We start from the raw sequence: 144,179 nt of genomic DNA, 5'->3' as shown, positions 1-144,179 counted from the left end.
TAAAGGGCCTGTGAGGTCACAAACACAGCCAACCAGCAAGAGAGCCATAATCCATTATGAAGTTATCTCAATATGGCCAGGATCCCACCCACAGGGCAGTCCTAGATCCACAGAAATTACTTCTGGGCCACTCAAATCTCCTGTTGTGCTGTGGTGCCGTCCATTTAAAGGACCCTTACAATTCCCTTCTCCTGTTTTGCGGAACCGCATCCTTACAGCTTGACACTATAAGATTATATGAAGACTCACCAAAAGAATGAATTCATAGACCAAGATACGGCTTTGCTGAAAATTACATTGAGATACAGGGCAATTACGATTATAAGAAGGCATGGATGCCTTCAGGTCAAGTTTCATTTATGTTAAAAATATTCCCAACTGGGTGTGCTCTGGGTGTGCTCCATGTGAGCAAAGGGGCAAGCAGTCTCAAAATTAGGAACTTTACCAATCAAGTCTTTATGTGACTAAATGTTAATTTACTAAATTCACTAAATCAATGGCTAATTTACTAATTTACTAAATTAACTAAATAAATGTTAAGAACCTGTAAACTTTTCTTTTTTTAAAATTTGTTTGAAGCTTATTTTGAACTATTCCAAGATTATTAAAGCTATCTTTCTGCTTCTGATTATCTTTGTTATAACTTCACTTCCAAAAATATAGTAAGAAAACCTTTTTTAAAAGTCTAAGAGCTTTTCTCAAGCAGATTTTCAAAAATTGCTTTGATTAGTCATAGAAATGAAGAATTTCTTGAGTTTTTTTTTTTACACTAAAAGATATTGCCAATAGAAATTAGAGAATCTTCTAGGACTGGGGAGAATGCAGGCACATCTTTAATAGTATAGATTTTTCTATCTGTCTAAGTTTATGACTATTGCTGCTTAAGGCTGGAAGGATGGACACAATAACCTTTTTTGTATCTCCCAGCATGTAGTTCTTATTAATCTGTCAATGTGTATTTATTGAGTGCCCACAGGGTGCACTTCAGTGCATTAAACAAGTAGAATTGATATTAGAGAAGAAAAATTGTCCCTGCCTTCAAGGAGCTCACAATCTAATAAGGAAGACATGATAAATGAATAGGTAATCAACAAAAATATAAAAAATAAGAGCCAAAGGCATGTTTACAGGAAGAAGAATGTCTTGAGGATTGGGCTGACAGGTTGGATATTGGGTAAGGTTAGTCTGGAAAAGAAAGGGTAGAAAAGGGATTGGATATTGGGAGAAATGGACCTTGAAATTTATGAATTATAAAAGCATTGGGTATGGCACATTGGGTCAATGGGAAAATTGTTCCATTCTCGTGGATTAGCTGAGATAAAGATTCAGAAGGAAAGAGAATGAAGATTATGAGAATTTTTTTTAAATTCCTAAACATCTGAGAAAAAAAATAAATATTCTGAGTAATGGTATGAGAATTTGGCTGACTGATTCCATATCCAAAATTATCAGGGATATATATATATATATATATATATATATGATTAGCTAGCAGACACAATGAACTTGGCCCATGAGCTTGGCTTTGCTTTTCCATTTTTTTCCTTAGACACTTATATATTTAGGAGAGAAGAGACTAAGCATAAGAAAATAGAGAACACCAAATTCTAAGAACCAACTGAGAATTATTAGGTATTAACAATTGGGTATAAAATCTAATCATCATTATTCAGGAACCCAAGCCCTGTCCTAGGAAGAAGAATATAAAGAAATTTCTAAGCCTAGGGCATTTAACTAACTGGACTCAACCTGTTCATTGTTCTCAATAGTTTGGCAATTGAGGTTGAGAATGTATTACCCGGTCTGAGATGAAAGACCTCAGTTGCCAGAGTCTTAAAGGCAAGATGGGAGCTTCTTCTGGTCTTAGGGAAGGAGATTTCCCTACCCCTTTTCTAAAAGGGCTTGAGATAACCTATAGATAAGTACAGGACAACCTAACTTTCCTTAAAGATGGACTATCCAAAGATTTCAGGAAGCTGAAGAAGTCCTAGAGACTGGTTTCTGTTCTCTAAAGCCACATCCAGTAGTAACTGCATGTCCAGCTGAACAATGCCTAGGGAAGACCATAAGATCAGCAGAAAGATGAATAGATTAGTAGAAAAAGAACCATGGTATCACCAAGAGACCATCGCTGGCCCTTCATTGTCACATGTGTGAGTTTCTCTTCCACATTCATGCAGTAGTTTCCATTATGCATGTGTGTACCTTCTCTCTCTATAGATAGATATCTCTTCTGTATACTTATCTTTTGGGAACTATGCTCAAGGTTTTTGGGGGAAATATTTTGCGGAGTTTTTTATTTATTTGTTTCTACTTTTCTGATTACATTTAGTTTAAAACTTTTGCTTTGAAGTAATTATGTCTCTTGGTTGACTATGAAAGGTAAAAATATGAATGGGGACTTATGTATTATAGTTTTAGAAAATGTGAGGTATAGAGTGCCTTGAACCTGGGCTAGTTGCCTGTTATGGGATCTATCCTGTGGGTTGGGAGAAACTACAAAGCTTCTAATATGGAGATAATATGGAGAAGAGAAATTAGATTTAATCTTCTTGGACTTAGAAGGGGAAAAATAGGTCAGTTGGTGAAAATAAAAGCTCTTAAATTAGGAGGAATTTCCTGATTATATGATTTCTCAAAAACTGGAACTGTATCACTCAATACTAATGATTTTTCCATCACTTGAAGTGACCAAATAGAAGCATTTTTTCCATGGATATTATAGAAGGATTTTCTACTTAGGAAGGTATTAGATTAAATAAACTCTAAGAATCCTGATTCTAAAATTCTATGATTCTAAGATAAAATGGCATTAACTTTGCTCTACCCTTGATATGAAGCACAGTTCAAAAACAAGTGTGGCCCTCCCCTGTGACTCTTTAGATGAATGGCTTAATGAGTAGAACTGAACCCAACTTTTATATGCTCAATTAACCAGCAATTGGCAGGAGTGGCCTTGATGCTTATTCTTTCCATTGATAAATAATGTTCCATGGCTAAACCTATGCTGTCTTTATCACTATCCATTTAGCACTAAATCACCAATTTAATCAAAAAAAGATTTGTGAAAGAGGCTGTTTGATGGTCAGCTCCCAACTGTAGTTCTCCTCTCTACTGCTCACTTGCTCATGCCACATTTTTGACTGCTCACATTAATAAAAAAGAATAAGAGCAAAGTGAATGGATGACTGCCATCAACCCCTGGACTGAATCTCAAGCTCTTATGCTGAATTAATGCAACTGGTTCCTATCTCCTGAAACATGCAAATAGTATTACTTTTGTTTCTTGCTGTAGGGTCATTTGCATTTTTAAAAAATATATAGCTTTCTGCAAAAGTCAAACAGATTTAAATGATTAACCACACTCAGATGAACATATCAGGACTAGGTGGATAATCCTGATATTGAAATATACCATATAATCAATAAAATATTTATTAGATTTCTATTTTTAAAAGAAGCCATGATGACAATTTTTAGGCTGTGGTACACTGCCTATTCTGACTTATATTGAAGAAAATTTTATTTACACATCAAATGCTGCTGCAGTGAAATAAAACTACATTTGCAAAAGGTCATGCTAACTTGGAATTATTAAATAGCAAGGGGTGATACTGCTGCATTGATGTAAACAAGTAAAAACATCCAATTATGTTTATATTACTTTAAAAACTTGATGGATTATTTTATATTCATTGTCATAACTTTATTTAAAATTATACCTATAGAGTAGCAGTGGAAACAAATGCCATCTTAACTTACGAATCACTTCGTTATTGCCCCTGTGAGATTGTTAACTAGTAATTGTAGTTTAGATATAGTTAACAGATTGTCTTGAGACAAAGGGAAACGTAAATATGCCAATAGAGCCAATTCTCTTCAAGATGGCCATTAGTGATTGAATGATTGTCAAGAATGAGCACATCAAATAACTTTCAAAGACTTTCCATTCCTCTGGGTCATGCTGTCCTGATATAGCCTTTGCCTGGAAGTCATTTTGCTATTTCAGATTATATATAAAGAATATTCAGATGGTCATAAGTCCTACTTAGGGCATTGTGGTCTCACAAATAAGTTTAGAATAAGGGGAAAGAAAGTGTTACATCTCCATTTGGATGAATTTGGACTTCAACTTAACTGCAGTCTGTGACATCTATAGGAAGATTTACGAGGATATTTATGATTAGCTCACAGAAGCTTGGAAGCTTTGCTCAGTTTCAAGCTGCACATCTTCTAATCCAGTCCTCTCTACTGGCAGTGATAGAAGCTAGACTAAAAATCAAGTATCCTCACTGCCAAATAAGTGTGCCCCCTACTCCCAATAGTGCACATCAGTTCAACAGAAGAATTAAAAGGAATAAGTAAAAGTTTTGTTATCTGTCATGATGGCTGAATCAGTGGAATGACATTTAGTCAGTTTCAAATGACCTTCATCTTTTAGATTTCCTTACAGGGAGTAACAGACCTAGCAAGTATTTCCCTCTCCTTTGTTCTCTCTCTTAGTTTCCTAGCTTCTCCAAACTTCCCTATCTCAGTAGAGACATTCATTATTAATAATTTAATAGATTTGCATTTTATAAAATCTTTCATATTACCCTGAAAATAAAGGTAAAACGTAATTTGTTGCAATTGTTATGGAATTACTAAATCTGGGGTCAGCTTTTTGATGAGCTAGTGTAATAATCCATGGTTACTAAAGTAGGTGGAAAGCTTTTTAAGGAAGCATATCCTGATGGGTGGCATGCTGCTGCTATTTAAAGCTATTTGTCATCAGTAGCTGGTCATTTAATGTATTTTAATCAATGTATTATACATTTTTTAAAAGTATGCTATTTTCATAATACATCTGTGGTGATGCACAAATGGGACCTGATTTTTTAAAAAAATGTATACCAATTTATTACCTCTCAGATGATATCAGGTCAATATATAAGATTAAATAATGAAGTCATGAGTCATTTCACAAGTGACACATGGAAATGTTTTCCTTTCTTTGGTTATATATTGTGTCTATGTCATTTGTTCATGGAGTCTTCTCTACTTATCTGACATGTTCTTTCCAACTTTGTAATGTCTTTATTTGAGAGACAACATGTAGTGGTTAATAGAGAGCTAGTCTAATAGTGTAGAAGACTTTGTTCAAATTCTTCCTTAGTTGCAAATTAGTTTATGATGTTATGATGTTTCTGCAAAGAGAAGATAATAAAAGTTATTTCATGAAGTGTTGTGAGGTTAAAAAAAAGATTCTCTTTCTTTCTCTCTCTCTTTCTCTACTCTCTCTCATTCTCTCTCTATACAGATATATGTTTATATTAGTTTCCTCATCTGTGAATGAGCTAGAGAAGGAAAATGGCAAAGCACTTCAGTATCTTTGCCAAGAAAATTCCAAATGGGTTCAGAAAGACTGGGACACAATTAAATAAAAACCAGCACAGAAATCAGTTTAGACTGTACATGGAAGATCATATATTGAAACTAAAGCTTAAATACTTTGGTCACATAATGAGAAGGCAAGATTCATTGGGAAAGACTCTGATATTGGGAAAATTTGAAGAAAAAAGGAAAAGGGGGTGGCAGAAGATGAGATGTATAGATAGTGTCATGGAACAACAAATATGAATGGATTTTGAGAGAGAGAGTGGTAGATAGTAGGATCTGGTGTGCTATAGTCCATATGATAATGAAGAGCCAGACACAACTGAACCGCAATAACAAATATATTTTATTATTATCTGTATTTAATTATGTTCTAGAATTATTCTTTAGTGGGAACTACCATTATGTCCCCAAACCTCCTACCAGGACATGTCTGTAGAGGATTGGAACTCTGGAGAAGTATGGTTGAAATTCAAGGTGTTATCTCAGTGGAATTAATGAAATAATTGTTCTCTAGTTCACATATATCTAATATGATATAATGATATAATCACTTTAGTTTGATATAATGATATAATCACTCTAGATTGGCTTATACTCAGTATACTGTAATGATGTAATTGTAATAGAGTATTTAAGGGCTTAGAGAACTGGAGACAAAATCAGACAGGCTGAGACTGGTTGAGACTAGCAGGCTGTTAAACTGCTGGAGAAGACTGGGTCAGACTAAGATCAAATCAGGCTATGACAGACATAGACTGTGAAGGAGAAAATAAAGACTTTGGACTCTATTCTTGTCCATCCTCATGATGACTATCCTGCTGAGACCAAGACCCTTCAAGAAGACCTCCAGAAAGCCAGCCTGAACATTACACATGTCTTTCACTTGAGCTTCCTTGAATATATGATTTTAGGTGCCATAATTTTTATTTCTCTGCCCAAAGTATCAATGATATAGGGAGCATCAAACTTTAAAGATTAGAATGCCAAGACTTAGACCTTTTCCCCCTGTTATACTAAGGTATTTGGAAGGTGGTACTAGGCTGACAAGTCTCATGATGTGGAAAGGGAAGACTTGGCAATGGAGACTGGACCACAAGCCATAGCAAAGCATCTTACAAATTTCAGATTTTCTTTAATTGACCTCCAATCTACACTTTAATAACTGTGAAAGCAATGATGTTGAGAGCTAAATATGTACATATTTCATATTTAAAATACAATGTATACATTGTGCTAAAATATATGGATAAAAACCTGAAATATTAAGGCAATCATTTAGATACTTTGTCTACACATATATATCTAGATATTTGGAATTTCATTACCTCATGGCAGATTTGAATGTTTGGTAAATGTTAAAGTTAGTTAATTTATAATTATACACATACATTTTGTACACATAAGTACATTTGCTACTTACAAGTTATATTATTGTTATCTGAATTTTTTGCTTCACTAGATTTAGATGTGTTTTAGGTGTAGGAATTAGGAATGCTATTATGAATACATTTTCATCTGATTATTTTTGTTTTGAAAACATTAAGTTTAATATCATCACCAAGAATAAGTTCAATGTGGTTTATTTTCAAATGAATCTAAGAAACCAAAATCAACATTTTTAGAATTCTCTTATCATAGATTTCCAAGGCAGTTTTTTTTTTTAATTAAAGCTTTTTATTTTCAAAACATATGCATGGATAATTTTTCAACCAACAAAGACCCTTGCAAAACCTTGTGTTCCAAATTCCCCCCTTTCTCCTCACTCCCTCCACTAGATGGAAAATAATCCAATATGTGTTAAACATGGTTAAAAATATATGTTAAATCCAATATATGCATACATAGTTATACAATTATCTTGCTGCACAAGAAAAATCAAATCAAAAAGGAAAAATGAGAAAGAAAATAAAATTCAAGCAAACAACAACAAAAAGAATGCTATGTTGTGATCAACACTCAGTTCCCATAGTCCTCTCGATGGCTCTCTTCATCACAAGATCATTGGAACTGGCTTCAATCATCTTGTTGAAAAGAGCCACATCCATCAGAATTGATCATCATATAATCTTGTGGTTGTTATGTACCAAGATCTCCTGGTTCTGCTCATTTCACTTAGCATCAGCTCAAATCATCCTGTTGATCTTTCATTAGATTTTTTTAGAGGAAAACTATTTTCAGGTTCCATATTTCTTTTCAGATTTATAAAGAAGCCTGTGGGGAATATGGATAGAATGGCGGCCTTTGTGTTAGTAAAAGCAGAACTCATTTCTCACATATAACATGTATGAATGTTAGAACAATTACTGAACCTTTCAGTGTTCTAGGCAATTCTCTAAGACTTTAAATTGTAGAAAAGTTGACAAGAAGGAATTTCCTTACCAAGGAGTTTCCTAAATCAATGAAATCAAGAAACCAATCACTATTCCTATGGTTGATATAAATAAAGTGCTTAGTAAATCTATAAGTTTGCATATACATACATAATGTATATTTTTACCATGAGACATATGAACTATATTTGTAATTTCAGTCATAATGGAAGCACAACTCCCAGGTTTCATTATGGTTTTAGTAGGTAACCACTTTCTGGTGTCACATATTTTCTTCAGGATTATAAATATTAACATTCCTGTCACAGCTTTTTCTCCAAAGTCCCCTCATATTGCTTTTTTTCTCAAAAGTTATTCCATATGAGCTGGCTGACTGAAGCTGTATTCATTCTGTATGGTGCAAATAAAAAGAAATAACATTGTACTTAGCTAAAGAGGGAAGCAGTGAGATATAGTTACTTAGGCCTGCATATTATTTTAAATATAGATAGGGACAATGTTTTAATTCTGCATATTTGAATTAATCAATCATATTTGAAATTATTAATTCCCTCCTCTAATCTTTACCATATTCTTCCCTAATGCTAACAAATATTTCTGAGTTTTTGCCACTTTTATTAAAACAAAACAAAACAAAACAAACAAACAAAAAAAACCTTCAAGTCTTGCCATTTTCTCAAGTCTTTATCCCACATCTTTCTTATTTTCTAAGGCAAATTCCTAAAAAGAAGTCATCTATGCTTTTTTCCTCATTTTCTTTTTCTCTCTTATTTCTCAGCTTTCTGCAATCATGCTTCTGGCCTCATCCCTCAATTGAAACTTCTCTTTTCAAGGACATTAACGACTCTTACTTGCCAAATCTCATGAAACTTTCTTAATCTTCATCTTTCTTGACCTTTCTGAAGTACTTGGCAGTTTGATTATGCTCTCCTCCTAAGTAATTTCTCCACTCTGGCTTTTTACGAATATCTCCCTCCTGAATCTTCCCTCATTTATCTGTCTGCTTCTCTCTGTCCTTTACTGGTTCATCATCACAATTATGCCCCCTAATAGTGCATGCTCTCCAAGGATCTGTCCTAAGCCATCTCCTTTTTCTATGATTTCTTGGTGACTTTATTAGCCAATTTCCATGGTTTTAACTATCAGCTATGCAGATGATTCCCAGATCTATATATCCATCCCTATTCTCTTTACTGTTCATTAGACATTTCAACTAGAAGTCAGAGGAAAAATCAAAACTTCACGTGTCAGAATTAATTCACAAAAACAGAATTCACTATCTCCCACAAACTCATTTCTCTTCTGAACTTCTCTCATTCTGTTGAGAGAATCAGAATTCACCCAACAGGATGATTTCAGAGAAGCTGGAGAGACTTAGATGAATTGATGCTAAATGAAATAACCAGAACCAGAAGATCATTATTTACAGCAACAACAAGATTATATGATGATCCGTTCTGATGTGTAATGTGCTGTTATCTCTAGAAGCTGCAGATCACTCTCTGGGAGGAGATCTGCTGTGTCTACTCAAATCTCTCGGACAGATTCTTCTTCCTGTAGAGAGCCGACTTCCCTTCTTGCAGAGAGCAGCCTCAAGTCTCATCCAGACAAAACTCTCTCTTTCCTCCAGAGCTGCCCTCTTTTATCCTCCCAGAGAATGGGCGTGGGATAATGCAAGGGCTTCTGGGAAGAATTACTTCAACCAATGAACTTGCTCCTCCTGAATATGCAGTAAAGGCCAGAACTAGAGAATTGTTAAGTACTGACTTAGCGCTTAGTAAGAACCTAATATCTCATTATCTCATTAGCACTTAGTAAGAACCTAACACTGATGCACAAAGCTCACTTCTGTTCCAATATTCCCTTCTCTCCCTCCACCCCCTCCCCTAGATGGCAAGCAGTCTTATACATGTTAAATATATTATAGTATATCCTAGATACAATAGATGTGTGCAGAACCGAATAGTTCTCTTATTGTACGGGAAGAATTGGATTCAAAAGGTAAAAAGAACCTGGGAAGAAAAACAAAAATGCAAACAGTTCACACTCATTTCCCAGTGTTCCTTCTCTGTGTGTAGATGAATCTGTCCATCTTTGATCAATTGGAACTGAATTAGATCTTCTCTTTGTTGAAGATATCCACTTCCATCAGAATACATACTAATATAGTATTGTTGTTGAAGTGTATACTGATCTCCTGGTTCTGCTCATTTCACTTAGCATCAGTTCATATAAGTCTCTCCAGGCCTTTCTGAAATCATCCTGTTGGTCATTTCTTACAGAACAATAATATTCCATAATATTCATATACCATAATTTACCCAATCATTCTCCAATTGATGGGCATCTATTCATTTTCCAGTTTCTAGAAACTACAAAAAGGCCTGCCACAAACATTATGGCACATACAGGTCCCTTTCCCTTCTTTAATATCTCCTTAAGATATAAGCCCAGTAGTAGTACTGCTGGATCAAAGGGTATACACAGTTTGATAACTTGTTAGGCATAATTCCAGATTGCTCTCCAGAATGGTTGGATTCATTCACAACTCCACCAACAATACATCAATCTCCTGGTTTTCCTGCATCCCTTCCAGCATTTATCATTATTTTTTCCTGTCATCTTAGCCAATCTGACAGGTGTGTAATGATATCTCAGAGTTGTCTTAATTTGCATTTCTCTGATCGATAGTGATTTGGAACACTCTTCATATGAGTGGAAATAGTTTTAATTTCATCATCTGAAAATTGTCTGTTCATATTTATCAATTGACCATTTATCAATTGGCGAATGGCTTGATTTCTTATAAATTAGAATCAATTCTCTCTATATATTTGGAAATGAGGCCTTTAACAGAATATTTAAGTGTAAAAATGTTTTCCCAGTTTGTTGCTTCCCTTCTAATGTTGTTTGCATTAGTTTTGTTTGTACAAAGGCTTTTTAATTTGATGTAATAAAATTTTTCTATTTTGTGATCAATAATGATCTCTAGTTCTTCTTTGGTCATAAATTCGTTCCTCCTCCACAAGTCTGAGAGGTAAACTATCGTATATTCTTCTAATTTATTTGTGATCTCACTCTTTATCCCTAAATCACGGACCCATTTTGATCTTGATATATGGTATTAAGTGTGGGTCCATTATGCATATGTTTTGAAAATAAAAAAACTTTAACAAAAAACAAAAGACAAACAACAATTATTGTTATATATCCATATTGGATGGTCTTGTCTAGAATGTCAAGAAAGATCTCTTACACTTAAAATAACTATTAACCATTCTCATGCGCAAAACATATAGATGACATGGATTTTTCAAGTTCTATTACTCTTGAATCCCAGTTATTTGATTTTGATACAACATATGTTTGGGAGAAAGCAGCCTTAGGCTAGGTCCAAGTATCATAAGGTAGTTAGGGGCAATAGTGTGTTATACCAGTAAGTAAACAGATAAAAGGGGTTGGCTTAATAGTCCACTCCATAGAATGCTGGGCCTGATGTAAAATCCAGCCTCTGACATTTACTAGTTGTGTGACTCTGAACAAGTGACTTAAACTATTTTCCTTAATCCACTGGAGAAGGAAATGCAAACAACCCTAGTTTCTTTGCAAAAAAAAAAAAAAATTCCATGGGCATATGGTTTATAAGGTCACAAAAAGTCAAACATAAGTGAATGATTCAGTAAAAACAAAAAAAATAACTGACATATTTTTTACAGACATCAATTTGAAATAGAGAAATCTCTAATCTTTCACTCACATATCAATTATATGAAAGTTAGAATAAAGGCATATTTTGTTTGGCATATTATTTTTGGTGCTATGTGGTCCTACTGTATGAATCAACCAAACAGATTTCATTCCTACTACTGTTCTAGACTCTTCTTTCCCACTTAACTGGTCTGAGCCAGAAAAATGGTCTCATTACCTTGTTATATGAACCCTATGTTATATATCATTAACATTTAGTGATTTCTATTAAAATTATTTTTCCTTGTAGTAGCTATGTGCCTTTATCTTTCATATATGCTGTTTATCATAGGATTGATGAACCACAGTACAAAATAGTTTGTCAGTGTGTGGTCATGAAGCACATGAAGCACATTAAAAATACATGGAGTTATTAATGCTGGAATTAGAGGACCTGGGTTCAAAATGTGCCTCTGACATTTAATACCCATGTAATATAGGTAAATCACATAATTTCTTTGTATTTTCTTATCTGAAAAGTAAGAGTTTAAAGTAAATGGCCTGAGGTCCCTTCCAGCTTCAGAATTCTATTTTATATTACATAGGCAAACCTACTGAATTAGTCAAGCAGTCACTGAAAGTAATAATAGAGAGAAAATACATGTATTCTTTGATTATTCCCTACCTTATAATAGGGAATTGCCATCCTGATTTAGATAGGCTGACTTCTATCCCCAGTTCCTTTGCAAAACATTGACTCCCTCAAGCAAAAGTTCATTCTCTCTCTGGTCTCCAATAGCAGTGAATGAATGTTTGAGTCTTTGAATCAATATTTGAATAAATGAATGAAAAGTATTTATTGTTTTGTGTCTACAGAATTTTTTGTTAAAGTATTTTTTGTTAAAGTATTTATTGTTTTGTGTCTACAGCTATATTTCCTAATCATAATCATAAACTGTAAGCTGGCCAGAAACGCAAAACTCTATCACAGCTCTTCTTTGATGGGCCCAGTAAGATCTGGGGCTTCTAAGGATTTCATTACTGTCTTGACTGATCTCATATATGAGACCATATTTTATACCTCACATTTTATGACCAAAGATAGTAAGTTCATTTTTACCACTTTTTTTTTTCTGTAAGTCTCGTTTGTTCTTGTTTTTAATTTTTTTTTCCCCTGGGCTTTCTGATCATTTATCAGGACCCTATTAGGTGCAATAATTGCTGGCTTTCTAATTGTCTTTTCCTTCTTAAGCAGCCTAGTACCATCTCCATATAGAAAGCCAGCAAGGGATTCAGATAATTTAGACATTCCCTTTTAGATTCAAGAAAAAATTTTAAATTTATATAAGCCTCTAATTAAAGTCCTTAATATCTTACCATATTAGCCCTCTGACTTGAGGATTAGATAATTATAACTCACATTCACACAGGGCCTTAAAAGTAAATAAAGCTCTTTTCTCATGAAAATTTAGTAAAGCAGCCAAATATAATTATTACCCCCATTTTACTGGTGAGAAAATTGAGGCTCAGAACTTGCCAAACATAACGCCACTACTACAGGAACTACACATTTCCTAATATTATATTAAGCTGAATCACTTTACAAAATACATTTATTACATAGTTACAAATTGTTTAGGTAGTAGTTATATTCCCAAATGCAAAAATAAAACAATTCAACAGCTCAGAAGTCAAGATTTCTGCTCTTCTAGTCATAGTGTGAGATCTATTTGCTAAAAGCAAATAAAGCAAAAACAAACAAAAATATCACTCATCAAATCAGAGAAATAAGATAAGAATAAATCATTCAAATTTCATAACATTAGAGACTGAATTTAGTCAAACTGGTAAACCAACTCCTCCTAGTTTCATCCCCTGCTGGCTGATTTTTTGTACAACTTGACTTAAATATCCTAATAATAACTTGCTCTTTTATTTCCTTCAGCTTGTCTGATACAGTCTCATTAAAATAACTGCTAACAAGGCATACTTTAAGCAAGATCCTTTTCATAGGGGTTCTAAGGTATTCATTTATTAACTAATTTGAAGGAAGCTTCCCTCAGGTTCTTTTGCATTTCCCTATTATTCTTCACACATTTACTCAATAAGAATTTTCTAGTACTATTTGCAAGTCCTGTTAGTTCACTGTCCACTGTACTTTGGAAATTAGGGAATTTGATTCCTCTAATTACTTCCTAATGTATTCATTGCTTGCCTTGTGTAAATTTTCCATACAAAATGAGAATGCGGATCAGAATTGATTGGTTTGGGGAGGGCCTTCAGAAATAAAATTTCTCTTTGACAATAATCTGGCAGTTGTTATAGCAATATTGTTCTGAGTGGAGCCTGCCTCAATCCATTCTGAAAAAGGATCGATGTGAACCATGAAATATTGATTTTTCTGTTATGCCTATGGGCTACTATCCTATAAAGTTTGTAACTTTACTTGCGGCACTAATTTTTTAAACTAGTGGTGAAGGGTCCCTCCTCCTTTCCTTTCTATTTTGATACCTGTGCACACATAAAGATATATTATTACTATAGCTCTGTAACATTGAGGCTTAAGATATGTGTGTACATATATATATGTATATATATGTGTGTGTGTACATATATACATGTATGTATGTGTGTATATATATATGTATATATTTTAGTTGAACTTACTTTTCCTCAGCTCCACTGAGAATCATTTTCTTCATCATTACCTCTTCATATCAGTGCTATCCAATAGAGAACCAATCTAGAATTCAGTATGGGAAATCTTGTTTCTTTTTCTTTGTAATTCATGTGAATATTGGATTGATTACAACTTGGCTTCTTTCCCCTGCCCTCTTATTTTTCCTCACCCTCCCACTCCCCCAAAGATATCATATAAACTTTCTAATTTTATTTACAATTCTAGATGAAATCATCAAAGCATCCTTGTATAGAACATTATGCTGTGTGCATAAATGTGAAATGAATGGATCACAGACCAACCATTCTGCTTCTTTTAATCATCCTAATCATAGTGGACCAGTTCGTTGGTTCAACTATATCTATCATAGCCATCTTCTATTATGTGAAAAATTGTCTGAGAGAAAAACTGCATTGCACTCTCACTAATAAAGCTTTAGAGGGAGAACATCCCTTGATAGCCTATAGAAAACAATTGATTTTCTTAGTGGATTTAAGACTTAACGGAATTGTTACTTCACTCAAATATGCTGCTGTTGTTACAAAAGAGTTTAACAATACTTCAGTGATCCTAGATTAGACTAGGGATTAGTGTTTGTTTATCAAGAGAACAAAGAGTGTTATATGAGAATTATACCCTATATAATGCAGATTGTTTCCTAAAACAGACTACCAACATCTAGGCATAGAGTCCAGAATTATTGATTTTCTAAGCACATGGGTTTCCATACTCAGGGCTTTATTATTAGGTTTCTATAGGTTTGTGCTCACTCTTCTCTATAAACATTGTGTAAACATTGATTGGTAAGGGTGACTAAGGAGTATAGATGAAGAGTTATATTTGATTATTCCTGATTTTGTTGTCTATTTAGTAAATGTTATTGTAAGTATTACTGCTTTTGCCTTCTCATTAATAAATATTTTATGCTTTACAGTTAGTGTTATCTTTATGAGTGCCTTGTTTAAATTGAAGCACACCAGTGAGAGTTCAGGAGACAGAGTGGTTAGTAGTAGGTGTTTAATCAAATCACAGTATTAACCCTAGTGTTGAAACAGTGAATAATATCTGGGTAATTCTGGCCCTCACCAACCCCCATAGTTTGGGAATGAGTTGAGTCACAAAGGGAGAAGGGAGATACAGTTATTATACTGGACACCATGCCACAGGCTACCCTGTCTACATTGAGTCAATTCTATAAAAATATACAGAGGAGAAAAAGAAAGAAAGAAAGAAAGATCCAAAACAGGGTTTTGAGGAATACCTACTTTGATTTTGGTATTGTACAAAAGAAAGAGAATGAGAATTAAGGTAAATAGGAAGAGAACTAGAAGAGTATAATGTAAATATAAAGAAGAGAGAGCATCTAGGAAGAGAAAGTAATTCACAGAGTCAAATGCAGCAAAGAGATTAAAAAGGATAAGGTTTGAGAAAAGACCATAACATTTGTCAATTAAACATTATTCATATCTTTGGATAGAGGAATTTCAATAGAATAATGAGTCTAGAGGCCCAATTGGAAAAAAAAAACCATTAAAATTCCAATTGAAAAAAATGCTATGAAAATCATTTCTGAAGGTAATAGCTTCATCTTTGTAAATATTGCATCTCTAATATTAGGAATGGTGTCAATATCACGTTTATTTTATGTCAACCTTTCTCTCCTTACATATATTTCATGGAACTGGGTTTAGTGTTGTTTTTTTTCTAAGTACAGGGTAATCAAAGCAGTGAAGACAGATTTCATCAACACAATGAAGTTATAGTAAGGAAATTCCTCCCCCCCTTATAGATTAGCAGGTTGTTTTTTTTTTTTGTTTGTTTGTTTGTTTTTGTTTTTTTTTTATTTTTTTTTTTTTTTTAGTTTTATAGAGGTCTGGGTTTTTGAGAAGTTAAATTATGAACCTAGGATTACATACAAATTTTGTTAGGTCTTCCTGACTTTTTATAAGAAAACAGTCCTCTTTCTATTCCAAAATACTGCTTCTCTGTTGGTTACATAGTATTAAAAAAAAAAAAAGACTTCTGACTATGAACATCTGAATTTAGCATGTTATAACCATTCAATACTAACAAAACCTGGAGATATTCTACCTATATAGGTTATTGGTCTGTTAGGAATTTCATAGGGATTTTTGAATAAGTATCAGTCTCAATCCAGGCAAGGTTTAATTTGGAAATTCACAGAAAGGACATATAGAAGACTCAGTCTACTACACGACAAATTAATTTTTTGAGAACATTGTCTCTTATCAATATATATTCTGGACTATGAGAAATCTAGTTAAAAATGTTGCCAGGAAACAGAATATCAGTAATTCCTTTCCTCCTATTATAATACAACAAGAATGAATTTTCCAAAATGGTTAGCAATATCTGTTAAATTTTGAGTTTAATGATATTTTTAGAAGCATATCACCTGTTAAATATCCAACAAACTATATGTTAAAACAAGCTGAGACTGCATATTTAAGAGCAAAAAGAGACTTTGAAAAGCAGTTTGTGAGTAAGTAAATAGTTAGAAACCAACATTTGGGGTCATTTTCTTTTTGTCCCATTCATTTTAATGATTCATTTGAGAATATATGTAATGAAATGGATAGAATGAGCCATCCCTCTCAGAATTAGTAACACCATAGGTTTTAATGCCCAGCATTTTAAAAATGCCAGAGAATACCAACCTGCTTTGGAATCTTCTATAGAGTGTTAAAAAATCAAAAGTCTATGTATGGGGGGCAGCTAGGTGCACAGTGGATAGAGCACCAGTCCTAAAGTCAGAAAGATCTGAGTTCAAATCTGTCTTCACACACTTAATGCTTCCTTAGCTATGACCCTGGGCAAGTCATTTAACCCCAATTGCCTCAGCAAAAAAAAAAAAAAAAAAAAAAAAAAGGTCTATGTGTGTATATAAATACACATGTTTTTCATCCATATACTACAATATACTACTGTACTGACCTTGGATTCAGCTCAGTGTAATTCTTAGTCCTCACTTCAAAGAGGTGATTATTACACTAATAATAGTTTGGGATCTTTGGATTTTCTTGTAGCTGATGAATTTGAAGTTCAATCAAATTAGCACCTTTTTGGAATAATTTATGGCCAAACAATGCCAATAGAGAATAAAACAAAAATTCTGTTCTCAAATTGCCTATTCATTTATATAGCTATTAGGTAATTTACATGGTTAACCTATATATTGCTTCTCATATTTTCTGGTTATTGTTCACTCTTTTCAATTGTGTTTGATGCTTTGAAACACTATTTGGGGTTTTCTTGGAAAAGATACTGGAGTGATTTGTCATATCCTTGTCCAGATCATTTTGCAGTTGAGGAAACCGAGGCAAACAGGTGTAAATAACTTGTTCAGGGTCACATAGCTATTAAGTGTCTAAGGTTAGATTCAAACTTGTTTCTTCCTGATTCTAGGCCTGACCTTCACCTCCCTCCTGGAACATACTTCCTCTTCATTCATTTCTGTCTCAGTTAGTCAGTTAGTACTCTGCTACATACTCTGCTAAGAAATTACTTATATGTTTATCATCAGCCATATTTAATGGTTTAGACATCTTCTTGTAATAGCAATAGTGAATATGCATTGTTATCCTATCATATTTTCCTTAAGGGTCTGATTGTGTTAGCTCTGGGGATACACACACACACACACACACACACTCAGGCACATATATATGGTAAATATAGTAGCATATATCATGTTACAAATATGAATATGATTACATATTTCACATACTTATATATGCCATTTTGTATCTCTTACATCCAAATGTTGCATTTACTTATCTTTTTACATTTCATTGTATTTTCCATATAATGTAAATTACTTGTTAATGGAGACTTATGTTTTGTTGTGTGTGTCTGTGTGCTGTGTGTGTGTGTGTGTGTGTGTTGCTTCCCCAAATCCTACCTCAGTGCTTTGCATCTTATAATTATAAATATTATATTTATTTTCATGTATGTTATATAAATATCTTGTATTTACAAGATATTTACTAAATCTTGTTTGAAATAAGGTATGCTGAGACTACCAAAGCATCCTCATGACTGACAGAATAAAGCCACATTGCTCTGATAACTCTGATAATTAATTCAAAACACTAGCAATAAAATAATAATGATTCTTAAGAAGAATATGAAATATTTACTCTCAAAATGATCATTTTAACAAATGCTTACTCTAGGGAGATTATAACTAATATTGGAAAAAAATTAATGACATAAATAAATGAAAGGAGAGTCTCAACTTCCCTTGATAGTCCATCAAGATCAAATTCTATCTGTTTTTTCAGCAATGGCAACTCATTTCTGATATCTGTCTGGTAATCTTCAGCAAGGCTGTGTTACCAGAGAGCTCTTTTGGGAATGAATGTCATGTTCACATAGCAGATGAGTTTATTATGATTTCTTTTATTATGATGGATATCAAATTAATTTTTAATGGTTCAATAGTTCTTACATTATGTGCACTCCAGAGAAATAACACTTTTGTCAGCCTTATTAGAATTCATTCCTTCCTTTCTGTTCCCACTGCTACCACCTTAGTTCCGACTCTTATCGCCTCTATCTGGACTCTTCTAATAAACTCCAAACTGGTATTCTTAATTTTTCCAGTCTCTCTCCACTCGAATTCTTCACACTTCTGACTAATGCTTACATCTGATTATATTACTTCCTCATGTTATGAATATGTGGTGGTTTCCCAAAATATTCTGAAGAAATTGAATATACTTAGGCTAGCTTTTAAAGTCTCACAATTTGTCCTCTTTAGGGTTATTTCACGATATGTTATAATCAAACTAGCTTGGGTTCCCTATTCTCTTTTCATCATTTCCTGCTTCTATTCATTTAATAACACCAACTACTATGCCTATAATCGCTCCCTCCTGAATTTCTAACATTGCCTGTTGAAATTCTTTCCATCTCTTGAGGCCCAAATAGAGTACCTTCTCTTTCAGGAGAGGCATTATCTCACTGTAAATTTTCTCTTCTACCTGAATTTTATGTGCAAGGGGTTCTACAGTTAGCAGTTCACTCTCCTAGTGAGTCTCATTTCCTAGAGACCCTTATGGATCCCTAGTTTTATAGTGTGATCCTAACTGAGCTTCTTTCTTTTCTCTACCTCCAAGAGAAAGTATTTTATACTACTCAAAAACAATGTAGCATACTCCTACTCTGAGTCCTGTCTTCTGTAAGAATTTCTTATCAATTAACCCCTTATCAAAAAGTTAATCCAGTTGAATGTCTGACATAGGAAGCATAAGAAGGATTTAGGAAGGTCTTTTCAAGTCCCTCCTGAGTACACTATTATTATAGTACACAGTTACTGATTTTTAAATTTTATTTTATTGATATATTTTGGTTAACCTAACAGACACATTCCAACAAATACTCATTACATTATAACTTTAATCAAAGTACTAAAAGCAGTTAAGAGATACTGCCTAGAAGTTTGATTGTAAATTATAGTAAATACCACATTGTTGTTATTGGTAAAGAGTTATTATAATAGATAAGAAAATAGGTGCATCAATTTAATAATGTGATAATATTCATTTTATTTAACATGATTTATTATTATCTAATGTTGTTTTCATCAATATTTTAAAAACAATGTTTTCTGGCTTTGCATTCATCAACCTGCATCATTTTATAAAAGTCTTACCACATTTCTCTGAATTCCTTTTATTTACTATTCCTTAAAACTGTCATTATGTCCCATTATATTCATAATGGGATATGGGGAATATGCCAGTTTCTTTAGTCACCTTCAGATGATTTGCTTACAGATTTTATTTAGTAACAGTCTTCCTGTGAATATTTTTATAATTATAGATGTTTTCTGAATATCAATAATTTCTTCATTTTATATAGACAGTAGTTGTATCTCTAGATCAAAAGACAGAAACAATTTAATGACTTTTATCACCAAATTCCAAGATGTTTTTCAGAATCATAAAACCATATATATTATATATATGTATATTTTTGACTTTAATAATATAAAATTTTGTCAATTCTTTACAGATTTGACATATTTATCAGATATATTTGATGTAAATATTTTTCTTACTTTATCTTTCATTCTTAGTTTAGCCCAATTACATTGCTTTCATTACACAAAACATTTTAAAATTTTCACAATTAAAACAATTTTGTCTTTTATAATTTTTTCTGTCCCATTATTTCTTATCAATTCTTTCCTGTCCATGAATGTGAAATCTGTATTATTCATTTTTCTCTGACTTTCCATAGATATGACTTTTTATACTCATATAATGTGTCTATTTAGATTTTACTATTGGTTGTAGTATGAAATGGTGTTCTATGCCCATTTTCAAGTGGACATTCATAAGTATCTTCTTCAGTAATTTATGGTTTGGGTTTAGCAAACACCTGACTATTCTATGTATTTGCTTTTAGTTTATATTTGTTTAATATATTTCACTGCTACATTTTTTTGTTCACTACCATATAGGTTTGCTAATTGCTTATATGTAATTTAAAATCTGGTAACTCCACATTCTCTTCTTTTCTTCTGTCTTTGATGAATTATTTGATCTTTGGCTACAAAAATTTACTATTATTTTGTTGTTTGATTGATATATTGATATATTAAACTTTAGATTAATTAATTTAAATTAATTAGATTAATTTTTCTCATTGGCATGATCCAGCAATGAATAATGAATTCTTAATTATTTCATTTTGTAGTTGTAGTTATATGATACCTATATATACCTTGGTAAATTGAATCCCAAATGTATAATGTAGTTCTCTTTTCCCTGAAAATTTATTTTTATACTCATTCTTAAATTTCATTAGTAGTATCTGAAAATTCCAATGCTTTTATGGATCTATTTTAAATTTTATTGTTTTGTTGAAGTGATTTATCACCTCATTTGTTAAGGAGCAGGGAATGTCCTTATATTTCCTAAGTTGTCTAAGATTTTAAAAACATATTCATTTTTTAATCTTGATAAACCATTTGTACTCTTCTAAAAATCAAACTCATGTCTTAATTCATTTAAAATATTTTGCTTATTTTAAAATTATCACTTGGTTTTAATTTTTTTTACTTTGATTTTTTTTCTTTTTTTTTTCTTATGGGAATTAACAATTTTTATTTCCAGATTTCCATTAGCATCTGATCAGGTACAGAATGACAAGTGAATAGAAGCTCCAGAAGAGAAGACAAAGCAGAAAAGTATAACTTTTCAAATTCCCCAGAAAGATATCTGGAGTTGGGATGAAGAATAAGAAAAGTTATCACAAAATTACAAAGCTTCCCACAGAGTGATATCAACCTATCTTGGGAAAGAAATAATGACTATAATCAAATATGATAAAATCAGTAGAATGAAAGCATACTGTTCCAATTCCAAATATTACCAGGCCGATGATTTTATAAACAAGCAAGCCATGAGACATGCTATAACTATACTCTTAAGGAATACCCAGAAGGGAGTAGTTATTATTCTTAGGAGATATTTAGCAAGAGAGTACAAACTTCAGTTCTGATTGGCATATGTGACTGATATGCTAGAAAGTCAGCAAGAGGGTGAAGATGCCTATTATCAGTCCTGAATGGCTGACATTTGAAGAGCTGCAAATCTTAAAAACTGAAAATCCATCAGTTACAGAGCTACTATACTTGAGAATAATCATTTTGGGATATTGGAGGATAAAGAGCTCCTTTATGTAAAGTTCCTTTCTATAACACAAAGGGAATGGGGGGGAAAACCCTCCATCTTACAAAGGTTAGGAAAAGGACTGAAGTAAATGATGATTAAAAGAATAGTTATCTTAGAGTATTATATGAAAAATCAAGAGTGCACAGGAATTCAAAAAGTCTCAAGATGATAAATTGTTCTTGCAAAAATTGCAGCCACTTCTACTTGCAAAAACAAGAATAGCTTTTCAATTTTTCATAATTGATTCAAAATTGATCAAGGAAGAAGAAAGAAATGAGTTTAAAAGGGTTAGAAGAAACAAAAAACATTGCTTAAGCAGACTCTTATTCTAATGTTAGCATTGAAAGCTAGGTCAAAGGAGTAGAGCTAAAAGAAAGCTTAGAGATTTGTTTTGTATAGATGAAAAAACTGAGACCCAGAAATATGCAGTGATTTTCCCAAGACCATTTCTATCATGCAGATAAAAATAACAGTCATGATGCAAACCTAGAGCCTCTAACTCCAAAATGTGTTATTTCTATAACTGATGAAAGAAACTTAGGCTTTGAAGGCTGCATTCCAGCACAAAATTTAAGTCTCCACTTCTGTAGGAATTAGTGAAGTTCAACCTCCAAGTAGGAAGAAATAATCATCACTTTAAAAGTCCCAAGTACCTGATACACTTGAAACTAAATTCTGAAATGTAGTTTAGTGTTACTTTAGTGTGATTGATGTTTGTTTCAAACAAATGACTTTCATATTGCAAACATTTTTTGTAAAGAACTATTTTAAAAAGTTAGGCACATTTTTAAAAAAAAAACTATGCAATGAAGGAATCAATTCTGCTTCATTTAATGGGAACCAGTGATTGTCACAGAATCCAGGAAGATGTATCATGCTTATGCAGTTATAATCATTTCCTATGCAATGCATTATTTTGTGGTCAGTACTATTATGACATTTGCAGAATGAGAGTAATATCCAGATAAACTTCTGGACCATGGAGAGAATATTTTTGCTTTAAGTAGCCAAAAAAAAAAATCCTTAACATCAATGTATCTCTGTATTCTGTGAAAGAATCGTGTGTGTGTGTGTGTGTGTGTGTGTGTGTGTGTGAGTGTGTGTGTGAAGAGAATTAGGATATAGGCAGAATATAAACATAGATACTTAATGAACCTCATAAGAGAGGAAACTAAAAATATAGTTAATCAGATTCACTAAAGCAAAGGAACTATGAATAAAAGATGCTATAGCTAACTGGAAATGATGGATATTTCCTCAATAATCAGTAGGCACAATTCCTCTTGGTCTCATTGAACCATGATCTTAAGTGACTGCAAATATTATAGAAATAATGTTTATTTTAAGTAATGAGCCTTAGGAAACTATTATATCTGATTCACTTTACAAGCAGAATAAATCATTCACCCTCGAAAAGAAAGAACTAGAATACTGTGATCTAAGTGACAATTACTTCATCTCAAGAGCATATCATAAGACATCTGGAATTTCTAGGCTGAATTACTGATATCTGTATAGAATTAGATATAAATGTTTACAGCTTTCTCAAGGAGTTTAGATGCAAAATAGAGAAGAGATATGTAATGTTGCTAGCAGAATTAGATGAATGGATCAAGTGAGAGATTTTTGGATATGGGAGAGAAATGGGCATGCTTATAGGCAGTAGGAAAGCAGCCTGTAGGTAAGGATAGATTGAAAATAAGTGAGATAGTGACTTCCGGCCAAGATGGCGGCGTGGAGGCAGACAGCTGCTTGAGCTCCTCGTTTTCTCTCAGAACTTACTTCATGACAAGCCTCTGATTTAATGCTTGACCCAGAAAGAAATCCACAAATAATCACCAAGAGAAGACATCCTTGAAAGTCGCCAGAAAAGGTCTGTGTTTGCTCGGGGGAGGGTCAATCAGACTGGGCGCAGACTGAGGGCAGACAGCCAGAGCAAGACAGGCAGCTCACATAGCTCAGACCAGAGGGGGAGGGGTGTGATCTCTGCCCTTTCTGCGAAAAAGCTTTTACCCCACTGTGGATGCTCCATCTTGGCAGCAAGCCAGGAGCAGCGGAGAGGGTGTAAACACCGGAGGTGAAGATTAAAACCCCAGAAATCCAGCGTCTCTTGGAGCCGGCCACCCCCAACCCCCACCTGGACTGACTCAGCGAGTTCTCAGAGCCTCAGAGTGCAGACTCAGTACAGTCATTGCTGTTCTGTTAGTGGCTCTCTGCTGCCCTAACCCCAGTCTGTAGAAGAAGCCCATTAACACCATCCAACCCCATCCACCCCTAAAACAGACCAATTGTTTCTCTTGTCAGTTTGTTTTCTTTGATTCCTACTCTGACAAAATGAACAAAAAATTCAAAAGGGCTCTAACCATTGACAGCTTCTGTGTGGAGAGGGAGCAGACTTCAAATGCTGAGGAGACTAGGAACAGACTGTCCCCAGATGTATCCCCTGGGAGGGATATAAGCTGCTCCTCAATAGAAAAGAACCTCATAGAGGAAATCAAAAAGGCTCTCACAAGAGAGCTGGAAGAGAAATGGGAAAAGGAAAGGGAAGCTTGGAAAGAGAGCCTGGAGAAGTCATCCCATGCATTCAAAGACAGAGTGGATAAAGAAATCAAAGCATTGAGAAACAAGATTAGTGAGCTGGAAAGGTAAACAACTCCAAGGAAAACAGGATTAATGAGCTGGAAAAAGAAAACAGCTCTCTAAAAAATAAAATGGATAAAATGGAAAAAAATTCCATAGAAGAAAAAAACTCAATTGGACAATTACAAAGAGATATAAAAAAAGTGAGTGAAGAAAATACATCATTGAAAATTAGACTGGAACAAGTAGAAATGAATGACTCAAGGAGAAACCAAGAGGTAGTCAAGCAAAAGCAGAGAAATGAAACAATTGAAAAGAATGTCAAGTACCTTATCAGAAAGACAACAGACCTGGGAAACAGATCCAGGAGAGACAATTTGAGAATAATTGGACTCCCTGAAAAATGGGAGGAAAAAAAGAGATTGGACACCATTTTCGAGGAAATTATCAAAGAGAACTGCCCAGACATTCTGGAAACAGAGGGTAAAATAGGCATTGAAAAAATTCATCGATCACCTACTGAAAGGGACCCTAAAATCAAAACGCCAAGAAATATAGTGACCAAGTTCAAGAACCATCAGACAAAGGAAAAGATATTGGAAGCTGCTAGAAAAAAGCAATTCAGATATGGAGGATCCACAATAAGGATAACCCAGGATCTAGCAGCGTCCACATTAAAAGAATGCAGGGCCTGGAACATGATATTCCGAAAGGCTAAGGAACTTGGTATGCAGCCAAGAATAACTTACCCAGCAAGAATGAGCATCGTTTTCCAGGGAAGAAGATGGACATTTAACGAAATAAATGAATTCCATCTATTTTTGATGAAAAAACCACACCTACATAAAAGGTTTGATCTTCAAATACAGAACTCAAGAGATTTCTAAAAAGGTAAAAAGAAATCTTGAGAACTATACTTCTGTCAAAAAAATATGTAAAGAACATAAGTACAATTTGTCTTAGAAGCTAGAGGTGGAAAGGAAATTATATCATAAAAAAGTGTAAAGTGGTGGTACTACATCTCATGAAGAGGCAAAGGTAACCTATTATATCTGAGAGAAAGAAAGGAGGGAGATGAACATAGTGTGTATCAATAGACATATTTGATTTATGGTGAAACTTCTTCCACTTCATTGAAAAGTGAAAGGGAAGGAGAAAGCTAAGGGGAAGGGAATACAGAAATTTCAAGGAAAAGGGGTAAAATAAGGGGAGGATCTTTAAGGTGGGGGAGGGATATAAAAAGGGAGGGCTGTGAAAAGCAAGTGGTGTTCACAAGTTTAATACTGGGTAGGGGGGTAAAAGGGAAGGAAAGGGGAAAAGCATAAGAAGGGGTTAATAGGATGGCAAGCAATATAGAATTAGTCATTCTAACCATAAATGTGAATGGGGCAAACTGCCTCATAAAGAGGAAGCGGTTAGCAGACTGGATTAAAAGTCAGAATCCTACTATATGTTGTCTACAGGAAGCACACCTGAAACAGGGTGAGACATTCAAACTAAAAGTAAAAGGGTGGAGCAGAATCTATTATGCTTCAGGCAAAACCAAAAAAGGAGGAGTAGCCATCCTCATCTCAGATCAAGCAAAAACAAAAATTGATCTAATTAAAAGAGATAAGGAAGGGCATTATATCCTGCTAAAGGGCAGCATTAATAATGAAGCAGTATCAATATTAAACATATATGCACCAACTGGTGCAGCATCTAAATTCTTAAAAGAGAAATTAAGAGAGCTGCAAGAGGAAATAGATAGCAAAACTATAATAGCGGGAGATCTCAACCTTGCACTCTCAGAATTAGATAAATCAAACCACAAAATAAATAAGAAAGAAGTAAAAGAGGTAAATAGAATACTAGAAAAGTTCAATATGATAGAGCTTTGGCGAAAGCTAAATGGAGACAGAAAGGAATATACTTTCTTCTCAGCAGTTCATGGAACCTATATAAAAATTGATCATATACTAGGGCATAAAAACCTCAAAATCAAATGCAGTAAGGCAGAAATAGTAAATGCATCCTTTTCAGACCACAATGCAATCAAAATTACATTTAATAAAAAGCCAGGAGAAAATAGACCAAAAAATAATTGAAAACTAAATAATCTTATACTAAAGAATGATTGGGTAAAACAGCAAATCATAGACATAATTAATAACTTCACCCAAGAAAATAATGAGGCATCATACCGAAATGTGTGGGATACAGCCAAAGCAGTAATAAGGGGAAGTTTTATATCTCTACAGGCCTACTTGCATAAAATAGAGAAAGACAGGGCCAACGAATTGGGCTTACAACTCAAATTGCTAGAAAAGGAACAAATTAAAACTCCCCAGACAAACACAAAACTTGAAATTCAAAAAATAAAAGGTGAGATTAATAAAATTGAAAGTAAAAAACTATTGAATTAATTAATAAAACTAAGAGTTGGTTTTATGAAAAAACCAACAAAATAGACAAACCCTTAGTAAACCTGATTAAAAAACAGGAAAGAGAAAAAGCAAATTGATAGTCTTGAAAATGAAAAGGGTGAACTCACCACTAATGAAGAGGAAATTAGAACAATAGTTAGGAGCTACTTTGCTCAACTTTATGCCAATAAATTCGATAACTTAAATGAAATGGAAGAATACCTTCAAAAATATAGCTTGCCCAGATTAACAGAGGAAGAAGTAAGTAGTCTAAATAGTCCCATCTCAGAAAAAGAAATAGACCAAGCTATTAACCAACTTCCTAAGAAAAAGTCCCCAGGACCAGATAGATTTACAGGTGAATTCTACCAAACATTTAAAGAACAACTAACTCCAATGCTATGTAAACTATTTGAAAAAACAGGGATTGAAGGAGTCCTACCAAATTCCTTCTATGACTCAGACATGGTACTGATACCTAAACCAGGTAGATCGAAAACTGAGAAAGAAAACTATAGACCAATTTCCTTAATGTATATTGATGCTAAAATTTGAAATAAGATATTAGCAAATAGACTTCCGAAAATCATCCCCAGGGATAATACACTATGACCAAGTGGGATTTATACCAGGAATGCAGGGCTGGTTTAATATTAGGAAAACTATTAGTATAATTGACCATATTAATAATCAAATTAATAAAAACCATATGATCATCTCAATAGATGCAGAAAAAGCATTTCATAAAATCCAACATCCATTCCTACTAAAAATGCTTGAGAGTATAGGAATAAATGGACTATTCCTTAAAATAATAACGAGCATATATTTAAAACTGTCAGTAAACATCATATGTAATGGTGATAAACTAGAAACTTTCCCTGTAAGATCAGGAGTGAAACCAGCTTGCCCACTATCACCATTACTATTCAATATAGTACTAGAAACCCTAGCCTCGGGAATAAGAGCTGAGAAAGAGATTCAAGGAATTAGAGTAGGAAATGAGGAAATCAAATTATCACTTTTCGCAGATGACATGATGGTATACTTAGAGAACCCCAAAGACTCTGCTAAAAAGCTATTAGAAATAATTCAGAATTTTAGCAAAGTTGCAGGATACAAAATTAATCCACATTAATCCTCAGGATTTTTATACATTACCAACACAATCCAACAGCAAGAGATACAAAGAGAAATTCCATTCAAAATAACAGTCGATAGTATAAAATATTTGGGAATATATCTACCAAAGGAGAGTCAGGAATTATATGAGCAAAATTACAAAACACTTGCCACAAAAATAAAGTCAGATTTGAATAATTGGAAAGACATTCAGTGTTCTTGGATAGGCGGAGTGAATATAATAAAGATGACAATACTCCCTAAACTAATCTATTTATTTAGTGCTATACCAATCAGACTCCCAAGAAACTATTTTAATGACCTAGAAAAAATAACAACAAAATTCATATGGAAGAATAAAAGGTCGAGAATTGCAAGGGAACTAATGAAAAAAAAGTCAGAGGAAGGTGGTCTAAGTGTACCTGATTTAAAGCTATATTATAAAGCAACAGTTACCAAAACCATTTGGTATTGGCTAAGAAATAGACTAGTTGATCAGTGGCATAGGTTAGGTTCACAGGGCAAGATAGTGAATAAAAATAGCAATCTAATCTTTGACAAACCCAAAGATCCCAAATTTTGGGATAAGAATTCATTATTTGACAAAAACTGCTGGGAAAACTGGAAATTAGTATGGCAGAAACTAGGCATGGACCCACATTTAACACCACATACTAAGATTAGATCAAAATGGCTCCAAGATTTAGGCATAAAGAACGAAATCATAAATAAATTGGAGGAACATGGGATAGTCTACCTCTCAGACTTGTGGAGGAGGAAGGAGTTTGTGTCCAAGGGAAAACTAGAGATCATTATTGATCACAAAATAGAAAATGTTGATTACACCAAATTAAAAAGTTTCTGCACAAACAAAACTAATGCAAACAAGATTAGAAGGGAAGTAACAAATTGGGAAAACATTTTTACAGTTAAATGTTCTGATAAAGGCCTCATCTCCAAAATATACAGAGAATTGACTTTAGTTTATAAGAAATCAAGCCATTCTCCAATTGATAAATGGTCAAAGGATATGAACAGACAATTTTCAGATGATGAAATTAAAACTATTTCCACTCATATGAAAGAGTGTTCCAAATCACTATTGATCAGAGAAATGCAAATTAAGACAACTCTGAGATATCATTACACACCTGTCAGATTGGCTAAGATGACAGGAACAAATAACGATGAATGTTGGAGGGCCAGTGGGAAAACTGGGACACTGATGCATTGTTGGTGGAGTTGTGAAAGAATCCAACCATTCTGGAGAGCAATCTGGAATTATGCCCAAAAAGTTATCAAAATGTGCATACCCTTTGACCCAGCCATACTACTACTGGGCTTATACCCCAAGGAACTACTAAAGAAGGGAAAGGGACCTGTATGTGCCAAAATGTTTGTGGCAGCCCTTTTCATAGTGGCTAGAAGCTGGAAGATGAATGGATGTCCATCAACTGGAGAATGGTTGGGTAAATTATGGTATATGAATGTTATGGAATATTATTGTTCTATAAGAAATGACCAACAGGAGAAATACAGAGAGGCTTGGAGAGACTTACATCAACTGATGCTGAATGAAACGAGCAGAACCAGAAGATCATTATACACTTCAACAATGATACTGTACGAGGATGTATGCTGATGGAAGTGGATTTCTTCAACATAGAGAAGAGCTAATCCAATTCCAATTGATTAGTGATGGACAGAATCAGCTACATCCAGAAAAGGAACACTGGGAAATGAGTGTAAACAGTTATTTTTACCTTCTGAATCCAATTCTTCCTGTGCAACAAAAAATTCGGTTCTACACACATATATTGTATCTAGAATATACTGTAATATATTTAACATATATAAGACTGCTTGCCATCTGGGGGAGGGGGTTGGGGGAGGAAGGGAAAAAAATCTGAATAGAAGTAAGTGCAAGGGATAATGTTGTAAAAAATTACCCATGCGTATGTACTGTCAAAAAAAAGTTATAATTATAAAATAAAATTTAAATTTAAAAAAAAGACATCTGAAAAAAAAAAAGAAAATACGTGAGATAGTGAAAATGATAGTAAGGCCAATCTACTGGATAAGGTGGAATAGATGTGAATATAAAGGGGTTTGCCTTGACAAAAAATATTGGCCACCTCATTGTGTAAGAAAATAATGAAAGCAGAGGCAGTGAGAGAAGGTATCGGAGAAATGGAAGTTTAGAAGAAAGGGAGAAGAGGAAGCAAATGGCTACAACATTTTCAGTGAAGTATGATATAAGTTTAACACCTGGGAGGAAGGATGAGTATAAAGAATATTGTGAGAGTTTTGAGGGAGGATAAAAAGCTTTTGAAAAAGGGACATGCTAAGTGAAATAGTGAATTAGAGAGAAATAAAAAGATTGCCTTGTAGAAATGAGGGCCCAGTTGAAAATACATAACATAAATATATATCTAAATTCAATCAACATGATTTTGTGATTTTCTGCATCTTCTTTAATTAGGATGAGGATGTGAATGAAGAAAATTGTAGTGGAAGTTATAGGGCAATAAATAGGATATGGGGGCAAGGGATTCATGAAAAATAGTATAAAGTTGAACTAATGGGTTAACATGGAGAACATGATATATGTGTCTAGTGCAGTGCAATAGCCTGGGAAGGAAATAAGAAGTGAAAAGACTGGAAGACATAATGAGATTGAAGAGTTTCAAGACAGGGATAAGGGCAGAATGACAATGTATTGTAATTAAATAATGGTATTTCAAAGTTCATAGCTGTAAGTTACAGAGAAAGTGTCAATCTAGGTAGAAATCATTTCTTTCCACAAAAGTATGAAATTAAAATTATGTGATTGCATAGCTAAAGGCAAGTTCCAGTGAAGATCCTTCTTATTTTTTCCATCTCAGATTAAGATAAAAATAAATAGTTCTTATATATTACAAATCACTGAATTTAAGTGAACTAGAAAGAACCTCGATAATCATCCAGTAAGATTTATCACAACAAAAATATTAACTATAAGATACCCTATAAGCTATCCAGACTGTTTATAAGCTTCCAAGAAGGAACAAACCATGACCTTTTAAGTTTATTCTACTTTTGGGCTTCAAATCATTGAAATATTTTTCCTGACATCAAGCCTAAATTTATCCCTCTGCAACTTTTCCCCATCAATTCTTGTTCAGGTGATAATCTGAAGCCCAAGAGAACAAATCTGATCCTTTCTCCCAAGTCGTTCACATACACAAAGCCATCTATTATGCCCAACCAATTGTTTTTTTCATCTCCAGACCTGGACTCAAGACTTTTCAGTATAGTGGTCACTATCTTCTCTGATTTATCTCTGGTTTATCAATATTCTTAAACCATGCCATTCAGAGCTAAATACAATATTCTACCCAAGGTTTGATGAGAGTAGAATGCAATATCAAATCCCTACTGCTGAAAGTGATGCTTCTTAAATTCTTGAGCTTTTTTGGATGCTTCATCCCATTGCATATTCATATAGGGCTTTTGATAAAATCCATTAAAACATTCAATTTTTTTTTCTGAAATTGCTGTCTCTCCATATCTCCTTAATCTCATACTTGTACTAAATGAAAGATTTTACATTTATCTATATTGAACTTCATCTTCTTAAATTCATCCCCAAATCTGAGACTGTCAGGATTCTATTGAATATTGAATATTGATTCTTATTGAATATTAAATATTCACAGTATTATCTATTCTTCCCAGTTTGTTTTATTTGGAAATTTGATGAACATACCACTGATGACTTTATCACCGATGAGAAATATTAAGCATCAAAAGGCTGGACACAGATAACTAGAGAACAACTGTCACATTTTTACTGAAACATCTTTCAGTCTGGTTATTCAACTATTCCTAATTCCAATTAGTTGGGTTATTATTTAAGTTCATATCTATTTATCATTTCCATGTATACTTAGAAAAATAATATACAGTTTTCTCCCAAAGTCTTAAATCTAATGATGCTTAGGATTTTACTATGAGTTTTGAGACAACTGGCATAAATACATAAATAGAAAGAAAAAGCATTTAAAAATACTTACAATGCAAGACAGTAGGCTAAACTCTGTGGATATGACAAGCAAGCAAGATAGTCCCTACACTCAGGAAGGTAATGGGGAAAACAACATATCAAAGGCAATTAGAAGGCAGAATATGGTTTGATGTTGGCCAGAAACTAGCATGGAAGCCTAGTTCTGGGTATAAGAAAATACTCACCTATTAGAGCTGGAAACCTAAGGACAGAGGCCAAAGTTGGAACACAGGTGTGGGAAATTGAGGAAGATGATTGCAGTATAGATAGATTTATCAAACATTTTAATAAATTCTAGGCAAAGTATATTCTCTGCACTTTCTTCATCTATTTGTTTAGTAATTCTGTCCTAAAAAGTAAATAAAATTAGTCTACATGGCTTATTTTTGATGCAGCCATGGTAACTCTTTGTAATTATTGTTTCCCTTTCCAGATGTTCTCAACCATTTTTAAAATATGTAATTCTATAGTTCTTCAAGGAATCATTGTCATGCTTACTAGCCTATAGTTTCAAAATCTGTTCTTTTCCTCCTCCCCACCTTTTTTAAGGATCAGGAAAACAGTTATGACTTCCAAAATCTTGTCCTACTTTTCTAATTTTTCCATAGCCTTTCAAGTATTACTGACAGTGCCTCAGTAATCACATTACCAATTCAATCCAAATCTAAAGATGGAGTTCATTTGGGTCAGATGACTTAACTTCATCACAAGCAGTAAGATACTCTCTTATCAAATTCTTACTTAACTTGGATATCAACATATATTTGTAATTTTGTTTTGTTATTTCCAGTATTAAGATCATTTCTAATAAATAAAATAGAAGTAGAATAAAAATTGAGCAGCTCTTGCCTTCTCTTTCTTGTCCACTCCAAAAAAGGCTACTATTTCAGTTTGTATAATATAGTAGTAATAAAGTTTGGCACATGTTCAGAACACCACAAGAGAGATATCTGGGATCTAATCATGGGAGCAGGATTATGTGTAAACATTGTGTTGAACTATCACATTATTGAGAGCAGTCTTTTTCGAATGACTGCATTGTTGGAACTGTCTTATATTTTCTAAACTACTTGATTGAGCTCAGTTTCACTTTTTCCTGTACCCACATCTAGAAGTGAAAGACTCATTCACACATGAATGAGTGAGGTGAGTTTATATGGCAAAGAGGAAATGCCTGAACTCCCCTCTCCCCCTTTGACTATAAGGTCATGAGAAAATGAGCATGAGTTTTTGGTCTGTTTCATTTTTCCTTTTCACATCTTAGAGAGGGATTCTTTGGATATGAACAGACAATTTTCAAAGGATAAAATTAAAGCCATTTATGGTTATATGAAAAAATGCTCTAAATCACTATTTATTAGAGAAATGCAAATTAAAGCAACTCTGAGGTACCACCTCACACTTCTCAGACTGGCTAAGATGACAGAAAAAGATGATAAATATGGAGAGGATGTGGGAAAACTGGGACACTATTGTATTGTTGGTGAAGTTGTGAAAGGATGTAACCATTTTGGAAAGCAATCTGGAACTATGCCGAAATGGCTATAAAACTGTGCATACACTTTGACCCAACAGTGCCATTATTGGTCTGTATCTGAAAGAAATCATAAAGAAGGGAAAAGGACCCACATGTGCAAAAATATTTGTAGCAGCTCTTTTTGTGGTAACAAAGAATTGGAAAATGAGTCTGATGCTCCAGACTATCAGGGAAACTTTAAAGAACAATGATTTTGTAAGCTGTCTAAGGGGAATTTTGCACTTGAACTTGGTAGTAGAGCCATCCCAAGGATTGAGATATTGCCAGTAGAGATTATGCCACTGAAGTTCTGGGGCAAACGTATGCATGTTAGCTTTTTTCGCTACCTTTAAAGTAAATATTCCTTTATAAAATTTAATTTGATGTTATGTACTTAAATGAAAATGGGGGAATAGATCTCTAAAGAAGAAACACAAGTTGGTAACAAAAAAAAATAGTGACTGCCCAGATCTCACTGGGTTTGAGAACCTAGAATACTAAAGTACCTTGGGGTAAAACAATGTGACAAACCTGGTTCTCAGACAGTGGTGCCAGAGACAAACCCATCTTAGAATGAATTCTGCAATCAACATATATTTAAATAAAGCTAAAGAAAACTTTTTGTTTTCCTTAGCTTCCCTCACCAGACTTAGCAGCCTATCTATTTTTAGAAGACTGTAGTACATATATGTATTATTTTACCAGACTTTGGTATGTTCCTTGTGTAGTCAATCCCATTTTTTCTCCTTATTAGAATTATTTTTCTTTGTGTCTCACAAAATTAGTTGCTGAGCACTTCTTATCACTTTATCCTGACTATTCTTATGATATTTTAGTCTGTGAGATTCTATGTGCTTTATTAACTCTTTTAAAATTTACTTTCCCCAAATCTAGAATGTGTGCTAGATCATGCCTGGATTTCCTTTTCACCACACACTTTAGTTAGGAGAGTGGTCTCTTTACCTCAAGGTTCCCATTAATTTTTTTTTTAACCTCAGTAAGCAATTTCTCCCTATTAATAAAGATCAGATCAAGAATAGAATGTCCCCTTGTATTTACTATTAGAAAGATGGATTCATTAAAGCAAGTCAAGGATTTATTAGACAATTAGGTAGTACTGCATCTGGAATTAGGAAGAATTCAAATTTAGCCTCAGAACTTACTAGCTGTGTGATCTTGAGCAACTCTGCCTCAATTTCTTCATCTGAAAAATGAAGTTTTTTATGAGGATCAAATGAGATATCTATACAACACTTTGCAAACCTTAGAGTAACAAATAAATGCTGGCTATTATTATTAGCTACTCATTTTTTTTTTTGTTTGCCTATTTTCAGGATACTAGTTACTTCATCAGCTTTTGAGGAAGAAAAATTTATGGAGATTATATAATACATAGAAGTGCTAGCTACTTAGATAAAACCTAGAAAAGAAAGTTCTTAATTTTTTGAACACAATTATAAAACACTTTTCACATAAAGCCCTATCTAAACATTTAGAAAAATATCAATTGATCATGGGTAGGCCAAGGTAATAAATTAAAATGATAATTTTACCTATACTAACCTATTGATTCAATGTTATACTGATAAAAATGCCAAAAATTATTTTATAGTTAGAAAAAATAATAACAAAATTTATCTGGAAGAACAAAAGATTTAAAGTATCCAAGAAAGTAATGGAAAAAATGTAAAGGAAAGTGACCTAGTAATATGAGATCTAAAACTATATTATTAAGTGGTAGTTAACAAAATCCTTTGGTACTGCCTAAAAATAGTCATATCAGTGGAATAGATTAGATACATAAAATACAATAATCAATGACTACAGTAATCTTAATGTTTGACAAAAATGTTGGGAAAACTGGAAAATAAAATGACAGAAATTAGGCATTGATCAACATCCAAAACCCTATGCCAATATGCCAATATAAATTCAAAATGGACTCATGATTTAGATATGAAGGTTGATACTATAAGCAAATTAGAATGGACAATGGATAGTTTACCTGTCAGATCTGTGGAGAAGGGAGGAATTTATAACCAAACAAGAACTAGAGAACATTGTGAAATGCAAAATGTTTAAATAAAACTTTTTGCACAAAGCCAATGCAGCTAAGATTAGGAGAAAAGCAGAAAAGTGGGGGCAAATGCTTTTACAATTACTGTTTCTAATAAAGACCTCATTTCTAAAATACAGGGAAAATTAAGCCAAATTTATAACAAAAATTATTCCCCAATTGATGATAAATCAAAATGAATAGATACTTTTCGGATGAAGAAATTAAAACTATCTATAATTATGTAAAAGTGCTCTAAATCACTATTGATTATAGAAATGCAAATTAAAACAACTCAGAGATACCATCTGATACCTATTAGATTGGCTAAGATGACAGGAAAAGATAATTATAAATATTGCAGGGGATGTGAGAAAACTGGGACATTAATGCATTGTTGGTGAAGCTGTGAACTGATCCAGCCATTCTGGAGACTAATTTGGAACTATGCCCAGAGAGTTTTTAAATTGTGACTGTCCTAGTAGTGTCACTACTGGTTCTATATTCCAAAGAGATCACAAAACCCAAGAAAATACCTACTTAATCAAAAAACATTTGTAGCTATTTTTGTAGTAGAAAAGAAGTGGAAATTGAGTGAATGTCCATCAATTGGGGAATAACTGAATAAGTTATGGTATATAAATACAATGAAATATTGTTTTGTAAGAAATTATGAGCAGGCTAATTTCAGAAAAGCCTGGAAGATTCATATGAATTGATGCTGAGTAAAATAATGAGAACTAGGAAAGCATTGTACACAGTAACAGCAAGACTATGTAATGATCATCCATCAATCACTTAATGAATAATTCTTCTCTTCTCAGTGACATTTCCATTAGACTTGGGGGCAGAAAATGCCATCTGCATCCAGAGAGAGAACTAGGGAGACTAGCTTTGGATTGAAGCATACTTTGTTTGCCTCTTTTTGTTTGTCTGCTTTTTTCGTGGTTTTTCCCTTTTGTTCTTATTTTTCTTTTACAACATGACTGATATAAAATATTTTAAAATTATTATACATGTTTAACTTATTCTAGATTGCTTGCTGTCTTTGGAAAGGAAGGAAGAAAAGGAGGGAGAGCGAACAAAATTGGAACTCAAAAATTAATGCTGAAAACTATCTTTTAAAAATAATAATAGGTTTTTATTTTTCAAAGTACATGCAAAGATAGCTTTCAACATTCACCCCTGCAAAACCTTGTGTTCCAAATTTTTCTCCCTCTCTTCTCACTGCCACCCTCTCCTGGACAGCAAGCAATCCAATATGGGTTAAACATGTGCAGTTCTTCTAAACATATTTCCACATTTATCATGCTACACAAGAAAAGTCAGACGAAAAAGGAAAAAAAAACTTGAAGCAGCAAACAACAACAACAAATAAAAAGGCAAAAATATGATCCACATTCAGTTCTCATAGTCCTCTCTTGTATGCATATGATTCTCTCCATCATAAGTCTTTTGGAATTGCCTTGCATCACTTCATTGTTGAAGAGTCAAATCCAACATAGTTGATCAGCATACGATCTTGTTGTTGTGTGCAATATTCTATTGATTCTACTTTCTTCATTTAGCATCAATTCATGCAAATCTCTCCAGGCCTTTCTGAAATCATCTTGCTGATCATTCCTTGTAAAACAATAATATCCTATTATATTCATAAGCCATAACTTATTTAGTAGTTCTCCAGTTGATGAGCACCCAACTCAGTTTCCAGTTTATTGCCACTGCAAAAAAGCTACTACAAACATTTTTGCACATGTGGGTTTTTTTTTCTTTTTTAAAGATCTATTTGGGATACAAACCCAGTATAGACACTGCTGGTTCAAAAGATATACACAATTTGATAGTCCTCTGGGTAAAGTTCCAAATTGCTCTCCAGAATGGTTTGATCACTTCACAACTCCACCAATAATGTATTAGTGTCCCAGCCATTTCCTTCAACATTTATCATTATCTTTCATCTTAGCCAATCTTAGAAGTATGAAGTGATACCTCACAGTTATGTTAATTTGCATTTATCTAATCAATATTATTTAGAGTATTTTTTCATATGATTAGAAATGACTTTAATTCCATCATCTGAAAATTATATCATTTGACTATCAATTGGAGAATGATTTGTATTTTTATAAATTTAAACAAATCCTCCATATATTTCAGAAATGAGGCCTTTATCAGAACTTTGGATGTAATTTTTTTGCAGTTTTCTGCTTCCCTTTTAATCTTGGCTGCATTGGCTTTGTTGTACAAAATCTTTTTAACTTGATGTAATCAAAATTGTTCATTTTGCATTTCATAATGTTCTCTAGTTCTTATTTGGGCAAAAATTTCTTCCTTCTCTAAAGATCTTAAAGGTGGACTATTTCTTGTTCTCCTAATGCTTATAGTATCTCTGTCTAAATCACGAACCCATTTTGACTTTATCTTTATATAGGATGTTAGATGTTGGTTAGTGGCTAGTTTCTGCCACAGTATTTAATTGGAAACATAAAATATTATTTAAATTTATTAAAAATGAAAACAAAAGAAAGTTTTTAAAATCAGAGTATTTGGCCCCATCAAATGATTTTGCATCAGAAATTGACAAAAAATTTTTATGAATGTAAATAGCATTAAAATATGCTCTGTCATCCATTTTGTTGTTACACAATCTATGGGATGATTCCATAGAACTGACACTTAATTTTCTTTCCTCTTCTATTAGAAAGTGATCTCCTTATGAAAAGAAACTAATTTAATTTTTTTGCCACCCTAACACTTAGGAAAGGTTTTGTAAATATTGTGTACTTAACAATGCTTTTTTATTCATTCATTCATTCATTCATCTGTTCATTCATTCAATCTTTCATTCATAGCTTTATTCTACTTTTAAAATGTTGGCATTAAATGTGAAGATACTGCTTAACATTGCTAGTCTGAAAACTACTTATCTAAACTGTCCCATTGAAATTTATAGCTTTAGCCAAAGATATATAGGTCACATTGTATCTCTATGAAGAAAAAGGACATACTCAAAAAAGGCAAAAGCAAAGGATTTCCTGCCTGGCTACTCCCAAAGAATTGTCTTGAGTTGAAAACAGTTTTAGGTTTTAATGACTGTCAAAGATTTGTGAAAAACAGTGCCAATGCAGAATGATATGTAAGTGACTGCTGTCCCAGGGCAGCACTCTATCCTGGAGAGAATGGTAAAAGGCTGACTGTATGTGTGTGTATATGTATATATAATGTTTCTAATTGTGAATCTACTGTATATGGCTATTCTGGATGTTGTGTATTTTATGCAAAGATACAATGAATGAACACTGCCTATGGGACAGTGTGCTAAAGTGGATATAGCACTGGTTTCAGCAGTAGAAAAAATTGTTTTAGCAACTGTTTCTTACTTGCCCTGGGTTTCTGAGCAAATAAATTAACTTCTCTGAATCTCAGTTGAAACATGGGTATATTAAAACCTTCTTGATATTGAAACTTTCTCACTTGTGTGGGACAAGTGAAAAGAATGTAAAATGCTTTTTTAACCTTAAAAGTTCTATATGTATTCATTAATTTATCACTTTATGGTGACTAATTTAATTTTTAGGAAGTATAATTTTTTGATTGGGAGAATCTTTATTTCCTTCTCATCTTAGTGCTGCCTTAGAATAATGGCTGAGATATGAGGGCATAAGGAAGGTAAAAGAAAGTAGGGTGGAAGTAAACCAGAGGGGTGTGTCTGTGTGTGTGTGTGTGTGTGTGATTGTTATGTTAATATAATAAGTCTTAAAGGTGGTCTAATTAATGACTTATTTTGTTTTCTTTTTATTCTGATTCATTATATTAATCTATCTCGAACTTAAAGAAGTAAACTGGTGATGAAAAATACCTCATTTTTTTTCCTCTCAGTAGTGATGTGGGGGACTATAGCTATAGAATGTGGCATACAGTGTCAGGATTTCTTAGTTTATTGATTATGCTTAAGCACTTTTCTTTTGTTTCCCCAAGAGAAAATTTAATGGAAGTTAGAGTTTAAGAAAAAAAAAAAACTATTGTGAGCAAAAACAAAAGGCAAAAAAAATTTCTTTTGAAAAATATAGCATGAGGCTAGCTTGGTAAAACTGATAGAAAGCAAAATGTGGAAAGAGGAGGTAAGACTGAGAGAGAAGGAAAAAGGGAAGTTGTGGTAACCCCAAATAAACTTAGTCTCTTAACATCCTGAGAAACTAACACAAAACTCAAAAAATAAATCTTTACTAATGCACTTTGAGGAAGGAATAAAGTATCCTTGTGTTGTTGCTGTTAATTGTTGTTTGCTTGTTTGCTTTTTCTTTTCTTGTATTTTTCCCATTTATTCTGATTTTCTTTGGCAACATGACAAATATGGAAATATGTTTAGAAAAATTGTATGTATTTATCCTATATCAGAATGGTTGAGAGATGGAGAAAAATTTGGAAGATAAAGTTTAGCAAAAGTGAATGTTGAAAATTATCTTGGAATGTATTTGAAAAAAATAAAATATTATAAAAAATGAACTGAAAGGTTCTGAAACTTTTATCTCAGGATCCTTTTATATTCTTTAAAATGATATAGGATTCCTCAAGAGCTTTTGCTTACTTAAGTTTTAGCTACCAATATTTACTGCATCCATAATTAAAACATAAAATTCCAAAATATTTATTCCACTTAAAATAACAACAATAAACAATAATAACAACAAAGAACAATAATAAATGTTGCTAGAGGAATCTATTTTGTGAACAATAATTATATTTTCCAAAGTAAAAATAATTAGAGAAGTTTTATTGTTTTATAAGCTTTGAAAATGTTTTAAATGACTAGCTTAACAGATGTGAGGATTAGCCATTACCAGACCCTAGCTGAGACAAATGACTCCTGTTTGATTATCAATTGACCACCCATGTACCAGGAAGTTCCTATTTATTTAATAAACAGTTTAGTTTTCATTTAGTAAAAGAATGAAAGACTCTCCTCATTATAATCAGTTTAGCAAATGTCATAAAATTATGCAAAGTTACCAAACTTTCTTAAATATTTGTGATCTTTAAGATAGTTGTATATGTGTCAGTGATCATAATTAAGAGCAGCCATTGATTGACTTCCCACTTAGTCCTTGTGAATATGCTCAACAGTGACAATCAGATATAAATGCAAAACCCCACAGCTCTTGATTGGGGTATTCATCATACCATAAATCCATATTACCAGTGTCCATGCTTATCTGTAGATAATACCTGGAGAGTCACATATATTTACATACCTCTGAGTAATAAATTGTTTGACTTCGTGTTATACAGAGTATTATGTTCCTTCTTGATGCCTCACTGATCTTCCAATGAAAGATAACTGGATTCTCATATCTGCTTCCATATTCACTCAGTTGCAATATGTTGTTTTGGTTAAAATATATGAAGAAAATCTGGTTTTACTCAGATATGCAATTAAAAGAAGGAAGAGCATTTTAACAGGCAAATAGAATTTTAATATTATTATGAAAATAGTTTTGACTTTGCAAACCTCTTGATCTCAGGGACTTTAACAGGATTTGCAGATGATTCCTTGAGAATTGCTGCCTTAGATGATTAAGGTGGTGAGGATGTAATCTTAGAAAAATAGAAATACATGTCAGTTTTGATGAAATTCTAAGCATTTTGCCCTATGGTCACAGAGCCTTTAAAGTCTCTCAGACCAGATAGTTTTATCTAATATTTGTCTGCTGTAGTGATACATCATAAGAAATAGTTTGCCTCAGGACACTAAACCGCATTCTGCTATAACTCTGAATGAGGCTTCTGGATACAATTCAATGATTCCCAGATTTACATGTGCACTATAGGAAAAATAGGCAAGGACCAAACTTTCATTTATATGTGTATGTGTATATGATGGGTATTTTCTTAAGTCACTGTCTATTAGGTACCAAATTGATATCCTAACTATTATATATATAAATGTGTGTGTGTGTGTGTGTGTGTGTGTGTGTGTGTGTGTGTGTGTGTGTGTGTGTGTGAGATTTTGGGAGGAGCTGAGGCAATTGAGGTTAAGTGACTTACCCAGGGTCACACAGTTAGGAAGTATTAAATGTCTGAGACCAGGTTTTCACTCAGGTCCTCCTGACTTCAGGTTTGGTATTCTATCCACTGCGCCACCTAGCTGCCCCAACATCCTAGTTATTAAGCAACTGATCCAAAGTCAGTAAATAGGGCAGGATGAGGGAAGGTTACATATAGTACTTACTATGAGCAAGGCTCTGTGCTAAGCACTTTATAATTATTTAATTTGAACCTATAATAAATCCTTTACCAAAATCCTGAGAGATAATTATTATTATTATTTCCATTTTACAAACACAGAAACTGGAAAAAAAAAAACAGTTTAACTGACTTACCTAAGTCACACAGCTTGTGTCTGATTTAATGCATCATAGACATAAGTATGTAAAGTGCATTTCTTTTAACATCATTTAAATTTCTTTTGAATTCCAAATTCTCTCCTTCCCTCCTCTCCCATCCATTGATGTCAATATTAATTATACATGGTAAATTATGCAAAATGTTTCCTTATTAGACATGTTGTAAAAATATCAAAAAAGCAAGAAAAATATTTTTTTAAAGTATGCCTCAATCTAGACTTAGAACTCTCTCTAGAGAGATTTCTTTTTTCACAGCGAGTAATTTGAAATGATCTTGGATCAGAAAATAGACTTTTAAATATAAAAACAAATAAAAAACTCTAGATCTCCAAATCTCATCCAGACTGGAAGTACAAGGGTTATACACACTGTAGTCCTCATTATTGACCTACTTGACTTTTGATTTGGGCTGATTCAATTCTATTTGGGGCAAACCAATGATTCCCTTCTCCCAGAGGCTCATTTTATTAATTCCTAAATTAGTGTTGAAATTGGTTAGGCATAGTTCACTATAACTCAGAACTGTCGAATTCAAGAGATTTTCTAGACAGCCTTCCTAGTATTAAGTGTTACAAAAGGAATTATTATGCCTAAGAACTTTTTAAAGATTTTTTAAATGTCATTTAATTTTTTGTTTACTTTAGACTAGTTTTATATATTTTTATTTGCTTTAAATCATGATTTTTTGAGACTCAAAAATTCCTATTATGAAATTTTATAAACATCTGTTTCTGTATGCTTTTATACATTATTCCTATAAGGCTAACTCTTATAGGTATGATGAGCATCTATTTTCTTGAAAGACTATATCATTTCATCAAGAAAGTGTTTAATCTAGAACAAAAATATATTAATGATAAACATTCATTTTCATTCAACAAATATTATTGAATGCCCACCATATTCAAGACATTATAGCAAAAGCAGAATAATTATACTCATGATCTTTGTCATTCAAATGGAATTATATCTCATCACAGATAGTGACAGTCCTTTTTGGGGAAGCAATTTAGAATTCATTAATATTTTAGGGGCTTTGCTAACAATGTCCCTTTTTATCTATTAAAAAAGGAGTGACTTCAATATACAGCATAGAATTGGTGTTGGTAGTCAAATTAACATGGAACATCTCAAAAAAATTGAGTATTTGAAATTTTTTCTTTTGGCTTTTTTAAAAATTAAATTATTTTTGCCACAAATAAGAAAGTATAATAAATCATTTACCACTGTTATATTAGCATTCTCTCTGTCTCAGCATTTATATATATAATATATATGTATATGTATATGTATTTCATTTTCATTTCAAAGGAACTTGTAATTTTGCTGCTTTTTAAGGAAAGCAGAAGATGGGGCACAATGTGGCATTAAACTCTTTTGGAAGTGATAGCCTCAAATGCAAGAAAAAGACAAATACCATCCCTCATTACCACTATTTAAACCTTGAAAAAAACTTAAAGCCCTGAAACCTTGAAACTTGATAAGCTTAATGAATTACTGCTTGGTGCTGCCTGAGAATGACTCCCTAGAGTGATATTTTTTTTTCCGCTTCCTGTTTAGAATAGAAATTCCTTTATTATGACAAATGTATCAAGAAATATTTTGATGTCTCTCTCTTCTTTCTATAAACATATGGCCACGAGGCCACTCATTATTGATCCCTCCATTCATGGTGTGGGACTCAGTCCTGGCCAGTAATAAAGCATTCTTAAAACTTCATTATTTTGGCTGCCCTGTTTTTCTCTCTCCTGGGCACTTCAACCTCATATGAGCCTGTGACCTACAGTTTAAGAATCTTTGTCCTAGATGAGTTTCTCCTTATTTCTATATCTTATCTTGGCTCTCTTGTCTTCTTCACTACTCAGATTTGTCTTCAAAATGGGATATGGGCTTTTTCCATCCTTCCTACTTTGTTCTCTTCACAGTCCTACCTCACTTAAATCCAATACACTTAATTTGACTTCTATAGGGTTGAAAACCTTTAAACTTCTTTTTCCTTAGACTAAACCCACGATTCCATTGTTATGTGGAGCTCCAAATGAAAATCTCCCCTTCCAGTGTAGTTTGACACCTTTTCATGGACTTAAATTTTGAAACTTATCTAGGTCACTAGAAGTGGAATGAGTTGCCAATATGTGGTGGAGATGTCAAGTCAAGACATCACCTTCCTAAAATCATTGTTCCTCTTTGCGAATGAAGGACAAACAATAATAAAAATGAGCTTGTTCTTTGTAAGCAAAACATTATCTTTCCTCGGATTGTTAAAGGGTAAGGTGGTAATGTTAACAATAGTTCTATTTGCAATGGTACTATGTGGAACTGGGCCTTAGTCAATTTTGATCCTCCTATATTGCCTGACTATACCTCTTTCAGATCTTATCTGCAGAATGAACATATTAAATTATTTTTCTGGACAAAATGAAGGACCAAATGCTAAACTTTCAGAAGAATAAAAGTCACTTTGGCAAAGGTTTGAGTTGCTTTGTCACTTTTAGAATCTACTTCCTCATTTTGATCTCTATTAAGAGGATACTAATGATGCATTAAATTCTTCCTTCTCTGATTTCCTCAAGATGTCCTTCATTGACTTTTCCAACCTTAAAATCAGCTCACTCACTGGATAAGTCATTCATGTCTTTTCTTTCTGTTGTCTGTATAAGATTAACCCTGTGTGTTCTCCAAACACTTTCCTTGCCCTTTATATTTCATGGACTAACCAAGATCTTTCCATTATCTTTTTGATAGTCTCAATATGAATTTTTTAAAGAATATAATACCTGCTCAATGACTCAAAAATAGGTAACACTCGGATATTTACATGGAAAAAAATGGGTCTTTGTTCCAGGATGAAGTCTGGGATCAATTAAAAACAACAACAATAATAGCAACAGAGTTTGAATTTTCCAGAAGGAAGATCTTATTTACTATGGAAACTGGAATTTCCTTATCTTTTACTTGTTTTGGTTAATTTTGGCTATGATGTTAATTATTTGTCTTAGTTAATCTTTTTCTTGATTAATTTATTCAAAATATGTCCAATGCTATTTATAACAGTTATTTCTATAGTTTACATTTATGTGTGTATATTTGTGTTTATTTACTTTTCTGTCAGGAAATCTTATTATTATCCTGAACCCATGAATGCTAGGACTTTGTCCCTGAGCCTTGAGAAAATTAAAGGAATTAAGATAGCAAATGGTTAATTGTCTGAATTGAAAGAACTATACTGACTCCATTTTGTGACTCAAGTGTGAAGTTAGCTTAGTTTCTATACAATTATGGATCCATTCCAAATTCTGTCTTGTGAAAAAACTTTATTCAATTGGGGGAATTGAGAGAAAACCTTATTGCATTGTTTAAATGTAGTCTTGTGCCCCTTTGATGTTTTACTACCTCTCTCTATTGTTTATAGATCATTAACCAAGGACTTAGGTAATGCTGATCAGAAACACACTCAGACCCAAAGATTGATGTGAGGAGTTTTCTCACAATTGAAAACGTCAAGTAATTTATATGCCTAATCTAAAAACTAGTCTTGTTCTGATTAATTAGTTATTGTTTCCATGTTCCTTTGATGGTTTACAGCCACTTGGGGGGAGTGGGGACATCACCTTTTCTGATTTCAAGGAATTGTACTTGTTCATTCTTCCCCTTCCAACTTGTAAAATCCCCAATTTATTATCCAATTTAAAATGATTGCCTAATATTGTACCACTTCCTTTTAATTAATGGATTTTATTTCGTTATTTGTTTCATGAATAAAAATCTGCTTCTCCCTGTATTTTGAGTCCAGTACTAAGCTGAAGAGTTCTGTTCCAGTTTGTTAGGTGTTAATAAATCTATATATTCATAAGATTGAACCTTTGTTTCCTCAGTCATTTCATCTTTTACTTACTACAGACTGTCATCCCTCAGCAATAATGAATTCAAACTGGCTTCTCTGAATCAAGTGATTCAATTCCCCATTGTAAGAATCCTACTTGAGATTATATTAACTCTTAATTACTGAACAGACCTGAAATAGTTAATGCAATCTATATAAAAATAAATTTCTTTGATCCAATTACCTGCTCTGTTCTTATGCCTTGTTCCCCCCTTCTATAGAGTTGTGGCTTTCAATAATTGAGCTTCAGAACAGGAAAAAAAAATATTCACGCATACAATAAACAGTAACAGACAATTTCTTTCATCAGTAAGGCTGTGTTTCTTTCAGAAACCCAAATTAAAGTCAAGTCTGTTTTACTTCTTGCCATGGAGTAATTTTGCCATGTTATCAAGAGTGATGATTTTTTGATCCATATCCCTTCTCCCTTTAGAGACAAGAAGAAGGAAAACTCACAATCCCCTGAAAGAACCATCTAAGTCCAATAACATCAAGTACTTTTGATTTTCTGGAATGTTTCTCAATTATGTCATAGCTCAAGGGCTAAGTTCTGAGTGAGGAAGCAGTGATGTTGATTTGTCTATTCTATCCCTGCACCTCTGGGCACATATACAAATCAATGCAAAGTGAATGTTGATATATATGATGAAGGAGCTGTTATAAATAGTGAATACTGGTCAAAATTCTTCTGTTGTTTCTAATGAATAAAATATTGTCCTTTTGTTCAGATTGTTATAAGGTATTAGAAATTCGATTGCAGGGGTTGAAAAAGGAGTGTAAATATTTTTTATAATTTACTTTTCTTATCCTTTACAGAATGTCTTGAAGGTAGATATTAAAGTCCATATGGAGTTACACATTGTAGTAATTTATCTTTTTTTTTTTTTCAGGCTTTATATGATGACTCTAGGGAAGATTCTAAGATGTATCTATAGTTAGGATACTATTCATTTGTACATTTTCTTGGCTGTTCTCCAAATCAGCATTCTGACCTAGAAGCTAGCAAATTGATGTATATTTATATATATATATATATATATATATATATATATATATAAAATCATTATCAACACAATGTAAAGATATCTCCTTTTTGCTTTTTACTTCTTAAAATATTTTTCCTATCATATGTAAAATTTTTTTATTATTTGTTTTCTATTTAATTTTGAATTCCAAAGTCTCTCATTTCCCTCCTCCTTCATTGAGAATGCAAGCAATCAGATGGTGTGGTGGAGGCAGACAGCTGCTTGAGCTCCACGTTTTCTATCAGGACTTACTTCATGACAAGCCTCAGAGTTAATGCTTGACTGAGAAAGAAATCCACAAATTATGACCAAGAGAAGACATCCTTGAAATTCACCAGAGAAAGTCTGTGTTTGTTGGGTGGAGAGTCGGAATACACTGGGCACAGACTGAGGGCAGGCAAGCCAGAGCGGGACAGGCAGCTCACACAGTTCAGATGGGAGAGGGGAGAGGTACAATATCTGCCGTTTCTGCGAAAAAGCTTTTACCCCGGAGCAGCAGAGAGGGTGTAAACACCGGAGTGAAGATTAAAACCCCGGAAAGCTAGTGTTCTCAGAACCTGGCTACCCCCACCTGGACTGACTCAGCGAGTTCTCAGAGCCTCAGAGCTCAGACTCAGTGCAGCCATCGCTGTTCAGTTAGTGGCTCTCTGCTGCCTTCCCCCCCAATCTGTAGAGGAAACCCATTAACATCATCCAGCCCCATCCCCCCCAAACAGACCAATTGTTTCTCTTGTCAATTTGTTTTCTTCGATTCCTACTCTGACAAAATGAACAAAAAATTCAAAAGGGCTCTAACCATTGACAGCTTTTGTATGGAGAGAGAGCAGACTTCAAACACTGAGGAGACTAAAAACAGACTGTCCCCAGAAGAATCCCCTAAGGGGGATATGAGCTGCTTCTCAATACAAAAGAATCTCATAGAGGAAATCAAAAAGGCTCTCACAAGAGAGCTAGAAGAGAAATCGGAAAAGGAAAGGGAAGCTTGGAAAGAGAGCCTGGAGAAGTCATCCCACATATTTAAAGACAGAGTGGATAAAGAAATCAAAGCATTGAGAAACAAGATTAGTGAGCTGGAAAGGTAAACAACTCCAAGGAAAACAGGATTAGTGAGCTGGAAAAAGAAAACAGCTCTCTAAAAAATAAAATGGATAAAATGGAAAAAAATTCCATAGAAGAAAAAAACTCAATTGGACAATTACAAAGAGATATTTAAAAAGTGAGTGAAGAAAATACATCCTTGAAAATTAGACTGGAACAAGTAGAAATGAATGACTCAAGGAGAAACCAAGAGGTAGTCAAGCAAAACCAGAGAAATGAAACAATTGAAAAGAATGTCAAGTACCTTATCAGAAAGACAACAGACCTGGAAAACAGATCCAGGAGAGACAATTTGAGAATAATCGGACTCCCTGAAAAATATGAGGAAAAAAAGAGCTTGGACACTATTTTCGAGGAAATTATCAAAAAGAACTGCCCAGACATTCTGAAAACAGAGGGTAAAATAGACATTGAAAAAATTCATCGATCACCTACTGAAAGGGACCCTAAAATCAAAACACCTAGAAATATAGTGGCCAAGTTCAAGGACCATCAGACAAAGGATAAAATACTGGAAGCTGCTAGAAAAAAAGCAATTCAGATATGGAGGAGCCACAATAAGGATAACCCAGGATCTAGCAGCGTCCACATTAAAAGAATGCAGGGCCTGCAACATGATATTCTGAAAGGCTAAGGAACTTGGTATGCAGCCAAGAATAACTTACCCAGCAAAAATGAGCATCATTTTCCAGGGAAGAAGATGGACATTTAATGAAATAAATGAATTCCATCTATTCTTGATGAAAAAACCAGACCTACATAAAATGTTTGATCTTCAAATACAGAACTCAAGAGATTTCTAAAAAGGTAAAAAGAAATCTTGAGAACTATACTTCTGCCAAAAAAATATGTAAAGAACCTATGTACAATTTGTCTTAGAAACTAGAGGTGGAAAGGAAATTATATCATAAAAAAGTGTAAAGTGGTGGTATTACATCTCATGAACAGGCAAAGGTAACCTATTATATCTGAGAGAAAGAAAGGAGGGAGATGAACATAGTGTGTATCAATAGACATATTCGATTTATGGTAAAACTTCTTCCACTTCATTGAAAAGTGAGAGGGAAAGAGTAAGCTAAGGGGAAGGGAATACAGAAATTGTCGAGGAAAAGGGGTAAAATAAGGGGAGGATCTTTAAGTTGGGGGAGGGATCCTAAAAAGGGAGGGCTGTGAAAAGCAAGTGGTGTTCACAAGTTTAATACTGGGTAGGGGGGTAAGAGGGAAGGAAAGGAGAAAATCATAAGCAGGGGTTAACAGGATGGCAAGCAATATAGAATTAGTCATTCTAACCATAAATGTGAATGTGGTAAACTCTCATAAAGAGGAAGCAGTTAGCAGATTGGATCATAAGTCAGAATCCTACTATATGTTGTTTACAGGAAACACACCTGAAACAGGGTGATACATTCAAACTAAAAGTAAAAGGGTGGAGCAGAATCTATTATGCTTCAGGCAAAGCCAAAAAAGCAGGGGTAGCCATCCTCATCTCAGATCAAGCAAAAACAAAAATTGATCTAATTAAAAGAGATAAGGAAGGGCATTATATCCTGCTAAAGGGTAGCATCAATAATGAAGCAGTATCAATATTAAACATATACACACCAAGTGGTGCAGCATCTAAATTCTTAAAAGAGAAATTAAGAGCTGCAAGAAGAAATAGACAGCAAAACTATAATAATGGGAGATCTCAACCTTGCACTCCCAGAATTAGATAAATCAAACCACAAAATAAATAAGAAAGAAGTCAAAGAAGTAAATAGAATACTAGAAAAGTTTGATATGATAGATCTTTGGCAAAAGCTAAATGGAGACAGAAAGGAGTATACTTTCTTCTCAGCAGTTCATGGAACCTATATAAAAATTGACCATATACTAGAACATAAAAACCTCAAAATCAAATGCAGTAAGGCAAAAATAGTAAATGCATCCTTTTCAGACCACAATGCAATTAAAATTACATTTAATAAAAAGCCAGGAGAAAATAGCCCAAAAAATGATTGGAAACTAAATAATCTTATACTAAAGAATGATTGGGTAAAACAGCAAATCATAGACATAATTAATAACTTCACCCAAGAAAATGACAATAATGAGACATCATACCAAAATGTGTGGGATACAGCCAAAGCAGTAATAAGGGGAAGCTTTATATCTCTACAAGCCTACTTGCATAAAATAGAGAAAGAGAAAGCCAACGAATTGGGCTTACAACTAAAATTGCTAGAAAAGGAACAAATTAAAAACCCCAGACAAACACAAAACTTGAAATTCAAAAAATAAAAGGTGAGATTAATAAAATTGAAAGTAAAAAACTATTGAATTAATTAATAAAACTAAGAGTTGGTTCTATGAAAAAACCAACAAAATAGACAAACCCTTAGTAAACCTGATTTAAAAAAGGAAAGATAAAAAGCAAATTGTTAGTCTTGAAAATGAAAAGGGAGAATTCACCATTAATGAAGACGAAATTAGAACAATAGTTAGGAGCTACTTTGCTCAACTTTATGCCAATAAATTCGATAACTTAAATGAAATGGAAGAATACCTTCAAAAATATAACTTGCCCAGATTAACAGAGGAAGAAGTAAGTAGTCTAAATAGTCCCATCTCAGAAAAAGAAATAGAACAAGCTATTAACCAACTCCCTAAGAAAAAATCCCCAGGACCAGATGGATTTACATGTGAATTCTACCAAAAATTTAAAGAACAACTAACTCCAATGGTATATAAATTATTTGAAAAAATAGGGATTGAAGGAGTCCTACCAAATTCCTTTTATGACACAGACATGGTACTGATACCTAAACTAGGTAGACTGAAAACTGAGAAAGAAAACTATAGAACAATTTCCTTAATGAATATTGATGCTAAAATCTTAAATAAGATATTAGTAAAAAGACTTCAGAAAATCATCCCCAGAATAACACACTATGATCAAGTAGGATTTATACCAGGAATGCAGGGCTGGTTTAATATTAGGAAAACTATTAGTATAATTGATCCTATTAATAATCAAATTAATAAAAACCATATGATCACCTCAATAGATGCAGAAAAAGCATTTGATAAAATCCAACATCCATTCCTACTAAAAACGCTTGAGATTATAGGAATAAAGGGACTATTCCTTAAAATAATAACGAGCATATATTTAAAACCGTCAGTAAACATCATATGTAATGGTGATAAACTAGAAACTTTCCCTGTAAGATCAGGAGTGAAACCAGGTTGCCCACTATCACCATTACTATTCAATAAAGTACTAGAAACCCTAGCCTCGGCAATAAGAGCTGAGAAAGAGATTCAAGGAATTAGAATAGGAAATGAGTAAATCAAACTATCACTCTTTGCAGATGACATGATGGTATACTTAGAGAACCCCAAAGACTCTGCTAAAAAGCTATTAGAAATAATTTAGAATTTTAGCAAAGTTGCAGGATACAAAATAAATCCATATAAATCCTCAGCATTTTTATACATTACCAACACAATCCAACAGCAAGAGATACAAAGGGAAATTCCATTCAAAATAACGGTCAATAGTATAAAATATTTGGGAACATATCTACCAAAGGAAAGTCAGGAATTATATGAGCAAAACTACAAAACACTTGCCACAAAAATAAAGTCAGATTTAAATAATTGTAAAGACATTAAGTGCCCTTGGATAGGCCGAGCGAATATAATCAAGATGACAATACTCCCTAAACTAATCTATTTATTTAGTGCTATGCCAGTAAGACTCCTAAGAAACTATTTTGATGACCTAGAAAAAATAACAACAGAATTCATATGGAACAACAAAAGGTAGGGAATTTCAAGGGAAGTAATGAAAAAAAAAAATTAAGTGAAGGTGGTCTAGCTGTACCTGATCTAGAACTGTATTATAAAGCAACAGTCACCAAAACCATTTGGTATTGGCTAAGAAATAGACCAATCAATCAGTGGAATAGTGAGGGCAAGATAGTGAATAAAAATAGCAATCTAGTGTTTGACAAACTCAAAGATCCCAACTTTTGGGATAGGAATTCATTATTTGACAAAAACTGCTGGGAAAACTGGAAATTAGGATGGCAGAAACTAGCCATGGACCCACATTTAACACCACATACTAAGATAAGATCAAAATGGGTCCAAGATTTAGGCATAAAGAACAAAATCATAAATAAATTGGAAGAACATAGGATAGTCTACCTCTCAGACTTGTGGAGGAGGAAGGAGTTTGTGTCCAAGGGAAAACTAGAGATCATTATTGATCACAAAATAGAACATTTTGATTACACCAAATTAAAAAGTTTCTGCACAAACAAAACTAATGCAAACAAGATTAGAAGGGAAGTAACAAATTGGGAAAACATTTTTACAGTTAAAGGTTCTGAAAAAGGCCTTATCTCCAAAATATACAGAGAATTGACTTTAATTTATAAGAAATCAAGCCATTCTCCAATTGATAAATGGTCAAAGGATATGAACAGACAATTTTCAGATAATGAAATTAAAACTATTTCCACTCATATGAAAGAGTGTTCCAAATCACTACTGATCAGAGAAATGCAAATTAAAACAACTCTGAGATATCATTACATACCTGTCAGATTGGCTAAGATGACAGGAACTAATAACGATGAATGTTGGAGGGGCTGTGGGAAAACTGGGACACTGATGCATTGTTGGTGCAGTTGTGAAAGAATCCAACCATTCTGGAGAGCAATCTGGAATTATGCCCAAAAAGTTATCAAAATGTGCATACCCTTTGACCCAGCCATACTACTCCTGGGCTTATATCCCAAGGAAATAGTAAAGAAGGGAAAGGGACCTGTATGTGCCAAAATGTTTGTGGCAGCCCTTTTCATAGTGGCTAGAAACTGGAAAATGAAGGGATGTCTATCAATTGGAGAATGATTGGGTAAATTATGGTATATGAATGTTATGGAATATTATTGTTCTGTAAGAAATGACCAACAGGATGAATACAGAGAGGCTAGGAGAGATTTACATCAACTGATGATGAGTGAAATGAGCAGAACCAGCAGATCATTATACACTTCAACAATGATACTGTATGAGGATGTATTCTGATGGAAATGGATATCTTCAACATAGAGAAGAGCTAATCCAATTCCAGTTGAACAATGATGGATAGAATCAGCTACATCCAGAAAAGGAACAATGGGAAATGAGTATAAACTGTGAGCACAGTTTTATTTTGTTTTGTTTTGTTTTGTTTTGTTTTTCTTCCCAGATTATTTTTAGCTTCTGAATACAATTCTTCCTTTGCAACAACAACAACAAAATTCGGTTCTGCACATATATATAGTATATAGCATAAAATATAGTATAAAATATTTAATATTTAAAATTATTAATATTTAAAATATAGTATATGGTGTAAAATATTTAATATGTATGGCAATGCCTGCCATCTAAGGGAGGGGGTGGAGGGAAGGAGGGGGAAAATTTGGAACAGAAGGGAGTACAATGGATAATGTTGTAAAAAAAAATATTACCTATGAATATGTACTGTCAAAGAAAATGTTATAATTATAAAAATTAATAAAAAATTTTTAAAAAGAGAATGCAAGCAATCTAATTTAAGTGTAGTAATGCATAATATTGCAATACATATAAGTCATTCATCATCGATCATTGTACAACATTGCTGTTACTGCATACAGTGTTACTGTATACAAAGTTCTGCTCACTTTACTTTGTTTCAGTTCAAGTAAGTCTTTCCAAGTTTTTCAAAAAATAGCCTATTCACCATTTCCTACAGTAAAATAATATTCCATTATAATCATATACCACAATTTGCTAACTTATACCACAATTAAAGGATAATTCCATAATTTCTAATTCTTTGCTACCACAAAGAGTTGTCATAAATCTTTTTATACATGTAGATAATTTCCCTTATTTTTGAAATCTCTTTGGAATATAGCCATAGTAGTGGTACTTCTGGGTCAAAAGGGTATGTGCAGTTTTATATCATTTGAGGAACAGTTCCCAATTGTCACCCAGAATAGCTGAAGTAGTAGTTCACAACTCTACCAACAATGTAGTAGTATTCCAATTTTCCCTCATCTTTCCCTCATCCCCTCCAATACTTATCATGCTCTTTTTCTATCATTTTAGACAATGTGATAGGTATGAAGTAATACTTTAGAATTGTTTTAATTTACATTTTTCCAGTCAATAGTGATTTAGAGCATTTTATTTAATATGAGCATAGATAACTCAGATTATTTCTTCTGAACATTGTCTGTTCTATATATATAGTTCTGATTACTTTTCTGAACATTGTATGTTTATATGCCTTGATCATGTATCTATTGAGGAATTGTTTGATTTCTTATAAATTTTTTAAAATTTTATTTATAAATTTTTGACAGTATATATACATGAGTAATTTTTTAAATAACATTATCCCTTGTATTCATTTTTCCACATTATCCCCTCCCTCTCTCTACTCCCTCCCGTTGATTATAGGCAATCCCATACATTTTACATGTCTTACAATATAACCTAGATACAATATATGTGTGTAAATACCATTTTTGGTTGCACATTAAGTATTAGATTCCAAAGTTATAAGTAACCTGGGTAGATAGACAGTAATGCTAACAATTTACATTCACTTCCCAGTGTTCCTTCTCTGGGTGTAGTTGTTTCTGTACATCATTGATCAACTGGAAGTGAGTTGGATCTTCTTTATGTTGAAGATATCCACTTCCATCAGAATACATCTTCATACAACACTGAAGTGTACAGCGATCTTCTGGTTCTGCTCATTTCACTCATCATTAGTTCATGCAAGTCTCTCCAAGCCTTTCTGTATTCCTACTGTTGGTCATTTCTTACAGAGCAATAACATTCCATAACATTCATATACCATAATTTACCCAACCATTCTCCAATTGATGGACATCCATTCATCTTCCAGCTTCTAGCCACTACAAAAAGAGCAGCCACAAACATTTTGGCACATACAGGTCCCTTTCCCTTCCTCAGTATTTCTTTGTGATATAAGCCCAGTAGTATCACTGCTGGATCAAAGAGTATGCACATTTTGATAATTTTTTGGGCATAGTTCCAAATTGCTCTCCAGAATGGTTGGATTCTTTCACAACTCCACCAACAATGTATTAGTGTACCAGTTTTCCCACAATCACCTCCAACATTCATCATTATTTGTTCCTGTCATCTTAGCCAATCTGACAGGTGTGTAGTGGTATCTCAGAGTTATCTTAATTTGCATTTCTCTGATCAGTAGTGATTTGGAACACTCTTTCATATGAGTGGATATAGTTTCAATTTCATCATCTGAGAATTGTCTGTTCATATCCTTTGACCATTTATCAATTGGAGAATGGTTTGATTTCTTATAAATTAGGGTCAGTTCTCTATATATTTTGGAAACGAGACCTTTATCAGAACCTTTAACTGTAAAAATATTTTCCAAATTTGTTACTTCCCTTCTAATCTTGTTTGCATTAGTTTTGTTTGTACAGAAAGGTTTTAGTTTGATGTAATCAAAATCTTTTATTTTGTGATCAATAATGATCTCTAGTTCTCCTCTGGTCATAAATTACTTCCTCCTCCACAGGTCTGAGAAATAGACTATTCTCTGTTCCTCTAATCTATTTATGATCTCATTCTTTATGCCTAAATCATGGACACATTTTGATCTTATCTTGGTATATGGTGTTAAGTGTGGATCCATATCTGATTTCTGCCCTACTAATTTCCAGTTTTCCCAACAGTTTTTGTCAAATAATGAATTTTTATCCCTAATGTTGGTATCTTTGGGTTTGTCAAAGACTAGATTGCTATAGACGTACCCTTTTTTGTCCTTTGTACCTAATCTGTTCCACTGATCGATTGGTCTATTTCTTACCCAATACCAAATAGCTTCGGTGACTGCTGCTGTATAATATAGCTTTAGATCAGGTACAGCTAGACCACCTTCATCTGATTTTTTTTTCATTAGTTCCCTTGCAATTCTCGACCTTTTCTGCTTCCATATGAATTTTGTTGTTATTTTTTCTAGGTCATTAAAATAGTTTCTTGGGAGTTTGATTGGTACAGCACTAAATAAGTAAATTAGTTTGGGGAGTATTGTCATCTTTATTATATTCGCTCGGCCTATCCAAGAGCACTGAATATCTTTCCAATTATTTAAATCTGACTTTATTTTTGTGGCAAGTGTTTTGTAATTTTTCTCATATAATTCCTGACTATTCTTTGGTAGACGGATTCCCAAATATTTTATACTCTCTACATTTGTTTGGAATGGAATTTCTCTTTATATCTCTTGCTGTTGCATTTTGTTGGTGATATATAAAAATGCTGAGGATTTATGTGGATTTATTTTGTATCCAGCAACTTTGCTAAAGTTGTGAATTATTTCTAATAACTTTTTATTAGAATCTTTGGGGTTTTCTAAGTATACCATCATGTCGTCTGCAAAGAGTGATAGTTTGATTTCCTCATTACCTACTCTTATTCCTTGAATCTCTTTCTCGGCTCTTATTGCCGAGGCTAGCATTTCTAATACTATATTGAATAGTAATGGTGATAGTGGGCAACCTGGTTTCACTCCTGATCTTACTGGAAAAGATTCCAATTTATTTCTATTGCATATTATGCTTACTGACCGTCGTAAATATATGCTCCTGGTTATTCTAAGGAATAGTCCCTTTATTCCTATAATCTCAAGCGTTTTTAGTAGGAATGGATGTTGGATTTTATCAAATGCTTTTTCTGCATCTATTGAGATGATCATATGGTTTTTATTAATTTGATTATTAATATGGTCAATTATACTAATAGTTTTCCTAATATTAAACCAGCCCTGCATTACTGGTGTAAATCCTACTTGAGCGTAGTGTATTATCCTGGGCAGGATTTTCTGAAGTCTTTTTGCTAATATCTTATTTAAGATTTTAGCATCAATAGTCATTAAGGAAATTGGTCTATAATTTTTTTTCTCAGTTTTCGATCTACCCAGTTTAGGTATCAGTACCATGTTTGTGTCATAAAAGGAGTTTGGTAGGACTCCTTCATCCCCTATTATTTCAAATAGTTTATATAACATTGGGGCTAATTGTTCTTTAAATTTTTGGTAGAATTCACATGTAAATCCATCTGGACCTGGTGATTTTTTCCTGGGGAGTTGATTAATAGCTTGTTCTATTTCTTTTTCTGAAATGGGACTATTTAAGCAATTTATTTCCTCCTCTGTTAATCTAGGAAGCCTATATTTTTGGAGGTAGTCATCCATTTCACTTAAGTTATCAAATTTATTGGCATAAAGTTGGGCAAAGTAATTCCTTATTATTTCTCTAATTTCTTCTTCATTGGTGGAAAGATGCCCTTTTCATTTGTAAGACTAAGAATTTGATTTTCCTCTTTCCTTTTTCTGATCAGATTTACCAAAGGTTTATCTATATTATTGGCTTTTTCATAAAACCAACTCTTGGTTTTATTTATTAATTCAATAGTTTTTTTACTGTCAATATTATAGATTTCTCCTTTTAATTTTTGTATTTCAAGTTTGATTTTTGGTTGGACATTTTTAATTTAGTCTTTTTCTAGATTTTTAAGTTGCAGGCCCAATTCATTAATATTCTCTTTCTCTATTTTGTTCAACTAAGCCTCTAAAGATATAAAATTTCCCCTTTTACTGCTTTAGCTGCATCCCACAGATTTTGGTATGATGTCTCATCATTGTCATTATCTTCTGTGAAATTATTGTTTCTATAATTTGCTGTTTCATCCAGTCATTTTTTAAGATGAAATTATTTAGTTTCCAATTACTTTTTGGTCTATTTATCCCTAACTTCTTACTGAATGTAGCTTTTATTGCATTGTGATCTGCGAAGAAGTCATTTATTATTTCTGCCTTCCTACATTTAATTTTGAGATCTTTATGTCCTAATATATGGTCAATTTTTGTATAGGATCCATGAACTGCTGAGAAGAAAGTATATTCCTTTCTATCGCCATTCAGTTTTCTCCAAAGGTCTATCATACCTAGATTTTCTAATGTTCTATTTACTTTTTTAATTTCTTTCTTATTTGTTTTGTGGTTTGATTTATCTAATTCTGAGAGTGCAAGGTTGAGATCTCCCACTATTATAGTTTTATTGTCTATTTCTTCTTGCAACTCTCTTAACTTTTTCTTTAGAAAGTTATATGCTATACCACTTGGTGCATATATGTAGTTTCCTTCCTTATCTCTTTTAATTAGATCAATTTCTGTTTTTGCTTGATCTGAGATAAGGATGGCTACCCCTTCTTTTTTGGCTTTACCTGAAGCATAATAGATTCTGATCCAACCTTTTACCTTTACTCTATATGTATCTCCCTGCTTTATGTGTGTTTCCTGTAAACAACATATTGTAGGGTTCTGACTTTTGATCCAGTCTGCTATCCATCTCTGTTTGATGGGAGAGTTCATCCCATTCACATTTACAGTTAAAATTACTAATTCTGTATTTCCTGCCATCATATTATCCCCAGATTATGCTTTTTCCCTTGACCCCCCTGAACCCCTTCCCCAATATTTAATTTATAGGCACTACTTGTGACGCACAGCCCTCCCTTTTTAGTATCCCTCCCCCTTCCTTTGAAGTCCCTTCCATTTTCTTGTACCTTTCCCTTGTTACCCTTTTCATTTTCCCTTTTCCTCTCCCCCTTTTTAATGAGGTGAGAGAGAATTCAATGAAAAACAAATATGTCAATTATTTACTCTTTGAGCCTACTCTGATGAGAGTAAGATTCACACAATGTTTCACCCCTCTCTAAATTTCCTCAGATGTGGTATATTTTTCTCTGCCTCTTCCTGGGATGTAGTTTCCCTCTTTTTATCACTCCTTCCCCTTTTTCTGATACTACCCCCTTCCATTTACTATTCTCCCTTTTTTTATATCAGTAAAATCAAATTATCCATGTGGACTTTCTATATATCCACAACAGAGATACAGTTCTCAAGAGTTCTGTTTACCTTTTTCTGTTTCTCTTCAGTCTTGTGTATGTAGATCAAATTTTTTGTTTAAGTCTGGTTTTTTTCTTAGAAACAAATGGAATTCCTGTATTTCCTTAAATGACCATCTTATTTCCTGGAAGAAAATGCTAAACTTAGCTGGATAGTTTATTCTTGGTTGCAATCCTTGATCTTTTGCCTTTTGGAATATCAGGTTCCATGTCCTTTGATCTTTTAATGTGGAGGCAGCCAGATTTTGAATGACCCTTATTGTGGCACCTTGATATATGAATTGCTTTTTTCTAGCTGCTTGCAATATTTTTTCCTTTGTTTGGTAGTTCTGCAGCTTAGCCACAATATTCCTGTGGAGTTATTTTTTTAGGGTCTTTTTCAGAAGGTGTTCAATGAATTCTTTCAATGCCTATTTTCCCTTCTGTTTCTATTATCTCTGGACAATTCTCTTTGATGATTTCCTGTAAAATAGAATCTAAGCTCTTTTTTGGTCATAGTTTTCGGGAAGTCCAATGATCCTCAGATTATCTCTCCTAGATCTATTTTCCAGGTCTACAGATTTTCCCAGTAAGTATTTGATGTTATTCTCCAGCTTTTCATTTTTTTGTTTTGTTTGACTGATTCTTGGGTTCTCAATGAATCATTCATTTCTATTCCATCCTGATTTTTTTTTATTCATTTTTCCAAATTATCCCCTCCCTCCCTCCACTCCCTCCCCCCGATGGCAGGTAATCCCATACATTTTATATGTGTTACAATATAACCTAGATACAATATATGTGTGTAAATACCATTTTCTTGTTGCACATTAATTATTAGCTTCCGAAGGTATAAGTAACCTGGATAGATAGACAGTAGTGCTAACAATTTACATTTGCTTCCCAGTGTTCCTTCTCTGGGTTTAGTTGTTACTGTACATCATTGATCAACTGGAAGTGAGTTGGATCTTCTTTATGTTGAAGATTTCCACTTCCATCAGAATACATCCTCATACAGTATTGTTGTTGAAGTGTATAGTGATCTTCTGGTTCTGCTCATTTCACTCAGCAACAGTTGATTTAAGTCTCTCCAAGCCTCTCTGTATTCCTCCTGCTGGTCATTTCTTACAGAGCAATAATATTCCATAACCTTCATATACCACAATATACCCAACCACTCTCCAATTGATGGACGTCCATTCAACTTCCAGTTTCTAGCTACAACAAAAAGAGCTGCCACAAACATTTTGGCACATACAGGTCCCTTTCCACTCTTTAGTATTTCTTTGGGATATAATCCCAATAACAGCAATGCTGGGTCAAAGGGTATGCACAGTTTGACAACTTTTTGGGCATAGTTCCAAATTGCTCTCCAGAATGGCTGGATTCTTTCACAACTCCACCAACAATGTATCAGTGTCCCAGTTTTCCCACATCCCCTCCAACATTCATCATTATTTGTTCCTGTCATCTTAGCCAATCTGACAGGTGTATAGTGGTATCTCAGAGTTGTCTTAATTTGCATTTCTCTGATCAGTAGTGATTTGGAACACTCTTTCATATGAGTTTCATCCTGATTTTTAATGAGTTATTTTCTTCATTCACATTTTTTAGCTCTTTTTGTATGTGCCCAATTGAGTTTTTAAATATATTATTTTGCTCTATTGAATTTTTTTCCATTTCCCTAATTTTTTAGTTATTTTCTTTTTCCAATTCAGAAATCCTACTTTCTTGAGAATTTTTTATCTTTTCCAATGCAGAAATCCGACTTTCCTGTGATTTTTTAAACTTTTCTAATTCACAAATTTTGTTTCCCTGCATCTCCTGTGAATTCTTTATTTTTTCCAACTCAAATTTCAGAATGTTGTCATTCTCTATCATAGCTTCTATTTTTTCTTCAAACTCTCTTAACTTTTTAATAGTCTCTACTAGGAGAGAGTTATGTGATGGGGGGCAGGTATTGTTCCCCTTTAGAATGTTATCTGCTGACTCTCTGCTGTTAACTTCCTCAGGGTTGGATATCTGCTCTTTCTCTGTGTAGAAGGAATCAATAGTTCTCTTCAGCTTTTTACTCATGGTTAAAAATCTTTTGGGGTCTGCCCTTGGGGCAATAAGTTTATTTATTTATTTCTTTACCAGCTTCTTCCCAGACTGGATGGATGCAACGGCTCCTGTGTCTGGGCTAAGAGATAACTCTGGGAGAGAGTTCCCCTCCCGCTCCCTGGAAGTGACTCAGTCAGAGGTGATTAGTAGGACTGCACTGTGAGGGTTGCCCAGTGAAGGACCCCGCTGTTTGTCCTAGGGACTTCCATGAGGTTTAAGACTGAACAGTACTGGCAACACCAAGCCCAGCCAATGCGTCCCATGGGGTTTGGATATCAGCAGCTGATGTGAAAAACCCCTGTGCTCAAACTGGAAGTGTCTGCCCAGAAACCACGGTCCCCATTTCAAAGGTTCCACTTCTCTGAGACTTTGGCTGCTGAGTTCCACAGCCTCTGGCCGAGCCCCACACTATGTGGATTAGATGTTCCTCCGGCTGTGTCCCCACTGTTCATTCTCTTAACTACCCCAAGGTGAACCCCAGACAGTAAAAAGTGGCTGCACAGCCATGCCAAGATCAGTTAGGTCACTTCAGGATTGGGGTGGTTCTAGTATCTGGCTTTATATTTTAAAGTGGCTTGATTTCTTTTCTGAACTGCTGTTTTATAAGCAGAGAAGAGCTAACAGCCTGTGCCAGATTCCTCTATCTCAGTGGCTTCTCTGATCCCAGAGTTCTCCCCAGCCTGATTGGCACAGTATGCTAGCACCTAACTGTCTGTGCTGGCCTTTTATCTTCCTCCCCTTGGAACTGACATTTTCTGTTGAAACTCAAGATTCTCTTCAGCTGGTATGTTGTGCTTCCAATCCTTGTGGTTTCTATCAGTCCAGCATTATTTTTGAGGCTGATTTAACTAATTGGTAATGAGGGAAGAAGGGAGCATACAGATTCTTGTGTATCTTCTCTGCCATCTTGGCTCCGCCCCCCTTTACAGACTTTTCTGAAATAAACCTGTTTATCATTTCTTATAGAATGATAATATTTCATTTATTTAACATAACTTACTTAGCTATTCCCTAGTTGATGGGCATCCACTCAACTTCTGATTCCTTACCATCATAAAAAGAGTTGCTACAAATATTTTTGTACATATAAATCTTTCCCCCTGTTTTATTACATGCAATTTAAATGAAAAATAACTTGATAGCTTAATGACTCTGGTCTGTCTTTTTTGTATAACTGGTTTTTAGCAACTCTATCAAATAATAAGAAAATAATAATGAATGAAACTCAAAACAAATTAATTTAATTACATATTAACAATCCTTTTTTGATACAGTCATTTGTGCAGTGAAAGAAACTATATGATGAACCTCATAAGTAAAAGGTAACATGAGTAATTAGAAAACTGGACATTGGCTTCAAAGCTCAAAGAGTCTCCTCTTTAGGGTCAAATATAAATTCTCCTCATTGACATTATTAGTTCTTTGAAATATGACCTTATCTAATCTATCTAGACTTATTAAAACACATTATACCTTTTCTAGCCATTCTATAATCCTTCCATACTGATTGTACTTGCTGTTCTTCAAATAGAACATATCACCCATCTCCATGATTTTTCACTGAACATTTCTCATAACTCTTCCTCCTCACTTCTGATTCTTGGAATCTCTGACATCCCCCAGGGTTCACCTTAATGTTACTATGTATTTCCTTTTTGTGTGTACCATAGAACGTTGCCTCTTAAACTGGAAAAAAAACCAGTATGTAGGAGATTCTACCTATAGATTATTAGATAATTAAGATATCTTGATTATCTTATTCTACAAAAACTGGATACAGAAATAAAATTTAAATTGTATTTAAATTCTATTTTCATGATATGATTTGTAATGCCTTCTCAATGGATGTTGATAAGTGTGAGGAGAGGGAGAGAATTTTGAACTGAAAAATAAAATCTAAAATTTAATTTTAAAATGAAGATAAATTCTTTCAAATTTATCCTAGTTTATCCTAGCTCCTGGATATTTTTCATCCCTTCCAACCTTTTTGCTATCAAGTGTTCTTGATAAAAGAAGAGTGTTAAATACTTGAAGAGTGACAGCTTCCTGTTGTGGTATCTTACTTTATCTGGGGAGAGGTTATTTCCTATTTCTTTCAGCAGAATGCTATCTAATATTGTGGTAAGGAAACACATTTAAAAGCACAAAATCTCATGTAAATGAGTTTTAATTGTTATTTATTCTGAAAAATAACTCATTTTTTTGTAACTTAGTAAGGCTTGTAAAGCATTTTACACATATTATTTCATTTGTTCAATACAGGTGCTATTATATGACCTAATAGAAGAGGAAATCAATGATGAAAGATATACGGTGCTCATCAAATACTAAATATTAGTCATTGAATGGTTATTAAATCTCTACTATGATCCTGATACTATGCTAACCACTGGAGATCCAAAAAGAGGCAAAAAATGCTCCCTATCCTCAAGATGACAATCTAATAGGAAGACAGTGAGCAAACAAATATTTACCAAAAAAAAAAAATAACTAGTTCTATGATAGAGGACATGTCAAGACATTTATGTTAAAGATGGAAATTAATCTTGGACTTAAAAAAAAAAACAAGGAAGAAAGTATGCACAAATGAAGAAAAAGAGTACTTTTACCATGGGAACAGTCAGAGAAAATAACTATTGCAGAGGGATGGAGTATCTTATTTGTAGGATAGCAAGGAGACAGGAAAGGCAAAAAGGTGCTGTGTTATTAATGGTTTAAAGCACCAAAGCATTTTATATTTTATTCTAGTGATAATCACAACAAACAGAGTTTGTTGAGTAAAGGTTTATGTGATCAGTCTTGTACTTTAGGAAAATAACTATGGTGGCTGAATGGAAAATGAATTGGAGTGGGGGGAGCTTTGGTATAGACAATATAGGTATAGGATTGGGACTTTTAACATCTGGCTATTCTTGTGATGATTCCCCTGCTGAAACAAAGGCTGCTCCAAGACCTCCAGAAAACCAAACAAGAACATTATATTATATCATCACAATAAAATCAGATTATAACTGTACCCTCTTAGTATAGCATAACAGAAATACAGATCTCAAGAGTCATCTTTCCATATAGGGTTGTATACTTTTAAACTTTTAATAGAAAGTTCTTTTTCTTTCATTTTTACCTTTTTATGGTTCTCTTGAATCTGGTATTTGACGATCAAATTTTCTGTTCAGCTCTGGTCTTTTCCATCAGAAATAAATGAAATTCACTTGTTTCATTGAATGTCCATCTTTTCCTGGGTAGTTGATTCTTGGCTGCAATCCAATTTATTTTGCCTTTTAGAATATTAGATTCCAGGCCCTTCAATGAAAGTCAAAGCTGATAGGTCCTGGGATATCCTGATTGTGGCTCCTTCACAAATTTGAATTGTTTCTTTCTGGCTTCTTACAACATTTTCTCCTTGATCTGATAATTATGAAATTTAGCTATGATATCCCTTGGAGTTTTCATTTGGGGATCTCTTTCAGGAGGTGATTGATCAATTCTTTCAATGGCTATTTTGCCTTCTGGTTCTAAGACATCATGACAGTTTTCCTTGATGATTTCCTGAAAGTTGATGTCTAAGCTCTTTTTTTATCATGGTTTTCAGGTAGTCCAATAATTCTTAAATTGTCTCTTTTGGATCTATTTTCCACGTCAGATGTTTTTTCCAATGAGGTATTTTAAATTTTCTTCTATTTTTTTCTTTTTTCTTTTTTTTTGTTTCACTGAGTCATTCACTTTCCTTTGTTCAATTCTAATTTTTAATGAATTATTTTCTTTAGTCAGCACTTTTTTCTTTTTGATTTTGTCCAATTTATCTTTTAATTGAGCTATTTTGTTCAATGGATTTTTTTTCCATTTCACAAATTCCGTTTTTTTAAAACTTGGTTTCTTTTTCAAATCTATTTTGTAAGAAGTTATATGATTTTTTCATTTCACCAAATCTATTATGTAAGGAGTTTTATACAGATAATTCCTGTATTTCTTTTTCTAAACTCTCTTGCAAAGTTCTCATTTCCTTTCCCTACTTTTCTTCTAACTCTTTTTAAGATCCTTTTTGAATTCTTCCAAGAAAGCCTTGTGAGATGGGAACCAACTTATATCACCCTTTGCAGCTTCATCTAGATATGATTTGTGTTTAGTATACTCAGGATTTGGGATATGTTCTGTGTCTCCATAAAAGCTAGCTACAATCAGAATTCTTTTTTGCTTTTTTGTTCATTTTTTAAAGATTGAGTTCTGATCTTAGGGCAAAGAGGAGATTATCACAAGTTTCCTGTACAGGCCACTATGCTTCCCTTGGCCAGTGCTGCTGACTCCCATCTGGTACTGGATGGGCGTGATCAAGTTCCATGTTATTCTGGGGTTCAGAGGCTCACTATTTGTCTTTTGTATTTGCATTGAATGTCTCACATCTAATCTACTGATCCACTGCCTTCTGAACTAGGATAGAGTAGCCAATGCTGCTATATTTTGCCTACGTGCCTTGCAGTAGATTCCCTAGTCCTTGGACTACACACCACCTTGGGTCCCTACACTGTTCTGACTCAGGTCCCTTTTCCCCTTTCTTCTCCCCTGTCAGTGCTAGATTGAAACAGACATTTTCTGAAGTTCTTCCAAAATATCTTCTATTGGAAATTTGCTATACTCCAAATATCTGTGAGTTCTGTCACTCCAAAACCAGTTCAGAGATTTGATTTGGTGTTGTTCTGAGGGACATCAGGAAGAGCTTAGATAGAGACTTGTTTACTCTCTGCCATCTTGGCAACATTCCTAAAATATTATTGTTCTAAAAATGATGAGCAGATTGATTTCAGAAAAACCTGGAAGACTTACTTGAACTGATGATGAATAAAGTGATCAACAAGATTTGTGGTAATGAACTATGATAGACTTGGCTTTTCTCAGTACTATGATGATCCAAGACACTTCAATACACTTGGGATGGAAAGTATCATTTGCATCCAGAGAAAGAAATATTGAGAATGAATATGGATTGAAGCATACTATTTTCACATTTTTTGTGTTCCTTTTTTCTGTCTTGTAGTTTTGCCTTTTATTCTAATTTTTCTTTCACAATATGGCTAATTTGAAAATATGTTTGAAATGAAGGCAAATGTAGAACCTACATCAGATTGCTTGCTGTTTTGTATGGAAGAGGGAGTAAGATATAATTTGGACTTCAAAGTCTTACAAAAATGAAGTTGAAAACTATCTTTCAATATAATTTGACAAAATACTATTCAGAATTAAGAAAAAATTAAAAATCATCTCTACAATAGTCAACAGAATATTAAATGACTAAAATTAGGATAGTGATTTTTATTTGAGCTCCACTGAATGGATGAGAACCTATATAAAATAATCTTTATAGTGTATCACAATTACATACAATTATTTCCTTATAATATTTCATCTGTTTTTAATAATAGTATAGTTAGATGCTAGTATTATACCATTTTAGATGGAAAAACTACAAATTTGAAAAGTTGAGTACCTTCCTTATGGTTATTTATATTATAATTGTCTAAGGTGGAATTTATTGTGGCTACTATCATGGTAGATAGTTGTTTGTCACCATTGTACTTCTGCATGACAAAATGAAAATTGTTCATACTTCTTTGTGGTTCTATTTTCATGTATCCCTAACCCCATTAGCCTAAGCTAATTTTGGGAGAGTAGTGAAGAAAAAATAAATTCGATTTGCAACATCTTAGCATGCAGGGGAAGTATGCTCTGCTGGGATGACTGCCCAATACTAACAGTAGATTTTTGGGGTTATATGCATTTAGAAGAAGGAAAGATAATAAGATACCACTTTGCATAACATCACAGGTATGTTATATATGCCTTATTCAGATAGTGTAATATTCTATATTCCTGCTTGATAGACAATTTGATCATAGATGACTCTGAAAAACAGCATGTAGTCAAGATAAAAACTAAGTTCTGCTTGAGAATCTTATCTTTTGGAACTCAGTTTGAAAACATAAGAAAGAAAGAAAAATCTATTGGATAAAAGACTATGAATAATTAGCCCATTAATACTGGGAATATTTGCTGAAAAATAAAATGCTTCTCCATGTCATGTCAAAGTATATGCTAAATGGAAATGTGCTATTTTCCGTGTGTGTTTGTGGGTGTGTGGGTGTGTGTGTGGGTGTACATATATAGTCTTCATTGGATATGATGTGGTTGTCAGCATTAAATGAAATGATTTAGAAGAGCACAGTTGTTGAGATTGATCTAGGCACTAAATGTTAAGGTTCAGTCATGTGAAGAATTCAAAATGACCATTATCTTTGGCATAAGGTAGATTTATTTAGGAGAAGAGGTTACAGGCAAAATGAAGAGATACAATAGTCACCAGGAGTCATAAAAATGAAATAGAGTTAGGAAAGCACATAGCAAAGAAAGGGGTTTTAGTAACGAATGATGGAAAAAACAAGTTCCCTAGTGGAACTTACAATTAGGCAAGAAAAAGAAATATCTTATGAGATTGCAGTAGGCCCTTAGTTGCAGTACCCTAAAAGAGTTATTTGGCTATAAGAAGGAGAAAAGCAGTATAAAGTATGGTGGAGGTTGAGAGAAGAGACACTAAGGCATAAGGTGGGGATAAGAGGATAATTACTATGTGGTATGGGGAAGGGGTGAAGGGAAAGACATCATAAAGCAGAGTGTTATGGTACTATAACCTCAAGAGGTTATTCATCAAAGATGAATAGATAGAATTATAGAGCAAATTCAATCTTAGGGCTTTAACATAATTTAGATTTCTTGACTGGACATAGCAAAGTGGAGCTATTCATGGTGGGGATAGGGGAGATCTCCTTAGGGGATAGAATTACAAGGCTAAACTGATTCCTATTGCTGCCCTTTCCTGTCTGCCCCAGGGAGAAATTTCATCAATATTTTTTCTTTGCCAATTGCACACAAGATCTCATTAGATAGTCATCTATATAGTACTTTATAATCCTTCAAATGAATTACAATTCACTTTACTTTTCAATGCATTAATTACTGGTTTTTCTATCTAACTGAAAATATTTAGTCACAGTGGGCAAGGATGTTTTTAATTTTATATGCTTATTGCTATTGTTATAACAACTTTAAATGAATAAAGCTATTGTTATTATTGTTATTTTAGTAATGAAGTAAGAAAGCAAATACTTGGGGAAAATTGCTTGAATACACAAATAATTCTTAATTTCAAGACCTAATTCTTTGACATAAATGACTTTACAGATATGAAGAGAATGTGGAGTATCATTAAGGATATGCAAGAGGAAAAGTTACTTCTTTTCTTATTGCAATATATTCACACATGTTTCAAGAGTGCAGTGAAAGGAAGAAAATAGTAAAGGAAAAACAATCATTACAATGCTAGTGTTCAACTGAATAAAAATAGAAGCCTATGCCATACTAGTGGCAGTGGGGGGGAAAAGAGGAGGAGGTGAATATAAAAAACTTCAGAGGAGAGGCATTCAATAGGATCTGGTAACAGACTGCATGGGTAAAGTGAAACATAGGCAAGAGAGTCAAAGCAAACCACACAGTTACAAACTTGGAAACTAGGTGAATGATGATGCCACAGAGAGTAATTTTTTTTTTTAAAGATCAGCTTTAGAGAGAAAGATGATTAATTGGAACTCAACTATAATTATGTGGAACAAAAGACTACTGACTCAAATAAATCAGATATCTCAAGGTAGAAAAACAGTTTTATTTTGTCAAGTCTTATGAGAGTTGATTGTCTCACCACCATCAGGGTGGTCTGGCAGTAAGGAGAGGAAAAGTATAGAAAGCAAACAGAAGATTATATACAAGTCTCAGGTAACACTCCTCATGGGCTGGACCTCTGTCCTGATTAGTCAGGACAAATGATCTCACATTCTAAGTCATGAATGAGGAAATACTTCTAATCCAACCACATCTTTAGGATTACTAAATTACCTTATATGGGAGTTTTAGTGCTGAGGTGGCCATAACTTGGTTTTACAAAAATGGACTATATGATCTCATTTTCTATAAATCACATGGTTTCTGAAGAAATGAAACTTGGGCCTAGAACACAGCCAATCTTCACTCAGTTTTTAGAACATAGTCTCCATCTTGTGAGACAGCTTTTACAACTCACTTCATATAATTCCGCTCTCTCTTTTACAGTTGAAAGCTTCTCACAACAAAGTTTATACATTTCTTCAACTTCCTGGTCAACTTCATCTTCAAGGTCTAATCTATCCTCCCAAGCTACCAGTTCCCACCCTTGTCTCTTGAGCACCATCAATCATGCGAATCCCATGACTATACCTGTTCTCTTAATGATTTTGGACAGAATTTTCTGAACCATATTGGTAATAAGTTGCATTATACAGGGGAGATATACAGGAAAGAAGATAATAACCGCACTGGGGCCTAGTAAGAGAAACTATAAAGCCTGTCTCCACCATGATCCTCCAAACCAAGACCACCAAGAGGTGTTAAAGGTAAGGCCCAAGTTTGAATCAGAAAATATACTAATTTTCTGATGTCTTTGGCTATATCTTTTCCCAACGCAATAATCAATATTTTCTCTTGGAAACATAATCTTTTCTCATAGGAATAGTGCCTATGAAATCACCCAGTTTCCTCCCTTCCTTGCCCTTCATTATAATCATCTTGGATAATACAGATTAGAAGTAGGAGGTATCCAACTGAGTGCTATGAGAATAGTTTTCCACAGACATTTCCTTCTTATTGATTGGAGTTCTATAACCCCTGTTTCCATCTTGGGCTCAGGTAGCAGGGCTATCTATCATTGGAATAGGTAACCTTTCACAAATAAAGATGCTATCACAAAAGTCAGCAACAAGAGAAATCCCAAAAGAAATAGAGAGACATATGCATCTAGCAACAGACAGATGACTAGGCGAAATATTCACTTAACTACTTTAGGATATAATGACCACATATTTTTCCAGATTACTTGAATTGTGCTCCTAGGTTCTAATGACCATTTGCTCTGATTATAAAACTTTCCATAAGAGAAAAAAAAAGCAAGGACATGATTTAAATAGCATCAAAATTGGTCCTTCAGGATTTGGCCTGAGAGTACATATATGATACAGGATAAAGCATCCTTATATCAGTTTTATTTCAGGTATTTGTCATAGTTTTCAATTCATCATGTAGTAACAATCCCACCTTATACCTAGACTCAGGAATAATCAGGTGGGTTCTTATTCAAAATAACACTACTGGGAAACTGAGTCAGAAGGATTTTACTTTAAGCAGAGGCCAAGGTTTTCCTCACAACTATTGCCCAAATACAAACTTCCACCTGTAACAATTCAGGATAACATTGTTCTGAGTAGCTTATGACATATTCCTTTCAGTTAGTGGATCACTGGCTTGATGATCCATCATACAATCATACCTGAATTTAAAACTCCAAATAATATCAGCTATGGTCACAAGAGATTTTATATAAAATAACAAATCTCATTAATCAAAGCTTCAGGTGAATTTAACTCTCAGAATCACATATCCTAAATAAATATTGACTATGATCTTACATTGTTAACAGTAAAAGATTCATACTAGGAAGTTCACAGTTATCTTTCATATCTAAGAAGATGATTTTAATTTCAACATTACACAAATCATTTTGCTTTTAATATGTTCAATACAGAGAAAAAGTGTAAATTGTATATTGTCTATAGAAGAAACATGATCAAAGGGAAAAACAAAAAACTACTATTCTCAGAGTCCCTTTAAATAATAAGTACAGCCTTAAGATGATTCAATACAATGAATAAAAACAAAAGTTTGATAAACTTCACATGCATTAAAGATTTCACTTAACATCTTTGATGCCTTTCTTTTTTATAGTATAAATTCATTATTTAAGTAAAAATTAAAAATCATTTTTAGATAACAAACCTGTAGATTATCAATAAACCTATTCCTTGTTTGGAGACTATAAAACCTAAACAAACTCTTTTCCTAGAGCTAATAAGATGGTTTCAAAAAAGCAAAGTAATCTTTCAAAAGGGGAAATCAATAAGAGTCCCAGTGAAGGGTCTAATCTTGATCTTCCTATCTACCCAACTACCCTTAGTATTTTTCTATGGAATGTACTCTTTGATATGGCTTCCTCCCCACCAAAACATTTTAATTGCCCTGATGTAAAGTCAATGTATACAGGTTATAAATTGTCCTTAACAATCCATTCTTTTTTTTAATTAATTTTATAATTATAATTTTTGACAGTACATATGCATGAGTAATTTTTTTTACAACATTATCCCTTGTATTCATTTTTCCAAATTTTCCCTTCCCTCCCTCTACAGAGAGAAGATGACAGGAAATCCCATACATATTAAATGTGTTGCAGTATAACATAGATATATGTGTATAAATTCAATTTTCTTGTTGAATGGTAAGAATTGGATTCCAAAGGTATAAGTAACCTGAGTAGAAAGACAGTAGTGCAAACAGTTTACCTTCAATTCCCAGTGTTCCTTCTCTGGGTGTAGCTGTTTCTGTCCATCATTGATCAACTGGAAGTGAATTGGATCTTCTTTATATTGAGGTTATACACTTCAATCTGAATATATCTTCATACAGTATTGTTGTTGAAGTGTATAGTGATCTCCTGGTTCTGCTCATTTCACTCAGCATCAGTTCATGTAAGTCTCTCCAAATCTCTCTGTATTCATCCTGCTGGTCATTTCTTATAGAGCAATAATATTCCATAACATTCATATACCATAATTTACCTAACCATTCTTCAATTGATGGACATCCATTCATTTTCCAGTTTCTGGCTACTACAAAAAGAGCTGCCACAAACATTTTGGCACATACAGGTCCCTTTCCCTTCCTCAGTATTTCTTTGGGATATAACCCAGTAGTAACACTGGTGGATCAAAGGGTATGCACAGTTTGATAACTTTTTGAGCATAGTTCCAAACTGCTCTCCAGAATGGCTGGATTCTTTCACAATTCCACCAACAATGCATCAGTGTCCCAGTATTCCTACATCACATCCAACATTCATCATTATTAGTTCCTGTCATCTTAGCCAATCTGACAGGTGTGTAGTGGTATCTCAGAGTTGTCTTAATTTGCATTTATCTGATCAATAGTGCTTTGGAACACTCTTTCATATGAGTGGAAATAGTTTTAATTTCATCCTCTGAAAAATGTCTGTTCATATCCTTTGACCATTTATCAATTGGAAAATGGTTTGATTTCTTATAAACTAAAGTCAGTTCTCTATATATTTTGGAAATCAGCCTTTATCAGAACCTTTAACTGTAAAAATATTTTCCCAATTTGTTACTTCCCTTCTAATCTTGTTTGCATTAGTTTTGTTTGTAGAAAAGGTTTTTTTTTAATTTGATGTAATCAAAATCTTCTATCTATTTTGTGATCAGTAATGATCTCTACTTCTCCTTTGGTCATAAATTCTTTCCTCCTCCACAGATCTTAGAGGTAGACTATCCTCTGTTCCTCTAATCTATTTATGATATCATTCTTTATGCCTAAATCATGGACACATTTTGTTCTTATCTTGTTATATGGTGTTAAGTGTGGGTCCATATCTGATTTCTGCCATACCAATTTCCAGGTTTCCCAACAGTTTTTTTCAAATAATGAAATCTTATCCCAAATGTTGGTATCTTTGGGTTTGTCAAACACTAGATTGCTATAGTTGTACCCTATTTTGTCCTTTGTACCTAATATGTTCCATTGATCAACTAGTCTATTTCTTAGCCAGTACCAAATGGTTTTGGTGACTGCTGCTTTATAATATAGTTTTAGATCAGGTACAGCTAGACCACCTTCATCTGACTTTTTTTTTTCATTAATTCCCTTGAAATTCTCGACCTTTTATTCTTCCATATGAATTTTGTTATTTTTTCTAGGTCATTAAAATAGTTTCTTGGGAGTCTGATTGGTATAACACTAAATAAATAGATTAGTTTGGGGAGTATTGCCATCTTTATTATATTCACTTGGCCTATCCAAGAGCACTCAATGTCTTTCCAAATATTTAAATCTGACTTTATTTTTGTGGGAAGTGTTTCATAATTTTGCTCATATAATTCCTGACTTTTCTTTGGTACATGGATTCTCAAATATTTTATACTCTGGACAGTTGTTTGGAATGGAATTTCTCTTTGTATCTCTTGCTGTTGCATTTTGTTGGTGATGTATAAAAATGCTGAGGATTTATGTGGATTTATTTTGTATCCAACAACTTTGCTAAATTTGTGAATTATTTCTAATAACTTTTTATTAGAATCTTTGGGGTTCTTTAAGTATACCATCATATCATCTGCAAAGAGTGATAGTTTGATTTCCTCATTACCTACTCTTATTCCTTTAATCTCTTTCTCGAGTCTTATTGCTGAGGCTAGCATTCATTTCTAATACAATATTGAATAGTAATGGTGATTGTAGTGATAATGTTTCACTCCTGATCTTAGGTTCCAGTTTATCTCCATTACATATTTTGCTTACTGACGGTCTTAAATATATGCTCCTGACTATTTTAAGGAATAGTCCATTTATTCCTATACTCTCAAGTGTTTTTAGTAGGAATGGATGTTGTATTTTATCAAATGCTTTTTCTGCATCTATTGAGATGACCATATGGTTTTTATTAATTTGATTATTAATATGGTCAATTATACTAATAGTTTTCCTAATATTAAACCAGCCCTGCATTCCTGGTATAAATCCTACTTGATCATAGTGTATTATCATGGGCATGATTTTCTGAAGTCTTTTTGCTAATATCTTATTTAAGATTTTAGCATCAATATTCATTAAGGAGATTGGTCTATAGTTTTCTTTCTCAGTTTTCAATCTATCTGGTTTAGGTATCAGTACCATGTCTGTGTCATAAAAGGAGTTTGGGAGGACTCCTTCATCCCCTATTTTTTCAAATAGTTTATATAACATTGGAGTTAGTTGGTCTTTAAATGTTTGGTAAAATTCACATGTAAATCCATCTGGTCCTGGGGATTTTTTCCTGGGGAGCTGATTAATAGCTTGTTCTAATTCTTTTTCTGAAATGGGACTATTTAAGCAATTTATCTCCTCCTCTGTTAATCTAGGAAGCCTATATTTTTGGAGGTAGTCATCCATTTCACTTAAGTTAACAAATTTATTGGCATAGAGTTGGGCAAAGTAATTCTTTATTATTTCTCTAATTTCCTCTTCATTGGTGGAAAGATCCCCCTTTTCATTTGTTAGACTAACAATTTGATTTTCCTCTTTCCTTTTTTTGATCAGATTTATCAAAGGTTTATCTATTTTATTGGGTTTTTCATAAAATCAGCTCTTGGTTTTATTTATTAATTCAAGTCTTTTTACTTTCAATATTATTAATTTCTCCTTTTAAGTTTTGTATTTCAAGTTTGATTTTTGGTTGGGATTTTTTAATTTGGTCTTTTTCTAGCTTTTTAAGTTGCAACCCCAATTCATTAATCTTTTTCTCTACTTTATTCAAGTAAGCCTCTAAAGATATAAAATGTCCCTTTATTATTGTTTTAGCTGCATCCCACAAATTTTGGTATGATGTCTCATCATTGTCATTATCTTGGGTGAAATTATTGTTTCTATAATTTGCTGTTTCATCCAGTCATTCTTTAAGATGAAATGAGTTAGTTTCCAATTACTTTTTGGTCTATTTACCCCTAACTTCTTGTGGAATGTAGCTTTTTTTTGCATTGTGATCTGAGAAGGCATTTATTACTTCTGCCTTCCAGCATTTAATTTTGAGATCTTTATGTCTTAATATATGGTCAATTTTTGTATAGGTTCCATGAACTGCTGAGAAGAAAGTATACTCCTTTCTATCACCATTCAGTTTTCTCCAAAGGTCTATCATAACTAGTTTTTCTAATGTTCTATTTACCTCTTTAATTTCTTTCTTATTTGTTTTGTGGTTTGATTTATCTAATTCTGAGAGTGCAAGGTTGAGATCTTCCACTATTATAGTTTTGCTGTCTATTTCTTCTTGCAACTCTCTTGACTTCTCCTTTAGGAAGTTACATGCTATACCGCTTGGTGCATATATGTTTAGTATTGATATAGCTTCATTGTCTATGCTACCCTTTAGCAGGATATAGTTTCCTTCCTTATCTCTTTTAATTAGATCAATTTCTGCTTTTGCTTAATCTGAGATAAGGATGGCTACCCCTGCTTTTTTGGCTTCATCTGAAGCATAATAGATTCTGCTCCAGCCTTTTACCTTTACTCTGTATGTATCTCCCTGCTTTAAATGTGTTTCCTGTAAACAACATATTGTAGGGTTCTGACTTTTGATCCAGTCTGCTATCTGCCTCCATCTGATGGGAAGTTAATCCCATTCACATTTACAGTTAAAATTACTAATTCTATATTTCCTGCCATCATATTATCCCCTGATTATGCTTTTTCCCCTTGTCCCCCCGAACCCCTTCCCTAGTATTGAATTTTTGGACCCCACTTGTGACGCACAGCCCTCCCTTTTTAGTATCCTCCCCCTTCCTTTTAAGTCCCTTCCCCTTTCTTGTACCCTTCCCTTATTCCTCTTTTCCTTTTCCTTTTTCCTCTCCCTCCCTTATATTGAGGTGAGAAAGAATTCTCTGAAAAACAAATATGTCAATTATTTACTCTTTGAGCCTACTCTAATGAAAGTAAGATTCACACAATGTTTCTCCCCCTCTCTAAATTCCCTCAGATGTGGTAAACTTTCTATGCCTCTTCCTGGGATGTAGTTTTCCTCTTTTTATCTCTCCTTTCCCATTTTCTGATACTATCCCCTTCCCTTTACTACTTCCCTTTTTATGTTATATCAGTAAAATCAAATTATCCATGTGGACTTTCTATATATCCACAACAGAGATACAGTTCTCAAGAGTTCTTTTTACCTTTTTCTGCTTCTCTTGATTCTTGTGGATGTAGATCAAATTTTTTGTTTGTGTTTTTTTTTTCCTTAGGAACAAATGGAATTTCTCTGTTTCCATGGAAGAAAATGCTGAACTTAGCTGGGTAGTTTATTCTTGGTTGCAATCCTAATTCTTTTGTCTTTCAGAACATCAGGTTCCAGGCCTTTCAGTCCTTTAATGTGGAGGCAGCCTTGAGTGACCCTTATTGTGGCACCTTGATATTTTAATTGTTTTTTCCTAGCTGCTTGCAATATTTTTTCCTTAGTTTGGCAGTTCTTTGTCTAGCTTAGCCACAATGTTCCTGTGAAGTTATTTTTTTAGGATCTTTTTCAGAAGGTGTTCAATGAATTCTTTCAATGCCTATTTTCCCTTCTGTTTCTATTATCTCTGGACAGTTCTCTTTGATGATGTCTTGTAAAATAGAATCTAGGCTCTTTTTTTCATCATAATTTTTGAGGAGTCCAGTGATCCTCAGATTATCTCTCCTACATCTATTTTCCAGGTCTATAGATTTTCCCAGTAAATATTTGATGTTGTTCTCCAGCTATTCATTTTTTGTTGTTGTTGTTTTGTTTGACTGATTCTTGGTTTCTCAATAAATCATTCATTTCTATTTGTTCAGTCCTTATTCTTAATGAATTATTTTCTTCATTCACATTTTTTATTTCTTTTTGTATAAGTCCAATTGAGTTTTTAAATGAATTCTTTTGCTCTGTTGAATTTTTTCCATTCCACTATTTTTTTAGTGAGTTATTTTCTTTTTCTAAATCACAAATCCTACTTTCTTGGGAATTTTTTATCTTTTCCAACTCAGAAATCCTACTTTCCTGTGATTTTTTAACCTTTTCTAATTCACAAATTTTGTTTCCCTGCACCCTCCTGTGAATTCTTTATTTTTTCCAACTCAAATTTGAGGACGTTGTTATTCTATATCATAGCTTCTCTTTCCTTTCCCCATTTTTCTTCAAACTCTCTTAACTTTTTTTAATAGTCTCTTCTAGGAGAGAATTATGTGATGGGGGGCAGGTATCATTCCCCTTTACAGTGTTATCTGGAGACTCTCTGCTGTTAGCCTTCTTGGGTTTGGATACCCGTTCTTTCTCTGTATAGAAGGTGTCAATCATTATGTTCAGTTTCTTACTCCTTGTTCAAACTCTGTCGGGGGGGTGGTCTGCCCTTGGGTAGGAAATTTACCAGCTTCCTCTCAGATTGGGGATAGGATGCAGCAATCCTGTGACTGGGCTAAGAGAGAGCTCTGGGAGAGAGTTCCTCTCTCCCCACCCCACCCAAATGACTCAGAGGTGGTTAGCACAGCTGTAGCAAGGAGTGCCCAGCGAAGGACCCCTGCTGTGTGGCCTAGGGACAGCCCTGAGGCTAGGGCTGAACAGTAAAAGCATCACAAACCCCAGCCAAAACCTCTTGTGGGCCATGGATATTAGCAGTTGATGTGAAAATTCCCTGTGCTCAAACCGGAAGTCTCTGCCCAGAAAGCACAGTTGCTGCTGCAAGGGTTCCACTGCTGTGGGAGTTCTGCTGCTGCAAGAGTTTCACTACTGAGAATTCCACTGCCTCAGGCTGAACCCACTATGTGTATTAGAGGCTGCCCCGGGCTGTTTCCCCTGCTTTTCAGGTTCTTACCTGCCCCAATGAAAAGCCCCGGAAAGCAGAAGGTGGCTGCACAGCTGTGCCAAGATTGGTGTTAGGTCACTTCCAGTTTAGGGTAGTTATATTTTCTGGTTTTTTATTTTAAAGTGACTTTGATTTCTCTTCTGATCTTCTGTTTTACAAGCAAAGTAGAGCTATCAGCCTATGCCAGATTCCTCTATCTCAGTAGCTTCTCTGATCCTAAGAGTTCTCCCCAGCCCGTTTGGCACAATGTGCTAGCCTCTAGTCCAACCCTGTCTGTGCCAATCTTTTTTTTTCTTCCCCTTCGGAACCGACCTTTTCTGTTGAAATCCCAGATTCTCTTCAGCTGGTAAGTTGTGCTTCTAATCCTTGTGGTTTTTAATCAGTTCAGCATTATTTTTGAGGCTGATTTAATTAGTTGTTATTGAGGGTAGAAGAGAGCTTAGAAATACCTGTGTATCTTCTCCACCATCTTGGCTCCGCTCCCCTTAACAATCCATTCTTGAGATTCCTCCACAGGTCCTTTAACCTTGATGAAGAGTTCATCTCTTTTCAGCCTCTCAGTCTTAGTTAAAGCCTTCCAGGATTTAAAAGGCACCCAGTCTCCTGCAATTACAAACTCCAAAGGTATTATCAGGACCAGCAATTCTTGTTTCTCAAGAGCTGAAAAGGATAAGGAACTGTTAGCATATAATTCTTAAAATTTTATTGTTTGTTTTAAAGTACATTTTTTTACTTTTCCCTCCATCTCATATGGGAAAAGTCCCAGTTCTTTTCTGGGGACAGTTATAATTTTTTAACAAAACTTAGGCAAACATTTGGTCCTAAGCAATTTATTATCTAACATCAATTTAATAATCCGTTTCTTAAAAACCTATTTCATTCTTTTTACTTTTCCTGAAAAGGGCAGATGCATTCAGTTTGCAGCCCCCTTCTCTTAGTTCATATAAAACCTTAGAAGTACAGTAAGTTCTATTATCAGAATTCAATAGTCCCTAGCAATCCATACCTAAGTATAATTTATTCCAATGTTATTCTACTAACTTCTCAAAGTAGCAGAGGTCAGAGAAAAATGTCCACTAGTCCTATCAAATGGTCCACAAATAACTCAATTTTCCTACTAGTGTCCTTTCAGTAAAATTTAACTTGAATATTCTGGAGCCAGGCTTCTTTAATCCCCTCTGATGCTCTCTAGCATGTCACTGATTTGTTTACTTATCTTCTCCTAATCTATAACTCTTATCTGATTTCTTAAAGGGCAAAATAGGGATATTGAAATGGAACATACAAAGTTTTAATAGTCCATATTTCACAAGTTCCTTTATTACTGATTACAATCTTATTTCTTCCCTCCTATAATATAGGGTATTTTTTAACACACACATCACATCCTCTTGATTTTTCAGATTGATTTTAAGTGGGTGATTTTTAAACTTCCCCTATCTCTGCCATTCATATTCTACCAAAAAGGGTGCATTTTTAAATTTACCTAATGGTTTAGCACCTTTAATTCCAATATCAATAGCATAATTCAATCTCTGCCTGACAAGTTATTCCCCATCTCTTGGATTTACATCTACAAGCTAGGGGCAGCCAGGTGGCACAGTGGATAGAGCATCAGCTCTGAAGTGACCATTTGACTATTTGACAACTGTAATTTAGGAAAATTCTAAGATTGCTCATTATATTAAAACCTACAATTGGTAGTTACTGTGTGTGTAGAACAAGAGTAAAAAGGAAAAGATTTAGTAGTTATTGGAGTGGAGAGATCTTCACCTTAAATCAGTCAGAGTTTTCAAGATAGAAGTCACTCCTGTATATGAAATAGATGTAAATAGGGATAGGACTGGGTTCTACAATCTCAGAAGAGACTCATTACTAAATCAATTTAGGTAGAACAGAACCAATATGTATCACCACCATTTAAGCTTCGAATTTTAACACACATCCCAATTTAAAGTTATTTTTAAATTAACTAGTACTTTATAAGATTAGCTAAAATCTGCCTAGATAGTCCTTTCAAGCAGAAGTGCCTTTTAGTTGTTTTTCTGATTCCCACAACCTCTTCTTTTTTGTAAGCCAGAAAAGAGTTAAGTGTTCCATATGGGCTTTATCTTGAGATTCTTCCTGACATGATTCCACAAGCCTGAGTTCTGATAACAAAGTTACAGGCTCCTTGCTTATAGGATCTTTCAAGTGATAGCATACTGCTCTTCTAAAGTTTTCTCAAAAATTCCCAAACTTTCTAATCCGTTTCAGTCTCTTCTCTTCTTATTCCTTCATATTTAAATTTTCTCATTTACCTTTATGTCTCATTTCTTTCTCTCTCTGATCTAAGGTTTCTCCTACTCTCTAATATAATAAAGATGGTAAAAGCAAGTAGAAGAGAGTAGGAGGAGTATATTTTTCCTTGTCTCTCTCCTCTCATACAAAGTTTCTGCAGTCAGCCAGAGGTAAAGGGAGAGAAACAGAAAAAAACAAAACAAAACCTATTCTCTTTTCTTTCACTATCTTAATCTAGAGGAGCCCAAAATTAACTCCCAAAATACCTTACCATGATCATAGACCAATACATTCTGAACTACTCTGAAAAAATTACTACTCTGCATGAATTCCAATTCCAACAATTCAGATTGATATTTTCCAAACAGCAACAGAGATTAAATTCTTATTTCTCACAAGCTTGCTAACTAATTTTATTTCTTTTGTTGAGGCACTTGGGGTTAAGTGACTTACCCAGGGTCACGCAGCTAGGAAGCATTAAGTGACTGAGGTCACATTTGAACTCAGGTCCTCCTGACTTCAGAGTTGATGCTCTATCCACTGGGCCACCTGGCTGCCCCTAGCTTGTTAACTTTTAACACAAAACACAAAATGCAAAACACACAGACACACATACACCAACACACATAGAAATCTATTTTCAGCTTTTACATACAGATTTAAGTTTGAAACATTCAATTAGTTCTAGGAATATCCTTCTAATTTCCTCCCCTTTATATTTTGGTAATTCCCAATTCTATAATTGATTGTCTAACTATCTACAAGTACTTTATTCTTGTGCTCTGATTACACTGATTTAGACTGCTCTTTTAATTGCAAAGGTCCTCATGGTCCTTTCCAAGTTCAGACCACAGGCAAAAGACCATTAGCTCACTCCCTCTGAATCACCTTAAGAGCTTTTCCAGGAGTGTCTTTCTGCTGGGGTTCCCTGCCCTTCACAAGGGGACTTCTAGTAGCATGATTTAGGTTTTTCATATATATATATATGCAGAGAGAGAGAGAGAGAGAGAAGAGAGAGAGAGAGAGAGAGAGAGAGAGAGAGAGAGAGAGAGAGAGAGAGAGAGAGAGAGAGAGAGAGAGATTTTCCCACAGGCCAGCTAGATTTTCATTGTTTACATTATCTCTTCAATATCCTATCTAATCCTTTGTTTTTCTCTCTATATGGGATTTTTCCCAATATGGGCAGAGCCCACTGCTAGAAGCAAGGGATCCCTCAGAAAAAGCCTGATTACACACAGGATTTCACTTCCCTCAGAGAGTCCCCAATCCATGAAAGGGGATTTCCCAGCCAATGCATCAGATTTGTGTGGGTTAAAAGACCACTGACTCAAATAAATCAGAGGTATCTCCAGTTTTATTTTGGCAAGTCTCCTGAGAGTTGGGCAACTCACCACCACCACCAAGTCAATCTGGCAGTGAAGAGAGGCAGGGTACAGAAAGCAAACAGAAGACTGTATACAAATCTCATGTAACACTCACCATAGACTGGACCTCCATTCTGATTAGTTAGAATGATTGGTTGTACATTTTGAGTCAAAAATGAGAAAATACTTCTAATCCAATCATATCTTAGGGTAACTAAATTCTCTTATATAGGAGTTTGAATGCTGATATGAGCATAACTTAGTTTCAGAGAAATGATTATATGAACTTATTTTCTGTAACTCATGCGATTTCTAGAAAAATGAAACCTGGGCCAGGGGCATAGTAGACCTTCACTCAATTTTTAGAACACTGTCTCCATGACGTGAGACAGCTTTCACAATTCACCTTATACACAATTAATATGTAGATAGTTCTATGGTAGTTAATGATATTTCCAAGGGGAAAAAAAGTAGAAAAAGAAGAGAATGGAGATACTTAATAAATGCTTATTGACTTGCCATTTCTGTAAATATGCATATTGAGGGGACAGAGGAAGGAGAAATTATTGGGAAAGACAAAAATTTTTGGACTGGAGAGAAGAATCAAGAAAGTTTAGTATGTCATTGTAGCGAGCTGTCGTCTCCAGAAGCTGCCGGATTGCTCTCTGGGAAGAGATCTGCTGTGTCTTCTACTCAAATCTCTCAGACAGATTCTTCTTCCTGTAAAGAACCGTTGTCTCCAGACAGTTGTTGTTAACTTGTCCAGAGAAGTGACTTCCCTTCTGCAGAGAGCCCCTTCAAGCCTGATGTAGTGCAGAGTCTTCTCTTCTTTCTGGAGTGCTGTCCTCTTTTATCCTCCCAGAGAATGGGCGTGGGATAATGCAAGGGCTTCTGGGAAGAACCACTTCAACCAATGAGCTTGCTCCTCCCAAGCACACAAACTCTTTCTTAGGAATTCACAAGTCAAACTACCAGGAAAGGCCGGAACTAGAGAATTGTTAAGTACCGACTTAGCACTTAGTAAGAACCTAATATCTCATTATCTCATTAGCACTTAGTAAGAACCTAACATCTCTGAAGCTAAGGGAGAAGAGATTGTAAGTAAGGAGATCATAAATGTTAAAAGCTACAACAAAGGCTAAAAACTGAAGGAAAAAAATGTTTTGGTAAATAGGAGATGATTTTGTGATCTTCTAGAGAACTGTTTTAGTGTAACAGTGTCATGGAAGCTCGGCTACAAAGATTAAGGAGACAGTAGGGGAGTGAAGAAATAGGACATTTGTAGAGGTAAAAAGAATAAGCATTTATGTAGCACCTACAATGTGTAAAGCCCTGTGTTAAGTGTTTCCCAAATATCTCATTTGATCTTCATAACAATCTTAGAGATAAGTTCTGTTATTATCTCAATTTTATAGCTGAGGGAACTTAGATAAAATAATAGATATTTTAAGAGTCACATAGGTAATGTCTGAGATCAGATTTGAACTTAGATCTTCCTATTTCCATGTCCAATATACCATATAGCTACCTTTCAGCCAATTTAAAAAAAATAGGTTTTGCAATGATAACTTCCTGGCCTAGAAATGCCAAAAGAATAGATTTTTTTGTTTTCTCTTATTTTTAAGATCTGGAAAGCTCTAAGTCTGCTTGTAAGCAGATGGGCTGAAATTAGCAGTCAGGCATAAATGAAGGATTTATGAGCTAGAACAACATTTTGGAGTAAGGTCCTGTAGGCACATTTAGAAATGGGATTAAGAATTCAGGTAGAAGGTTAGTCTTTTCAGGAAAGAAGGGGGGAAAAAAAAACAAGTGATAATATTGCAGTTACAAGGAAAGGAGAATAAAATCTGAAAGTATTCAACCAAAAATAGCTTCAATTTCTCAGTGAAATAATTTATGATAAGTGTGGAATTTGTGTTATAATAGGAGCTGATATAGAAGAAAAGATTTGGAATAGTTGTAATAGGAAAAGAGATAAGAAAGTGATGAGTGGAGCAAAGAATTATTAGGTAGTATCAGGGCTCTAGCCGATATTAGATATTATGATTTTATAGCATATTCAATTGGCTTATGTTCATTAATTTCTACAGTCATATCCCCCTGCCTTAGATCAAGAATTGACAAGAATAAGGTTAAGGATATATAGATCACAATAAGAGCAGGTCAGACATATAACCAATAATGGAGCTAGTGAAACAACACAGCAGTCGGCAAGGGAATGAAGACAAGTAAAGTTGTTTTCTGGAATTCTAATTGGGTGAATAAGGACCAAAGATAATAATAAAAATTGAAAGTAGATTTAGCAGAATAAGAATGAGAGGAATAGAAGTTAAGAAGTTAAGGTGAGGGGGTAGGACTTTGTATAGTATTATATGGGAATGATGCTGGCCTCTAAAACAATGAGAATGGATGACCAAGTTTGGAGAGACGATATAACAAAAGGAAGACTGATGTAACATGGACTACAAGTACCTAATTGGCAATATTTACAGAATTTATCTGCCCCAGAGTTCAAGAAAGATTTGTTGTAGTTTGGGTAAAATTCAAAAACATTTTATCATAAAATGTCATACACTCAGATAATGGTGGTGAGAATGATACTTATGATTATATCATTACATAGCAACTAAGAGCAGGATTGTGCATACTGGATTCCATAACTTGTAGATGAGGCATGGATAGAATCACATGATTCTATTCTATTGAAACAGCTCAGAGTTGATAGTAGGTCTAACGGTGAACCTACTGTCCATTACAGATTGTGTTATATAACAATGGCATCAAACAGAATTGGAGAAAAAGGAAATGGGTGATGCTGCTTTAAAAATGATTTTGCCACCATTTGCAACATATTAAAGCAGCATTCATCAAAGATATGTAAGAGAAAAGGTTATTGTTATTGCCAAAGTCTAGTAGGCTGGTTTTAAAACACTGTTGTACTATAAGAGATCATCTACTTTGACCACAGCCATTTGGGTGACTTATTGACAAAATAGAAAGTAGAAGGGAACAGAATTGTAGCTTTTCTGTGTTCACTTTTCTCTCAGGTTTCTCATCTTTCATAGATGTGTTTGGAGCCTCACCTTGGAGGTAAGGTAAAGAATGCTAGCACATTTGAAAACCAGCTTAGTTTCATGTTTGAGTCAGCTTTCTCAGACGCTTCCCTATGACTTAGGGGTGTATCTGAGGAAGCTTTAGGCACAGCATTTTATAGCTTTGCATAGAGCACAAGTTGCTCAGTAAAGCAAATTGAGCACAGATGCTGATGGCTACTTTAATATTCTCTACCACAGAGTGAATAAATCCAGTGGGAAAAGAGACGATTCAGGCAGAAGATACTATAGTAAACAATATAATCTTTCTGGTCTCTTTTCTGCTTATAAGAGGTTGTTTTCTTTTTCCCACAGTCACAGGAGAAAATGGTTTTGTTGTTGTTGTTGTTGTTGTTTTGTTTGTTTGTTTGTTTGTTTTTAAATAACAGCTTGCTTTTAACATATAATCTAAGCAACAGAAAAAGATGACCCAGTAAAGGTGCAGTAATGAATGTGCTCTGGAAATTTTTACCTTATAGGTGCTGTTTATCCTGAAATGACATTTTAAGGTAACAGTACCCTGTTGTGTCATTGGAATGATTTTTTTAATCCAGAGTTTCACAGAATCATATCAGATTATGAATGAAAAAATCATGAGTAATCCAATTACTTCTATTTCAGTTTGACGCTCCATGAGAATCTCTTCCTTCATATTCCATATAGCCTAATTTTAAATCTCTCAAGGGAAAAGGTGAAATCTCTTTCCCTGAAAGCCTTTTAACAATAGAGTAGAAACTGGTTTTCTGGGATCACTAAGGTGCTAATAATGTGATGCTATGCAGCTCCCACCTTTCAAACCATTTTGAAAATGTGCTATTTTTCTTACCCTCTAAAAAAGGAATGTAGACAGAAATGTCACAAGGAAAGGGAAGAAAAGATTTTTTGATCTTCCTCAAAGGGTTTCAAAAATCAAGTTGGAAATTTCCACCTGTATTCTGTAATCCTTTAAAGTATGCCATGCAGTGTACAGAAGGCTGCCCAATTCAGATAAGACTCCAAAAGAAAATAGGATTCAAATGTTCCAGTATATTAATGCAAGTGAAACAGAGCAAATAGCAATGAGAATAGGCAATAAATACATCATAGTCTCAGACAAAGTTTCCAAAATCTAGCTAGTCTTGGCTTGATTAAATTATTTTTATTATAATCTGGGATAGCATTTTAAATTAACTACACTCTGATCATAGATTTATAAAGGAGTAAAGTGTGAAAAGCAGAAATAGACCAACAAGGCTAAATGCTAGATAACAGAAACAACAAAAATAATTATATCTAACAATTGCAACTGGGGAAGAAAACTTTAATAGAGATTTGTTGTGATACTTGAAGATGACTATCAAATAAGCACTAAAAAAAGAATGAGTTTAATTCATTTATTCATTTAAAAATGTTTGCTTACATCAGCTATGTACATGACATATTGTCCAGATGATTTAAATCAAACTAGAAAAAAAAGAGGAAATGTCTTTTGTTTTATTTCTCTGGATAATTTAGGCAATTTCATTTTTAAGAGAATTCTGATTATGACCACTTAATTGCCCTTTTTAATTTTATATTCCTAGATTCTATTTTATAAAACACTGATACATTATTTCAATATCTGGTTTGGGTTTGAGGCCATTGAGGATATTCTTCACAACTTATCAAATTACCCTATGTTCTATGGAAATTGGAAGCCAATCATACAATAGTCTTTTATTGTTCTTCTATTGAACACTTTCCCATTTCACATTCACTCATGGATACTCATTGGAAAGAACTATGAATGTAGCATCAGAGATTCATTATTGCTACTTATTTGTCATCCAGAACAAGTCACTGCAGGAATGTAATCCCTGCTTTTCCCCCTCCAAATCAAAGGATTTCACTAGAAGGTCTTTAAGATCTCTCCTTACTCTAATCCTGTTTTTCAAAAGACTTTATATAGGTTCTATGGTAACTGTTTCTGTAGCCTTAAGAAACATTTAGCATTTTGTCATTTTTGAGGAAAAGAACAGACAGTAGATATCATTTTTAAAACTCTATAAAGGAGACAGAGAGATAATGGTTTATTGAATGTACTATCAATTTATAATTATAAAGAGAATTTTGTGGGGAGTTTAGAGAGAGAAAGAGGGAGAGAGAGAAAAAGAGAGACAGAGAGAGACAGAATAGAAATGGAAAACTGAAGGCATTTGTTTTTATTTTGTCCTGACAGAAACTGGAGAAGAGGTAAAAAGAAAATTCAATGAATTCCTTTCCTGATAAAAAAAAAAAGTTTATTTTTTAGTTTGCATGGAAGATGAACAGAATTCTTAAGGAAAGACTTCTTTTTAAAATCTTGACTGGGTTCTTTTTGCCATCTATACTACTTCACTTGGTGATTTCATCAGCTCCATAGATTTAATTACCATCTTTATGCTGATGATTCTCATATCCCTTTATCCATCCCCAAATTCTCTGTTGACTGCCAAACTCATCTCCATCTATTTTTCAGACATCTCTCAAAGTCTACTCTTTCCTACTTTCCATACTATAGTGAGCAATATCATTCCTCCTACTCCTTCAAGCTTGAAAACTAAGTTATCCTGGACTAGTCAATCTCTCTTATCTCTCTCCCACACCGATATCCAATATGTTATCAAAGGCTGTTGATTTCACATTTGTAATATATTTCAAATGTATCCCTCAAATCAAAGGAATGTCCATCAATTGGGAAATGACTAAACAAGCTATGGTATATGATGCTATAAGAAATGAAAACAGGATGATTTCAGAAAAACCTCGATAGACATACATGAACTGATACATAATGAAATTAACAGGATCAGGAGAATGTTGTACACAATAATAGCAATATTGTTCAATGAAGAATTGTGAATGACTTAGCTTTCCTCAGAAATACAATGATCCAAGATAATCCCAAAGGACTAAAGATAAAGTATACTATCTACTCTAGAGAAAAGAAATTTTATTGATTCAATGTAGACTGAAGCATGTTATTTCTTAGTTTCTTTTTTTTTTTCATTTATCCAAGTCTAATTGTACAAAATGCCTAATGTGGAAATATTTATATAATTGCACATGTATAACCTATGTCTGATTGCTTACCATATCTCAGGGAGGAGAGGAAAGAAGAGGGTGGGACAGAATTTGGAACTCAAAAGTTTAAATAAAATGTTTTTAATAATTAAAATATATAACCCACATATCCCTTTTTACTTCATACCTAGACTGTTACAATAGCCTGGCAGTGGATCTGTTTGCATTAAGTATTTCCCCACTCCCATCCATCTTCCACTGGTTCACAACCAATGGAACTTTTTAATCATTTCACCAAAAATTATTTTCCTAAACAGCAAATCAAATTATTTCACCATCCTACTGAATAAACTCCTGTTGCTATCAGTTGTCTCTGGGACAAAATATAAAATTATCTGGCATACAAAGTCCTTCATAACCTTTCCCACTTTTCCAGTTTTTCTATATCTCATTAGCCTACACCTGCTCTTCAATCCAGTAATATTGGCCTTCTGATTGTCCAATAGAGAAGACTCTCCATTCTCTTGACTCAGGTCATTTTCTTTTCCTGTCCTCCATCTTCTCTATCTGTCTGTCTGTCTATCTATCTATCTATCTATCTATCTTTAAATGAAACACTAAGCTAATGGATTAAGTAATTAGAAATAGGGAATTTTAGGCAAATCTTACTCTCCCTGAGTTTCTCAAAAAAACTTGGTATGATAACAATGAATATTGGAAGGATTTAATGAGCCACCTGAGGAATTACCTACAAATGATTGACCACTTCTACCCTGACTGTTACAATCCTATGAGTGAAAAGTCAAGCAGAATCATCCTATGCTATTTTCATTGTCATCTATCTCTCCTCTTGCTGAACAATAAGCAGATAGAATTAAATTTGAGTAACTTTAATCATTAAGTAGTTATTAAAGCACTATGAGCTAAGACACTATGCTAAGCATTAGAAATGTAAAGAAAAACCAAAAATAGCATTTGTTCTTAAGAAATTTACATTCTGATGGAGAGAATAATATATACACATATGGCTATGTATAGGACATACAGGAAATAGATATAAGAAAATAGATATAGCTAAGAAATATAAGATTAAAGGCAAAGATATTAGCAGCTAAGGGGACTTGAAAAGTTTCAGCCTTCTGCAAAAGGTGGTATTTGAACTGAGTCTTAAAGAAAATGAGAGATTCTAAAAGATAGAAGTGAAAGAGTATCTCAAGTATCAATGACATCTAATACAAAGGCATAAGACGGGAAGGTGGAATACCAGATGAGAATTTGGAAGCAGATAATCATAATTAGACTGTAGAGTACATGGAAAGAAATAATATATAAGAAGACTGGAAAAATCAGAAGGGATCAGGCTATTAAGAGCTTTACATGACGAGGGATATTAATTTTGTAGGTAAGAGGTAGCCCCTGGAATTTATTAACAAGGGGGTAATATGGTCAGATCTAAATTTTAGAAAAATCACTTTGACAGAGAGTCTTGAAGGAAATAGATAAGACATGATTATAATACTCCAGGCAAAAAATGGTGGAGGTTTTTTATTAGTTTGTCACACAAATGAAAAGAAGGGGATGAATATTGGATTTATTATATGCTTTGGCAACTGATTGGTTATAGGGAGTAATCAAGAATGTGAAATAAAGGATGACACCAAAGCTAAGAACATTTAATAGTAATAGTAATAGGGAACAGCATAGTAACAGAGAAGTTGGAAAAAGAGGAGGATCATCTGGAAAAGATAATGAATTTCTTTTTATACATACTAATTTAGAAATACCTACAGGATAATCATTTCAAAATGTCCAATGGGGAATTCATAATTTAAGATTCAGGGGAGACACAAGACCTGAAAATAATCTGTACTTATGTGAATTGAACCCACAGGAACTGCTGAGATTATTAAATGAGAGAACATGAAGAGGAGAAAAAAAAAGAGAGAGATCTTAGGACAGAGCCTTGGAGTATATCCAGAATTAGTGGGTGTGACATGGATAGCATTCAGAATGGGAGCATTCAGAATTAGAGAAGAACCAAAAGGAAACATTGTCATGAAAACATGGGAGAGGAAACACTTAAAAGAAGAGAGTGGTCAGTAGTATAATATGCTGCACAATAGTAAAAAAGAATCAAAACTGAGAAAAGGCCATTAGATCTGACAACTAAGATATCTGTGCTAACTTTGGAGAGAATGGTTTCCACTAAAACATGAGATGGAATGTTATAGAAGGTTTCTAATTTTGTGAGAAGAAAGGAAATAGATGTTTCTTTCAAGAAATTTAATTGAGAAGAAACATGCAGGGCAAAAGCTAGTAAAGATGATAGGCTATAATGAGTGGGGAAAATTTGAACATGGTTATAGGTAGCAAGGAAGGAACCATTAGATAGGGAGAGAATGAAGATTAAGGCAGAAAAGCTGTAATCTCCTAAGGAAGATGGGTAAGGATGGCATTAGAATATGCAAATATAGAAACTGACCTTGACAAAGGGCCACTCATTAATCAGATAATGGAATGAAAGATGAGATAATGGTGAATGATTTCAAGAGAACATATGATGAGGAGAGGGGAAGAAGAGAAAGCTTATTGCAAATGGCCTGAATTTAGCTGCATGTTAAGTCAACAAGCATTTATTAAGCCCTTACTATGTGCTATGTAAACTGCTAGATGATATGACTCCATTTTATATAAATACGAACTATTGGAAGCTAGCTTCTATCCTCACCATAATACTGAAATTGCTTTTTCAAAGGTCATAAATGACCAACTAATTATCAAATCTAATGATTTTCCCCTTAGCCCTTGTCCTTCTTGACTTTTCTGAATCATATGATGAGCATAGAATTTTCTTTGAGAACTCTTCTACCTTGGCTTCACAAGATATCATAGTTTCCCAGTTTAGATCTTTCTAAATCTAATTTCTATGTTTTTTTTTTGATGACTCTCTGTCTCCTTTATTTTTTCCCATTCTGTTTCTTTCTTTTTATATTATTTTTCATTTTGAATGGCATGAGAATATTTCAATATACAAAGAAGAATCAAAAATCAGGAATTATATATAAAACCATTCATCTCTATTATATTTGGTTTGCTTTCAAAAAAAGCACACAATACATTTACCTGTTGTGCCACAGTTCTCTTTTATTGTCCTGACTCAATTTGCTTAATTATCCTGACTCAGTTTCCCTAAATTGTCCTGCCTTGGTTTCCCTAATTGTTCTATCTCAGTTATAATTGTTCTGCTTGACCATCTCACTACCCTAATCATGATGATCCAGATAAGGAGAAAGATCTTCTATTTTAGGCATTTTTAGAATGTTGGCTGCCTCTCCCCATTCTGTAATCCCAATGATCAGATGTGCCCATGCCTCCCCTCACCCTGTCAGAACCGGATTTTTAGTCCTGCGTTCCCGCTCTCATCACCCTGACTCCACCCCTACCTCAGTCTATCCCCTGTATTTGAGCCACATGTATATATATCATTGAGAACTCACTTTGTTTGCTGGATTCTTGGATATGATAGTCTCATTCAGCCCTGGGACCAAACCATGGAGTCATTTGGTCCTAGTAAATCTCTCCCTTTCAAATAAATTATTAAATACTCTCCAATCTCTTATCTTGCCTCAGTTTCTCCAGCATTACATTTCATGTTACTTTAAACCTATCCTAAGTCTTTTTTTCTCCTCAAGAGTTAAAAAAGAATGATCTTTACTTAATTTACTTTTTTCTTCCTAAAAAAAGATTCCAAGAGGATTTTGGGGGGTGTAGGGGATGCTCTAATTTTGATATGCTTATTTTCAAGGCCAACTTATGGTTATTTAATTTATTTTTAATTTTTTTTTTTCTGAGGCAATTGGGATTAAGTAACTTGCCCAGGGTCACACAGCCAGAAAGTGTTAAGTTTCTGAGTCCAGACTTGAACTCAGGTCCTCCTGACTTCAAGGCTGATGCTCTATCCACTTCACCAATTAGCTGCCCCTATACTTTAATATACAGATTAATTATTCTAATTTGTTCACAGAGAAGTAGATTACTAGCCAGTAATTTTTTAAACACAATTCCTATTATTGGAATACCAGATACATTTTAGAATACATTTAAGTTTGATTCTAATAGTATTCCCCAAACTCACTATGTTTACACATATGTTCACAAGAATCCCACAACCCACTCCCAATCACTGCTAAAGCACAAACTTTGAGCTAATATCTATAAACTATTTAAAACAAATTCATTCAATTACATTTCTTTATGATCATACTGATGAACTTGTATACAATAGGCACTCAATTGTTTACTGGAGGAAGAAGTTTTTATTGTGAGTTTCCATCATTTAAGGCAGCAGAGTTTGTTTGTTTTCCTTAGATGGGCATAACCTTAGTTAATTATAAATATTATTGCCAAGTGGGGAAAAATGATGAACTTAATTCAAATAAGTACATAAAATTGTACTTTTGAATTATTTAGTAACCTAACCTCAGTCAATATTTTCCCAGAATGTTAGTTTGCAATGATAGGCTCTGCTATTTAATATAAATGAATGCTTTGAATGAAAAACTATAAACAAAATCTCAATTAATTAGTTCATGAGTAGTTATTTCCTTGTTATTATCATGATTATTATTTTTGTGATTATTGATTTTATTCTTCTAAAATAACCATAAATCACATTTGTATAAATTCATGAGCAAGTAAAGTAAGTTTTCTTGGATTATAGGGAAAACAAATCATGTATCTTTTAAAAATCTTTGTGTTATAACATATAACATTATGTAATATTATATAATATATGATGTGACTTGATAATATAATTAATGACATGATAATATATGATAACATAGAGCAGAATAGCATAGACTCAAATAAAATGTCATATAAGTTCAAATTTGAGCATATACACTTATTGTGAAGTCCTGGGGAAGACACTGGATTTCAGTTTTTTGCCTTACTTTATTCATCTATAAAATAGGAGTGATAATACACTCACCTCCCAGGATTGTTACAAGGCTGAAGTGGGACTATTTATTTAAAAATAATGATACAATACCTAGTAGTCTCTTAATAGATTCCTGTTTCCTTCCTAAATCTAGAAATTTGCATTTGAAACTATATTAACAGGGAGTCACTGGAGCTTTCAAACTCCAATGTGAAATGTTAGCTTTGTACTACAGCAATATCCATTTGTCAATTGTGTGAAGGATAGATTCGGATAGAAAAAGAATGAAGATGGAGATGATGGCAGTAATCAATTGCAATAGTTTAGGTAAAAATAGAGAAGGGTCAGAACTAGGATTAGGGCTGTGGACTAGAGGATGTGTTCATGTAAGTGATATTGTGGAACAGAATTAATAATTATTGTGAATTATTGGATATTATTATTATTTTATACCTTGTTGGTTTCTAATGATCTTTCCCCATTCTTTTGTCATGTCTGCTATATCTTGGTACCTTATTGAAACAATGACTCCTTTTTACCCCACTAGCTACATGTACCAGACCACAAAACTATGTATAAAGAAAAAGTATAGAATATTAAGTATCAACAACTAGAAGTTGACAATCAAAAATATACATAAAACATTTTATTTAGCATGGACTAGATAGGGCCTACTATTATTTTAGCTGAAACTCCTACATTTAGTCTCATCCAGGGGTTTTTTCCCCTTTTTTGAGGGGGAGGGGCTTTTTTTTTTTTTTTTTTTTTTTTTTTTTTTTTTTTTTATTCCCAGCATGTAGCATAATACCTGGCATGTGGTATATGCTTGATAGGTTCTAAGTGACTGACTGACTGACTGACTGACTGACCAATTTGTAGTATTACAGCTGGTTTGACAGTTTTATCACAGTTGAAAGACAAATTAGTAGTAGGATAGCACTGAGAGAGGAAATTACGAAAAGTGATTGATGAAGGCCTGCTTAGCAAAACACTGAGTGAGTTGTGATTGGAATACTAAAAAAAAAAAAAAATCTCCTGAAACTCAGTTGCTTTTTATTATTATGTTTAGTTAGTCAACAAGTATTTATTAAGCAATTATTATATGCTAACCACGGTGTCAAGTCCTGGAAACACTGAGCTAAGTATATAAAAATAGGGATTTTCTTTTTCCTCTTTTCATAGGAATACATTTCTATATATTTTCTCAATTTAGCAATATTAGAGTTAATGACTGGTCTTTGAAATAATATCAAATGCTCTAGAAGCACAACAAAATAAGGTAGGTCTAGAGTTCTAACTTCCCAATAACTTCTGATCTAAACCAATGGTGCCTGAGAAGAGGGAAAAGCATAATAAGTGAGTGTAGTGGAAACCTAGGGGAAAAAAAAGCTTCTAAAGGGATTTTCCCTTAATTTGTTACAAGATGAGACTTGATATCTACTTGTGTATGAGACTAATGGACTGTCTTGAAGTTCTTGTATAAGGGGGGAATTAGACCCTGAGAGATTAAAAAAAGAAACAAAAAAACCCTCTCATTTATCTACACTCATCTGGTCTTCAATTAGCAGAGATCATTAAGCCCATGCAGATCTTGGTAAAAATGGGCTTGAAGCCAGAGGAAATCTTATATTTTACATCTTCAGATACATTGAATTGAAATTAAATCTTATAATTTATATACATATTTTATTACTTATTCTACAATTTGTTTTGTTTTTTCCCTTTTTCATCTTAGTAACATTAACCTCTGTAGTCTTGGAAACTATATCCTTGCAAGTGGGAAATTGATCTTAGAGTTTTGCAATCCAGAGGATCGAGATCAGTGGGTCTGATAACTATCTATAAATTTATTCATGTTTCCTGAGGGAGAACTATGATCCAAGAGAATGGAGAAAAAAATCTTCCAAACTATACTGTGGTCCTTCTGTGACAAGAGGCAATCTGTGACATAAGGGTTATATAAGAAAATTTTTCCTGACAATCGGAAGTTTTCAAGTGTAATGGACTTTTTTGGAAGGTATTATGGTAGTTCTTCAATAGTAGACTAGATGACCTTTGGTTGAAGGGATTTTAGAAGGGATTAATAATCATAAAGGAGTTAGATTTAATAGGATCATAGGTCTTAGAGAAGCAGCATGGTATAGTGGATAGTTAGAATCAGAGGACCTTCATTCAGATCTAATCTGACACTTAAGTAAGCACTTCACCTCTTTCTCATCATAAAAGAAAGGAATTGTACTACAAAATGTCTAAGTTGACTTCTAGTTCTAAATTAATATTGTTCATTTTCTTGAGGTAAAACCTAAGGCCCATAAGACTGAAATGGCTGTCTAGAGTCCCAGAAGTACTAAGTAAAAGAGATGAATTCAAACCTGAATTCTTTATATTTAAACTATATTCTTTTACCTATACACTGCTTTGGCTTAAGGTATCATAGTTAAGTCAAGGAAACAGGATAAAGTAGAACTCTGTGCTACTGACTATTAACAGAACTGCTTGATTGGTTTTTTAAAAGAAAAGAAGGGAAAAGAGGTAGAGACAGACAGACAAAAATAGAAAAAGACAGAGAAAGAGAACAGAGAGACACACACAAAGAGAGACAGACAGATACAGAGACACAGAGAGAGAAACAGATAGATACACACACAGAAAGAGAGAGAGAGAAAGACAGAGACAGAGAGAGACAGAAAAAAGAGAGAAGGGAAAGTGAAGGGAAGGCTGAAAGAAAGAAGGAAGAGAAAAGAAAGAAGAAAGGAAGAAAAAGGGAAAGAGAGAAGGAATGACAGAATGAAGAAAGGAAGGAGAAAGAAAGAAAAGAAGGGATGGAAGAAGAAATAAAGGAAGGCAGGAAGGAAGGAAAATAAATGAAGTAAGGAGGAAAAGAAGGAGGGAAGGAAGAAAAGAAGGGAAAAATAAGGAATGAAAGAAAAAAGAAGGAAGCATGAGGAAAGAATGAAAGGAAGAATGGAAAAAGGAAGGACTGAAAGAATAGAGGAAAGAAAGAAAGAAGAAAGAGAAAGGAAGAAAGAAAGGAAGAAGGAGAGGGAGGAAGAAAGAAAGGAGAAGTAAAGGAGGGGAGGAAGGAAGGAGAGAGGAAGGAGACTTTAGTAGACTTACCTACTAAATTCTATGTGCAAAAACAGGGCCCCAAATCGTTTCCTTTGATAAGACTTCATGTCACCAATTATATTGATGTTTTTTAATCTCTCAGTGATTCTAATAAATTAGTATTTCAAGTATGCTTTTTTATTATTTCTCTTCTTTCTTCTTTCTTCTTATTTCTTATTTCTTATGTCTCTTGTTTTGAACAAGACTTCTGAAAAGTTAGTTTACCTCACTTTTTGTCATTTCCACAAATAATTGAAAACTAGGTGACCCTAGATAAGAAGGAAAATATATATGGGATGGTAGAGCATGTGATATGTGATAGAAGGGAATCAGTGTGTTATAGAAGAGAGAGAACTGGATCTAGAATCAAAAGACCTGAGTTCCAACACTGTCTCTAACTTTGTCTCTTAGTTACTGCCTGTCTGCCTTTAAGCAAGCTATTTATTTAACCTCTCTGTCCATGATTTTCTCATCTATAAAAAGATGGAGTTAGTCATAATGATCACTAAGATTCTCTTCAACATTGACATTTTATGATCTTGTAATCAAATACTCAAATTCCTCAGTGACCTCCTCAGTTTCTACATTCCCTCCAATGATGCAGATCAAAATGAATCCATGACTGCAAATCCTACTTACCTCTTATTTAAATCTCCTAAGACCACCACAGTGACTCTTCCCTGCTCCTGCAAGATGCTGGAGATCTCCTCCACTTTCATTTACCTGCTACATGACCATGTGAAAGTTCCTTAGCACTGTTTACCTCAATTTTAATTGAGGTAATTACCTCATCTGTAAAATGAGCTGGAAAAAGAAATGTCAAACTATTCCAGTATCTTCATCAAGAAAACTCCAAATGGGGGTCACAAAGAGTCAGATACAATGAAATAACTCAACAACAACAATTATTACAAAAAAAAATCAATGAAGGACAGAGTAAAATAAGGACAAATGCATATTATTGAAGTCCAAGATGGTTACATGGATGAAATTTGATTCTTACATGGAAATAAAGTAGACATGATGGCTAGGGTAGAGTGTAAAGCAGTCTACAAAGCTGTAAATGTCTGGGAAAGTGTTAAGAACAACAATGGGAGATAATCAGGAATGGGAGTCTAGATAAATACTATGGGTTTTGGTCAAGGCTAAAGGTCTTAGGACTAAATTCTGACATTAAGTCGAAAGCTGTAGTCTCTAAGGAGAAGATAGATGCATTGTGAATACAATCAGTAATAAGTTCAAATTGAGTCAAAAGTCAAGAGTGGGTTGTCAAAGCAAAAATAGGAGGCATTTTAGCTTGAGAGATCTGATAGCAGAGGTCTCAAGCATTTGTTTATTCATTCATTCATCCATTCTTTAATTCAGTCTTTCAAGTCTTTACTTTCAAGTAGTTTTTAGGCATCTAATATGTGCAAAACATTCACTGTGTTAGGTACTTAGGATACAAATACAACAATCCCCCAAGATAAAACAACTCAAAAAACTCCATCCTTAAAGAACTTGCATGCCCCTGGAAGAATAAAGCATATAAAAAGATAAGTAAAACCTAATTTGAAGAGGGAGAACTATCAAGTAGAAATATTTGGGGAGGAAACTGCTTATGTCAGGAGTATCATCTAAGTTGTATTATGGTTATTGTTGTTTGTCCTATTGATGGCCCCAAACATGAAAATTGATAACGATTCTAAGAAGCCTAAAAGAGGGAGGTGAGGTGTGTATTAAAGACATGCAAGCCCATGCAAATGTGTGGAGAAAGGAAATTAAATCCTGAGTAGCAGGAATAACTCTTGGGTCACTTTGGCTGGAACTCAGAGATCTTGTTGGATAGTAATTTGCAAAGTCAAGAAAGATACATTGCAGCCAGTCTGTGAAATAATTTAAACATAAAATCTAGGAGTTCATTTTGCATTCAGTAGGCAACAAGGAACCACTGAAGTTTGGAAAAACTTGCTTTAAGGGACAGGATTGGGGAAAAAAAAAAACAGCCAGAACAATAATCCAGTCAAGGAAGAACTAAGGTACAGGTCAAGGAACAAACATTGTTTCAGGAGATCAAGGACATCTTGCTCTTGAAGACCTGACTCATAGGATCAGAGCTCGTCTACTGTGGGACATTAGGATATTAACAGAACAAAGTAATTAATATAATTTGCACACCAGGAGGTAGAATTCAGGCAATAACTGCATATAATAACACATTGAATTATAAGGTTTCACATAAACTAACAATTTGCTTTTATCATGAAGATATTATTGAAATAAATATTCATTTGTATAAATGGAAGGAAGCTTTGCAAATGTGTTCTTTGACTTAGCCAGTTGAAAGTATGAACTACTTCCATGTTTACTTAAATGCCATCTATTTTATAAGCATACTAATATTAGAACACATTATACATGATATGCTGAAATGATCAATCCATTCTATATAGTTGCTTTATGCATAAACAAAGTTTCTAAAGAAGGTGGAGATGTTTTAATTTTTTTTCAGATTTGTTTTTAATTTGTCTCTCCCCCCCCCAAAAAAAAGGACAAAATTTAGAATATGAAATTTCTTTTGCAGAAAAGTCATTAACACATTAATATGAAGATTTTAGTCCCATATGATTTCTTTATTTAAAAAAAACTATGTAATTAGAAATTAACTAAAATTTCCTGTTACTAATACTACTATACTTCAAAAACAGGAATAGTATGATTGTTAAATGTATGTGCAAGTAGCAATAGTGCATCTAAGGAGGAGTGTCTTTTTTTAATTCATAAGTATAAATTTTAAATTATTTGAATTAAAATGCTAATCCATATTTTTAACTATGTTTTGCACATTTGTAAACTATGTAAGTAATTATTGAATTGCTATAAATATGACATAAGGAAAATCACTTACTGAACAATTCTGGCAGTGTAGTGAGAACTATAGGATTTTAAAGTTGCTCAGAGTTCTCTATGATGATCCATTTCTTTTTGAAACTTAATATTTGTGTGCAAGCTAGTCACTGAGATATTTTTTCTACATTTTCTTTCATATCATCAAAGGCATATTATTATTATAAGACATAAAAATAAATGAATACTTGATTAACAAATGTTGAAATATGCACTTCAAAAAGACAGAACAAAATTCTTTAAAGTTCAGCTATTTTCAGTTATATTTATAAATATAATGTATGTAATATATAAAATAAACTTAAAACTAATTTAATTTATTAAAACTGTGGTTATTGATTCAATAAGTTATACTTTAAAATTCCAATATTTATAAACAAACTTCCCCAGCCAAAATACTTTTCCTGGACATTATTCTCATAGAATTGTCTTCTCCTTCATTAGAATATAAGCTCTTTCAAAATGGGAATTGCTCACTTTTGTATTTGTGTCCTTAGATCTCAACAAAATACTTAGCACATAAAGGCTTGTGCTAAATAAAACAAATGTAGTTTTTAATCAGAATAAAAATAGAAGATTGGGGAGAAATTTATAAACAATTTCTCAGCTTAATGTCTCATATCTCAAACATATAAAGAATTTTGTCAAGTCTATAAGAATTTGAGTAATGACTCAATTGATAATCAAAATATATAAACAATAATAAATAAAAATAATAAATAATAATCTAATAAAACTAATAAATCAAAACAATTTGTACTCATGAAAAAATATTTTAAATCATTAATAGAGAAATACAAATTAAAACAACTTGAGAAAGCATTTGACACCTATCATAATCCAAATTTAGGAGCGCAATATGGAATTATGCCCAATGAGTTGTTAAAATTCTCATACCTTGTCTCTTTTCCAAATGATCAATTTCACTTTTTAAGGTGTTTTTCTCGTCATTACATTTTTGCATTTACTTTTGCAGCATTCCCAGTTCTTTCCCTTATTTTTCCTCTATCTCCCTTACTTAATTTTCAACTTTTCTTTTGAGCTCTTCCATGTCCTGAGCCCAGATCTTATTTTTCCTGGAGCCTTTGAATGTAGGAGCTTTGACTTTATCATCTTCTGAATGAGTATTTTGATCCTTTCTGTCACCAAAATAATTTTCAGTGATCAGAAACTTTTTATTGTTTGCTCATTTGCCTAGCTCATTATAAGACTTTTTAATTCTTTGTTAAAGGAAGGTTCTGTTGCCAGGGTGCATTGTCCCAAGGTTAAGGGAGTTTGTGCATCTGTTTTCAAAGATCTTTCTAGGAACCTGACCACAAATACTCTTTTCAGCCTTGGAGCTATTAGGAGTGTCCCTGCCCCACAGTAGCTGTAAGATCTAGTGTGCTAAAATCAGCACAGTTGTGCTTTGCTGATGTTCTAGCCCCAGGTTTGGGGCCAGGGCTACCCTGACATAGCCTGCATTCAGACTGCACACCAGACTCCTTCTCTGTTGCCACAGACTCTCTCCACTGACCTTCTGAGTCCTTCCTGGGCTGAAAGGTCTAGAAGCCTCTAACACTGCTACTAGAGATCCTACCTCACTGGTGCTGGGTTCCAGGCTGGGATTGGGACTAGGACTGCGCTAATGCAGCCTGTGCTAGGATTATATACTAGGTTCCCACTCTGGTTCCACAGCCCTTTTCTGCTTTGGTGTCTCTGAACTGAATGGTCTGGAAGCCACCAGTAGTGTTGCTGATTCAGAGGTCTGGCAGAGGCCAGATCCAATTCTGTGTCTGGAAATGGGTCAGAGGCTGTCCTGGCATGATCTGCACTGAAATTGCATGCTGGACTCACACATGATAATCTTCTAAGTTGCCTTCACCTGGAAAATGTTCTACTTCATCTTTTTGGATGTTCTGATGCTCTAACATTTGTTTAGTCATTATTTAAATAATTTGGCGAAAGAGGTTGGATGAGTTCCTGCCTTTATTCTGCCATCTTGCCTCTGCCTTATTAACTATTATATGTTCAAAAGGAATAGCAATTTATACTGTGAGAAATGCTGAAAAGTTGGGTTTCCATGGTGTTACAAGCTTTGAAGTAGTGTGGGATAGTGGGTACCACTGACAAAAAGGTTTTCAGAATGTGAGAGGTTAGGGAAGATTAAGATTCCAGAGAACAGATCTCCATGGGTGAGGCCAAGATGGTGGAGTAAAGTCAGAAAATTGCTTGAGCTCTCCCAGTTTCCCTTGAAAACCACATAAAACTAAGCTTCTGAACAAAGTCCAATGGAATGAAATCACTCTCCAGCTCAAGATAGACTATAAAAACTTCAAGAAAAGTCAGTCTCACTAGAGTTAAAAGAGTATTCAGGCGAGTTCAGAAAACCAGAAAGAGGGTCTTAATCACAAATCGGCAACTAAGACTCTCAGACTCTCAGTTCTGGCTCATTAGAGGAGCAAATCAATGAGGCAGTTTTCAGTCTCAGATCAGAAAGCAAAATCTGAGAAACCAGGCTGTTTGCTGAATAGAGAAGGCAAAGCTACACCCTGCAAACATAAGGGGCCCCTATGTTCAAAGCCAAGGCTCAGAACTGCAAAGGAAGCTTAGGACATTAAAAACTAGAACAAAACAAATGGAAGCTAATGACTTTGTGAGACAGTAAGAATCAGTCAAACAAATTAAAAAGAATGAAAAAATGAAAGAACATGTGAAATACCTCATTGGAAAAACAGCTGACTTGAAAAATAGTTCCAGAAGAGACAATTTAAGAATTATTGGCTTATCTGAAAGCCATGACCAAAAAAAAAAAAAAAAAAAAAAAAAAGATCCTGGATAATATTCATTCTACATTAGGTCATTAAGGAAAACTGCCCCAATATTCTAGAAACAGAGGGAAAAATATTCACTGAAAGAATCCATTGATCACTTCTGGAAAGAGATGCCACAAGGAAAACCCCAAGGAACATTGTTGCAAAACTCCAAAACTATCATCTCAAGAAAAGGTACTGCAAGCTATCATGCAAAACCAATTCAAATATCAAGGTAAAACAGGACTATCCAGGATCTAGAGTCAAATGGATTCAAGGGCCTGGAATGACATATTCTGTAAGGCAAAGGACCAGGGCTTATAACCAAGAATTAACTACCCAGTGAGATTCAGCATCATCTTTCAGGGGAGAAGATGAAGCTTCAATGAAGTAAGAGACTTTCAATCATTTCTATTGAAAAAAACCAGAACTAAATAGAAATTTTAATCTACAATCACAGGACGCTAGAGGAAAATACATATTTAAAGGTTAAATCATTTACATCCCTATATAGGAAAACAATATCTGTAACTCTTGAAAATTGTATCTGTCACTGGGGCAGACAGAGGGGGACATCACATGGACTGAGGGTGTAGTTGTGAATGGACCCTGATGTGATGATATCAAAGAAAAAGACATTAAATGATGGGAAATGGTCTGTACTGGAAAAAGAGGAAAGGAGAAGTTATAATGGGACAATTAGTTCACATGAAAAGGTGCAAAAGACCTGTTATAATAAGGAAAACTAGGGAGGGGCATGCATGAAGCATGATCTCATAAGTTTTGACTTTAAGAGGAAGTAATATAACCATTCAGTTGGATATGGATATTTATCTAACCCTATAAAGAAGAAGGAGGAGAAAGAGGAAAAGAAAAGGAAGGCACAGGACAAAAGGGAGAATAGAAACACGGTGAAAGTAAAAGAAGGGGGGAAGAGTTGATAGAAGATAAGGTAGTGAGTAGAGTGGGTTAAAACAACATGACTACAAACAGGATGAAAAGAGAGAACAAAAGTATATATAGGGGAGAAAAATAGGATGGAGGGAATATAGAGATGGTAATCATAATTGTTAATGTGAATGGAATGAACTCTCCCATAAAAGGGAAGCAAATAGCAGAACAGATTAAAAAATATATTTTTGAGAAGAAACATATTTGACACAGAGGCACATATAAAGCAAAAGTAAAAGGCTGGAATAGGTAAAAGGCTGGAACAATTTATTATCCTTCAGATGAAGTAAAAAAAAAAAAAGCAGAGGCAGCAATTCTGATCTCAGATAAAACAAAAGTAAAAATAGATCTTATTAAAAGAGATAAGGAAGGAAAGCACATCTTGATAAAGGGTACCATAAAAAAGGAAGTAGTAAAGATACAAAATGTGTATGCACCAACTGATAAATCAGGCAAATTCCTAGAGAAGATTTTAATCCAGTGACAGGAAAAAATAGTAAAATTATTCTAGTGGGGAACCTTACACTTCCCCTCTCAGAATCAGACAAATCTAACCACAAAATAAACAAGAAAAAAACTAAGGTGGTTAATAGGATCCTGGAAAACCTAAATATGACAGATTGCTGGGGAAAATTGAATAGGTACATAAAGGAATATATCTTTTTCTCAGCAGTACATAACATCTACACAGAAATTGGCCATGTATTAGGGTATAAAAATCTCACAATCAAATGCAAAAAGGCAGAAATAGTAAATGCTTCCTTTTCAGATCATAATGTAATAAAAAATATATTCAATAAAGGACCCAGGAAAGATATTCTAATAATCAATTAGAAATTAAATAATTTAATTCTAAAGAATGAGTGGATCAAGCAGCAAATCACAGAAACCAATCCACAATTTCATCCAATAAAATGACTAATGAGACAGCATACAAAAACCTATGTGACAGAGCAAAAGCAGTTCTTAGTGAAATATCATATCTCTAAATAGTTAAATAAATTAAATGAGAAAGAGGAAATCAATAAATCAAATATGCAGCTTAAAAAGTTAGAAAAAGAACAAATTAAAAACCCTCAATTAAATACCAAATCAGAAATCTTGAAACTTCAAGAATAAATCAATAAAATAGAAACTAAGAAAACTATTGAATGAATAAACAAAAACTAATGAAAAAACTGACAAAATAGATAAAACTTTGGTTAATTTGATCAGAAAAAGGGAGGAGGGGAAATAAACAGCATCAAAAATGAAAGGATGAACTCACCACCAAAGAAAAAGAAATGAAAGCAATAATTAGGAGTTATTTTGCCCAATTCTATGGCAGGAAATCTGAGGATCTAACTAAATGAATATTTACAAAAATTTAAATTCCTCAGGTTAATAGAAAAGGGAAATAAAATACTTAAATAGTCCCATTTTAGAAAAAGAATTTGAACAAGTCATTAATGAATTCCCTAAGAAAAATCTCCAGGGCCAGATGGATTTACTAGTGAATTCCAATACTATGTAAACTATTTGGAAAAATAAGTAAAGAAGGAGTACTGCCAAAATCCTTCTATGACATAAATATGGCATTGATACCTAAACCAGGAAAGGCCAATACAATGAAAGAAAGTTACAAACCAATATCTCTAATGATTATAGATGCAAAAAATTTAAATAAAATATTACCAAAGAGATTATATCAATTTATTAGCAGGATAGTACACTCTACTAATGAGATTTATACCAGGAATGCAGGACTGGTACAATATCAGGAAAACTGTGATAATCTATTTTCATACTGATTACAGGAGATGAGATCCCAGACCTTTTCTTCCTCTTTCTTACCTATTATATTCCCTTTCAAAATCTTCAAAATATCATAAAACCACTTCCCTGAATTTTTGTCTTATTTAATACTGTGTTAAAATTGTATCCTATACTGGTTCCTTGTCCCCCTTTTTAGCTAATATAGTGAGTAAGTTTATAAACAGTATAAGGCAGCAATATGCACTCACCCAGAAGGCTCACACTCATAAGAATGGGAATATTTTTATATACTTGGTTGAGAAAAAATGACAATACAAATGGACTTGGTCATCTTAATCCATCTTTGTGCCATCTTCTTTCTTCTTCTAAGTATATCTTGACTTTCTAGAGTTGTTTTCAATTCCATCTAACCCAGACTATGGAAATGCTTCATTCCATGGCAGTAATTCAGAAAATCAAGATTGGGGTCAGACTCCTATTAATAGTTCTCTTACACAAAGTAAATTATACACATTCTCATAGAACCCTTTTGAGATCAATACTACTAGTATAATGTCCATGTCATAGCAGACTACACTGAGGCTCAAGAAAAATGATTTATCAGAGGTGATACAGAGAGTAAATTGTCTTTTCTTGATTCCAAATTAAGTGTTCTATTCTTCCATATGTCCTTTAATTTATTTAGACACAAATTTCTTAATGAAATAGTTGTAATAGGTATCAAGTCTCCTGAATCATATGTTCATATTTAAAAACAAAGAAATTCTGTGTTTCAATGGCATCCAATACCACATGGAGCTAAACAAAGTTCTCACTTCTTATTCTACTACCTTCCCTCTAAATGTAGGTTATCCAAAGACTAGGTACAAAATAATATTCTCATTAATGTTTGTCTATTTTGCTATAAATCTCCCTTAGCAAGAGATAGGAAGCACATAAGACATTTTTAGTTGTCCAACTAGAATTTTCTTCTCCTACACATACTCCTAGATCTTGGGATTCAGGTCTTTGAATTTGCTAGTGATAATCTCTTAGTAATATTTTTGATAATCTAAGATGATATTTTCTTTTTACCTAGGCAAATTAAGTAGTTTCAATTGTAAAAATGAGTTATTGTGATTTAACAAAAACCACCACCCTTCTTCAATCTTCTATTTTATATAGTTTTAATATTTATTTTTCATTGTATGTATATATATACATACATATATAATATATATGTATACATACACATGTGTATATATGTTTGTTTTTCACATATCAAAATAATCTCATTTTAGGAAATGCAATTTATATTTCAGGAAACCTATAGTTGATTCAGCATAATAACATTATAAATATAGTTGTGCTAATTATAGAAAGAAAATTATATTTAAGAGCTATTTTTCTATGAATAATGAACCAATATATATTACATTATTGGGGCTCTAAGAGTTACTTACAATATCTCCTAGGGGTTCAATTTATTTTCATAACTGTTTTTTACCAATGTTTTCTACCATATCATAATAGTTTCAACAGGCAGAAATGTTAATAGGAAATGCATGAGCAAAATTATGGTTTTGTTTGTTGACTTCATTCATCATTTCTATGCCAGTATCACAACTGGCACTGAAGGAAGGTCTTACCAATTTTTCAGCTTGGAAGATGAAAGGACTATGAGAGCTATCTTCTTTTAACGATCTAAGTGAATTCTATCTTCTTCAGCCATTGAGATGGGTGTTATTAGAGATGGTCTGAAGTCTTCTTGGATTTATTTTCCCTTCCATTTTCCATACAGCTAAAGTCTGGGGGCAGAAGAAGATCAGAGGAGAGTGGTAATTATCATCATCACTAGCAACAACAATCTTGACAGGAAGTTGGAGTCTTCTAAGAGGAAGTTGGAAACTGTTACTGGGTTTACAATAATACCCTTGATTTTTGGCCATTATTCTCTGATACATACATGATTCAATCCTTCCCAGATAGTGCCCTCTGGAAAATGCTTTCCAAAACAATTGAAAGAATTCATACAAGCTAATCCAGGCTGATCCCCCTCTGTGAGCCCCAGCAAGGGGCAAAAAGGAGGTTGCTTAGCTTAGCATTAACTGGTCCATGTAAGTCAGCTATTTTTCTCCAAATCACCTCCTATTTCTGTCTGTGATATCATCATTCATCTACTCTCTCATGTTCAGTTACCTAGTATTAACAATTTATTCATTCACATTTTCCCATTTCTCTACTTAGTCAGTTACTATTAATTTCCTCATTTATCTCATTACCTATTGTTTCTCCTTTTCTCTAAACAATTCTCAATACAAATACTAAAATGATTTTCCTAAAGTTAATCATGTCACAATCCTACTCAAAAAATTCCCAGGCTTCCTTATTATTTCTAAGATCAAATATATGCCTCCATTTGACATTTAATACACTTTACAACCTGGTTCAAATTGACCCTTTGGCTCTATTGCATATATTCTCCTTGATGCATTTTATAACCAGAAAACTAGTTTTTATACTGTCCCTGCCATATGGCATCCCATTGCCTGTTCCTTTACATTGGCTGTCTCCCACAGCTAGAATGTATTTCTCTTTCCAGATGTTTTTAGGAATCCATAGTTTTCTTTAATCCAGTTTTAGTACTATTTTAAGACTTTACTCATTTCTTTCAATTGCTAGTGCTTCCCCTGATACCTTGGGCCAATTCTCTTTTCTCTGTAAGATACTCATAAATCTGATTACCTCTTACTTTCTTGAATGATTCATTTCCTTCAAAAGTCTATTATTTTATAAGCTCACTAAATTGGTTATCAATCAATTAAACAATCAGTGAGGATTTATTGAGTTATTATGTGCTAGGCACTAGATAGTGGTTAGTAATACACAGACAAAAATAAAACAAACCTTGATTGCAAGGAATTCTAATTACTAGATGTTTGCCTATCTAATCAATTGCCAAATATAATTTCCTATCTAATCAATTACCAAATATCTGATTATGTAGGTGGTCAAGGCTAAAAATCTAGAATCAGCTACTTCTTTTCAGTTATATAGAAGGATACATCCTGAATAAGGAAAGGAAAACTGAATGCATTTAAAGATAGTAAACCATGATGTATCATTCAATTTTTAATGTAAACTATAATATACTTGATGATTCTAAATGTTCTACAACATGAATGGGCAGCTTAACCAAATAGTATCACCTCCAAGTGTCTGAAAGTTCCATGCTGTTGTATGAATACGTGACAATTTTCATTCAAAAGGTCAAGAGCAAAATACAACGGGAAAACATACAATTCCTTTCTTAATAACTGAACATTTGGCTTATGATACAGAGAATTTCCCCTGAGGATTACTCTATGTCCTTGAAAATTCAGTAAACAAACTATTTGAAAGTGATTAATATTGATTGTGAGGGGTACTTATTTAGAGTAGGTAGAATTGTTTTTGCCAATTGTGAAAAGATATGCTTTTTGCTTTAAAACAGAATACAATTAATATGGCAGAAATGATGTTCAAAATATTGATCCAGGATGTGGATCCTGTCCTTTCAAGATCATTTCAAGAATGTGTTTAATACATTTTATGAACATAGCAGAGAATAGCAATTACATTTGGCAAAGACATTAGTGATTCAGTAACATCCTGAAACCATTAAAAGTAAGAACTGATTAAGGGCAACACTGCACAAATAGAATTTTGTGTTGAAAGCTTTTAAATCAAGTTATGTAAGTGATGGCATTTAATAAACAAATAGGTCAAATTTGCACATAAAGTGCCTATGACAACCAATGTCAATGCATAGGGATCTGATATTGAAAACCTCTCTGGGAATAAAAATAATATATATGTCATGTTACTTTTTTCAAATTCAGAGGGATTCGGTGACTTGCTAAAAGTCGCGCTAGGTTAGTAAGTATCTAAGCTTTTCCTCTATATTTTAAATATGCCTATATGTGTGTATATATAAACATATGTATATGTATTATACACACAATTTCAACATTTCAATCTTGTCCCTTAAGTAAGCTTAAAATTCTAACTGATACTGTGAGAGACATGCTGTCCTAATGCATGTGGGATATTTGTCAGTATTAGGCATTTAGAAGACATGGGTTCAAAGCATAACTCAGACACTTGCTAACTCTGTGATTTTGGGAAGGTTACCTTAACTTTCAATGCCTCAGTTTCCTCATTTGTAAAGTGATAGGGGGTAAGGTGGGATACAATGGCTTTCTTAAGCTCATGATCCTCTGAGGTTTTTTCCCAAAACTTGAGAAAAGATTGTTTAGAGTTGTTAATCACTGATTCCGTGTTCACTCTTTTTGTTCATTTTGTGAAATGCTAACCAATATGGTAGTAATTCTATAATTATATTTTGTTATCCATAGAGTCTGCTGGAGGCAGATAATATGACCTTCATGTTATATTAGGAAGAGCTGAATCAGCAAAGGTTCTTCATTTGCCCAAGGAAAGAAGTCCTGATAGGGTCTGACCTACACTCACTGGATAACTAAATAACTCTTCCTGAGAAAAAAGATAGAAATGCATGATAGGGGAAAAAATCAAACAGAAAATGCACTCATTTTAATGGCTTTTTATCTTGCTACATGTATGCACTTGGGAAAGTTACCTAGCCTCTGAAATTTCTTGGAAATGATAATTTATTTTGAGTTTTTGAAGAGTTGATTAAAACAAAATTTTGAGTACAATAGGGTTGATTTGAGGCTTGAGAGACAACTTCAAGCTGTTTAAGACATAAAATGACTCAACTCAATATATGTTTATTCATTATTTTTAAATATGAATGGATTAGATAAAATAACCTCTAAGTGTTTTTTAGTTAAAAAAAAAATCCTATAAAATACTATCAATTTTGATGAACAAAATAGTAGGGCAAAGGAAAAAAATCTGAAAAAGGTGCAAAGTGTGAGGGAAAAGTCTGAATAATATTCTGTTTTTCAGTCATTTTTCAATCATGTACAACTCTATGATTCTATTTGGGGTTTTTAGGCAAAGATGCTGTAGTGATTTGTCATTTCCCTCACTAGTTCATTTTGCAGATGAGAAAACTGAGCTTTCTGATTTGCCCAAGGTCAAATGACTAGTAAATATCTGAGGCCACATTTTAACTCAGATCTTTCTCATTGCAGTCCCAGCACTCTATTCACTATACTATCTAGTTTGCCCTCAGACTGGTAAGAGGTGATCAATTGTTTGCATGGAGTTTGGAGATTGGACATGAAGGGAAGTGATTTGGGATAAAGGTAGGAAAGTATGGTAGAAATAAACCATTGTGGAAAAACTCAAAATTAAAATTACCTCTGATTTCTATTCAATTGATTATCCATTGTAATTGATTTTAAGCTGCATTAATTTTTATAATTGATTATTTTTCTGAATTCACCTTGCTCAGAGACACAATTTTCCCTCTAAGTTCATTTAAAGAAAAGTTGTTATCACTCATATCATTTGCTCCTGGGACATCTGTTAATTGTCTGTAAGCCCCAACCAACCTAATCTGATGCTATTATTCAAAAAATATGTTGTCTGTCCTTGTGCAATTGAGGAAAATTTGATCTTCTCCAAAGGGACTGGAAGCCTGGAAGTATAGATTCATCTGGAACAGATTTTAAAAGGTAAACAAGTCCCATAAAACAGTTAACATTTCTTAATTGTTAGAGCAATTAAGAAATTAAGAGGCAAAATTAGCCACATTTGAATGTCAACCATTACATTATCACTGGTGTACTACCAGAGAAACTGAGTCAAGCAAGAGATTGATTTTTAATCTTTAATGTGGAGTTTAAACTAGCCAATCTGATAGGACTCTTGTCCAAAGCATTCAGCACAGATAAACCAAGGCAGGAAATTTATATAGGGCTTTAGCTAATTAGGGTTTGCAAACAGAATACATAATAATCATAAATTAATCCTGACAGGATAAGGGACAAGATAAGAACGTCTAGGGAAGAAGACAGTAAGGTAAGAGGCAATACCCAAATGGAGGGGGGAATTATCCTAGCAAGGATGAAGATAATGTACCTGGAATTTATGACATAGTGATATGTAAAAGTGGTCAGAGCTTTAAGGTTTTTCCTGGGCTCTTTTTTTTAAACTCAATTTACAGTCCTAATGGCAAGAAGGGGGCTGGCTATTATTTTTATTCAGGTTCAACACTGGCAATTTAAATGTTCCTAGACTCCCTTCTTTCCTGCATGTCAAAAAAGCTTTCTTTCCCCACCTTCTCACTGAGGTCATTACATTACTGAGGTGGACAATTTGACCCAATTATACACATCACTGTTAAGAAATTGATTTGCCTGAAGTATGTAGCTTAGTTTATCTTTATTGCATTCAATAGGTACATTGTGGTGAGTATTGAATGGTAAATCAAGTAGTTTGGATTCTATATAATAGATTAGATAACTGAAGAGTTTTGAATCAGATGATGAATGGATATAGGTCTACAATTTGAATGGTACCTTGTAAAGTTTAACTTAGCATGGTTGTATAGGATAGATTGGATTGGAGGAAGGGATGGTTGTTAAGGAAAGATGTAAATTAGGAACAGAACTCATAGAACCTAAGTGCAGTAAATTGATATACCTGGATTAAAACCTATGCACGTTGATGGAATCAAGATAGGTTAGGGAATATGGAAATAATACAAAAGGTTCTAGATTCTAAGAGAGGGGATGTGTATTTGTAACTGTAGTTCTTATTATACCTCTTAGTAAAAACCTTTTCCTAAAAGCTAAATGAAATCTTGCTTGTTACTGTGATTAGGAAGCATCTAGTGGGGACTTATAAATGCAAATATTAAACTCTCAGCCCTTTAGGTTTATCCCCAGAATTCAGAGTGGAGAAGTACTTTTCTGATATCAGGAGTTCTCATCCATTAATGGGAATGGTAGTTTATGGAAACTCTGCCTGCAAAACATAAAATCTGGTATGCCTACCAAGCTATACAATTTATAAGCCTGGAAATGGATTAAATTTCTGTTGTCCAAGGACAATCTAAGTTTAAAGAGGCTCATCACTGAAATATTGGCCAATAGATATTTAATTGTTTTATCTAAAGGAATTCATTGTAACCTGCTAAGGCATGGAAATTTTGTGATTTGTGTTGATGGTAGGCATATCCACACTATTGAAATTTACATTTTATGTACATAATAATAAAATTATGTTAATAATATGCATATACATAAAATATGTGTATGTGATGAAGGCAGAAACAACTTCTGGATATTCAAAGATAACTACCTCCTCTACTGACATAACACATTTGCAAGAATGAGCAAGCTGAAAATTCTTCCTCTGCTATTGCTATCTTCAAAGTATAATTCTGTTATTTTAATTGACATATTGTAAATTCTCAGAACTGTAGCCACACCCATTTTCAAATATAGCTTTTGTCCCTAATTTTTGACAAAGTGTTAAATTTTTGAAGCCCAATAAAAGTGAGACTAAGATTCCCTATTGTTTTAGACTATTCATTCTTTGTTCCCCTATGCTGGCATGGATGATCGAGTTAGTCATAGTGTTATATCTTCACATGGGAAAATTGAAAGTCACATTTGACTACTTTTTTTTTTTTAAACGGGGAGAGTCTACTTTTTTTCCTTGTAAATGGTTATGTGGTTAGGGATTTTGTTAATACATATAATGGAACAATGATAGTTATCACAGAAATCTGAAACCTGAAAAAGTCCTGCTGACTTTCAGCCAATTGACAAGTAATTTATGCATTCTTTTCTGTCATAAGTGGCTTGATTCTATTTGAATTAAACTCTGATATTTTTCACTTGAAAATACTTTTCTCTTTCCTATTTAGTTAACAAAAAGCAGAAGCAGTGTGCATGGGACTTATATTCTATTCTTATCTGAAAGATAAACTTGAAAAATCCTTTGTGGTTTTGTCTGTTTTTCACCTAACTTGCAAGACTTGTTCCTACAAACTGGTTTGCATTATTAAAGAGTCAGCATTGATATATCATGTCTTTAGTAGGGATCAGATAATACTTTTCTCAATCTTTTATATGCTGAGAAAGCAAACTTGAATAGTTTCACTTGGCTCATTTCCTAGAAAATATAACATTACCTTGATCTTACTAAATGTACTGTGACCAAACATAATCTAGATGCATGGAATTCTGTGTAGTCCAGAGAGACTTCTTTAAGTATCTTACAGTATATTTGATGAGGAGCTCTCTAGCCAATGCAGAGATAACCTATATTAAAATATTCACAAGTGCACATTTGCCTCTTTTTGAACACCTGTAATAGCAGGAATACCTACAATTCAATTTCTTGTTGCATAAATTGGCAGACAGAATCTCTACTTTCACTTCTCATATCTTCTACTATTCTGGAATGTGTGTAAGAGAAACCTTGCCAGATAACATAATTCAAGTTGCAAGAAAAAAATGAGACAAGCCTAGAAGAAAAAAAGTTTATCTCTAGAATTAATTGTTCATTGTCCAATTATTCATATCCAGATAATCTGTTTGGTAAAATTATGCAAAATTTTAATCTTAGTTTGGACTTCTATCTGCTTTCCAGGAAAATCCTGGTAGCCTACCCACTCCTCTTTATCTATAGGTTTCTTCTATCTTTCACTAGCACACATCGCAAAAAATAATTTTTTCTCAGATAATTTAAAATAATTTTAATATTGGCCTAATCACAATATGATGCAAAAACCAACCTACTAATAATGGAAAAGTAAATTATAAAATCTAATATAACCAATTATTGACTTTTTTACTTTATTGTATTGGCATGAATTAAATACATTTATACATATATACTACATTTATACATACATACATATAGATAAATAAAATTCTTATTATAATAACAATCATTTAAGTGGTGCATAAATAAATAGAAATAACATACTATTCTCAAAAAATTGTGCCACTGGCATACCAAATCTGGAAAGTGTTCTTAAACTTTTAAGATTTTAAGTATAACTCTAAAAATAAACTATTTGTTATTGTTGGTCAATGCTAACTAATTATGAGGCATTCATCACTATTAAGTTGGCTATCCTGTTACGTTTCTCAGGAGTAGTAATGTTATCAATCCATGAAATGTACAAAAATTACAAAACATTATTTAGACCAATGAAAACTATTTTCAACAGTGACAGTTGGATATTTAACTGGATTTTTGATTTCAGTTATTGGATACTTAACTGGTATTTTTTGCTATGGTCCAGCTCACAAAACACATCCTTTGACAGGCATGTCAATATTTCTCACACAATCCTTTCCCATATGCTCATTCAATATCTGTATCACCTGATAATGAATGTATTATAATGAATAGTTAGGGCTACCACTGATTATCTCTCACTACTGTCATATAAGCAATTTATCATATTTTCAAGTTATATCTTTGCAGCAATTTTTTTTCATTTTCATTTTTATTTAATATTTTAGTTAATAGTTAATAATTTGAAGCCTACCTATCTTACCATGTATTTCTTCAAGACCTTTTAAGAGATCAACTTAAATTATTTGAAGATTGTGACATTCCTGGACTCAGAGTCATACAGTAGCACAGAAAAAATTATTGATAGACAGTTTTCATGGAGAGAAGTCTGAAGATATTGAAACTCCTGCTCAATTTCCCAAAGGCAGTCAAACCCTTTCTCCACTTAATATTTAATTCCATAGTTATTTGTTGTCCCTCTGAAGTAACTGTCCAAGATATATGTCTTGAATAGCCAAAAATAATGGTTATAATTCAATTTCTTATCATATTCTAGAAAAAGATAAAATTCATACACTTGGTTTTCACAGCATGAATGGTTGGGTTCATCTTTTGTGAGATGTTACGGATCTCATTTTGCATATACTGTAATGTTCTACGGTTTGAAGCAATATCCAAAATGTCATCTGCAAACAAAAACCCATGGAGAACCTTATTATAGATAGAAGATTCTTCTTCCACTTAGACTCTAGGGTGAAAGTCTCTCCAAAGTATAACAAATGCTTTTTATACATTTGTCTCCTTTTTATGCCTCTTATTAATATAGGGTTGTTGACCAAAGTTTTATATATATATATATATACACACACACACACACACACACACATCTAATTCCATTTTTAAGGTGTCTTAGATGATTTTGACATGTGTATAGGATGAGTTCTGATGATTTTTAACAAATTTTTTGCACATGTGATTCTCTCTCCACTGTTCTGACTATTTGAGATGATCATGTTCACAGAATATAGCACTTACAAAGGACAATTCTGATGCTGCAAATTGCATATTTGTATGGGAACAGGGAGTGTCTTCATTGGAATCTCCCTATGCCAATGAAATTATAGTAGTTTTATTTCTGCAAAAGTTGCTTTTTATTTAGTTTGATGTAATAAAAATTATTCATTTTACATCCTGTGATGTTCTCTATCTCTTGTTTGATTACTCTCTTATTCATATATATATATATATGTATATATATATATATATATATATATATATATATATATAGGTAAATATGTTCATGATTTACTAATTTACTTATGCTATTACCCTTTATGTCTAAATCATTTATTCATTTTGACCTTTCTCCTGGTACATATTGATCAATAAGATTAATATCAGATACTAATCTATGCCTAATATTTATCAAATTGTTTTTCTTTTTCCCAGCATATTTTTGTCTAATTGTGAGTTCTTAACCCCACAAGATTCTACCTTTGAGTTTATTAAACACTAGATTACTATAGTCATATATTATTGTGTATTGTGTACCTAAACTGTCAGGCTTCAAATACTTAACTGTATGACTCTGGGCAAATCAGTTAAGCCTCTTTGCTTCAGTATCCAGATCTGTAAAATAAAATGTAGAAGGAAATGCCAAACCATTGAAGTATTTTTGCCAAGAAAACCCCAAACAGGGTTACAAAGAGAGTCAGACATGACTGAAACAATTGAAGAACAACAAAAATTGTGTACCTAATTCTGTTCCACTGGTTCACCACTCTTATTTCTTAGCCAGTACCAGATTGTCATAATGATTACCATTTAGTAATATAGTTTGAAATCTCAAACTGCTAGCCTGCCTTCTTTCACATTTTTTTCTTCGAATACTAGAACCTTTTGTTCTTCCAGATAAATTTTGTATTCTATTTCCTAGCCTTGTCAAATAGTTCTTTGATAGTAATTTGATTGTGGTATGACAGTGAATAAGTAAATTTACTTAAGTAGAATTGTTACTGTTATTATATTGGCTCAGCCTGTCCACAAAAAAAAAAAAATTAATGTTTTTCCTATTGTCCAGATCTGTCTTTATTTCTTTTAAAAGTGTTTTGTAATTGTGTTCATATAATCTGTAGGTTTGTCTTGGCATGTAGACTTTCAAGTTTACTTATTAGGATCTTCCTATATCAATTAAATCACATTCTGATTTTTTAATTCATTTATTTATTTTTAATACACATTGCTTTATGAATTATGTTGGGAAATAAAAATCAGAACAAAAGGGAAAAGCCATGGAAGAGAAAACAAAAATCAAAAAAACAAGTGAGCATAGCATGTGCTAATTTACATTCAATATCCATAGTTCTTTTTCTAGATGCAGATGGCATTTTCTGTCCAAAGTCTATTGGCATTGCTTTGGGTCACAGAACTACTGAGAAAAACCAAATTTTTCATAGTTGATCATCGCATATTCTTGCTGCTATTGTGTACAATGTATTCCTGGTTCTGCTTGTTTCTCAGCTCAGTTCAGATAAAACTTCCCAGGCCCTTCCAAAATCAGTTTGTTCATCATGTTCTAATAGAGCAATCATATTCCATTGCCTTCATATACCACAGCTCATTCAGCCATTGCCCAAGAAATGTGCATCTACTCATTTTCCAATTCTTTGTTATCACAAAAATTGTTGCTAGAAGCATTTTGCATATGTGGGTAATTTTCCCTCCTTTACGATTTCCTTGAGATACAAAATCAGTAGTATGGACAGTTTTATAACTCTATAGGCATACTCCCAGACTGCTTTCCAGACAGGTTGGATCATTTCACAATTCTACCAACATTGCATTAGGATCACAGTTTTCCCATATTCCATCCAATATTTATAATTATCTTTTCCTGTCATCTTAGCCAATCTGAGATGTGTGAAGTGGTACCTGAGAGTTGTTTTAATTTGCATTTCTCCAATCAATAGTAATTTAGAGAGATTTTCATGTGAATATGGATGGTTTTAATTTTGTCATATGAAAATTCTCTATTCATATCTTTTGACCATTTATCAATTGGGAATGACTTGTACTGTTATACAATTATCAGAGTTCTTTATGTATTTTAAAAATGAGATATTTATCAGAAATATTGGCTGTAAAGATATTTTCCCAACTTTGTACTTCCCTTTTAATCTTGTGTCTGTTGGTTTTATTTGTGCAAAAACTTTCTAATTAAGTGTAATCACAGTTGTCCATTTTGCCTTTTAGAATGTTCTCTAGTTCTTCTTTGGTCATAAATTCACCTTTTCTCCAAATTATCTGATTGGCAAATTATCCCTTGCTCTCCTAATTTCTTTATGGTATTATCCTTTATGGCCAATCACATTCCAGTTTTTGAAAAAATGTGTTTTAACTTCTCTAAGCCGCCTTCTTAAGATTTTACAAATAAGTTTTTAATTCTAAACTGATACTATTCTTGGTGATATATTTTCTTCTTGGCATTTATATTAAATAATTGCAGATACAGGTGGAATATATGCTCTATTCATATTGTTAGGATTCATTTACATTGATTGAACTTCCTCAAAATACAGCAATAGTTGGTACTAATATTAGTTCTTTTGTCATTTTCCCATTTTTCAGCACCAAGAGTTTATTTAATTTTATAAGTTGGAATTGGCTTTGTGTGCTTTTTTTAAAAAATCATTTTTGTAGATTTTTTTCCAATTTGTCAGTGATTTAGTATCTGTGTCTAGAAAGATGAGATAGAGACAGCTGATTCAAAAATTACCAAAATTGATATAGTCAATGATTGTCAGTCAAAGTATAATAAATTTCTTATGTCTGTATTTGGTGCTGTTTAGTGTTCATTGATTCTCTTTCTGAAGAAAAAAATTCACAAAAATTTTGGATGTTTTAATTATTTAGTCTTAATTTTTACCAAAATTTATTTTTCTGCTTCCCACCTAAGCCCAATAAAGATTTTTTTAATTTGGGAGGTGTTACTGAGTTCTTCACATTATTTTTCCACTTCTTCATCCTCTTCAATGGATATTGGCATATACAGTTAAAATATCTTAATGATAAAAATTTTGCAAATGATTATAATGTACACTGCAATGCAAGGCAATCAAGTATCACATGAAAAGATATCTCTCATTGCCATTGGACACTTGATTATACTAATTCCATTTCTTAATTTCATAAGATCATAGGGCCATAGACAGAACTGGAAGGGCTCATAGACATTATCAAATCCAATAATCTCATTTTACAGATGAGGAAATTGAGGCAGACGAAGGGTAAATGACTTTTCCAGGTCATAAAGTTACCATAAGCAGGATTTGAACTAATACCTTCTTGACTTCTAAATTACATTGTTGTACATATCTTTCCAAGGAAAACCTGTGAACCTTCCTGCAATATATCTGTAGCTTTCTTGTTTCTTTAGAATTCATTTGTAGTGAGAATATGATAATTGACATGACTCAGATCATTGGACAAGAACCTAATAGAGTTCTAAACAGTTATGTGAATGTCTATAGAACATTTAATAACTAATTAATTCTTAACCATCTATACTCAAATCTTTTTTTTTAACCACTCTGCTACCATCACTACAGTATGTAGAACAGGACTTCACAGGATAAAAAAAAATTTTTTTAGTTGTTTATTTCTTTCATGTCTCTTTATGACTACAGCATTTTTGTTAAATGGCCAGTATACTGGCGATGAGTCTCTTCTATCCCAGTCCTTAGAAAATAGAAATAGCTACAATTTATAATTGGAACCACAGATAAAATCTTTCCAAGATGGTAGAACTGACAAAATTTTGGGATGTGCTGGTCTAGACTTTGAAAAACCAATGACATCTCTATGGTGTAATGAGCTAGGAAAGAAGACTTCATGTGCTTTTTTTCTCTTCATGTTTATAAATCTAGAGGTAAAATTAGTTGTCAGTAAAAATCAATTAGTTGATAAATAATGAACAAATTATATAAATGAAAAAAAAATTGATATATCAATCAATGACATCTGCCTCTTCTTATCCTTCTCTTATCCCAAATTATAGCCAAATATGTTTTTACATGGAAAAAGGAAAAGAGATACTATACATAGAAATAAACTTCTTGAGAAATGAAGCCCAAGAAATTCAGAACTGGAGTATATACAAAGAATATTCACTACATTTTTTGTTTCTCTTGTCCTTTCATTCGAAGGTAAAATGTACTTCCTGTTTACCTGATAAATGCATCTCTCTTAAATTGCTATGATATTGTGCAAATATGTGAAGTAGATCCACTGGCCTCATCCTTTTGGACTTTTTCACCTTCTTCTGTGGCACTGTTTACTACCACTCCTATTCCTATCTTGCCCACCTACATAAATCTCACAGCTTCTTCATTCCAAAAAATATATATCAAGAATTGAAAATTGCTAAAAGTGTAGTTCATTCCCAGAAGCTTTAAAATTTAAAGCTAATCCTCAGGTAAAGAAATCTAGTTTGGTAAAAATGAATTTCAACTCTATGCCAGAGATTGGATCACCCAGGTAGAAAAAAGTTTTATCCTATTTGTTAACATGATGCCTTCCCTGAAAATTCTGGATTACCTTTGGATAAACTTGGATGTTACCTGTGGTGCAACACACTGGGGAACATATGAAGTATACTTCAAAAATACATTATTTTATTATTACTCGGTAACATGCCCTCCTGGTAGTTACAATTACTAGTCTGCCCTAGGCTCAACAGAGTACCTTTGACCACTGACCTTTGCAGTGTCAATTCTACCCGGCTCGCCTCCTCTGAGGCCTTCAAAGGTCTCTGACCATGATTTCTTGAATCTATAGTTTAATAACTGGTAGTACACTCAAGAACAGCCATGTGTAATCTTAAAAGCCTTTATTATACCTACTCACATAATGCCCTGACTTGTTAGCTCCCTAGTGAACACTTGGTCTGAAGACCCACGTGTTCTCTACCAAACTCCTTACCTCTCAGCTATCCATCAGCTTGGCTTGGCTTGGCTACCCCAGGTTAGGGATCTAGGTTAAAGAGAGCAACTGCTATCTGTAGTAGGCTTATAAAGGGCCTGTGAGGTCACACACACAGGCCGACCAGCATGAGAGCTGTCACCCATTATGAAGCTATCTCAATATGGACAGGATCCCACCCACAGGGCAGTCCTATATCCACAGAGAACACTTCTGGGCCACTCAAATCTCCTGTTGAACTGTGGTGCCACCCATTTAAAGGGCCCTTACATTATTCATAATTCATTGCTAAATTCATCACTTATCTATTTTTGATGGGCCTTTTATTTCACTTTTATAAATCATTCTTTGGAAGAAAACTCCTTCCAATACAGAGAAGCTGTTTCTAAAATTTTAATCAGAGAGAGTCTCCTAGAAATTGGGAGATTAATAAGTTACCTAGGATCACATAGCTAATATTAAGCCTGAACTTAAACCCACTCTCCTTGATTCAGAAGTCAGTTTTCTAATATGCTGTCTACTACTGGGGATTTGTAATTTAATTTGTTTAGGAAACTGCTGAGTGAAGAAACTTCTCATAAAAATACACATTGAAACCTTCTCACTTCACCTTACTTGCCTTAGTTTCCTTAACTGTAAAATGAGCTAAAGAAAAAAAAATAGCTAACCACTCCAATATATTTGCTAAGAAAACTCCAAATAGATCAGAATGAGTTAAACATGACTAAAACAACTGAACAACATTTAAAATTTATAGTCTTAAGGAATTGCCTAGGTCATGGAAACTTTTATCTTGCACAACCTCATGCAGCCTGTGTATCAAAGAAAGGATCTGAATTTGGTCTTCCTGATTCAGAGGTTATTTCTCTATCCACTAGATTATGCAGTCTCTCATTGCCTTTACTCATACACAAACAATATCCTATTCATATAGACATACAATATTATATATATATATATGTATTATACACACTTCTCTCTCAATATATTACATATATAACATGTACATACACACATGTGTGTGCATATAAATGTATGTATAGAAATATATATACATACATGCATACTCTCTTACACACACACACACACACACACACACACACACACACACACACACAAATATAATAAAATCTACCACAGAATACTGATTGACCATTCAAGACTCATGAGTTATTGTAAACCTTCAAAATATCTTCTGGGGATATTTTCAAATGTAGAAGGTACTATTTTCATTGCTATCCAAGGGTTCATAAGCATTTTATCCCTTACAAATCTGGGGATACTCCCTGATACCCCTTAGAATCTATCACTTAGGTGGTTCTGTATGCTACCTGTGCATATTTGAACCTACTTCCATACACAGAATTTTAGTCTAGTAATCTGGGAATTTTGTAGTTTAAGACTGGAACACCTCCATTAGGGTAATGGGCCACAATGAGAAGTTATATCAGCAGTTAACAACTCATATTTGCTGAATTTTAACTGCTCTGGCAAAGTTGGAGTGGAAGTAATATACTAACTAGACTAAAAACGGTGGTTAACAGCTTTAGGTTTCTGTTCAGCACATGCTACTATATATGAGCTATTTATCATTCCATGTTCTTTTAGACAGTATAATCCATCATTTTATTATTAACAATAGATTTAATCCATCCCATGTTTCCCAGTTTTTATCTCATTCTTCTGTCCTGTCTCTTTGAAGAAATCATCTCTATTCCAAATTAATGGTTCCAATAAATTATATGAAATAAAGTCTAGATGCAAGATAAATTGATTCTGTCAAGCATATTTTGTTTGAAGGGTAAAAAGAAAAATCTTAAAAGGTTGTTCATACAAAGATTGTACTGATTAGAGTGTTCCTCTGAAGACAGATGGTTCTCAGCAGCTATTACAGTCACTAATGCTGGCTGCCTGTAATGTATAAGAAAGCTAAAGGCCTTTCTGAAGTGCCTTATTCTGTGACCTGTGGCAAGGGAGTAAATTCTGCCTACCTAAACTTTCCCATCACTTTTCTGCCTCTCAGCTCTCACACAGGATCAACTATTTGTGATCCCATTAGAGACTTAGATAAGGAAACACTATATTGAAATGAAAGCTATATGGGGTCTCAACTAGAAGAATGAGAACTTTTAAGGAAACTTCCAGGAAAGATTAGTGTTCAGAGAAACCCTGCTAAAATGCTGGTAAGTAATTGGATTTTCTCCAAAGTTAGAAAGGTTATTACTGTCAGCACTTTCAGTAGATGATTATATAACTTAGCATCAAGCAGTGGAGTATGAGGTTAAATGAGAATAGCCTCTAGATGACTGCAGGAACAGATTGAGATTATATTTTCCAGTGGGAAAGTAGATTCAAGCAACATTGATTTGGGAAAATTTGTGGAGTCTAAGTTGTGAAACCAAGCATTATTAATCCATATAATAAGTAAAAAAGTAGAAGGAAGGAAGGAAAGAAGGAAGGAAGGAAAGAAGGAAGGAAAGAAGGAAGGAAGGAAGGAAGGAAGCAAGGAAGGAAGCAAGGAAGGAAGCAAGGAAGGAAGGAAGAAGGGAAGGAGGGAAGGAAACTCATTTATTAAGTGGTTATCATATACCAGGCATTGAATTAAATTGAAATAAAAATACAAACAGAATACAATCCCTACTCTCAAAGAACATTTTAATGGGGAAAGACAAAACATAAAAGTGAATGAAAATGCAGGTGTAAAGCAGAGAGGGAGAAGGAAACTGAGCAGGAAAAATGTCTTCAATATCCTAGGATCTTTCCCCAATGGAAGCTCCAGATAGGAACTCACCAATTGGAGGAAGAGGCTATATATAGTAATGGAAATCTCATCAATGTGAATGGTAGTTGGTCTTCAGGTGTGAAAGATCAGTCAAAAGAAAAGCCAGAAGTAATAGAATGTAATGCCTTCTAAAGATCTCAAGTAATATAAGAACAGAGTAGTTATAACAATTGAATGATGAGAATATTGCTTCTGTCTAGAATTAAATTTCTTTTTCTTTTCATTATTGTCTCCTCCTTCCCATTTTTAGGCTCTAACCATACTAATGTTTGGTGGTGTCATGCAAAGACTGCCAGATCTGGAATCAGGAAGTCTTGAGATAAAATCTAATCTCAGACATTCACTAGTTATGTGACCATAGACAAGTGACAACCTCAGTTTTCACATCTGTAAAATTGGAATAATAAAAGCACCTATTAATAATAAAAAGCATCAGTGAAAGGATAAAATAATATTTCATTATATGTACGTCATATTGTATATATATGTATGTGTGTAAACATGTATGTCCTTATGTACATATGTACATATACATGCACACATAAGCATGAACTGTTTAAAATGTTGCAGAAAGCCAATGTGGTAAAGTCAGTTAGCTGAGATGTGCTGTATTACATCTAACCTAATGCACAAGTTGATTAAATTTCGCCAAGCTCTACTTCCTTGAGCTAACTGAAAAATGAAAGGGGAAAAAAATCTGTCAATGTGTGCAAATAATATTAAATAAACGATCCAATGAATTGGTTTTAGTCAATCAATTAATATTTTAGGCATCATTTTAATGTAGCCTAAATGAATTCTATGAGACTCACTACTAAAGTTCCCTATCTCTGTATCTTCCATTTGTTGCTTAGTTACCCAATGGCAACATGCTGGGGCTTTTGTGACATTGTCAGCAGGGTAAATGATTCAACTTATCCTTTGTAGCAGTGATGATATAGCCAACTAATAATTCTGAATCCATTATCCTTATCTATAAAATGAGTAAGTTGAATGGCATTTAATTCAAAGAATTTATTAAGCACCTACTATTTATTAGTCATCATGTTCTAGAAATAGAAACAGAAATGAAAAGGTTCCTTCCTTCTTAAATTTTAATGGGGAAGACAGTACATAAAAGGGAGCTAAGAAGCAAGTGGAAGAGGGTCCCTACAACTTATACAGAGACATAATACAAAATGTTTCCAAGGTAAATACAAAGTAATTTCCAGGAGAAAGTGAAGGCATTAACTATGGACATTAAGAAAACCATCCTATTGATGATCACCTGTAATGGACTTGACTCTTCAACAATTCAATGATTCAAGGCAATTCCAATAGACAGAATGGAAGGTGCCATCCATATCCAGAAGAGAGATACTAGGGAGACTGAATGTGGATCAAAGTAGAGTATTTTCACCTTTTTGTTGTTGTTTGTTTGCTTTTTTCTTTCTTGTGTTTTTTCCTCTTTTGATCTGATTTTTCTTGTACAGTATGACAAATATAGAAATATAGTTAGAAGAATTGCGTATGTTTAACTTGAAGTGAATCATCAAATGGACTAGGGATTCAAAAAAGGTAAAGGTTAATAGGAAACACATTCTGTTGTTAAGGACACATAATCTTTAAAACACTTTCCATCTCCAAAATTCAATGAAGTGTGAATTAATGTGCACACATAATTCAATAGTTTTCTCCATTTAGCCCTTCATTTTAACATTTTAACTTTCCTTGACCTTTGTACTTATTTGATATTAATGATCACCATTTCCTTATGAACATTCTCTCCTCCCCTATATCCTATGACAACACATTATTCTGGTTCTCCTATTATCTGTTTATTGCCTTCTTTTCAGTTTCTTTCACTGGCTCATAATTTTCTCTTTCATGGTTTAAAATAAATGATGTCCAAAGTTTTGTCCTTGGCATTCTTCCCTTAGAAAAACATTCTTTTTTCTAAAAAATCTAATTTTGGGGGGCAGCTAGGTGGTACAGTGGATAGTCGGGAGGACCTGAGTTCAAAACTGCCCTCAGACACTTAATACTTCCTAGCTGTGTGACCCTGGGCAAGTCATTTAACCCCCAATTGTCTTTGCAAAAAGAAATCTAATTTTTAATTCATGGAATAAAGAAATATTTCTATAACATAGCATAATAGAAAACATGATTGCACACGAAACTGCAAATTTATTATATAAAACTTGTTTATGCTTTTAAGTACACAATGAAGTTATCATATAAATTCATTTTTGTCTTTTTTCCCTTTCCCCCATCCCCCTCTAGAGATGGCCAAATGTTTAATATATATATATATATATATATATATATATATATAATATAAATTATATATAATATAAATTATTTATGTACTTCTATTTATTAATTCCTTCTCTATATGCAAATAGAATCTTCATATGCCTTTTATATTTAATTTGAGTGTTTATAATAGTCAAAATAACTTATTCACTCAAAGTCATTCTTAAAGCAATTTTGTTGTTGGTACATACTATTTTCTCTTGGGTCTGCTTACTTTGTTTTTCATTATTTCAGGCAATCTTCCATGTTTTCCTAAGATCAATGAGCTCATCTTTTTAATAGCATCATAATATTCCATCACGATCATATACCACCACCCGTTCAACCATTCCCTAATTTATGGGTATCCCTGCCATTTCTACTTCTTTGCCACTACAAAAAGAACATACAAGAATCTTTTCCTTGTTTCCTATTCATCTCTGGAAATAGACCTCTGGAAATTGTATTAGTGATATACTCAAAAGTTTTTTATAATTTAAGTGACTATGTCTTCTCAAACAACTCTCAAATTTTTATTTCCAGTTCCCACTTGTGTCTGAAGTTCCAGATATACGTCTACAAACCTATAGTAAAGCATTCTATATGTTCCACTGGCACATCAAACTTAACTTATCCCACACCAAACTTACTATCTTTCCCTAAAAATCTTGTTCTGTCTTCTGACTTTATTTCCATCATTAGTGCCACTATTCAGTCTCCTATGAACTTCCACTTGTTATAGAATAGTGAATCTGTGTTCACACCATCATTTAATTAGAGGTCAAGACACATGACCATTGCCATCAGTCTTCACTGATTATCAGTGAAAGATGTTTCAAAGCCCCAGATTCAAGAGTCTTTCCAGCATTCTAAAATCTACTTTCCCTTCACTTACCACTCAGCAGTTTTTTCAAAATTCTGAGAAGCAGTTTCATTAGTTATAAGCTGTGACTTCTTGAGTATTCAGTTTGCAATGGTTACTTCTCCAGGGGTACAAGCTACAATAGTCCCACCCATGTCTTGACACTATTGCAGCATCAGTTTCTATATTGATAAGGCAGTGAGAGCAATCACTGTCCTTCCTTTATTAATGTGACAAGCATTTAAAACTCCTGTCAGCATTCCCACAGCAGATCTTAACTTCACAGATATATAATCATTGAAGCCTCTTCACACTAAAACTCTGTCCAAGCTATCTTCTTTTCTCCCTTTATATTATTTCACTTGGTGATATCATTAGTTCACGTAAATTCAGTATTCAACTTTATGTTGAAGATTTTTAGACATTTATCTAGGACTGATTTTTTTTCCTGACTTCCCCTTCTTACATCTTTAACTTCCTATTGAACATCTCAAACAGGATGTGTATCTTAAACTCAATATATCCCAAACTAAATTCACTTTCTTCCTCCCTCAAATCTTCCCTTCTTCTTAACTTTCCTATTATTATTTTCTATTATCGCTATTCAATGTAGCTTTCATCCTCATCTCTCTATTCTCTCTCTCTCTCACCATTCCCCTGCATTCAATTAGTCGGCAAGTCCTGTTGCTTCTACCTTCACAAAATCTCTTACATGTTCCTCATTCTCTCTTCTAACACTATAGTATAGTTCCTTATCACCCTAAGTCTAAAATATTGGGATAGTCATCTTTGGTTTCTCCCTACTTTAAGTGTCTCTCACTTTAGTCCATTACCCTTTCAACTAATCTTAAAGCATAGATCTATCCTTATCACACACCCATCCTACTCCTCCTTCCCCCTAATCTGCACTTCCCACATATTCAATAAATTCTAATAGCTCCCTCTGAAGTCAAAGATTCAATATAAAATTATCTATTGTGTAATTAAAGCCTTTTACTCTCCCTTCCACATACTTTGATCTAGTGACTCTGGCCTCTGTAATTCTCCAACACTAGAAGGGCATTTTCTCTCTACATAGCTAAGTGATACAATGGATACAGTGCTGGGCCTGTAGTAAAGAAAACTTAAATTCAAATCTACCCACAAACATTTACTAGCTATGTGACCCTAAGGAAGTACTATTTGATTCAGTTTCCTCAACTGTAAAATGGGGATAATAATGGTACCTACCTTGAAAGCTAGAAAGATAAAATGAGATAACATTTGCATTTAGCTCAGTACCTGGCACTTAGTAGGTACTATATGAATTCTTAGTCTCTTTTCTTCCTTTAACCTTCTTCATTTCTACTTCCTCTCATTCTTAGTTCCCTTCAAATCCTGTCTAAAATGTCATCTTCTACTAGAAGCCTTTCTTTTTAAATCTCCTTTATTGCTAGTGTCTTCTCTCTGTGACTATCTCCAATTTATCCTACATATACTTATTAGTATATAGTTGTTTTCATGTTGTTTCTCCCATTAGAATGTGAAATAACTCCTTGAGAGCAGGGATTTTTTATTTCCTTTTCTTCATAAAATAAGTGATTAGCAAATGTCTATTGACAATGTGTTGACTTTATATCTACTATGCTCTCTATTGCGTCTTTGATCAATAATAATTCTAAATCTTGGAAGATAATGGTGTCAGATAATTGGCAGTCATAGCATCATTGGGAGAATATTGGCATTAATAGTCAATAATAATAATAATTGGTATTAATAATATAATTAATAATAAATTAATTGGCATGGGTTTGTGTCATAGAGCAGCTTGGTATCACTCGGGCATGACTGCACAATGTCTTAAATGCAATGAAAGCTATCTCTCACTTTGGGTTCAATACTGGATTTAAATCACTGTTTAACTTTAGTGCTTATCTATATTGTACAACAATCAATTGTTTATTGGATCAACTCCAAGAACAGTTTATCCAACTATATTCTACAGAATATTCTTCATCCATCTAGACTTTTTAGTTACTTTAAGACATAATGAGGACTTCAAAATAGCCATTTTGTTGCATATCCCATCTTCAGTGTAAAAAGAAAAAAGAATCTAAATATACATGAATACAGATCAATGTGTTTCAAGTAGTAGGTAATATTCAACAATGGATTAATTTCATTTCAATTGGCCCATCTGTCACACTTTCCACTCCACCTTGCATGTTCCCCTCACTCCTCCATCAAAAGCTGGCTCGACAGCCAGTCACTAAATCTTTGTTACTAAGTCAATACTGGTACAAGACTCAATTGGGTGTTGCCTCTGAAAAGACAGATGCCTAAATATTACCACCATATTCATTTTCTGTGAAAAGAGAGAGCATTGTGAACACATCACTGCATGTTGTCCCCTGGAACTGAAAATTGCATCTATTCGATCCATCCTTATTTATTACAAATAAATTGAGACGTAACTCAAAATACCTAAAATATAGTCAAGTTAAGCAGAATAATTAGTATTTCTTTTTGAAGAAAAAAAAGCGACACTTTAATGATTGAATATTCAGTACAGGTCAAGTTATGAATTTTCAACTTGCAAACATCCAGTGCACAGAATCTACTTTATCTACTTTCCATTCCTGGAGTTCTTCTCAAGACTTTAATCATACTTTCCAGCCTTTTTTTTTTTTTTTTTTTTTTTTTTTTTTTTTTTGAATAGCAGTAGTCAAGTTGATGGGGGCAGCTCAAGGAAATACAAAAGAAGACTTGATTGTGTAATTATTCATTACCTACTTTCTTTGACCTTCATCTACATCTTGGTATTATTACTCATACTCTTAGCCCAAGGCACATAATAAGAAAAATGCCTAATGGAGACAAAGAGAAGCCTGGGGAGAGTTTGCCAATTCAAGTTCTCATATTCATATCTCTAAGACATTTTGGAAACTTGAATTAAATCTTTAAGATTAATGGTTGATCATTCCAAGGACACTGTTGTATTTTCCTCCTTCTATAATATTATGAACCCCATATTTGTAAGTGGTGAGAGTTACTCTTAGTGTATTAGGCAACACAATTCATGCTCTTACTAAGTTTCCTAGGTTGGAGATATTCAAGAAAAACCTCATCCTACTCTAATGGGGTCTCACATTATGAGAATATGACACAAAGATTATGTCAAATTATTATGTTTGTTGGGGGAGATATTTGATATCAGCCATAGAAGCATTTATTTTCTGAATTTTCCTTACTGTAAGTATATAGAATCCCCTAATAAAGATAATAGCAGACAATGGATCTAGTAAGGATTGTGCTGTGGTGCTAAAAATTGTGGATTAAGGGATGGTCTTGATATTAATATGCATGAACTCAAATCACTGCTTGTTTGGGGAATATCACTACTGAACTATGCCAAATTTCTTAGTTACATATGTCTTAAGTGTCTGTGGACATGTGTAGAATACTGGATAAAATGTTGAAGAAAAAGGACAATGATGCAGCTGCGTGAGTTTCCTGAGTTGTTAAAGTCTAATTTTCAAGCAGGAGTGGATTGTTGAGAGAGACATACTTGAAAAGAAAAAGAAGGAAGGAAGAAAGGAAGGAAGAAAGGACAGAGGGAAGGAAGGAAGGAAGGAAGGAAGGAAGGAAGGAAGGAAGGAAGGAAGGAAGGAAGGAAGGAAGGAAGGAAGGAAGGAAGGAAGGAAGGAAGGAAGAGAAGAAAGGAAGGAAGGAAGGAGGGAGGGAGGGAGGGAAGGAAAGGAAGGAAGGAAGGAAGAAAGGACAGAGGGAAGGAAGGAAGGAAGGAAGGAAGGAAGGAAGGAAGGAAGGAAGGAAGGAAGGAGGGAGGGAGGGAGGGAAGGAAGGAGGGAAGGAAGGAAGGAAGGAAGGAGGGAAGGAAGGAGGGAAGGAAGGAAGGAAGGAAGGAAGGAAGGAAGGAAGGAAGGAAGGAACGAAGGAAGGAAGGAGGGAGGGAAGGAAGGAATGAAGGAAGGAAGGAGGTAGGGAGGGAAGGAAGGAAGGAGAGAAGGAAGGAAGGAGGGAAGGAAGGGAGGGAGGAAGGAAGGAAGGAAGGAAGGAGGGAAGGGAGGGAAGGAAGGGAAGAAAGAAGGGAAGGAAGGGAGTGAGGAAGGAAGGAAGGAGGGAAGGGAGGGAAGGAAAGAGGGAAGGAAGGGAAGGAGGGAAGGAAGGGAGGGAGGGAGGGAGGAAAGAAAGAAAACAAGTCCCCCCCAATAAATCCCCTAACAAACTTCCTCAGATATTAAGTTTTTAGAGACAACTTTCTAGCGAAGAAAGGAAAAACTGTCATATATTAAAAAACTAATATAGTGGAAGTGTATTTTATTTGTAGATCCCTACCACCTGCCATAGTGCTTACTGTTTGGAAGGCATTTAATAAAAGCTTGTTAATTGATTGCTGATTCTTCCTGCTCTAAATATGATAATCTCGTTAGATTTATGGAAAGTACTGAGGGTCATCAATATGTCAATAAGCCTTTATTAAGGAACTACCCTTTGCCAAATTTTATAATAATCATTGGAGATAAGAAGGGCAAAAGACAGTCCTTGCTTTCAAAGAACTCACATTCTAATGGCATAAACAATCGTACACACAGATAATACATAAACAAATGTCAGCATCCTCCTATCAAGACAAGACATTCTCTCTCTCTCTCTCTCTCTCTCTCTCTCTCTCTCTCTCTCTCTCTCTCTCTCTCTCTCTCTCTCTCTCTCTTTCTCTCTCTCTCTCTCTCCCCCGCTGTCTCTCTCTGTCTCTTTTGCTGTCTCTCTCTTTCTTCTCCTCCCCTCTCTGTCTCTCTCTGCAAGCAAGTTGTACCCTAAGTTTAGCATAACATTTCATTTTCTAGACAAATTCTACTTCAACTAAATTACAGAACTGATGGTCCCTGAGCTCAGGCAAGCATTAATAGGCACAGACATGAAACTATGTTATGAATGTACTTTTTGTCACAAGACAGCTTTGCCTTACTGCTACTGTTATTCCTCAAGACAATACTCCTAGACTGTTTGATTCTTTGGCAAGTCACACATATATGAGTCAAGATTTAACCCCACTGCCTTGGTCTCCTCTTAAAGGATATCCCAGAACAATTTAATATGTAATTTAATATGTAATAAATTTAATATGTAATAAAGGAAACTTTTTGCTTATAACCTCTATGATTTTTCAGTCATTTGCTACCAAAGTTGACATAAACTATATACAAGAGTTAATCAACAGTGAGAAGACACATGGAGGAAGATTTTTTTATAGATAGTGTTATTTTAGCAGGGAATTTAAAAATCCAGAAAAGCCAAAAATGAGGATGCAGAACCATACAGAAATGAAGATGGAGAGAATTCCAGGCAAAAGAGGCAGCTAGTGAAAATGTTCATGTATAAAAATAGAATATCATGCAATTAAATAAGTACACCAGTGCCATTATAACTCAGGGTACATGGCAGGTCTTGAAAAGTAGTTATGCTTTGAGAAGCATAGAAAAGTCAAGTTGGTGGAGGGAAAGTTTATAAAAGTCTTTAAACAGCAAATAGGATATTTTATATTTAATCTGAAGGCAATAAGAAGCTACTAAATGGAGTTGACATAGTCAGATCTGCACTTTAAAAAGATCACTATGGCCATTGTGGAAGATAGACTAGAATGAGTAGAGACTTGTGACTTGTTATCCTTCCTTCTGGAAGAGGACCAAAACAACATCACTATGTTAAAATCTAGTAAAATCAATGTATCCAACTGTGGCTTATCAGATCAATATGAACTCAGAGTGCCCTGCCACAAATCAAACACAAATAATCCCTATGAACTATAGGATGGCTTCTCTAATTTTGAGCATCTCATGTTTCTTTTGGACTAATTCAATTCTGCTTTGCTTATAGGGCATACTATGCTGGGCAGTCCTATATCAGTGTTTTCTATGTAATACAATCAGTTTTAAAATTCTTAAGAGAAACATTGAGAGTGTCCCTATGTGAGTTCTTCACAAAAGTCTTTTTGGCAAGCTTACATTTGGCATTTAAATAACCCCTGACAGTAATAGGGAAATTGGGCTTAAGGAAAAGTTTTGAGAGAAAATAATTCAATATTATGGGATTATGAATATGTTGAGTTTAAGATGTCTATGAGATATCTACTTCAAGATGCCCAGTAGGCAGTTGAAGATGTAAGACTAGAAATCAGAAGAGACATTATGGTTAGATAGGTAGATTTGAGATGGTAATTCTATTACATTAACTCTATAGTGTAGAGAAGGTTGAAAAAGTTTCCCAACTATGAATTGAGGGCTAATGTATTAAAGAAAATTGTGACCAAAGGCAAAGTCATTCTAAAAGCATTTTAAAGAGTACTTTAAAGCCTTTCAAAGCATTTTATAAATATTCTCCCTTTTGATCCTCACAACTCTAGAAGAAAGGTACTAGATTGGAAAAGATTAGATAACTTGATTAAGGTGACACATTTATGTTATTGAAATATGAGGTCTTCCTGATTCCATACTGCACTATGTTAAATAGCAGGTCCATATCTTAATCAAAGCTAGTGAATGTTAGCTTTTATTAAGGGTAAGTTTGAAATAGATACATCTGATCAAGGTCAACACGTACAACCAATGTCCTAATCTAAAAATCTACACAAAGAATCTAATGAATATTAGAGAGAGGAACAGTGCATTACCATTGTGGGCTTGCCAGAGGTTGCTCTCCAGAAAGGTTCAGGCCATATGCCAGACTTTATCTATGCCAACCTTGAGCTTCAGCACCTGCAGTGCTAATGTTTAGTGAGTTCAAAGAAATTTCTAAAACCTCCAATTTGAGATCATCTTTTAAAATTATTCTCCTCCAAGTCATTAATTTTCTTGTAATAAAGACCAGACACAACACATCCCTGAAACAATCCATGCCCAACCAGATCTCAATCTAATCTTTTTTTTTGTCAAATCTGCTACAATTATGTTTTGGGATCCTTTAGTGAAGTTCTTAGTTCACATATCAACATTTATATTGCAGCCAATTTAAATTAATTTTATAGCTTAGACCTTATCAAATCCTGTATTATATGCATTAATGAAATCCAAATAAAATTACATCAAATATACTTATTTTATCTACAATCTTGTAATTTTATTAAAATAAAACCTATTAAGCTTATTGTGCTTGATTTTCTCTTCACATTTTTTTCCTGCCTAATTGTGATATGGTTCTCACTTGCAGGTGATTTTTAAGCTAATACGACACAAAATTTGTGATATCATTCTTACTCAAAAATAAGACAAACTCCATTTTTGTTATAATAATTCAAGCTACTTGTCCTTCTCTTATGAATTTGTGTCTCATCTACTTTTTAACAGTTATTCAGTCAGTCATTCAAAAAATTTTATGAAGAAGATATGGTATATAAAACATTATTATAGTTACTGTGGGAGATATAAATATATATATTAAAAGAGTCTGATCCCAGGGAACTTACAATTTAATAATATATGTAATAGCACATTGGAAAACAAATGAGGGCTGTCTGCATAAATCCCCATGTGGAAAGAAGCCTGAGGGAGTCTACTTCTGAGCCAGCCATGATGCTGGATAATGAAATTTCTTTCTTTTTTATTTAACATTTTTATTTTCCATACTTATGTAGAAAACAATTTTTTACATTTCTTTTTAAAATTTTGAATTCCACATTCTCTCCCTTCCTCCCCATTCTTCCATTAGAAGGCACATGTGAAGTTATGAAAAACATTTCCATAAAAGTCATGTTATGAAAGAAAATAGATTCCCTTTCCCCCAATAAAACCCTCAAGAGAAGTAAAGTTTTTTCTTTTTTAAAGAGTATGTCTCAATCTGCATTCTGACACAATCAATTAATTTACTGATATGACTAACATTTTTCATCACAAGTCCTTGGATCATTGTATTACTGAGAAGAACAAAGTCATTCACAGCTGATCATTCCACAACACTGTTATTACTTTGTACATAGAACATTTCACTTTGAGTGCATGGATGATTTTCCAGGTTTTCCTGAGAGTTCATTTCCCACAGAACAATAATATTCCATCATAATCGCATATCACAATTTATTCACCTATTTTCCAAATTATAGGTATTCCCTTGATTTCCAGTTCAATGCCCTATAAAGAGAGCTGTTATAAATATTTTTGTGTTTTGTCCTTTTTATTTTTAAATCTATTTTAGGATTCATGATTAGCATGAATTTTAATCCAAAGGATATTAATGATTCCATAGTCCATTTTGGCATAATTAATATCTTTTGATCATTTATCAATTGGGAATGTCTCTTTTTATATAAGTTTGACTCAATTCCCTATAAATTTGAGAAATGAGGCATTTATCAGAGAAGCTTGATTTAAAATTGTTTTCCCAATTATTATTGGTAACTTTATTTCTCCCTGTTTATTCTATCCTCTTTCTCCTTTTATCCTGATCCTCTTCAAAAGTGTTTAGCTACTGACCACTCCTTCTCCCAATATGGCCTCTTTTCTATTTCCCCTCCCCCTTCCAGTATGACCTTTTCTTCCTACTTTCCTGCAGGGTAATATAGATTTTTATACCCATATTGAGTGTGTATATGTTATTTTCTCTTTGAGCCAGTTCTGATAAGAGTAAGATTCACATACCCCCACTTCCCTCCCATTGTAAAAGCTTTTGATTGCCTCTTTTATGGCAGATAATTTGTCATTACAATTCCCCCTTTCCTATTCTCCCAATATATTTCTTTCTCACCCCATAATCCTCTCATCCTATACTTCTTCTGACTACTATAATAATGAGAAAGTGCTTATGAGTTTCAAGTATCCTCTTCCCATGTAGGAATGAAAACAGAAAATTCTTATTTATGATATCCTTTTCCTGATTACCTCCTTATGCTTCTTCTGCTCTGGCCTTTTCATCATGAATACTTGAAAGTTCTTTATTTCATTGAATGTTCACCTTTTCCCTAGAAGGATTCTACTCAGTTTTGCTGTATAGGTAATTCTTGGGCATAATCCTAGCTTCATTGCTTCCCAGAATGTCATATTCCAAATCCTCCATCCTTTAATATAGAAGCTACTAAATCTTGTGTTATCTTGACTATGGCTTCATTTATACTTGAATTGTTTCTTTCTGAATGCTTGCAATATTTTCTCCATGACCAGGGAATTCTGGAAAATTTTAGTTTTTTATTTTGGGGTCTCTTAGAGGAGGTGATAGATTATTTAAATTTCTATTTTACCTTCTGGTTCTAGAATATCAGGAGAGTTTTCCCAAATAATTTCTTGAAAGATGATGTATATGTTCTTTTTATTGTGGTTTTCAAGTAGACCAATTACTTTTAAATTATTTTTCCTGTATCTATTGTCTAAGCCAGTTGTTTCCCTCATTGATATATTTCAAGTTGTGTTCTGTTTTTTTTTTTATTATTATTCTTTGGTTTTTGTTTTATTGCTTCTTGATTTTTAGTAAAATAATTAGTTTCCATTTGCTCAATTCTAATTCTCAAGGAATCATGTTACTCAGTAAGCTTTTGTAATTCATTTCCCATTTAGCCAATTTTGCTTTTCAAGGCATTCTTATTCTCATTAGCTTTTTGTATTTTCTGTTGCACAATTTCCATGGTCAATCCTCTTTCCAAATTTTCCTTTGTCCCTCTTATTTGATTTTTCATAATGAGCTCTTCCATGGCTTGAGACCAATTCTTATTTTTCTTGGAAGGTTTGGACGTCTGAGCTTTGACTTTGTTATCTTCTTCTGAGTGTGTGTTTTGATCTTATTTGTCACCACAGTAAGTTTCCATGATCAGAATCTTTTTCTGTGGTTTCCTCATTTTTTAGCCTATTACTTGGCTTTTAACTCTTAATTAAAGGAGGGGGATATTTCCAGGGTGGAGAGTGCATTGTCCCAAGCTTCTGGGGGGTTTTGCAGCTGTTTTCAGAGACCCTTCTAGCACTTTTTTTTCTGCCCTGGCACTGTTAGAAGTGTCCCCACTCCATTGAGACTGAAACTATAAATATGCTAAAGTAGCAAAGTCTTTCCTCAGTGCTGATAGAGACTTTCTGTGAGCTGAGGCCTCCAGGACTTCCCATGTTATTATGGGCTAGAACTCTTGTACCTAAAACAAGGATTTTTACAATGTATTAAGTCAGTGGAATTGATATTCATTTCACCTTCAGTCAGGCTCCTGGTGGCTGACCTGGCCTTCTATACTTCCCCCACTAAGACCAAGGCCAGACTGAAAGGCTCTCCAGGAAGCTGCCCAGCCCCAGGAAGAAGATAATAAAGAATCTGGACTTTAACATCTAGCTGTTCTTGTGGTGATTACTGAACTGAAAAGAAGGTTGCTTCCAGAGATCCTAAGAAAACCAAACCAAAGAACATTACATTTTGGTGTCTGAATGTGGGACCAAGAACCTTCATCTATAACTCAGAAATTAGGGTAAGTAAAAGAAGGAAACTTTTTTAAGGGCTAAACTAGTGCTTCAGCTGAAATGGGACAGATGTTTAGAAAATAGACTTCTTTTCCAATTCAAAGAAAATGTGTCTAAAGCTTGGTTAAACTTATAAAAAAAAAAAAAAACAAGGTTTGATTGTAACTTGGGAGCAGATCATTGAACTCTTAGAAACAGTACAGTACACATCTCCTTGGTTCTCTAAGGAAAAAGAATTAGATCCAGATGAGTGGAAATTAGTAGGAGAGCAACTATGTGAATACCATAATGATAATGGACCTGACTCAATTTCTAAAGAAACATTTTATACATATAACTTAATACAACTGGCTTTAAGAAATTATATAAGTATTAGAATAAGGAAAAAGAAGAAAGTGCAGGAGGGGGAGGAAACTGATAAACAAGGTGAAAAGAAGGAAGAATCAGATAAGAATAGAGTTAAGTACAATTCTGATGAAATTAAGGAGTGTGGCACTTCACAGCAGAAGCCATTAGGGTATTTTCCAATCCCTGACCTACCCCCCTCAATTAACCTTTCATGGGAAGAGAGAGAAGGAGGAGAGGGAAGGGTAGTGACACAATCAGCACCACCTATGAAGCAGCCTATGACAAGATTACAACAGGCACTAATTAAAGCTAAAAAAGAATGATAGGATATATCTGATTTAAAAATAAATGCATACTCTGTGATTGAAGAATTTGATTCTTCAGGTCAAGCCAGGAGAAGATACACGTCTTTTGATCTGGAAAAAATTAAGGATTTGAAAAAAGGTTGCACTTTTTATGGGGCTACATTGTCTTATGTTAAGATATTACTAGAGAATTTGGTTTATGAAATTTCGACCCCTAGTGATTGGAAATCTATAGCAAGAACATGTTTAGAACCTGGGCAAAACTTGTTGTGGCTTTCTGAATATAGTGAACTATGCAGGATACAAGCAATAAGCAAACTGGAGTTAATATACAAATCACCTTTGACCAACTAGCAGGTAAAGGTCAGTATGCAGATGCCTCAGCACAGATTAATTACCCCATAGCAGCATATGAGCAAATTGCTGCTTTTGCTATAAAAGCTTGGGGCTCCCTCTCAGGACAAAGAGATGGAGGGGAAGCCTTCACAAAAATAGAGCAAGGTCCCAATGAACCTTTTGCTGATTTTGTGGGACATCTGCAGACAGCTGTCACAAGAATCATTGGAGAAAATTCAGCTACAATAATTATAAGACAACTAGCTAAGGAAAATGCTAATGATGCTTGTAAAAGGATTATATGGGGACTACACAAGGATGCTCCTTTAGAGGAGATCATAAGATGCTGCACCACAGTGGACACAAATGCTTATTTTACCTAGGCTATAAAGCAAAATATGGGAAGACAGGGTCCCCCTTGTCAAGGGACTTTCAGAGAAACTGTTCAATGCTTTCAATGTGGAAAAATAGGGCAGCTGAAAGCCCAGTGTAGGTATAGAGATAGAGTGAGAGAATAAGACCCAAAATCCTATGTCCAAAATGCAGCCAAGGTTTCTACTGGGCCTCAGAATGTAGATTGACCCAGGGAAATGAGAGGCAGGGCCCAGCTCCAAAACAGGTGGGACATGATGGCAGCTGAATTTACACCCAGAGAGTCTTTGGAAGTTCAGGATCTGACATGATCAATCAGCCAAAAAGCAATCAAATTGGAGAAAGGGATTACAGTTGGGGAGAATATAGGCTTTTTAACCCAAACAAGATCAGTGTCCAGTTAGAGCAGCTCCAATATAACCAGCTCCAATGTAATTGCCAGGTAATAAGGAGAGATTTAGAAAGTGGTAAATAGAAGGGACTAGATAGGTTAATTGCTTGGGAGAAAGGGTTTGTTTCTACAGATAGAGAATGAATAATATGGGTGCCGATGAGCACCTGGAGAGAGACAGAAAAAAAGAAAAACCTCAAAACAAAGGAGAAGGTCTAAAAAACATCTGACACTGAAAGAGTATGGCTGATAATGAGACTGTACAGAGTTTCAAAACCAGCAGGAATCATTGGATTCTCTGAGACATGATAAGACTAATACAGGACTTCAAAACTTGCAGGAATCATTGAATTTCCTACACACATAAAAGTAATGGAAATAGATTCCTTCTAGACTATTTCTAGGACTTATGGACATGTATAATTCCTCATGTTGATTCATGTTATTTGTAACATCACTCCTAGCCTGTGTTATATTACTATGTGCTTATGTAACTTATATAAGTATGCATAATACATATTGATGAATTTATGTTTATCTATTTCAAGTGATACCCTTCAGAAACCCACTCATCTGGTTTGATTCCCCAATTTTCCTTTGTTGTTTTCATCTCCTTTCCTGAAATGTCAAGGAGGGCATGACCACCTATGTTCTAAAACATAAGAAAGTGGGAGATGTTATGGGCCAAGACTCTTGTACTTAAAACAAGGATTCTTACAAAGTGTTAAATCAATGGAATTGATATAGACAATGGTTATCTAGCTTAGTGTGGTACTTAATAGTTCTCTAGTTAAGTACAGGTACTTAGTACTTAATATAGTTCTACAAGATTCACACCTATGATAAGAGAGCATATAAGCTCAGACAAATTCAGCCAGATTTAAAGAGAGGCAGAGAAGACAAGAGAACTGAATGCAGGAGATTAAGCTCTCAGAGCCAATGAGACAAAAATTCATTTCAGGCTCCTGGTGGCTGGCCTGGCCTCCTGCATTCCCCCCACTAAGACTAAGGCCAGACTGAAAGGTTTTCCAGAAAGCTGCCCAGCCCCAGGAAGGAGATAATAAAGAATCTGGACTTTAACATCTGACTGTTCTTGTGATTCCTGAACTGAAAAGAAGGCTATTTCCAGAGATCCCAAAATAACCAAACCAAAGAACATTATATAAAGTCATTATATAAAGAAGTTTGGAGGGTTGGGGGGGGGTGTTTGAATTCATACCTTTACTCCATCACCCTAGCCTCCATGGGGAATTTTTTAGTATATCATGGAATAACTTTAAAGAATCTTTGGAACATTCATTGACTTTCTATAAGTAGTTCTATCTATTAATTGAACTTGTGGACAGCAGTCTAGTTGATTGATTATCTTGATAGAATTGGTAGTGCATTTTTTAAAGGAATTACCATTGTCAGCCTGTTTCTTGGTTCTACCTTGGCTGCTAGTATGACACCTTTGCAGAGACATCTGGAGAGACATGATATTGTAAGAGAGAAGGACCTTGGGTCTCTTCTCCAAGACCAACATGTGACCCTATGATTATAGATTTTGTTTCTTTAGACTGTCTTCATATTTGTTTTCTGACCAAGAGAAGCCTAAGATTGGCTAATGCCTTTTTGACTCAAGCTAATTAAAGAGTCTCTACCACTAGAATGTTTACACATGAAATTCCAGTCTCTCCAAGTAATTTCCATTATAGTTCAATGATCTTGTACAGTAGCTCTCTGCACATATCCCAATCCCTTATTTTAAGTATGTCAAATAGACACAACTAACTCTAATATAAAATGAGATGTGATAAGTAAATAATAAAGTTTCTAATAATTCATTATGAGAGGATGTTGCAGGAATAAATCATTTCATTTCCAAATATAGGGATAAAGAGTGTTTTAATTGATTTCTTAACATGTCATTTGGTGCTTGAAGATTTAGAGATTAGAATATAAGAAAGGTCTTCCAAGCACAGGAAACTATGTGAAGTAAGACATGTTAAGCCATGTTTTGGGACAACACAAGTATACTAGTTTACTAAAACACAGAATTTCAAAAATCTCAATTGATTTTTGTTTTATATGTTTTGTTTCATTGACTTTACTTTAAAATAATATTTGCTAGGTGGCAGATAGATGATGTAGTGGATAGAGCATTAGCCCTAAAGTTAGGAGGACCTGAGTTCAAATATGGTCTCAGTCACTTAACATTTCCTAGCTGTATGACCCTAGGCAAGTCATTAAACCCCTATTGCCTCAGCAAAATAAATAAATAAAGTAATATTTGCTCAAAGCTAAGTTTCTTAATATTAACTTATCCTTATAATAATAAATATTATCTAACCTGGTCAGGACTTATCCCCTAAGAATAATAAAATTATATTTTAAAAAATAGTCCAAATGCTATCATAATAAAAAAAATTGAGATGCTGATAAATAACATAATGGCTTGTAAAATAGGACATTGACAAATTCTGGATCCACTTCTAATAATATATGAGGACTTTATCATGGTAGTGAAAACTCTATCAGATTATCAAATGAGAAAGACTTTGAACATGAACCTTGTAACATACTTATGCCTCATGAACTTGACTCAACTAAAAGATTGGCTTCTGAGTTGTGATTTTTTTCCCCAAGTTCCTCAAGAAAACTTCTAGTAAGACATGGAAATATTGAGAGGTGCATAAGTAGAAGGAATGCCATCAGCAATGGAATTATAGGTGTTTTGAAAAAGGATTTGATGTTTCTATAGTAAAAATTGTCCATAAGACTTTAATATTCTCTTATACATCATCCTTTTTCTACTATGTGGAAAGAAAAGTTGATATGCAATTAGAGGGCAGAAACTATGGGCTAGAATGTATTAAAGTTTCTCTCCTATTCTAAATTATTTATTTTGCTTTGCTATATACTTGCTTAATGTCTCATTTGTAGTATGTACTCAATGTGGAGTATGTTGAATGAATGATTGAATGAAGTCATAACTAGGGCCTCAATTTCCTCATATATAAAATGTCTAATGGATTAGCTGGCCCGTGACTTCCATTTTTATTCAATTAATGTAAACATACAATTAAAGATAATTATGCCCAAAACATGATAAACAATAAAAAAGAAATGTCTCCCCTTTCTCCTTTATCATTGGGTATGTTCTGTTTTGGGCACTTAGTTTACCCTAGGTAATTAATTATCTCAAGTCTCCACTTTAAAAGGCCTAAGTAACCTATAATGAACTTGAACAGCTGTTAAATAGAGAATGCTACTTGGAAAAGAACCATATAGTGGAGATATTTTATTCATGGAAAAATTACAGGATATAAAGACGTGTGTTAAGTGGATACCAAATGAATTTATATATATATATATATATATATAAAAGGCTCTTTGAAAACCTTAAAATGCTATATAAATTCTCTTATCATGAGCAATTTTTTTTACTTGTTTACTTTCTTAGGGATTAATGACAAAATCAAAAAGGTTCAAGAACTCCATATCTATCCAATGAATCACTTGGGAGGTTTTCAAAACCTGGCTTAATATTAATCTTATTTTGAAACTTCTGTCTAGATTTTTATTTTATTTCTTTCCTTTCCCAAATCCTCATGAGAAAATAACTGTAGTAAGTATCTACTCTTCCCTATGGAAGGAAGGGAAAGAAATTGATCTTGTTACCTAAGATCAATAATGAGAACATTTTTACAGGAAATCCATATATCTCTGCAACAAGTCAAGGAAACTGTCTTCCCCTGTCATGTTATAGTAGCAGTATCTTTATCAAATCAGTGGGCTCAATTTTTCCCTCTGCCCTGAGGAACTGAAGGAAAACAAAATCTTAAGTATTGAGAAATTGTATTTTATCCTTTACCTAGGGGCAGGACTTCTATTAAATAGAAACAAGCAACATAGTAAAATTTGCAGTGTACTAAAAGGCCATCTTGAAATGTTATCTCTCCCAGACAAACTTGACACAATCTCCAAATTCCCTATTTGCCACTTTGTATTAAACTATTGTATACATAAAATACCTGTTAAAATACAACTATATGAATTAACACATTAACATAAAATAACTAATATTTTATTGTAGCATAAGTTAGTTTATAAATTTCAAAGTAGAGAAAATGGAAACATGGCCAAGTATATTGTGTTATTTAGAATAACAGAAAAAGAACTCAAGAAGGACTGGAGAAATGGAAGAGTTTAGGAGTAATGTAATACAATTATAGGTACACTGTATCAAACAAAATAATATAACATGTTATTGGATAATTTTTGTTTCATGTTTAGAATTATTTGCTTAACAGTATTAATTGAGTCTTGGTGATTACCTGGAATATGGGTGTTACAAATGCTTGCCCAAGCCCAGAGGCTACCTGATGCTAGTGAGAAACAATTCTGGGATTTTTCTATGGCTAAGATCATCCAGAGGAAAAGGGCAAAGAATTCAGAGCATAGTCTGCTTGGTGGACTTTATTTCTGGAAAGTGGGGTGTCTCTTATTATCTTGATAGAGTTAAGTGATCCATCGGCCAAGGTAACATAGTTAGTATATGTCTGAGGCCAAATTTGAACTCATGAAAATAAGTTATCTTAATTCTAAGTCCAGGGCTCTATCCATGGCACCACCTAGTTGCCCTACATGCCTCTAACTTGCTCTTTAAACACAAAAAAATTCATGCTTGTTAAGCAGACGGCCTTCTTAATTTAGTAGAGTTTTTAAAATCAATTGAAGTTGTAGTTGATTAATAAAGGTTTGTTGAATCAAAACCAATTCTACAATTGCTCATACCAGTTTTAGGAGGATCATACATAATAATACACTATTTTGTCATACATAATACATGATCATAGTACTTTTCATACAACAATGCAGTGTTGTAAGAAATGCAAATAATATCAATTTTAATTTAACTATGAGGATACGAAGTCCCTGAGATTTTAAGTGACTTTTCCATAATCACAGAACTAGTAGCAATCAAAATCAGGATTCAAACTTATTCCTGGTTCCAAGTCTAACACTCTGCCCTCTTTAAATTACAAGAGAATCTTTATAAATTACTTATCCTGTTTTATTAAGAGCATTATCAAAATTAATGTGTGATGCAAAAATATAGGTAGATCTAGTGACATGAAACAATTAAAGGATATAATTCTTGGGAGGAAGTTGAACTATAGCACATAGAGAAGTTAACTCAAGAATTTCATTGTTGCTTAGTTTTCCATTCTTCATGACCCTATGGACAGCAGTACACTAATGATATCCATAGAGTTTTCTTGGCAAAGAAATTGTACTGGTTTGCCACTTACTTCTCCATTGGATTAAGACAAACAGAGATTAAGTGATTTACAGAGGGTTGCCCAGCTAGTTAAGTGTCTGAGGCCATATTTAAACTCAGTTCTTCCTGACTCAGACTTACAGCTCTATTCCCTGAGCCAACTAGCTGCCACTTTGAATCAAAAATTCCTAAGTTCAAATGCATCTAATGCATAATAATTGAAATACTGGGCATGTTACTTTACCTCTAAGTGGTCCAGGAAATTCTCTAAAACTCTAAATTGGATAATAGGGACATATCTGTGTGATCCTGTGTGAGCAGGAATATCTTCATTAATACTGTTCTATTCCAATACTAATATGTCCATACTCTTCCACCTGCAATAATCCTTAATTCCTAATTATGTGACTTGATAAAATCTCCCCTTGATTGGAAATCTTGGGGTTTACTAATGAAGTTATGCATGTCATTCAAATTACCTAAAATAATTTTAAACAGTGATAAAACAAGGAATGTATAGCTCTATTTTATTTCAAAATTGACATTGATGAAACTCTGTACAAAGTAATGAGTAAAGAAACAATGTATTGAACTGGATTTTACTTTTCACAGGATGTGATTTAAGGAATGTTCAAAAGGTCTCTGTCTCAAATTCATAAATCAATCAACTGATATTTATTGAAGGCCTACTGTGTGCTAGATGTGTTCTAGGTGCTAGGGACACAAAGTCAAAAATTAAAACAAATCCTGCTCTCATAAAGCTTTCATACTAATAAGATGTCAATTGGATCTGTAATTATATATAAAATAAATATATACAGAATTAAGTATAAGAGATTTAGCAAAAAAGTACATAACTTTTGGGAATCAGGAAAGGTTTTTCATAGCAGATAAGGATAAGCAGATAAGATAATCATATCACGCATGTATGAGTATATTTACTGTTATTTGCAATTGTAACATCTTAGTGTCATTGTTAAAATTGTGTTAACCTTATGTTCTTGGGGATACATTGGACCACAGTTTAGGAAATTCTTCCTTAGTTCATTAGCTAGATTAGCCTACATATTGAAGAACTACTTGAAGATCTGGAACTGTGAAAGCTTCTGATAATGGGATTTGAGCAAATAGAGCACTTTAGCAGAGTATCCTGGGCTACTACAGTGCAAATAATGTTAGGGTAGTGGGCACATGAAGTGGGAAGTGGAAAGAAAGAATAGGATTCAAACAAGATATGGACTGGCTTTATAGACAAAGACAGTTTTGCTTTGGGCCTGTTTTGAACAATCATCCCAAACACTTTTCTTAGCTCCCTTAGGTAGTCTCAAGAGACTGGCCAATGCATTTAATAAATGCATTTAGCGCAGTGCCTGGTGTAGAATAGATGCTTAATGTTTATTCTTTGATTGCACAGATGGATGGATAATTGATATAGCTGATCCTCATTCATAATTAACTTTTGAAAGAATTGTGAAACTGGTATAGAAATTAGTACTAACCTCGAGGTTCTTACAGCACTGCCAAGGTAGAAGCAGTATATCAAGTCTATTTTAAGATTCTGCTATATAGATGAAATGCCAATATATTAATCATCTACTGCACTGACATTTTTAATGCTCTGATTATGTCTCATTAACCTTATCTATTGTGAATGATATATGGCTAGAGTAGACAGGGCTGTTCAGAGAAAACATATGTCTACACTTCCTAGCCAGACCTGTTGATATGCTATTGCTCTATTAATTCTGATATATGGTCTATTGCCATACAGAAAATAAATAGTAAGAAGAACCTCAACTAGAGATTAAATTTTGCAATGACAAATTTTCAAAAGACTTTGTGAATTCTTTCTAGGACTTATCTCTTGAGTCTTGTCATTGCCATTACCTATTACCTTCCAAAACGTGCTCCTTAATG

At 33.7% G+C, this 144,179-nt stretch overlaps 1 long non-coding RNA gene across 1 annotated transcript; it reads right to left on the bottom strand.

Moving 5' to 3' along the window:
• Positions 1-41,027: 41,027 nt before the first annotated feature.
• LOC141559448 (uncharacterized) lies at positions 41,028-118,960 on the bottom strand. The gene is made up of 3 exons (XR_012487425.1): positions 118,912-118,960; positions 105,351-105,509; positions 41,028-41,101 (listed from the first exon to the last, which is right to left on the bottom strand). It is a non-coding gene; the product is annotated as an uncharacterized LOC141559448 (long non-coding RNA).
• Between the last annotated feature and the right edge of the window lie 25,219 nt (positions 118,961-144,179).

Source organism: Sminthopsis crassicaudata, chromosome 3, assembly GCF_048593235.1.
Source record: "Sminthopsis crassicaudata isolate SCR6 chromosome 3, ASM4859323v1, whole genome shotgun sequence".
Lineage (NCBI taxonomy): Eukaryota > Metazoa > Chordata > Mammalia > Dasyuromorphia > Dasyuridae > Sminthopsis > Sminthopsis crassicaudata.
This window is presented reverse-complemented; position numbering and strand designations above follow the sequence as displayed.